At 40.5% G+C, this 121,896-nt stretch overlaps 5 protein-coding genes across 8 annotated transcripts in view; all 5 read right to left on the reverse strand.

Annotated features, from left to right (window-relative positions):
* The window catches only part of LOC103457183 (interferon-induced protein 44-like), a 9,004-nt gene extending 2,724 nt beyond the window's left edge, over window positions 1-6,280 (reverse strand). Inside the window, exons 1-3 of the mRNA XM_081602759.1 lie at window positions 6,096-6,280; window positions 557-700; window positions 255-426 (exon numbers count right to left, since the gene is read on the reverse strand). Of these exons, the coding sequence (XP_081458885.1) occupies window positions 255-426; window positions 557-685 (301 nt within the window). The 5' untranslated portion in view covers window positions 686-700; window positions 6,096-6,280. The remainder of the gene's footprint in view (window positions 1-254; window positions 427-556; window positions 701-6,095) is intronic.
* A 34,025-nt stretch (window positions 6,281-40,305) lies between these two features.
* LOC145549834 (interferon-induced protein 44-like) lies at window positions 40,306-46,111 on the reverse strand. The gene is made up of 6 exons (XM_081602794.1): window positions 46,053-46,111; window positions 44,327-44,456; window positions 42,529-42,690; window positions 42,271-42,442; window positions 42,018-42,118; window positions 40,306-40,488 (listed from the first exon to the last, which is right to left on the reverse strand). The coding sequence occupies exons 1-6, from the start codon at window positions 46,109-46,111 to the stop codon at window positions 40,306-40,308; spliced, it is 807 nt and encodes a 268-aa protein (XP_081458920.1).
* A 3,111-nt stretch (window positions 46,112-49,222) lies between these two features.
* LOC145549816 (interferon-induced protein 44-like) lies at window positions 49,223-57,936 on the reverse strand. Of its 3 annotated transcripts, XM_081602748.1 has the most exons (9): window positions 57,729-57,936; window positions 57,402-57,431; window positions 56,730-56,747; window positions 56,255-56,279; window positions 55,583-55,778; window positions 54,951-55,094; window positions 54,683-54,854; window positions 53,133-53,230; window positions 49,223-51,143 (listed from the first exon to the last, which is right to left on the reverse strand). In XM_081602748.1, the coding sequence occupies exons 2-9, from the start codon at window positions 57,427-57,429 to the stop codon at window positions 50,949-50,951; spliced, it is 876 nt and encodes a 291-aa protein (XP_081458874.1). In that variant the 5' UTR covers window positions 57,430-57,431; window positions 57,729-57,936; the 3' UTR covers window positions 49,223-50,948. The 3 variants fall into 3 exon arrangements, with proteins under 3 accessions (XP_081458874.1, XP_081458873.1, XP_081458872.1); XM_081602747.1 differs by lacking the exon at window positions 57,729-57,936 and having other exon boundaries at window positions 57,402-57,503; XM_081602746.1 differs by lacking the exons at window positions 56,255-56,279; window positions 56,730-56,747; window positions 57,402-57,431; window positions 57,729-57,936 and having other exon boundaries at window positions 55,583-56,242.
* Window positions 57,937-65,161: 7,225 nt separating this feature from the next.
* On the reverse strand, window positions 65,162-73,799 carry LOC103457168 (claudin-20-like). Its single transcript, XM_081602752.1, has 3 exons — window positions 73,097-73,799; window positions 72,446-72,517; window positions 65,162-68,396 (listed from the first exon to the last, which is right to left on the reverse strand). Exon 3 carries the CDS (start codon window positions 67,976-67,978, stop codon window positions 67,208-67,210), a length of 771 nt encoding a protein of 256 aa, XP_081458878.1. The 5' UTR covers window positions 67,979-68,396; window positions 72,446-72,517; window positions 73,097-73,799; the 3' UTR covers window positions 65,162-67,207.
* Window positions 73,800-73,881: 82 nt separating this feature from the next.
* On the reverse strand, window positions 73,882-119,625 carry tiam2b (TIAM Rac1 associated GEF 2b). Of its 2 annotated transcripts, none has more exons than XM_017302352.2 (27): window positions 119,515-119,625; window positions 118,094-118,231; window positions 105,748-105,815; window positions 98,956-99,039; window positions 95,677-96,702; window positions 93,386-93,821; window positions 92,595-92,770; window positions 91,633-91,857; window positions 90,288-90,473; window positions 89,173-89,304; window positions 87,076-87,138; window positions 85,486-85,551; window positions 85,202-85,280; window positions 84,493-84,582; window positions 83,531-83,740; window positions 83,148-83,209; window positions 80,062-80,250; window positions 79,890-79,958; window positions 79,692-79,817; window positions 78,916-79,024; window positions 78,652-78,831; window positions 77,144-77,262; window positions 76,956-77,064; window positions 76,829-76,884; window positions 76,654-76,744; window positions 76,492-76,579; window positions 73,882-76,227 (listed from the first exon to the last, which is right to left on the reverse strand). In XM_017302352.2, the coding sequence occupies exons 5-27, from the start codon at window positions 96,694-96,696 to the stop codon at window positions 75,705-75,707; spliced, it is 4,404 nt and encodes a 1,467-aa protein (XP_017157841.2). In that variant the 5' UTR covers window positions 96,697-96,702; window positions 98,956-99,039; window positions 105,748-105,815; window positions 118,094-118,231; window positions 119,515-119,625; the 3' UTR covers window positions 73,882-75,704. The 2 variants fall into 2 exon arrangements, with proteins under 2 accessions (XP_017157841.2, XP_081458850.1); XM_081602724.1 differs by having other exon boundaries at window positions 105,744-105,815.
* Window positions 119,626-121,896: the final 2,271 nt, after the last annotated feature.

The following is a 121,896-nucleotide window of genomic DNA, read 5'->3' on the forward strand; positions in this document are numbered from 1 at the left end:
CAAATAACATTTGATCATAAGTTTCCTAGTCATTACATTTGAATAATCTTGGGAGCATGTTTTATGTAATGTTTGTTATTGGTTTCTCAAATTGTTATCTATATGGCTTTGTATTTTGTGTGTTTATGATGTAACTGCCTTGTTGCTGAAATGTGCCGCACAAATAAACTTGGTTGATTGGAATGTTAAATGAAATACGTCAGTCTGATGTCCATTTTCTGTGCACTTCTTAACTAAATAGTTTCTGGACTTACGCTGGCTGCTGGCTTCTTCTCTGATCCTCCTTATTTTCCTCACAACTTCCTCAGATATCAGATCTAAGTTGTCAGCAGGAAATATGCAGACAAGAACATGAACTCTGTCACTGGGTTTTGGGTTTTTCTGATAGAATTCATTACCCTCCTGTAACTCTGATGCAGGATTGAACTGAAAAACAAATTGAAAAGACAATAAAAGTAAAAAAAGTAAAAAATACTGAAACATTCGCAGACCCCTGTCTGTACCTGCTTATCATTATAAGCAGGTACAGACAATAAATAAAGTATTAGCAGTTTACCTTGTAACCTTCCTTCACGTGTCCCTTTAAAGCCAGTTTGATGTCTTCCTCCAAGGCTCCTCCTCCTTCGTTCAGGCCCATGATGTCACAGAAGACAAACGGGTACAATGACCTGCCCTCTTTTTTCATTTTGTAAGTTGTGTACTGCAAAACAGAAAAAGCACATTTATCAAATAAAAAATATGCTTCCAAATGTGTTTTGGAAGCATATTTGGGATAACATGCCAGGTGTCATGTGCTCTGTGCTTCCTAATTTAGTTTAGATGGGGATCGTGTCTCCTTCCTAATGACAGCTGGACATTCCCATATTTTTAATACTTGCCTAATTTGGACCAATAAACAAGGAACCAACAAGTATCTGTAAATTGGATCTGGCAGTGAACCAGACTTGTGAAGGTTGTGTGCCTCCATTTACCTCCAAACAGTAAATTAAATATAAGTATTTCTGTTTTTGGATCGCATATACATTACACATGGTGTTTTGCTTCTCCTTGGCAGCGTTGAGTTGAAGTTTTTCTCACATTAGATGTTGTTGAATCTTATTGTTGATGTTTTTATTGAATTCCTGTTGTTTGTGGAGATGGAGGTGCAATTTTCTAATAAAAGGCCACAGGTTGCTCTGGGGAGCACTGCACTCAGGTCAAATGTAACTGAAGGTTGAGTTGATTTCCTCCGTTTCCAAGACCAGCATTTCCAGCCCCTAAAAGATGGCAGCGTCAACAGGTTATGGAACCAGGACGGAGTTTGAAAGCCGATGAACCGATTATGCTGACATAGATGAAAAAATCTACAAGTTGTGAGAAACTAAGTTTTTGGCCTACTTACATCAGCTTGAGCTGAAGAATATTATATTATTGAAGGGAGAACGTGATGATGCGGAAGAAGACGCCACCAGAAATTAAGAGGCGTATGCAGAATTAATTCAAGTCTTGGACAATAAGAGTCTTGCCCTTGTCATGTGAGATGCTGTGGACAATGGCAGAAAAGCCTTAAAGATCCTCAGAGATCACTATGCTGGTTTGAGTAAGTTATGAGTGATTAGTCTGTACTAGGGGTTGAATGACTAAATATTTTTTAAGGTCGACTACATCAAGATAATAGTCGAGTCGATGTCGACTAGTCGCGATGACGTCGTAGTGACGTAAGCGCAAAACCCCTTCACAACTACTTGGAGGCTTTATCAGCTACTTTCAAGGCAAATATTGACACCCCCTCCCCTTATCCCGCTTTTACCAAGTTTATTATGCAGAATTAAAAGAGCAATAAACAGATTATTCTTTGTGAGCAGCAGAGAAAAGTTCGTTGCACAAAGTCGGTCTGACTTTTTTCCTTTTTTCCAAACACCGGCTCATTCTGATGATCTCTGGATAGTTACTCCTATAGGAGTCCAATTATCACACTGACCACATGGTGCTTCTGGATCCTCACAAACCAAACTTGTTATGAACGGATCCCGTTTGGTTACAGTTGAATTCAACGAAACCTCCCGCTGCTCCTCCGCCCGACGCACAGCGGGATGCTCTGATGACTCAGCAGCGGCTCTGAACCGACATGCAGACGGCGGCAGAGATCGCCTCTATCAGACCCTCAGGATGAAGCTTGGTCTTAGTTTCCAGATGTTGTCAAACCATATTTTTATAAGAGCGTAAAGCTGCCAGGTTAGAAGCTTCAATACGCAGGGACCGGTGACGCTGATCAGTTGGGGGATAAAAACGCCAGACATCATGACGCGTTGACGCACATTACTCCGGTTGTTTTTAAAAAAAAATTTTTTTTAAGGATTTTTTCGTTACTCGTTTATTTGACAGCAATCTGACTGTAAGGGTGCAGAGAGAACGGAGAGAGGACTGGGCTCAGGGAATGGAGGACGGGAGTCGGTCTCCTGACCACCGCGGGCTAAAGTCTCTACATGCGGGCGCCGCGCTAACCACCGCGCAGCGCAACGCCCCTATTGCGGGAGCCTATGCTGTAATTTACAGTTTCTCTTTGTTAAATTATTTACATTTTTATACAATTTGAGCTTTCCGATGAACTCACCTAGTCCACCTTCTTTCATTTCCTTGGAAAAATCTATTTTGTCATCTGATTGCGACTAGTCGACTAAGCCAGAAAAAAGTCACTGCAGAAAAAAGAATCGACTAGTCGACTAATCGGTGCAACCCCTAGTCTGTACATGGAGCCAACGTCTCTTCAGAAAGGTGTCAATGAGAACGTCACGGACTATATTATCCATGCAGAGATTGCAATCACAGTGCTGCATAATGCAGGAGAAGTTTTAAGTGATGGCCTGCTGACTGCAATGATTTTAAAAGGCCTGCCTGATAAGCAGGGCTAGTCAAAGACATTCACAAACTAAACAGCCGCTAAGGGGCCCGGGGCCACAAAAGGGCTCCCTCAATGGAGCTGATTTTTTAAATTTTTTTTAATAACAATTTTTATGTCATTATAAAAACTAAAACACACCATTTTATTATAAAGTTGTGATTTGTTTTTCCAATAATATATATTTGGTTGCAGTGCTGGGAAGTAACAAAGTACAAGTACTTCGTTACTGTACTTACGTAAATTTTTTGTGTATCTGTACTTTACTTAGGTAGATTTAATAATGGATACTTTCTACTTTTACTCCACTACATTTTACAGTAAGTATTTGTACTTTCTACTTCACTACATTTCTACAAAACTGTCGCGTTACTCATTACATCCAAGTTGCATTGAGATTTTTTTCCGTTAAAATGTGACGTTCAGGGACTTAAGGTGGCGCCATAAAATCCAAGCAATAACGTGACTTACGTGTCTGTTGTTACCCATCGCCTCCACCTTTACTTGCACGCAGAGCTCCAGACATGCGCAGTGGTTTCCTCTGAATCATAAGATATGGCGACATGTAAATTCAGCAACGCTTCGCTTTCACAGACGGCGGGACTTCGTCCAACTTTGTCACTTGGAAGGAAAGCTTAAAGAAAGGTAAGCTATGTGGACGTGATGCTAGCTAAGCTAGCTGTACAGAGACACATGCTGCATCTGCGATGAAAAAAAAGTTGTCACTCATGCGCTGAATTATTGTGTGGAGGTGTTGACTGAGGTGTCGCAAATATGGGACAACGCTGTGACCAAAGTCTGCAATATAGTGATTTAACATTCAGGAACAATCCGATTCTTCTGGACGGATCTTTACTAAGGACTAAGGACTGAAGCCTCACTGAGAGCCGTTCTGTGTTCTTGTATTGCTCTGCGTACACTGCAGTAGCTATTATTATTTTATTTCATTAAATTTCTGTGTTTTTTATTTGGTGTGTATGTGTCTTGTACTTAGTTTTATTCCGAATTAGATGTAATATGCCTTTTGTTGTGTTATGATATTAATTTAAATTGGTGTTCTCCTAATTCCCCATTCTAGTCTGACCAGCAGAGTGCAGCTGAAGCAGACAGGCTTGTAGGTCTGACTGATTCCTCCAGCTGCTAGAGACGATCAGAGCATGAGAATGGAGAGACCAGCAAGTGTTGAGTCAGAGAAGGTCAGGTAGGGAAGTAAGTGTTGCTTTTAAGGGCCAGGTGTGTTTGGCTAAATATATTTATACAAGTCAGTTTATTTATTGGTTTTAAAACTAATACCTCTTCTTCTATGTTACATTTTTTGCAGACAAACAAGGGGGTTGGGGAATCAACTTTTTTGGGGGCAAAATTAATGTACGTAGCTGAACATAGACAACAACATCGGTAGCCTACAAGCTACTTGTTAAGCTTAAGGTGCTGTATTGATATTAGTTAGTCATCTTTTAGCTAACATTACCTTCATCCAACAGCTTTACTCAACAGTCTGTTAGTTTGGGGGGAAAACTGTGAAAAGTTCTTTACGTTTTACTGGTTTGCTGCCATGATTCACCTGCGTAGCTCCGCACAGCAGCAGGTCTCCTTCACTGCCGCACAGGTCTAAACCCAGCGTCATAGCGCTCATGTTGCGTTTAAAGGCGGCTCAGAAATACAAGTTAAGACATGTTAACAACGGATTAAACAGTTTTAACTGCTGATAAAAGTGACAGAGGACACAGATATGGGAAGTGTGGAAGCCCCTACTGTATCAAATTGACATAGGAATAACAGAGTTGGCCATTCTAAGGTAAAAACCCAGCGCATTCAGCGTTCATGGTTTTGTTTTTCTTTCCTTCAAGACGGCTTCCCGCCCCCCCCTACAATTTGGGAACCTCTGATTTAATCAATAACTTTATCAGTAGAATATTTTTCTTAAAAAATTAAAAGTAGTTTAAACTATAGTTCAGTCACAGCCCTGGTCAGAGTGTGCCCACAGGCTGTGTGCCTTCAGGAAGATAATAAATGTGGTTCTGTCAGGGTAAAGAAAACACTCTGATCTTGTAGCCAAACAGGAGTTTTCTGCCTGTGTTTAGATTATCTTTCAGGCAAAGAGTCATAAAACGTTCTTTCCACTCAAGAGGAAAACAATCCTTCTTTGATTTAAAAAAAGCAGGGTTGTAAAATATTAGGAAAACATGCTCAGCTAGAAACTCTAGTCTCTCTCCAGTTAGGCAAAAGACAATCCCCCTCATTTACATACCTTAGAAAGGTAAACACTCCTTCCTATAAAGTTTCAAAACTACAATAGCCAGTCAGATCACTGGGATCTGCCCCATGGCGATCTCTGGGAACGCTTGTCTCCGTATCTTGTTCCCATATTTTGTCTTCATAGTTTCTAGTTGGTCTCAGGTAATCAATGTCTTCTTTGTGGTGTGTTTCTGATGATTGTGATGCGTTATTTGGTGTGGTTTTATGAATTTGATTGTTTGAATAAGTCCTGTATGATTAAGTTGAACAGAGATAACAATCTCTGTACTGATTTGTGGTTCTGTTGATACAAATAATGACATCACAAACTCGGGGCCGCTCAGAGGAATATAATGAGCAGAAAGTTTTTAATATAATCCTCTGAATTTAACAATTGTTAACTGTAAAAGTTCAGACCTGACCTGGTGGGTCGATCTGTCAAACCTCTCACTGCAGAGCAGAAGAGGACAGAGACGGATTTTTAAATCTTTGCTGAGGAAGATTAGGGGATAAGATCAGCTTCATGTGTAAGTATCAGCCGATCACGATCCCCCAAAATTAAGGAAATCTACAAAATCAACTGGCCGATAAATGCATCCTATACTTGCATATAGAGTGTATATGCATGTATAAATTAATTTCCAATAACTTTATAGTAGGTGTGCGAATGATATATGATCTAATCGTCCGTTGACCTTTTGATTTTTAAACTTTCATGAATATCTTCGAAGCCAAAGCAGCACAAACAAAAATGTTTGATGCACAAATATGGTAGAGTTGATTGACACCAATTTTGCCTGATTTGAAGAAGGTAAGAGGGCCAGTTGACTGTTCATAACCTCTGGAAACATTTCTTAATATTTTTTAAATGATAATGGCATAAAAGAAAATTTTTGCTGCACAAACCAGCACAAACATTTAACACTAATTTTGTCTGATTTGAAGAAGGGAGGGGGCAACTTCACTCAGGATTTTTTACCTCTTTGGTAAAACTCTGGTGTGAGTTGTTATCAGCAAAAGCCTGTGAGTAAATTCGGCCCAGTAAGACACTCTGGACTGAGTTGATGAAACTGGACTTTCCAGCGCCTTCTGGTCCATGCAGAAGAATCCTCAGCGTCTGAACCTCAAACTCTGGTTTGTAGTTTTTCACAAAATCCAGATCAGCCTGGTCCCTGATCAGAGAACCAAATATCACATTAAAGAACAATCAGCATATTTTTACTAAACATTTCAGAAACATGTATTTTTTTTGCAGATTCCAAAAAATATGTTGTTTGGACAAATAAAGCTTTTTACATTTTTATTTCCATAAAGCTTTATCAAATCTCAAAACAATATTACTCTTTTATTATAAATCATTCCAAAGAAAACAGATTATAATAAATAATACATTAAATCTTTCATAAAATGTGAAAGATTTGATGAAATATCTTTCACATTTTTCATAAAAAAATTCTACACTGAATAGCTATTGTTTTTAGCATGTTGTATTTTGAAGAGCAGATTGTCAAAAACATACTTACCCCCATTTTATTTTCCTCCATGGTTTATCCAAAACTATACAAATTTTGAGAAAGAAATAAACATTATTTTAAAACTCACAATAACAATCTATAGTAAATGTAACATTTACAATTATTTTTGCAAACACAAATAGAACATAAGAAAAAGCACCCAAAATACCTATTCCAAGCCAGTAGGTGGAGCCGATTTCAAATCCACACACAAACTGGTTTATGGTTCTTCTATACTTAAATCTGACACTAGTAGTCCCATCTAGCTTTAATTGGTATACAAAGATGTGATTTTCAAGCCCTCCTTCTGGCTAAAGCTGAAAAATGTTACTGAAGTCAATTGGGAAACTTGTAAACTTGAAGGTTGTGAAAAAAAAATTGCTTGCTAGCTAAAGCACAAAATGTGCCTTGTATTGTGTCAGATATTTAGATAAAATTCATATGCTAGGTATCAGCTTAAAGGCTAGATGAAAAATATCCAGGATATACCGGATGATCCTTTATTGTCTGTCTCAAACCATCAATGGATACTTCTAGTAAAAATAGCTATAACTGGATTAAAACCCTTATTGGCAGCAGCGGCCCAATAGGAAGAGTATGAATCTGGTAAGGAGCAGATTGTGAGTTTGATTCCGACTTCACTAAACAACATGGTAATAAGACACTTCACCCTAAGCTGGGGTAAACGTAACTGTAGCTTGATGTATAAATTTGTGTTTGTCGCAGCAGATGGATGAAAAAGCTATAACATAATAATGTTGATTCAGCCTGTTTGTCATTTGTTTTTGTTTTTTAAATTGGCTTAATTTTTCTTATTCAACATATTATCCAAGACATTCCTCAGAGTCCATATTGGCATGATAGAATCGGACATTTATTCTATCAGATAAAACAAACAAAAATAAACAAAACAGAAACCATTGTTGTTTTTCCCAAAATAAAAAAATTAGGAATCAGAACAGAACTAGACTCAACAGGGCAAACAATCCCAAGAGCCACTTCTCCATGGGCGTGGCTTTAATTGGTTCTGCTTCAGTCTGACTAGATTAGTCTCCATTACCATATCCTGTGTTATTCCTCCTCGCTTTTTGTGACTCCTTCAGGAGAAGTAGAAACCATTCAAATCGACTTAATTGTCAGCAGACAGCATTCATTGATTGGCCCATGAATTATGCTACTGCATGAGCAGAGGCCAGATCTTGCAAACTACAAACAACAACATTTCATAGGAGACAGGCTAATATGGCATCTGCTTTCACAGAGCTGCATATTGTGGAGAAGTGTAATAAGCAGAGCCTGGAACACAGCGTCAGCTTTTGGAATGGTATGACTGTGGTTTAGCAAGGTTGCAAAACCACAGTCTACATAACTGCACATCTCCCTGAGGAATGGGCATGCAATGAAGAAGTGAGAAACAGTGGAGCTCTGGCCAGCATACTGTATAAGCTACAGTTTTGCAATAGTCAGTGTGAAACAATGGAACAACTTTTAGATATGTTCATGGTTCAACACGCCTGAATCAAATGCTTAAATCACCTAAAGTCTCAGAGCGGGAGAAGATGTCGGTCTAATAGTTAGTCATAGAATTCTGCTGCATAAATCATAAGATATGGCAACATGTAAATTCAGCAGCGCTTCACTTTCAAAGACTGTGGGGACATTGTCTAACTTATAGTCACTTAGAAACAAAGCATAAAGAAAGGTAAGCTCTGTGGATGTGATGTTAGCAAAGCTAGCTGTACAGAGACAAATATTTACATTTATTGTGTCATGTAGCGCGGGCCGTCTTATCTTGGTCTTGGGTCATAGGTGGTCTTGACTACAACATTAGTCACAGGCTTTAAATATTAAAGAACTGGGGGTTATTGTAAACCTCTGATTTAGAATAGTTTAAATTATATTGCAGAGAATGAATTTTCTCTCTAGATTGTACATCGTAACCCCAAATAGAGATTTTCTTTTTACGTTGTACCAAAGTCTGGGGTCAGCTTCAGTGCACTTCATCGCTAATCCACTAAAATTATATAATTCCACACAAGTTGGAGTTGCACTACATAGGTTTTACACCATAACCACCATGAAATAATCTGAGCTAAATCTTATTTTTGTTTGGTTTTACTGCTTTTAATTGCACTCTGGAGAAAGTGTGGAGATCTATTGTTGCTCCAGATTTTAGCAGCAATCCTCCAAAAGGGAACAACCCTCCGAGTGAGGGGGCATAACCGACATAATCAACCAGTACAGAGGAAATGCATTCCAGAAGTTAAGTTCTAGAGGAAAAAAAACTTTAGTGACTCCTATTTGAAAAGTAACTTTAAAAAACTCAGTGAATGTCGATCATTAGAGGTTCCTACTGAAAAAAAAAAAAAAAATTACTAACAGTTTCACCAAACTGCGCGAGTTTGGAAACAACTTAAGTTTTTTTTAGATCAGTCTTCATTTATGGTGTTTTGATCTGACAGTAGTTCAGGTGCTGCCATCCTATTGGATTGTGACCCGTCTAGTTAATTTTAGGACCATGGACAATTTGATGCAATTTGTGTCCATGGGCTTGTAATGCTGTTGGAATAACTTAAGTTTTCACTTGTATATGATACAGTTAAACTGAAAAAAGTCTACTACATCTGTTTGATGTAGTAGATAAACAATAAAATATTACATATTTTATTGTTACATATCACAATTGAAAGAGTATTACACATTACGCACAGATATAGAATGAAAAACCAGCAAACACTCAAACTATCACATATACCTACCTATACATACATAAACAATGTAAAAACTCTTCTATCAGAGCTTAAATCAAACCAATCAGCATGTACTGAAACAATGTCAAGATCTGAATATAAATTGAAAAGTAACTGTTCATAAATTAAGAAACTTACCTTGCGGTTCAGGTTCAGGCTTAGACTGTGGTTTTCCCATATCTGAAAAAATAAACGTGTATACAGTCACAAAAAATAGGTATATACGTACAGATACATATATCTGTACTGATACACCATCAACAGGAGACAGTCACAAAAAGCCTTACTAACATTCAACAAACACATTCACAATTACAGACAAAAACATTCATAAACTGGAAACTAAATTGGCAAATTATTCCCACCTTTTGATTGACAAGCAGATGTTTGAAATACTGACAAGTCAAATGTGAAAGTCTGAGTGTAAATGCAGAAGTAAGCCTTTTTTTTTAAGTTTTCCTATGAGTTTCACTTTTTATAAAATGGACAACCTACAAGGGTAGACTTTAAAGAGAACAATTTACAGCTGTTTTTCAGGTAATTTGAACATTTAAATGGTTCACCATTAATTATAAACTATGTTCAATTAATATACTGAAGAGATTTTGTTTTTCAAAACTTTAAGCTTTCTGAAAAAAGATAATGTGGTATATTCTAGGGAATATATATTTAGGTGTGGTGCACATATACAAAGTGAGGTTTGATCCAATCATATTTCCATCATAATTAAAAACAACAGCAGACTAGTTAGTGCTATGCAGACCTGCCAACAGGCCAAAATTGCAGAATCACAAAAGAGGAACTCCAAATGTGGCAAAATGGAGAAGCAAGTCAAGTTTCCACAGGGCTGCATTTTATACCAGTCAGAGCTTCATGGTAACAGGATCTCATGGGGATCTCATGGGGAAGTCAAAGGCTAAGCAGCAGTGCTGTTTTGCTTTAAGAGGGAAAAAAATCACATCATATTATTTTTTTTTAATTAAAATGGATAATCAGTGCATTTTGATGCACTGATTATCCATTCAGTGCATCTATTCTTTCCAGAATAATCATGAAGAAATTAGACAATGTAACTTGTCTAGATGCTGCTAGTCTAGACTGGGACACAATTATAAGGAATAAAGCCAGATTAGATATGTAAGAAATCAAAGAAATCAGTAAGGACTAATTAGGACAATGTCTATATTTTGGATGATTTCATGATAACTTTGGTGTTTTAAAAGGATCCATGATTAGTTCTAACAGTAGACTTTATTTGAGAAATTTCTTTTAGATGTAAAAACAATACAGTAATAATACTGTTGGCTGTTTAGTTTTTATAAATTTTAAAATCTTGTCCCAGGAATGTCACCATGTTGTTCATGCTGCAATGCATTCTGGGTAAATGACACCTACTAAAGTGTAAAACCCCTGGTCTTTAGAAAATGAGATTATTTACACTAAATCACATGATTATGGGTTAGGTTAACCTCTCACTCTGCTACTTTCTTCTCCAACTCCTCTTCAATTTGCATTATTTCAACTGTTGGTTTTTTGCTTTCTCAATTATTCCCAGTCTGTCGCAGGGCAACACAGAGACAAACAACCACACACACACACTCACACCTAGGGGCAATTTGGAGAGACCAATTAACCTGACAGTACAGTACCTGGAGAAAACCCACCATGCACAGGGAGAACATGCAAACTCCATGCAGAAAGACCGGGGCCGGGAATAGAACCCTGAACCTTCTTGCTGCAAGGCAACAGCTCTACCAACTGTGCCACAATTGTGTGTGACTGAATTGAAATAATCTTTTGTCTAAAGTGCCTCAAGACACGTCATGAATTTGCGCTATAGAAATACTCAATTGAATTTAATCAGAGTTCATTAAAAAGGTTAAAAATAAGTATTTTCAGTAGATGTTTAGAAACCACTTTTTTTTTGCTTTTTCTGAGTGTGAACAGAAAGATGCAAATAGAAAGAAGTTTAAAATGTAAACTATTACTGCCAAATTTTGCATGAAAATGGATTTTATGGACACAAAAGCAGAAATGCAAGTGCTGGTATCATGGAAACTCAAAACCACATTTGTTCTTTTCAATTCTAGTTTCAGTCTGGGGACCAAAAACAGAAAATGATTACAAAACTGAGATTTACAGTCAACCAAGCAAATGATAATTGATTATTCTTCATGGTTTGGTCGGGCCCAATATAAATTACATAGATGTATCCAGTGGCGGAGCCAGACTCCGCCACTGGGGGGCACAAGGGGCACAAGAAGTTGGGAGGCACAAGGGGGGGCCAGGACTACCTCTGGGGGGGCAAAATTTTAAATGTGTGTGCTCACACACACACATATATACATATCCATCCATCCATTATCTTCCGCTTATCCGGGGTCGGGTCGTGGGGGCAACAGCTTCAGAAGGGAGGCCCAGACTTCCCTCCCCAGCCACTTCTTCCAGATCCTCCGGGGGAATCCCAAGGCGTTCCCAGGCCAGCCGAGAGACGTAATCCCTCCAGCGTGTGCTGGGTCTCCCCTCCTCCCGGTGGGACGTGCCCGGAACACCTCACCAGGGAGGCGTCCAGGAGGCATCCTGACCAGATGCCCGAGCCTCAACTGGCTCCTCTCGACGTATAGGAGCAGCGGCTCTACTCTGAGTCCCTCCCGGATGACCGAGCTTCTCTCTCTAAGGGAGAGCCCAGCCACCCTGCGGAGGAAACCCATTTCGGCAGCTTGTATCCGTGATCTCGTTCTTTCGGTCATGACCCAAAGCTCATGACCATAGATGAGGGTGGGAACGTAGATCGACCGGTAAATCGAGAGCTTCGCTTTTTGGCTCAGCTCTCTCTTCACCACGACGGACCGGTACAGCGCCCTCTTCACAGTAGACGCTGCCCCAATCCGCCTGTCGATCTCCCGTTCCCTTCTTCCCTCATTCGTGAACAAGATCCCCAGATACTTAAACTCCTCCACTTGAGGCAGGACGACCCCCCTGACCCGGAGAAGGCACTCTACCCTTTTCCGGCTCAAGACCATGGCCTCGGATTTGGAGGTACTGAGCCTCATCCCGGCCGCTTCACACTCGGCTGCGAACCGCTCCAGTGAGAGCTGCAGATCACGTTCCGATGAAGCCAACAGGACCACATCATCCGCAAAAAGCAGAGATGCGATCCTAAGGCCACCAAAACGGATCCCCTCAACACCTCGGCTGCGCCTAGAAATTCTGTCCATGAAAGTTAATGAACAGAATTGGTGACAAAGGGCAGCCTTGGTGGAGTCCAACTCTCACCGGAAACGAGCCCGACTTACTGCCGGCAATGCGGACCAGACTCTGACACCGGTCATACAGGGACCTGACAGCCCATATCAAAGGGCCCGGTACCCCATACTCCCGGAGTACCCCCCACAGGGCTCCCCGAGGGACACGGTCGAACGCCTTCTCCAAGTCCACAAAACACATGTAGACTGGTTGGGCGAACTCCCATGCACCCTCCAGGACCCTGCTGAGGGTGTAGAGCTGGTCCAGTGTTCCACGACCAGGACGAAAACCACACTGCTCTTCCTGAATCCGAGGTTCGACTATCCGACGGACCCTCCTCTCCAGGACCCCTGAATAGACCTTACCAGGGAGGCTTAAGAGTGTGATCCCCCTGTAATTGGAGCACACCCTCCGGTCCCCCTTTTTAAACAGGGGGACCACCACCCCAGTCTGCCAGTCCAGGGGAACTGCCCCCGATGTCCATGCGATATTGCAGAGTCGCGTTAGCCAACACAACCCCGCAACATCCAGAGCCTTAAGGAACTCCGGGCGGATCTCATCCACCCCCGGGGCCCTGCCACCGAGGAGCTTTTTGACCACCTCGGCGACCTCGTCCCCAGAGATTGGAGAGCCCAAACCAGAGTCCCCATGCTCAGCTTACTCAACAGAAGGCATGTTGGTGGGATTGAGGAGGTCTTCGAAGTATTCTGCCCACCGGCCCACAACGTCCCGAGTTGAGGTCAGCAGCGCACCATCCCCACTATAAACAGTGTTGGTGCTGCACTGCTTCCCCCTCCTGAGACGCCGGATGGTGGACCAGAATCGCCTCGAAGCCGTACGGAAGTCTGTCTCCATGGCCTTTTTATATATATACATATATAAAAAAATTTTTAAATAACCAAACTGAATATTTGGTTATTTTTTTAAGCCCCTCTGTCATTTGACATGTTATAATTAACACCTTTTGACTGGTGCACATGGAGTCATGACAGACTTTACGCAAAGAGTTAATCGCAAAGGAAACTAAAATCAATCAATAAAAAAATCCTTTCTGAATATCATCTCATGGACACTGAACTAAATGCGTCTTTCTGACCAGGAGCTGACAGCGTGTTGAAGAGTTATGTTAACTATAAGTGAGAATTTGCTGACATATTGTACAAAAGTAATATTTATCTTGATTTGTGCTGATATAAAGATCAGTTATAACTGAAAATATATTTTGAGTTTCTCTATTTACTGCATACCCCAAATGTTAATAAAACTCTTATATTTGACATGGGTAGTTTATATTTTTGTTCAGTGTGCATAAAAACTCAACAGTTAACATCTAGAATGTGACTGAAGGTGTGTATTTGTATTTGTAATGTGTATTTTCTGATAGGATCCTTATACACAAATAAAATATCTTTCCAAAAAAATTATCCAAACCAATTAGGGCTATATGTTACTGAGTTTCCATCTTGGACAAAACCACAGAATGAGGACTTAAAAATAAGTTTACATATTTAGGTTGGTTGCGGCAGAAGACAAGAAAGCCGTTGCTATAGTGGATGATGTTTCTCATGGCACTCAGGAGGAAATTGATCTTGCAAGTCAATTTCCTAATGGTGGTTCTTCACAGCAAAGTTGCAGTTCATTGGAACACCCACTACTAGTGGGGGGAAAAAAATCGTACATCAGTATCTGTAAAATGCAGTTTATAATATTAGGACTGATTTAGGTTTACTTCTTTGCATTGAGGACCATATCAATAACTAGTCATTAAGAGAGAAAATGGTTATGAAAAAGTTCAAGAACACAAAAAGATGGCAGTCACTGAAAAATTCAACAAAAACTTTTAGGGGCAAATTTGGAGCAGCAGCATTTTACTCTGAAAGTGCATCCTGCTTGGCTGTGTGGATGGGCAACAGAGGCAAAGTTTTGATTGGTGAAGAACTTTTTTGTCATATGGTGAGTGTTATGGCCCCTGGCCTCTAGAGCAGTGGTTCTTAACCTTTTTTGAGGTACCGAACCCCTCAGTTTCATATGCGCGTTCACCGAACCCTTCTTATCCCCCCTAACCCCCTGCCGATACACAAAATACTTGGCAGTATTCTGATTTAGTAATGTAATTATGCTACCACCCCACGCCACTAGAGGCAGTAGCAACCCCGAAAAGATGCGACTAAGGAGCAGATTTAGACTATAGAATTTGGTAAAAACTGAGTTTTGCTGAAGTAATTAAAGACACAAGTTCAAATCGCTGCTGAGAGTGGAGCTCCTTCAATCAGGGCTCCTCCGCAGCTCTGATTGGCTAAGCAATGTAACGTGATCCTCTGATTGGCTAAGCAATGTAACGTGATCCTGTGCAGCAAGTGATGGCAAAGCGGGACGTCATCACGACTTTACACAAGTGTGTCTTTACCTCCGCGGCATAGGCTCCGCCGAACCCCTGAGACCGACTCACCGAACCCCTGGGGTTCGATTGAACCCAGGTTAAGAACCACTGCTCTAGAGGCTGCTCCGTCATTTTTTTAAATGCAGGTTCAGCTGTAAGAGCAGGCCTTGCTGATTGCCTGCCAAAGGCTGCAGAAGAGCAGCAACACCATTGGACCAGGAGATGATGATCCAGCCAATTGGACACTGATGAGACCCATCTGTACCTTATAAAAGGTGTAAGTGGGCCATTTTATAGAGAAGCTAGCCTCAGTGGGGAAGCTTGTAGGAAGAGGCTTTGGTCTGCAGTCCCCCACCTTTGTTGTCGTTTTTCTTTTGCTTATAACTGTTGACTTTTTTGTGCAGCTGTGAAATATAAAATATTTGTTCTGTTTACCCACTTTGCTTGGTTTAGTAGTTTTGACTGATCTTGATTGGATCTAAAGCAATCAAGAAGCTTGTGTTTGGGAGACTCTGTACTTCCTTAGCATTGCTTTTGTATTTTGGGTTGTTTTGTTATTTTAGACTGGCTTGTTTTTACTTTGGTCATTTAATTAAATTGCACTTAACTCTCTTTAGTTTTTATTTTAGTCCTATTCTTGGGTGTTAACACACACACACACACACACACACACGCACGCACGCACGCACACACACACACACACACACACACACACACAAATTAAGATTGCACATATACAATTTTAAAAAAGTCACATTTATGCAATTTTTCTCTCACACACACACAAAATACAAAAATTGCTCACATACACTACTAAAATATCACACACCCAAACAATTTTTTTTCTCACACGCATACATAAAAGACAAAGATTGCACATATAAACTAATAAAATATAGACTCATTTTCTTGTATGTGGCTGAGTTGATGAAACTGGACTTTCCAGAACCAACAGGTCCATGTACAGTGGGGCAAAAAAGTATTTAGTCAGCCACCAATTGTGCAAGTTCTCCCACTTAAAAAGATGAGAGAGGCCTGTAATTTTCATCATAGATGTACCTCAACTATGAGAGACAAAAGGAGAAAGAAAATCCAGAAAATCACATTTTCTGATTTTTAAAGAATTTATTGGCAATATATGGTGGAAAATAAGTATTTGGTCAGCTACAAACAAGCAAGATTTCAGGCTCTCACAGCCGTGTAACTTCTTCTGTAAGAGGCTCCTCTGTCCTCCACTTGTTACCTGTATTAATGGCACCTATTTGAACTCGTTATCAGTATAAAACACACCTGTCCACAACCTCAAACAGTCACACTCTAAACTCCACCATGGTCAAAACTAGAGAGCTGTCAAAGGACACCCGAAACAAAAGTATAAACCTGCACCTAGCTGGGAATACTGAATCTACAATAGGTAAACAGCTTGGTGTAAAGAAATCAACTGTGGGATCAATTATTAGAAAATGGAACACTTACAAGACCACTGATAATCTCCCTCGATCTGGGGCTCCACGCAAGATCACACGCCGTGGGATCAAAATGATCACAAGAACGGTGAGCAAAAATCCAGAACCACACGGGGGAACCTAGTGAATGACCTGCAGAGACCTGGGACCAAAGTAACAAAGACTACCATCAGTAACACACTACGCCACCAGGGAGTCAAACCTGCAGTGCCAGATGTGTCCCCCTGCTTAAGCCAGTACATGTCAAGGCCCGTCTCAAGTTTGCTAGAGAGCATTTGGATGATCCAGAAGATGACTGGGAGAATATCATATGGTCAGATGAAACCAAAGTAGAACTTTTTGGTCAAAACTCTACTCGTCGTGTTTGGAGGAGAATGAATGCTGAGTTGCATCCAAAGAACACCATGCCTACTGTGAAGCATGGGGGTGGAAACATCATGCTTTAGGGCTGTTTTTCTGCTAAGGGACCAGGACGACTGATCCGTGTAAAGGAAAGAATGAATGGGGCCATGTATCGTCACATTTTGAGTGAAAACCTCCTTCCATCAACAAGGGCATTGAAGGTGAAACGTGGCTGCGTCTTTCAGCAGGACGATGATCCCAAACACACCACCCCGGTAACGAAGGAGTGGCTTCGTAAGAAGCATTTCAAGGTCCTGGAGTGGCCTAGCCAGTCTCCAGATGTCAACCCCATAGAAAATCTGTGGAGGGAGTTGAAAGTCCGTGTTGTCCAGCGACAGCCCCAGAACATCACAGCTCTAGAGAAGATCTGCATGGAGGAATGGGCCAAAATACCACCAACAGTGTGTGAGAACCTTGTGAAGACTTACAGAAAACGTTTGATCTCTGTCATTGCCAACAAGGGGTATATAGCAAAGTATTGAGATGAACTTTTGTTATTGACCAAATACTTATTTTCCACCATATTTTGCAAATAAATTCTTTAAAAATCAGAAAATGTGATTTTCTGGATTTTTTTTTCTCCTTTTGTCTCTCATAGTTGAGGTACATCTATGATGAAAATTACAGGCCTCTCATCTTTTTAAGTGGGAGAACTTGCACAATTGGTGGCTGACTAAATACTTTTTTGCCCCACTGTAGGTAGTCTAAATTGTCTATTGGCAGGTACATCAGCCAACCTTTTTCTGCAGGTGTTGTGTCTGCCATTAGACAACAATTTTTGTTTTTATGATAAAGTGTTGGGAACTGTCCTGCTGCTGAAAGGTGCTATACAAATAAACATGATTAATTGATTGAACAGAAATTATTAAAGGAAGTGACAACCTTGCTGGTGGGAGATACCATCTAACTGTTGCCTCTTAATTAAAGAAAAATGTATAATAATAATAATAATACATTTTATTTCAAAGGCGCCTTTCTGGCACTCAAGGACACCGTACAAGAGTAAAAAATAGTGACAGAAACAAATAAAATATAACAATTAAAAATAGATAGAAATAAATAAAACAAAACAATGTATGTATATAAAATCTATGTAAAATCAGGCAAATCAATTGTGTCATGTGGAAAAGACAGATCTAAAAAGGTGTGCTTTGAATTCGGTTTTAAAATTTGATAATGACTTTATGTTTCTAAGGTATGGTGGTAATGAGTTCCATAGTTGGGGAGCAGAGCGACTGAAAGCTCTGCTCCCCATGGTGGTGAGACGGGCAGAGGGGACAGTGAAATGGATAGAGGAGGATGATCTGAGGGAGCGAGAGGGAATGGCAATATGAATAAGATTTGAAAGATATGGTGGGGAGAGATTGTAAAGGGCCTTGAAAGTGTACAGAAGAATTTTGTATTCTATGCGGAACTTGGTGGGCAGCCAATGGAGTCTTTGCAGGACAGGAGTGATATGGTGCATGGATCGGGTTTTGGTAATGATACGGGCTGCTGAATTCTGGACCAATTGGAGCTTATGAAGAGATTTCTGGGTGAGACCAAACAGAAGGGAGTTGCAATAGTCAAGGCGTGATGTCACAAGACAGTGAACAAGAATGCCAGTGGAATGGGGAGTAAGGGAGGGGCGGAGGCGATTGATGTTGCGTAGGTGAAAATAAGCCGAGCGGGTAATGTTATTAATGTGAGACTGGAAAGACAGGGTACTGTCAAGGATGACACCCAGACTCTTTACCTGAGGGGAGGGATAAACATGATTAATTGATTGAATAGAAATTATTAAAGGAAGTGACAACCTTGCTGGTGGGAGATACCATCTATCTGTTGCCTCTTAATTAAAGAAAAATGTATGATAAACTATTTAACTTTGAAATATTGAATGAAAGTTACAAAATCCATCCATCCATTTTCTTCCGCTTATCCGGGGTCAGGTCGCGGGGGCAGCAGCTTCAGAAGGGAGGCCCAGACTTCCCTCTCCCCAGCCACTTCTTCCAGATCCTCCGGGGGAATCCCAAGGCGTTCTCAGGCCAGCCGAGAGACGTAATCCCTCCAGCGTGTCCTGGGTCTTCCCCGAGGCCACCTCCTGGTGGGACGTGCCCGGAACACCTCACCAGGGAGGCGTCCAGGAGGCATCCTTACCAGATGCCCGAGCCACCTCAACTGGCTCCTCTCGACGTGGAGGAGCAGCGGCTCTACTCTGAGTCCCTCCCGGATGACCGAGCTTCTCACCCTATCTCTAAGGGAGAGCCTAGCCACCCTGCGGAGGAAGCCCATTTCAGCCGCTTGTACCCATAATCTCGTTCTTTCGGTCATGACCCAAAGCTCATGACCATAGATGAGGGTGGGAACGTAAATCGAGAGCTTCGCTTTTTGGCTCAGCTCTCTCTTCACCACAACGGACCGGTACAGCGCCCGCTTCACAGTAGACGCTGCACCAATCCGCCTGTCGATCTCCCGCTCCCTTCTTCCCTCATTTGTGAACAAGATTGCCAGATACTTAAACTCCTCCACTTGAGGCAGGATGACCCCCCTGACCCGGAGAAGGCACTCTACCCTTTTCCGGCTCAAGACCATGGCCTCGGATTTGGAGGCACTGAGCCTCATCCCTGCCGCTTCACACTCGGCTGCAAACCGCTCCAGTGAGAGCTGCAGATCACGTTCCGATGAAGCCAACAGGACCACATCATCTGCAAAAAGTAGAGATGTGATCCTAAGGCCACCAAAACGGATCCCCTCAACACCTCGGCTGCGCCTAGAAATTCTGCCCATAAAAGTAATGAACAGAATCGGTGACAAAGGGCAGCCTTGGCGGAGTCCCACTCTCACCGGAAACGAGCCCGACTTACTGCCGGCAAAGCGGACCAGACTCTGACACCAGTCATACAGGGACCTTACAGCCCGTATCAAAGGGCCCGGTACCCCATACTCCCGGAGTACCCCCCACAGGGCCTCCCGAGGGTCGAATGCCTTCTCCAAGTCCACAAAACACATGTAGACTGGTTGGGCGAACTCCCATGCACTCTCCAGGACCCTGCTGAGGGTGTAGAGCTGGTCCAGTGTTCCACGACCAGGACGAAAACCACACTGCTCTTCCTGAATCCGAGGTTCGACTATCCGACGGACCCTCCTCTCCAGGACCCCTGAATAGACCTTACCAGGGAGGCTTAAGAGTGTGACCCCCCTGTAATTGGAGCACACCCTCCGGTCCCCCTTTTTAAACAGGGGGACCACCACCCCAGTCTGCCAATCCAGGGGAACTGCCCCCGATGTCCATGCAATATTGCAGAGTCGTGTAAGCCAACACAACCCTGCAACATCCAGAGCCTTAAGGAACTCCGGGCGGATCTCATCCACCCCCGGGGCCCTGCCACCAAGGAGCTTTTTGACCACCTCGGCGACCTCGTCCCCAGAGATTGGAGAGCCCAACCCAGAGTCCCCATGCTCTGCTTCCTCAACAGAAGGCATGTTTGTGGGATTGAGGAGGTCTTCGAAGTATTCTGCCCACCAGCCCACAACGTCCCGAGTTGAGGTCAGCAGCGCTCCATCCCCACTATAAACAGTGTTGGTGCTGCACTGCTTCCCCCTCCTGAGATGCCGGATGGTGGACCAGAATCGCCGCGAAGCCGTACGGAAGTCTGTCTCCATGGCCTCTCCAAACTCCTCCCACGCCCGAGTTTTTGCCTCAGTGACAACCCGAGCTGCATGCCGTTTCGCCCGCCGGTACCCATCAGCTGCTTCTGGAGTCCCACAGGCCAAAAAGGCCCGGTAGGACTCCTTCTTCAGCTTGACAGCATCCCTCACCGAAGGTGTCCACCAACGGGTTCGAGGGTTGCTGCCGCGACAGGCACCAACAACCTTGCGTCTGCAGCTCCGATAGGCCGCTTCGGCAATGGAGGTATAGAACATGGTCCACTCAGACTCAATGTCCCCCACCTCCCCCGGAACGTGTTCGAAGTTCTGCCGGAGATGAGAGTTGAAGCTCCGTTTCACAGGGGACTCCGCCAGACATTCCCAGCAGACCCTCACTACACATTTGGGCCTGCCAGGTCTGACCGGCTTCCTCCCCCACCAACTCGTCACCAGGTAGTAGTCAGTGGACAGCTCCGCACCTCTCTTCACCCAAGTGTCCAAGACATACAGCCGCAAATCCGATGAGACGATGACAAAGTCAATCATCGAACTGCGGCTTAGGGCGTCCTGGTGCCAAGTGCACATATGGACGCCCTTATGCCTGAACATGGTGTTCGTGATGGACAATCCGTGACGAGCACAGAAGTCCAACAACAGAACACCACTTGGGTTCAGATCGGGGGGGCCGTTCCTCCCAACCACGCTTCCCCAGGTCTCACTGTCATTGCCCATGTGAGCGTTGAAGTCCCCCAGTAGAACAAGGGAGTCCCCAGGAGGGGCACACTCCAGTACCACCTCTAAGGACTCCAAGAAGGGTGGGTAATCTGAACTGCAGTTTGGCCCATGTGCACAAACAGTCAGAACCCGTCCCCCCACCCGTAGGCGGAGGGAGGCTACCCTCTCGTTCAACGGGGTGAACCCCAACGTACAGGCGCCCAAATGGGGGGCAACAAGTATGCCCACTCCAGCCCGGCGCCTCTCACTGTGGGAAACTCCAGAGTGGAAGTACGTCCAGCCCCTCTCAAGGAGACTGGTTCCAGAACCAGAGCCATGTGTCGAGGTGAGGCCGACTATTTCTAGCCAGAACCTCTCAGCCTCGCACACTAGCTCTGGTTCCTTCCCCACCAGAGAGGTGACGTTCCATGTCCCAAGAGCCAGCTTCTGCAGCCGAGGATCAGACTGCCAGGGTCCTCTCCCTCGGCTGCCGCCCATAGCACAATGCACCCGACCCCTTTGGCCCCTCGGACAGGTGGTGAGCCCATCGGAAGGGGGACCCACTGATGGGTACTTTCATAGAACCTACATAAAAGAACCACAGACAACGTATATGAATTTTATGACCAAGCTTTTGCAAAAGGAGAAAAACTCTGTCAACTGCTCCTCCGAGCTGTTCACAGAGCATTCTGAAGATCTTTGGGTACACCTTGTCTTTTATTATCAAACTTCAAAGAGGGAGGATAGGCAAGATAGACAGCAGAGGAAAAACAGCAGAGGACGTAAAACATCGTACCCAAACACAGCAAAGGTCGTAAAACAATTTACCTAAACAACTAGCAACCCAGTTCCAGATGCGATATCTGATCTACGGTCTGAGCCCGGTTCAAATCTCGGTCAAACTGTTTCACATGAAGATGAACAAACAGTTGTGACCTCCAGGTCAGTCCACACACACTAAGGAAGAGAACACTTTAAACTGACTAACATTAGACTGAATATGAACTAAAGTAACAACAAAATGATAATACCAAAAAATCTCTATCACCCACGTCTCCTCTTCGGGCTGAGCCCGGCTGGGCTCCGTGGGTAAAAGCCCGGCCACCAGGCGCTCGCCATTGTGCCCCACCTCCAGGCCTGGCTCCAGAGTGGGGCCCCGGTGACCCGCGTCCGGGCGAGGGAAAACGAAGTCTAAAGTTTGTGTTCATCATAAGGGGTCTTCGGACTGTGCTTTGTCTGGTTCCTCACCTAGGACCTGTCTGCCTTGGGTGACCCTACCAGGGGCATAAAGCCCCAGACAGCATAGCTCCTAGGATCATTGGGACACTCAAACCCCTCCACCACGATAAGGTGGCAGCCCAAGGAGAAGTTACAAAATATTACTCAAATAATTTTTTCTTGTTCCTGGAAAAAAAATCAGACCTCATGTGCTCCAGAAACAAAATGGAATTCTCCTTTTGTTTTACCCCTCCTCCTCTATCAACTTGGTACAATCCGACAAGTCCAGGTGCAAGCCATTAGTATTAATTGAACTTGTTTCATTTGTTTTGCGTGGAGAAAGAGGTAAGAGTCATACAGAATCTCTTAAGACATTTAAGAACATATAGTTTCGTAATTTTGCAGAATGTTGTAGGTTACTTGATGCTTGGATACACCAAAGCATCTGATTTGCAGCAGTTTAGCTAGTAATTACCAACCATGTTAGCCAGTGTACCAGAGTTTAAAGGGAAGGTGGCTCACTCCAGAATTAGATAAAATTGTATTTTGTCATTTTCTGTACATCAGTGAGTGATATTATTTCACAGGCACAAATTATCCTAGATAATAATCATTAGTATTAAAATTATGTTTTAATATTTGAAGATTTTGAGAACCTGTCAATAGAAAGTCAATTATGTAGTACTGTGTACTTCAGTACATCATTTTCGCATAAAATAACATCAAATCATATTATTTACAGCAGGGGTGTCAAACTCAAGGTCTTGAGGGCTGGTGTCCAGCAACATTTAGATGTGTTTCTGATGCCACATGGCTGGATCAACTTGACTGCACTGAGAAGCTTTTTCAGTAATATACTTCAGGTGTTTTAGACCAGACAGACATGTAAAAGTTGCAGTACACTGGCCCTGGAGGCCTGGAGTTTGACACCCCTGGTGTACAGTATAATGTTGTTACTCGGCAACACATTCTCTGATCTTTGCAGATGATGTCGGCAAAGAGGTGTCAGAGAGCAAACATGATTCCAGTTGTTATTGCTCCTTAGGTGAAGATAAAGAAGGATTTGATGTAAAATACCTCAATTCATTTAAAGGTGAGTTGTGACTTTATTATGCACAGGATTCCAGTGTTTATTAAAGGATTGTTTTTTTCCTTTCACTTTTAAACAATTTTTATATTACACATTATTAGCATAGATCACGTTTGATGATCATTATAATCAGAACATCTTTCTTTTTCCAAAAGAGACAAGCAACTGCTCAAAATACAAAAGCTTATATATATATATATATATATATATATATATATATATATATATATATATATAATGTGTGTATATATGCATGAGGACTAAGTTTTGAAATTACAAGTACAAAATAATGAGTTGCATTCAGTTGACAAAAAATGTTTAAGTAATCACAGAAAGACATCAAATTAGACCAATTAACTGACTTTGAAAAATGTTGATTTCAAGGTTCTTATGCTTGATTTCAAGTACAATGGACAAAAGATTTGGTATGCGACTGTTTTAAGGTTGTTGTGTTTTTATTTTACATCTAAACACAGTGATGTAAACATTTTCAGCTTCATCAGTAAAAGTAGTTTTAGTTAGTGGAGGAATATTCTTCTGACGTGCAAACACCAAATATGCAAAATCCTTTCCATTGCATGGTATAATTGTTCTTATTTGCATACCTAATATTTTAGTGTTGATGTTGCCAGAGAGGATGGATGATGTCATGATCCGTGCTTCTATGTGTTTATTTTTGAGTTTCTGTGTGATCCTGTTCCCTGTTAGTCCTGTCTCTGCGTCTTTCCCCGTTGATTGTCTCCCAGGTGTGTCTCGTTCCCGTGATTGCCCCGTTTGTATTTAGTCTCACCTGTTGTCTGTGTTCTTCGTCGGGTCCTTGTCTATTGATGTCACCTGTCTCCGTGCTGCCAGTTTTCCTCGTGCTGTTTCCCCGCTGTTCCTTGTTGTAAGATCTTTGTCATTAAATTCATCGTTTTCCATCATACCAGGGCCTAGCGTCATCTCCTCACCGTTATCAACCACACCCCATGACAGAAGGACCCGACCACTAAACGGTGAGGAACGCCACCTTCATCATGGACCCAGCGGACCGTCGTTACCTGATGAGGGAGATCAGGAGATACGGCGATGAAATGGACAAGCCCTATGCGCCTTTCAGCCGGCTCAATGCCGCCACCCGTATGGCGATCCAGTTGGACCGGTGGGTCCCATTTCTCCCTCAGCTGGGCTTGGTGGAGTTCTTCAGGCAGGTAGAACTGGAACTGCAGACAGTAAAGGCGGTGCTGGCTGCAAGATCTAAGCCAGCCCACCCAGCTCCAGCAACTGCCACAGCCTGCCCGTCTCCAGCCGCCGCAGCCTGGCCTCCGGAGTTTCCCGCGCCCGCTGCCGGCGTGCAGCCTCCGGTGTTTCCCGCGCCCGCTGCCGGCGTGCAGCTCCCCGAGCTTCCTGCGCCCGCTGCCGGCGTGCAGCTCCCCGAGCTTCCTGCGCCCGCTGCCGGTGTGCAGCGTCCAGAGTCCCCTAGTGTCCCTCCAGAGTCCCCTAGTGTCCCTCCAGAGTCCCCTAGTGTCCCTCCAGAGTCCCCTAGTGTCCCTCCAGAGTCCCCTAGTGTCCCTCCAGAGCCCCCTAGTGTCCCTCCAGAGCTCCCAGCCCCCGCAGCAGCCGGCGCTCCGCCCGAGCTCCCAGCCCCCGCAGCAGCCGGCGCTCCGCCCGAGACTCCGCCCGGCCGTCCTGCCGGTCCCCCGGCCTCTGCTCCGCCCGGCCGTCCTGCCGGTCCCCCGGCCTCTGCTCCGCCCGGCCGTCCTGCCGGTCCCCCGGCCTCTGCTCCGCCCGAGCCCCAGTCTCCAGCGCCTGCAGCAGCCGGCGCTCCGACCAGCCCGCCGCGGCTCAAGCTCCGCCTCCTGCGTCGCCGCCCGCCGCGGCTCAAGCTCCGCCTCCTGCGTCGCCGCCCGCCGGACCTCCCACGAGAGGTCTACCTCCTGTGCCGTGGTCGGCCCCCGGAGGGTTTTGCGGTGTTGGAGTTTCGTTTTGGATCTAGTTTTTGTTTTCTGGACTCTTGCCCTCCTGCCGTCGCCCCTCCGCCCACCCTGTTGGGTTGTTTTTTGATCGTTGGACTTTTTCTGTTGGGCGGAAAAAGTCCGCCCAACAGGAGGGGGTACTGTCATGATCCGTGTTTCTATGTGTTTATTTTTGAGTTTCTGTGTGATCCTGTTCCCTGTTAGTCCTGTCTCTGCGTCTTTCCCCGTTGATTGTGTCTCGTTCCCGTGATTGCCCCGTTTGTATTTAGTCTCACCTGTTGTCTGTGTTCTTCGTCGGGTCCTTGTCTATTGATGTCACCTGTCTCCGTGCTGCCAGTTTTCCTCGTGCTGTTTCCCCGTTGTTCCTTGTTGTAAGATCTTTGTCATTAAATTCATCGTTTTCCATCATACCTGGGCCTAGCGTCATCTCCTCACCGTTATCAACCACACCCCATGACAGATGATTGGGGAGGCTGGTAAATGATGATCAGATGAACCCAAACGGCAAAATGAAAGTTAAGAGTGGATGGAAGACCTCATCTGTTTATTTGCACTCAAAGATATTGGTTCAGGGGAAGAAATCACTTATAATTATGGTGATTCTGACTGGCCATGGAGAAGAAAGGTGCTTATAAGTGTGAAAATGCTATCACAAATCATTCAAATAGCACTGAAGACATATTTGAAGGATATGTCAAGTTGTAGTACAGGGTTTCATTATAGTTGAAAACAAGAAGTGGACAGGCTCATACAGTTGGTGGACTTTATTTATGGACTCATTCAGTGTATATCCCTTCATTTCAGATTTCCAAAGATGAACCGTCAGGCTGGTGATGTAGACACATGCGGATCCTGTTCAACCAACCCTCCAGAGGTCATTTTGGTCTCCAACGACCAACTTATTCTCTAAAATAAAGTAATTGAAATGATATTAAGTATTGTTCAAACACACATGTGTTGTGTAATACTAGATATGTTAGCTGCATAAAAAGGAGGACTGAGTTTCGAAATTACAAGTACAGAAGAATGAAAGTTACATTGAGAAGGACACGTACTCACAGGTCCTGTGTAATACTCAAAATTTAAGGTGCAGGAATAGGGAGGACTGTTTTCTACATTGGGAACACACACATTTAGTAAGTGTTCTTTACATTTCAGATTGTAATTTCAAAACTTAGACCTCCTTATTCCGGAACCTTACATTTTGAGTATTACGCAGGACCTGTGTGTATGTGTGCTTCTAATGTAACTTTCATTCTTTTGTACATGTAATTTGAAAACTCAGTCCTCCCTTTTTATGCAGCTTACATATCATGTATTACACAAGACCTGTGTGTTTGAACCGTACTTAACAGTCATGAACTGTGTCAGGCTGGTGACATGAATGCATGCGGATTCTGTTCAACCAACCTTGCACAGGTAATTTTGGTCTCCATCGACCAACTTATTTTCTAAAATAAAGTCTTTGAAATGATATTAAGTACCAGTGGTCCCCATCCTTTTTATCACTGCGGACCGGTGAAGACTTTGCAATTTTTCTGCGGCTCGGGTTCTTCTTTTTTTTACCCTGAATTTCCCCTTACAACAATCTTAGAACGTTGCTTGCGATAATCGTAACCGTTCATCCTGCCATCTGTGGCATGCTAACACTGATCGCATCCAGTCGTTGGAACATTGGGACTGCTCCGATCTAAAATCGGGCATATTCTCACAGCTTGTAAGGTTTTTCTTTATTGGAAGCTAGAACTCAACCTGTTCAATTTGACAGGCAGCCAATCAGAAAGCGCGATGACGTAGCTCATGGAGGGGAATCCCAAACAGCTAAGCTGACATGCCCAAATGAGTCCGGTGGATATCGGAGATATGTGGAAACGGCATGAATGTTTATTCAGCATTTCGTACAAAGAATATCCACAGAAATGATGAGAAGTGGAGTTGGAGCAAAACTGCTACCACAGTTTATAAACCCGGTAACTTTTCAGCTATCCATCATTAAATTAACGTGACACAAGGCTATTCATTCAGTCAAGGCTTGATGCTTACACTAGCTATATGCATTGCAGGTAGATTGTAGTTGTGACATCATTTTGTACTAAAGCCTGCTCACATGGCAAGATTTGCTCTTGTTATGTGGCTGGACACACAAACCTGTTGTACATTTATCACCTCTGTGGTCACAGAATTTGGAAAATCGTCTGACAATCTGACTAAAATCTTGCTGTGTGAACCAGACTTGAAACTTACAAGCTATACTCCTCTTTTCTCGTCTCGATCACTGCCATAACACTCTCAGACTCTGGTCGCTATGCTAAGGTTCACACATCCCTTCAAAATAAGATTTGAAAATGCCACAAAAATGAATATTTATTTTCATGAAAATTTTAATTTACGACAATGACTAATTAATGGGAGTCCTGAGCTTGTTTCTCTGCAATGAGATGATCCCACCTCAGAAACGATGACACACAATGCAGAGGGTGCTTGGTCTGTAATGGCAAAGCAGTTTGAAGCTTCATTGTCTCATTTGTAAGCCGGTACATATTACGCAGAGCAGGCTTGGAACATGGGAGTCACCTACAGGTCCAGGATAAATCCACTCTCCTGTCTCTGGTCCTTTTCCCCTTTTCCAAAGAAACTTTCCAAAGACATTGCTTTCTTACTCATTGTGGGCTCAATGTTGGTGCACAAGACGTAACCGAGAGAATCCGGTTAAAGGGTTTTCAAAATAAACGATCCTCCAGACTCAGACAATATGCAACACAAAAATATTTTTCTTGTGCGGCCTGGTACCAATTGGTTCACGGACTGGTACTGATCCGCAGCCCTGTGGTTGGGGATGACTGTTAAGTACGGTTCAAACACACAGGTCTTGTGTAATACATGATATGTAAGCTGCATAAAAAGGGAGGACTGAGTTTTCAAATTACATGTACAAAAGAATGAAAGTTACATTAGAAGCACACATACACACAGGTCCTGCGTAATACTCAAAATGTAAGGTTCCGGAATAAGGAGGTCTAAGTTTTGAAATTACAAGTACAGAAGAATGAAAGTTGCATTTAGAAGTGCACATACACAAAGGTCCTGTGTAATACTCAAAATGTAAGGGGCAGGAATAGGGAGGACTGTTTTCTAAATTGGGAACAAACTCATATTCAGTGAGTGTTCTTTATATTTCAGATTTCCAAAGATGAACCGTGTCAGGCTGGTGACATGGATTCATGCGGGTCCTGTTCAATCAACCATCCAGAGGTAATTTTGGTTTCCAACAACCAACTTATTTTCTAAAATACAGTTTTTGATATGATGTTAAGTACTGTTCAAACACACAAGTCTTGCATAACACTTGCTATGTAAGCTGCATAAAAGGGGAGAACTGAGGTTTGAAATTACAAGTAGAAAAGAATGAAAGTTTCATTTAGAAGCACATATACACCCAGGTCCTGTGTAATACTCAAAATGTAAGGTGCAGGAATAGGGAGGACTGAGTATTGAAATTACAAGTACAAAAAAATGAAAGTCACATTTAGGAGTGCACATACACACTGGTCTTGTGTAATACTTATCATGTAAGTTGCAGAAATTTGGAAACCTGAATTTTGAAATTACAGGTAGAAAAGAATGAAAATTACATTTAGAAACGCAAATACACATGGGTCCTGTGTAATACTCAAAATGTAAGGTACAGGAATAGGGAGGACTGAGTATTGAAATTACAAGTACAGAAGAATGAAAGTCACATTTAGGAGTGCACATACACACAGGTCCTGTGTAATACTCAAAATGTAAGGTGCAGGAATAGGGAGGACTGTTTTCTACATTGGCAACAAACTCACATTTAGTGAGTGTTCTTTACATTTCAGATTTCCAAAGATGAACTGTGTCAGGCTGGTGACGTGGATGTATGCGGATCCTGTTCAACCAACCCTCCAGAGGTAATTTTGGTCTCCGACAACCAACTTTGTTTCTTATATAAAGTCATTAAAATAATATTAAGTACTATTCAAACACACTGGTGTTGTGTGTTTACTTACTTATGTAAGGTGCAGAAATTTGGAGGACTGAGTTTTGAAATTACATGTAGAAAAGAATGAAAGTTAAATTTAGATGAACACAGACACATGGATCCTCTGTAATAAACTGGATAGGTTCATACATTAGGTGGACATGGTTTATTTTTATTTTTTAGAAACAATCATTCAGTGTTCATCCCTTCATGTTAGTTCATCGTTTGAATATGATCCCACAGGAACACTTCTAAAAAAATGTTCCATGTGTAGTTGTGCTGTATGTTGAAATTGAGTCATAGTGCAGCACTGACTTTTTAAATACGTATGCTACCTCCCTTTGTCAATTCTTATTTTTCTCTGTCTAGTTTACAACCAGTCCTGGTACAAAATGTGTTATTGTAAATAAAAGGACATCACTGAACTTCTAGTGGTAAGCTTTTAGTAGAAATATTCTTGCTGAAATGCTTTCAATGTATACAAAATATGTTTTTAATCAACAGATCTGTCCAGAACAAAGTTCAAGTGAGGTGACTTCATCAGAAGAGGAGTATGTTCCTGATTCCATAGATGATTCAGACATCTCATGGGATGACAGATGCACTCCACAGAAATATGGACTAGTTATAGTCCATATTTCCATTTTTGGACTTCTTAATGCACATAAATTTTATGTTTTTTTGTATGTGTATGCCATGGTCCTGATAAATAAAATTGGCCTTGACAATTACTGTTGGTGTCATGGGCGGAGCCAAGCACCTCATTATTGTTTGTTCTTTTAATACAGCATTGGGTCAGGTTCTTGTATTTTGAGTTCCGATGTGTGTATCTAAATTTTTAAGTGAGATCTATGTTGTGTAGCTCTAACAAGATTTTTGACAACTTACTACGTCTTTCTAGCATAAGTGGAAAAGAGTGTCCGTTTAGTGTTGCAAAAAACTAATTTGAAAAAAGTGTCCTGCTAATACACCAAAACCAGTATGTGTGTGTGTGTGTGTGTGTGTGTGCTCAAGCATGAGAAACCCACAGGATATGTCAGACAGCAATATTTAAGGTAGCACGACTAGTCAGTACTGACTGAGTTTGTAATTTCCTTCATCCGTTCCGAAAACAGTCACTTAAATTTTAAACTCTATAGATACTTTTCTGTAACACCTGCTAGTGTGATACATTTCAGTAAAAGTTCTTCATCTGTAATTGTATTTCTTAAAGATATGTAGCAAGTAGTAAACAGGCCTACATGCGGCTACTCAAATGTAAATTTTAGTTTTCTGCAGTGAAAGTGAAAGACAAACTCTAACATCGCTGCCTTTCCAGGATTTGTCCTCACATCATTGTGAATTCTACTTTGCTTCAGTCTTTTTCCTGCTGTTGAATCAACACTGATCTTTTCAGTGCTTCATGCTTTCTCCAAAATAGTAATGGTTGGTTGAAACTTATAGATTTGTTTTCTTCAACACTTGCTAGTGTGATACATTTCAGTAAAAGTTCCTCATCTGTAAATTTATATGTGACAGGGACTAAACAGGCCCAGGTGAGGCTACTGCTCATATTTATCTTTCAGTTCTCCCCAAAGTTTAAAGTTTTTACACTGCACCACCACGCTCCAAGAGTTGCTCCAACATTTTGTTACCTTTAAAATTACGTACAGCTTTTGTCTCTGACTTATACGTTGTTTGTTTTTTGATACTAATGATTCTTTCCTTCCATTTGTTAACTTACATGCTTAAGTGTGTTCACTAACAAAATACAGTACACATGTAGTTGTTAAGGTTTCACTACTAAAAACTTATAAATGATCAATGTTAACCATCAGTCTGTATTTAGTACAATTTCTATTTATTTAGATTTGATGTTTTGATGTGAGCACTTAGATTTCTATCAATTTATTGAATGATGCTCTATGTAAATATTTATCAAACTGAATGATCATTCAGGTTTTATATAGTTTTTGCTTTCCTTTCAATGTTTGTTGCACAAATTCAAATATATGCTGGCTATCAACTAACAATTCAATCAGTGAATCTTAGTTTTTTTTCTCAAGTAGCCCCTCTCACAGAGACTTACTTGCATCTTCTGACACCTGGTCCTACTTATAATAACATTGACTTGCTATTGCTACACTTTACCTATAATAAAACATGCTCACTACACAACCAGGCTCAGAGAGTTGGTCACAATGTGGTAAATTGTTTTGTTACCTTTAAAAGAATCTACAGCTTTTGATGCTGTCTGTTCACTAATGTTCACTAACAGACAGTAACTAATGAGTAGCTGTAACTGATAAGCTTATAAATGATCAATGTGAAGCATCAGTATGTGTTCAAGAAGATCATATCAGTCAGACTTCGTAAAATATCATGATACTCAAAGGAATCAAAATTATAGTTCACAGAAAGATAATGTATCCTTTTTAGGGAGCTTCGAATGTATGAAAGGAATGATTGAAATATACTATGAAAATATTGTATTTGCAGAATCCTGATAATAAAACTTCAATTGTGAACTGAATAATTAGATTGCAATTAGACACAAAAGAATCAACTGTTAATTAGTAATCATACTATGGAAATGACTAGCAAGATCTGAACAAACAAGAAACTTGACTACCTCAAGGGATTTCACTCGTAATGAACCGTCTGACTTTCTTTAGCCAACTAAATTTAATCTTACCAAATTGTTACCTGAGAGCAAGCAGGTACTGAGTTTGAAGCGCGGGTCAGATGCCTCCAACCGTCTGCTAAAGCTAGACCCCGGCCTTCCTCACTGTAAAATAAAGCATTCTGCTTAATTAAAGAATTCAAGTGAACATCACTAAATTCTCAACAACTTGTTGTTTGTACTCATCTTAAATAAGCGGCAGGAACTTTTGGATTTAAAAAAGAAAAAAAAGATGCTTTACAAGTTAATCTATTTCAGTTGAGTCTGCAACAACTAGAATAAAATAAAAAGTTAACTATTTGAAAGTAGTAAGGATTTTGGGTGGTAAATGTTTAACATTTTAACATATACAGACATTACTCCATTTCTACTCAAGCAAACCGAGAGGTTTTGAACAGTACAACTATGTCATGTAATGATATGTAGTAAATATATTGCTGCTGTAAGCAGAAAGTAAAATAAATTTTGCATTGAATAATATTTTGGATGAGTTTAAGAATATTGTTTGCCAAAATCACACCATGTAACTACACTTGTCTTTTACATGTTGCAGTAATTGAATCTTTTGAGGCAACTGGTTTGGATAAATTTAAGTAACTACAACCTATTTTCCTGCTCCACATACTTGGCTAGCAATGTTCCAGTTAGCTTCCCAGTCTGAACTTCTGGACAATGTCTTGATTCAATCAAATCTTCTATCTTGTATCTCCTGTACTCTGATATTCTACAGAATTCATTCTGTGAAAGCTTTGCTTGCTGGTCTTCATGCTATGAATGCACTACATGGTTTTTCTTACTTTAACCCACCCAACTTGCACCTGATTGGCATGTTAGCCTTTCGATTCCCTCCCAGTGAGGCGGTGCTTCACAAAGCAAGCTGTTTGTCAAACTGTTGATCTCCCTCAGAAGATGAGAAGACATGGTGACTGAGTTTTAGACACTAGTAGACAGCTCATGCAGCTTTTTACTAAACGACAGTCCTAAAAGTATATATCTTTAAACTATGAATAAATACATACAATTTTATAATTATTCGATCCAGTGGTTATAGAAGTTTGATAATAATGCAATTTGTGGATTGTTGTTTCTTAATGTTAGTGTTTCTGCTACTGGAGTGAGACAGTGAGAAGACAAGGATTAGGGTTAAACGAGGATTTAGAAATAAAAATACAAAGATGATAGCTGTATTTACTGGGAGAAAGACTATGACTAGTTATCAGGACAGAATGAGACCCATAAAACTGTTGGGTTCATACAGTCATCTGCAGTCATCTGCTCCAACAATTTATTACCCTTTAGGAAATGTTTGGACACAAGGAGCAGGAACATCACATCAGATGTATTTTTCATCCGTATATCAGTGATTTAAAACTATTTTTAATTTTTGATACCATACGACAGAAAGCAAAGTTGTGCATGAATGTAAAAGTCAATTATTTTCTTCATAGATAAAAAAGTGTAATGTGTTTATTATGAGTAGGATTAACTGAGCTGAAGGAAAACAAAGGAGAAATAAATATTCATTGATACAGAACCGAATCAGCAAATATGAACTTATGAAACTACTGAAACCTTCAAGAATCTTATGTTGTGTAAGATATTTAAGAAAATAATACTGAAACCGCACTCATGAATTTCTTTATTTGACTGTTATCTCCAAAATATTTTACTTTTTTATGTTGAACTCCAGACACATCTCACCTCTTTCCCACAGTTTTTCACTTAGTTCCACGACTGCAGTGGATTTTATAGTCAGTGTTTAAAGCAGCACTGAGTCTGAAGCGATGGAGGAAATTTACGTCAACATGGAGCCTGTTAGACAAACTGCATCTAATCACACAGGTAAGAAAAACGTTACAGATAAATCTAGCATGTACTGCATTACATTTTGCTAAGGTTCAGGTTTTTGTTAAGGTTCGAGCAGCTCCAAAGAGAGGCTCTGCCTCTGCGTGGCTTTGGGAATCCTGAATGTTAAACTTTTGGCCAAACTCATCGCCATCAGTGTACGCAGTGAGTCTTGTTCTAGTCATCTTTTAAGGATGAGTAAATTTTAAGAGTAAATTTTATGTTTCTGTAATAAAAAATATCATCGGCTCTTCTGAAATCAAACTGACCAAATAGCAACGGTTTGAAAAGCATAAAGCTTGGTGACTCAAAGTGTTTCAGAGGTGAATCATTACACTGTTACATGAGTTTGATTTATTTTCAACAATGGATGCATTTTCAGCCATTTATGTCTTTAATATCTCCTCTTTTTCACACTATCTACCCAACGATTTATTGTTTAGTGTTACCTCAGTTTAAATTCTACAACCATAACCAAAATCATGAAACTATTTTATAAGTCTTAAGTGAAAATACGATGCGACTTCTATTTTTGCTAACATGCTTGTTGATTTTTTTTTCCAGCTCATGACACGACAGCAGATTTTTCTGACATTAGTAACTTTCTCACTGAGCAGAACAGCGACAGCAAGTTTCCCTCCACGAACGCTAACTTTACTGAAACGACTCCACGAGCTGAAGACACTTCAAGGTTTGTCAAAACTTTGAAAAAATGTGGATCTCATTAACATGTCTAAAACCTTTTCCCCTCTGAATTGTAGAGTATAACTAATAACTTTCCTTTGGTGGCTAAATGAATATAATGAACAACTTTTATTTTAATTTATTAAGTACTGTATCATTTGTGTGCTCTAAAAACAACAATGTAAAAGAAACAAAACTTTTTTTTTTTCTTACAGAACGGACAAATATCAGTTGTTCCTGTTAATTCAGGGGCTGCAGAAGAAGAAGAAAGGAGCAGATACAGTAGAGATTAATGATTAGAATTTGTGTTCAGTGTTATATTATTTACCAACTATCATGTAGGTTATTAGCATGGTGTTACATAAAACCTAAAGATAAAAATAACACCTAAAGATAAAATGTACACTTGTGACTTATAAAGTAACAATTTCACCGGTAGTTCTCTGTGTTTTTCTTTCTTGTTAAAACTCTGACATGTTAAACAAACGTTGGAGGATGGTTGTGTTGAGGATCGGTTCAGCATGAGGCGTTCTGGTTGCTTCTTAATGTGACTTTTACTACGAGACTTTATGGAACTCCAGTTGTGTCCAGTAATAAAGATACAAAAAAAAGAAGGCAGCAAATGTACATGTTGGTTCCACAGGGTCCCCCTGAAAATATAGATCAAATCAGACATTACAGGGTAAAAGTAATTTGAACAGGGGGAAGCATATAAACAAGTCAAGTCAATAACAAGTCAATGACACGATACAATCTGCATTTTTAACTCAGATAACTTAACTTTTTTTTTTTTTACTGACTTAATACATTTTAATTGCTGCACTGTTAAGTAGAATGGAAATGACTTTTTTGTAAATTGTCTCGAGATTACCTATTATAAATTAGTGTAATTTAAATCAACTGAATTGTTTTAAGAAAGGTTACAATTTGCCCAACGGACTGGACCGTATAAGAATCAACATAAAGTCATGAGAAAAAAGGCTTGTGAAAACATTCTTGCTCCTGAATCTGGCTCAGGAAAATTACAATTTGAAAAAAAAAAAATCAACGTTTCATCTACTACCTGGTAAATATTCCACGGTCAATTATACTGCATAGGACCAAAAGTTGCTTCATTATTAAATCTTGTAACTGTATCTTTCCTATTATGTGTCTCAGATCACAAAGAAAAAAGTCAGCCAAAAACCCACGTATGTCAGACTGAGACAGAGTCTGGAAGACATGAAATCAAGACTCCTTAAACAGTTTTAAAGAACAAGACTTTTAATATCCCATTGATGTAAAATAAACAAATGAGGGTGGAAAATGGGGGTAAATGCCGCATTGTGTATTTACAAGGTTCTAAATATAGAACCTGACAGACTTTTTTCCTTAGTCATTTTCCACCCTCATTTATCACAACATTGGTCACAACAACACCAAATAATGCACCGTAAGCTGAATATTTACAGTCAAACAGTTAAATTGTTGTTTTCCTTCTGAGGGTATCCCTCATACCTAGCTAAACGTCTGTTGTCCAAAAACAAATAACGCACCGTAAGCTAAATATTGCAGTAAAACAGTTAAACTGTTGTTGTCCTTCAGAGTTTTCTACCCGCTCTTATGCAGGGACACACAAATACTTTGGTGTGCTGGACAGAGGTCAGTCCCTCTTACCAGACTATAAGTCTGTTGTCCAACACCAAATAACGCACCGTAAGCTAAATATTGTAGTAAAACAGTTAAACTGTTGTTTTCCTTCAGAGGTTGTCTAACATCAAATAATGCACTGTAAGCTATTGTCAGAAGGAATGTCTGACGTATCCTGTGGGTTTCTCATGCTTGAGGACACAGCATGACAATCTGTTTAAAACCTGAGATAGTTACATTATTCCTAATCTATTTCAACATGGTTTAGAATATAGTATATTTATTTATTCACTTACAAGTAAATGATTCTTATTGGTTAATTCAAAGAGTTCGGGAGGAGTTAACGGTGAGCAGATGGTCAGAGGGAGGTCAGAAGGTTACATAGTTCCCGTATGATTAAAGTCTTTGTTCGTGGGGGAATTTCCGGTCACAGGAAAGGGGGAGGGGTTTAATATCAATTAATCCTTCAAACTCCGATTAAAATTTGACTTAAGGGTATCGGAGGTCACAGGGTCACAAACGTCCTATGGGGGGAGGGGGAGGTCACAAACTTTCCATGGGGGAAGGTCAGGAGGTCACAAACGTCCTATGGGGGAAGGGGGAGGGGGTATTTAAAGGGGGCGGGCTTTGATAACGTTTAATCCATCAAACTCGGATTAAAATTTGACAGAAGGTGGTATATATAGTCTCTCTAACACTGAGGTCCAACAGAACCAGCACTGTGGTTCTCCCACAGTCTGTATTTATATGGATATCATTGAACACTTTGACTAGGCCGTCTCCGTGCTGTGGTGAGCACAAAAACCAGACTGGAAGGAGTCAAAGCGATTCATTATTGTTAGGAAGTTATTTAATTGTTTAAAAGCTGCTTTTTCAATAATTTTGCTGATGAATGGGAGGTCAGAGGTCAGAGGTCGACCTGTAATTCTGCAGTAGTGATTTGTCCAGATTGTTCTTTTTTAACAGTGGTTTGATAACTGCTGTTTTCATAGCCTGGGGGAAAAACACCTGAAGAGAGCGGTGAGTTACTATTTGGATCAGATCATTAGCAACGACAGGCAGGACTTTCTTAAAGAAATGTGTGTGTAGGACATCCAGACAGCAGGAACTGGAGCTTTATTGACTTATAATTTCTTCTAGGGTTTTATAATTTAGTAGTTGAAATTGGGTCATTTTTCCTGCATTTTTTTGTTTGGGCCCAGCATTGGTACTGTCTTTGGAGTGGATGTGCAGATTAATCCTCTGATCTTTTGAATTTTATCTGAAAAGAAACTTGAAAACTTGTTGCAGGCAGCAACAGATTGAAGTTCAGGTGGCAACGTCATAGGAGGATTTGTGAGCCTGTCAACAGTGGCAAATAAAGCTCGAGCACTGTTAATGTTTTTTTTATGACATCTGCAAAGAAAGCCTCTCTTGCATGTTTTAGTGTTGTGTGATAGTTACGTAGTCTTTCCTTGTAGATGTCATAATAAACGTGCAGTTGACCTTTACGCCCTGCGGCAGAGTTGTCTTGCAGATTGAACTGTTTGTGCATTTCTCCATGGAGATTTCTTCCTACCAGTCACAACCTTCACTTTAGTGGGGGCAATGTAATCAATGATATCTGAAAGTTTGCACTGAAAATCACCCACCAACTTATCTACGTCATTATAACTTAAAGGTGAGGAAGAAGAGTAGATTTGATTAAATGTTTCTGCTGTGTTTTCTGTGAAAGTAAGTTTTGTGATAGTAACTTTTTGTCCAAGTGGGTTAACGGATAAAGAACTGTCAAAGAAAACAGCAAAATGATCCGACAGGCGACATCAGTTACAGAGACATTGGAAATATTCACACCCTTACTGATAACCAGGTCCAGTGTGTGTCCCTGAGTGTGTGTTGCTTGTTTGACATGTTGTGTTAAACCAAAACTCTCTAATATATTAAACAGCTTTTTAGCCCCTCGGTCTTGGGGGTTGTCAACATGAATGTTGAAATCGCCGACAATTATCAAACAATCATAATCAATGCATATGAGAGGTAGAAGCTCATTCAAGTCCTCAAAGAAATTTTCCACATATGTTGGTGTTTTGTATAGAGTTAGTGTCAAAGTTCGTTTGTGGCCTTTTACCTCGATTCCAAGATACTCAAAAGACATAAAATCACCCAAAGAGATTTTACTACAGTTTATGGTATTCTTAAATATTGAAGCCACGCCTCCGCCTTTTTTGTGTTTTCTATTCTCACTTAAAAAATTGTACGTAGGAGGTGTTGATTCAATTAGTACGATTGCTTCATTATTGTCATTCAGCCATTTTTCTGTCAGAAATAAAACATCCAATATTATGCTCAGTGATGAACGCATTAATTAATGGAGCTCACAGAGAGATCTGGTGTTTAAAAGAGCCAGTTTAAGTGACTTGGAGGCTGAAAGTTCTTCAGTCTGAGGTTCCTTTAGACAGGGGATCAGTCTGAGGTTTGAATTAAGACCACTGTTTCTTGTATTTCTGTTTTTTGTAACTGTTCTTGTAGATCCGGACAGGTATTGTCCTGCTATGTAATGTTGAGGGGCCAGTCAACAGTTAAATTGTTGTTTTCTTTCTGAGGGTATCCCTCATACCTAGCTAAAAGTCTGTTGTTCAAAAACAAATAACGCACCGTAAGCTAAATATTGTAGTAAAACAGTTAAACTGTTGTTTTCCTTCAGAGGTAGTCTAACATCAAATAATGCACTGTAAGCTATTGTCAGAAGGAATGTCTGACGTATCCTGTGGGTTTCTCATGCTTGAGGACACAGCATGCAGCAAGACTCCCCGGCCCCATTCTTTAATGACAGATACACACGCACGCACACGCAGCATGACAATCTGTTTAAAATAGTTACATTATTCCTAATCTATTTCAACATGGTTTAGAATATAGTATATTTATTTATTCACTTACAAGTAAATGATTCTTATTGGTTAATTCAAAGAGTTCGGGAGGAGTTAACGGTGAGCAGATGGTCAGAGGGAGGTCAGAAGGTTACATAGTTCCCGTATGATTAAAGTCTTTGTTCGTGGGGGAATTTCCGGTCACAGGAAAGGGGGAGGGGTTTAATATCAATTAATCCTTCAAACTCCAATTAAAATTGGACTGAAGGGTATCGGAGGTCTAGATTCAAAGGAACTCAAACTTTGTGACAAATTATTGCTTTTAGCTAGGAAGCAACAAGGTTGATGCATTTTGATAAACTGAATTAAGGATAAACCATCAACTGTCACACAGTTGCACAAATCTATGCACCACCAGATTTGTGGTGCATAGAAGCTGAATGCTGCTTCTCCTCGTTTGGTTCTGGTTCTGGGGATGCAGAGCAGAATCAGAACCAGAAGATCTGAGAGGTCTGGAAGGTTGATCCAGCAGCAGATGTTTAAGCCGTTCAGTGATTTATCAACTAACAACAGTGTCTTAAAGTCTATTCTGTGAAGTACAGGGAGCCAGTGTAGAGACTGTAGAACTGGTGCTATGTGCTCTAACTTCCTGGTTTTAGTGAGAACACAAGCAGCAGCTTCTGAATCAGTTGCAGCTGGAGGATTTTTTTTTCCCATGTCTTCAGTGTCTGCAACAGTGAAGACACTGTTGCAGTAATCAGTGCGAAAAAAGGAGAACACAAAATCAGTATTTTATAGAAATACATATAAGAATAACATCTTATGTTGTTGTACCACTGATCATAGGGACAAAACAATATATGGAAGTAATTCAGTTTTTTTAATTCAATGTTATACTTTTTGCAGTAAAAAAAATCTTATCTACAGCAGAACAGAAAGTTTTCAAATTTTTCAACAGCTTCAGATCTCCAGAAAATCTTTTTGATAGCACATTACTTTTTTACAGATTCATATTTTTTTTCTGTGTTGTATTTGTTGGACAATGTTTTTAAACTGAAAGTTGTTTTGGCAAAATAAAGGCAAAATAACAAAACTTTAGTATGAGTGTCTACAAACAATGTGTGTCAGATAGGTTTAAAGCCATCTGTTTTATGAACATTCAAAACGGTTCCGGGTGAAGGTGAGAAAGTCATCTCCACAGGTGATGATGTGTCTCATGGTGTTCAAAATCAGTGAGTCAATCTCGTCACTTATGTCGATTTCATCATGATAGTTCTTCACAGGGAAGATGCAGTTCATTGGAAACCCTGTCAGAGCACTGAATTTCTCCATCTAGAGGAGAAAATTTGAAATTACACAATGGCTTCATAAAGTCCTGTTAAAAGCTGAGGATAATTTTAAAACACATTTTAGATACGGTTTGTGTTTGATAATTTTTTAGATGCTTGCTTCACTGTTTTTTTCTTTTTAAATATTTTCTATATTTTTGTATAATTTCAGTAGCATACGGTAGTTGTTTTTAAAGCAGTGCTGCCTGATACTTATTGCTGTTTTCAACTTTACCCTTTGTTGTAGAGACTGCTACTTGATCTTAAGAACAACGTAGATGTATTTAAATGTTAATATTTTCTTTAAATGCAGTGGTCAGGGATTTTCCCCCAATTTTTTTATTTTTATTTTTATCTCAAGTAGAAGTAAATTAAGTTACTAAGGTAAAAGAAAGCTGTAATGCATAAACAACCGTCATAATGAAGCTAGGATTATAGGGTAAATGCACACAGAAGGCAACCTTGTACAAATAGTATTTTCATATATTTCAGTAATAAAGCTATAATTAATTATGTTTAGTTGCAGTATATTGTGAAGTTGCATTGGTTTCGTGTGCTAATTTCATGCCATTATGCTTTTATTATGTCTTAATAAAAACTTCTCATCTTGTGTCAGTTTCCAGGGAATATGTTGCTCTAAAGTTTGCATAGGGTTCTGACAGTATTGTTTTATCTTTAATTTTTAAGATTTTGTTGGCTCTAGCAGCCTTTATTTTAAAGTAGTTTGACAGGAAAGAGGGTTATGAGAGAGGGAAGACATGCGGCAAATGTCGCCAGGCTGGGAATCAAACCTGTGACCACCGGCATGAGGACTAAGGCCTCAGTACACGGGTTGTGCTTTGCCCCTGCGCCACCACAGCACCCATATCTTTATTTTTGAACTGAAAGTTTTGTGGTTGAACTTAATTTATGAAGAAAAGAGACATTCCTGACATTTCATTTATATTTCATTCAGCCTGAGAAATAAGAGGGCATTTTTAGGTCCTACAAGTTTAGCTCTCTGTGACTGTAGCATTAAAACCTTGAACTTGAAACAAAAGGTGCTTATATAGATTAGATAAACCAGTGCTTCAGCCCAAACAGAGGATTGTTCTCAATAAATTAATCTAGTGCCTCAAAATAAGATTCTTATGGCATTGCAAATTGTTTTATGCTGTTCATAAAAAATGAGATCATTAAGGTTTTGATGTGCTTTAAAATGAAATAATCTCTGATTGGAGCACTGTGGAGTGGGTAGCACAATCACTTTACATTTGAGGGTACTAACATTTTTTCCAATCCCATAATTCTGGTGCTTAGTGGTAAAAATGTTTCAAAAAGTCACAAGTGTAAAACTCTAAAATTACAAAATAATAACTCTTGCTGGTTTAGGCTAACTTCACATCTTTTGGCTGAGTAATATGATACAATTCTCATATGGTCATATAGTAACGAATGCATCATGTTTCACCAGCACAGGAGACCCCAATAAATTCTTAGCTAATTACTGAATAAAGAGTAACTGTTACACTGTGTTGTAATGAAATAACAAACCTGTTCTTTTACATAGGGAATCTTGTAGATGTTCTTAATATCTTTCTTTATAGCAGGATAGGCTTGGTCAATGTTGGTTAAAATGGCCACTTGAGGAATCACTGAGAAAGACAGAAAACTACTGAGTTGTCACAGGAGCTCTTCAAAGTGTTTCGCAACTAATATAACAAAGCAGAAGGTGGATTATTTACAGCAAGAGAGTTTCAGGTAATAAAGGACCCATCACCAGGAAGAGAAAAAAAACTGAACTCACTGAGTTTACTGGCTTCTTGTCTGACGCTCCAGATCTTTTGCACAACTCCATCACTTATTAAACTCAGTGTGTTGGCAGGAAGGACACAAACCAAAACATGGACTTCATCATTTGGTTTTGGGCTCTGAATGTACATGGAATTACCTTTTGATAACTCAGACTCAGGATTGAACTAGAATGAAACACATCTATAAGTAATGGTGGGTTACTAAAATCACATTAATGCAATTTCTATAAACAACATTTGAAGGAAATCACCCGGTAACCCTCCTTTACATGTCCTTTTAAGGCCAGTGCGATGTCTTTCACCATCACACCTCCTTCACTGCTCAATCCCATGATGTCGCTGAAGACAAAAGAGCAGAATGATTCTGAACTCTCTGGATTCTCTGGATTCTTTTGGATTTTGAAGGTTGTATACTGCAAAGCCCGAAGAGAATCAAGTTTCACTATGATGGTCACAGACAAAAATATACAGAATAATACTAATGCTTCAAAGAAAACATAACAGGCCAACAAAGACAAAACCTTTCTTTATTTCAGTACCAATCTACAAACCCAAAACCTCTTAAAATAAACAAGAGGAGTTACTGTATATTTTGACTCAATCATAGTAGGACTCCTCTTCCCTCCCAAAGCAGTTTTCATACACCATCAAACCATCAAAAAAGGGAAACAAAAACCAAACCAAAACAACCCAAACTGGATTGATAGAGATGGTGCAGGATGTGTTACAATAAGCAGAAAACAAAAACAACCTAAACTGGGCAGGCAGATGGGGATACAATAAAATGAAAACAAAAATTAGCGTTCAGGAGGGTGACAGGGGGTGGGGGGAGAGAGCGTTTAGGGAGATGACCGTGCAGCCAGAGGAACCCATGAAGAGGACCTTGAGTTAGGTGATAATCCACTGTGATGCCAAGCAATTAAATTTTTGTAATTTGTACCAAAACAGAGATCTTCATAGAAGACTGTGGTGCAGTTGCTGTTTACATCCAATTAACACTTATCTGTTAATATTTATTAACATTTTATGTATATATGTAACCCTGTCCGTGTGAGATGAGTCCTTGCTGTCTCCTGGACTCTGCGTTGTGTCTTAAGGGTTTCTGTCGGAAGGAAACGAGACAGGAATCTGACACACACGGCGGTTGAAATCGTGGTTGGGACCGTTTATTCGGACAGCGCAGCGGCTTCGCCTTTAGAATTCAGAGCAAATACTGCGTGTCAACATGTTTCATTAACGCAGTTATTTTTGATTTACAGATACAGCATATGTAAAAAAAAAAGAAAAGAAAAGAAAAAGACAAATTAATACAAAACTAACTACTTGAACATTAAAAGTAACATTTGGCTACATTGAGGAGCTGGCGGTCAGCATTGCCTACCTTTAGAATCCAGAGCAAATACTGACCGTTGTACCAAGAACGCCAAGTACGGCGTTCTTCAAATGACACACTTTACAACGTTCCACAACCCAAAGAGCAGATCCAACACCTTGGTGACATGCGCCACCACATTCAAGCACCGTCTTTTGCAGAGTTACTTCGTTGATTCAGATGATTAGGTTAACTGAGAACCTTTTCATGATATGCAAATTTTTTTGAGACGGGGATTTTGGGTTTTCATGAGCTGTATGCCAAAATCTTGCAGTAGACTCTGGGTCTGCTTAAAGGAAATACTTGAATATAATGTTTGCTTCTATCTGGAAATGTTTATGGGAAAAACATCTTTTTTTATCTGATCATGTTGGGATTATTTATGTTCACAATTGTAATCTTCATTGTCTTGATTTATGATGCATTTCAGAATACTGGACACAGATAAACATTGGTTAAAAAATAGTAGAGAAAATAATAAAGGTCCTGAAGGCATTGAGAAGATGTCAGTAAAGCATCACTTGTATTCAGCAACATTATAATTCTATTGCAGAAGTCAAGCAAAAAACATTTACCACATAGTGATATGAATATACTGTATATCTTCCTACCTCTTTAGTGAAACAGCTCCGAGAAGTATTACTTGCCAAAGCCTGTCTGTACAACCTTCCATGTACAACAGTTTGGACAGAGTTGATGAAACTGGACTTCCCAGCTCCAACAGGCCCGTAAAGAAGAATCCTAAGGCGGTCACCATCAAACTGAGGTTTGTAGTCCTTTACAAACTTCAAATCAGCCCGTTTGTCTCTGATCAGAGAAAGGAGGAGTAAACACAAAACTATAATTTAATCAAAACAAAAATTATCAAACAAGTATTAAAAGGAAATTATCAAATCATTTATTTTTAAATGAGTTGAAACTGAATTATGCAGAAACATACTTACTTCCAGTTTATTGTCCTCCATGGCAAATGGGAGTTAAAAAGACCTGCGGCATATTAAAAGTATTCCCAATCAATAATGAGAAGAGGCTTTTGAATGCATTAAATTGTAGTAAGACTCACGTGGGACATGTTTTGAGTTTTCTCCACCCATGTCTAAAAAAATAAAACGGTAAGCATCAAAACAGTTTTTTACTGTAATGACAGATTGCAAAATTATTCATGACTCTTAAACTTTTCCATATTCTCATATTATAACCAAAAAAGTATAAATATATTTCATTGGAATTTTATCATCAAGACCAACACAAAGTGATATAAAATTGTGAAGTGCAAACAATATTTAAATAAAAAGTAAAAAAAAAACAATTCATGAATAAAAAGAAAATAAAAAGTACGGTTTGCAAAAGTATTCAGATCCCTCTTCTTTGAGTACAACTAATCGCCTTCAGAAGTGGACTCTGTTTCACTCAGACTAAACAGAGTCCACTTCCCAGCTGGTATACCTGGTAGGGTCTCATAAGGGATAACTGAGGGCAAACAATATGGATCCCACAAGGTTTTGTCTGTGGTTTCCATGGTGGCCCTATGTTTGCACAGAATTATGGCAGAAGCAATTCTATCTGGGTGTATGAATGAAACTTCAATGCAGTTGATTACTTTAAAGGGTACAGATTTGTTAAGATAATCATTGAATGATTTTTACCTCCAAAGTTAACTTACAAAGCTGACACATGTGGATTTAAATACACAGAGTAATCAGGGGAATGAGACACAGCTGGGATCAATCAAGGGGTAGACAGGACAACACTGAGACTCAACTGACACAGAAACCAAAATGAACAGTTGGAAATATTAGTTTAATTATGCTAGTTTCAATGATGTTTAAACTTTAGCACATGTTGAAATATTAGATTGATCATGATTGTTTTGAGTAGGCCTCAATTTAGGTTAGATTTAGACTTAGTTTAATCAATATATAACTTAATCACTAGAACATTTTTCTTAGATATAATGAGTGTGATTTGATTAAAATTAGTCTAATCAGTAGTTTCTTTTATATTAGATCAAAGTCTTAAAAAGTGTATGTCATATATTCACCTGAATGTTTTAGTTCATTATAACCAAAGAAGTAGAACACTAATTAGAAAATATTGAGTGCAACAGATGTTTTGGTATTGAAACTGCTCATGTCTGTTGTATAAGAGATTGAAGATATTATATGAAATGTGTGCTAATTTTTATAATCAAAATCTGCTGTTTGATGCCCTGAGTCAGGGGTCCAAGGTGGGTCCTCAAGGCCCGGCATCCTGCATGTTTTAGTTCTCTCCCTGGTTTAGGACACCTCGATCAAATGATGACTCGTTAGAAGGGCTAAGAGGAACACTGACGAGCTGAAAAGGTTGTTACTACCACCAGGGAGAGAACTAAAACATGCAGGATGCCGGCCTTTGAGGACCCACCTTGGACCCCTGACTAGACAGTGGATAGATTCATCCCGTGGCCTTGGTGACACCTTCATGTCTCTAGCTGCATACAGCCTGTTGGCAGCTGTTTGAAACCACCTCTAAACTGTTAGAACACAAAAAACACGCCTTGATATACAAGTACTGTAATTGAGCTAAAACAGCCAGTCAGGTCATTGAGGTGGAACTGTCTTAACTGCCACTCAGTGGTCTCCGAAGGCTCAAATTCATATTTTGCATTTGTTCTCAGGTAGTTAATTTCTTCTTTGTGGCTTTTGTTTCTGATGATTATGTTGAGCTGTTGGTGTAATTTTATGCACTTGATTGTGTCGAATTAAATTCTGGTTGATTGTGAAATTGAACATTGACTGTTGTCTTTGTGGTTTCACTTTTACACACATCAACTGACCTGGGGAGACGAGATTACGAGTAACAGATGTTTTGTTTCTCAATAAAACACAGAAAACTCAAATCCCCACACTTTGTTAAACTGAAAAGAATATTTTATCATGCATGCTATCTTTTGTTATTCCGGCAATGGTAGTTATGTAATGTAAATGCACTATGGCATACGGCTTGACAAATTAACAAATGGACCTTGACTCATTGCTGATATGTATACCATTTGGTACAAAAAAACATTACAACTTGACAAATGTACCAATTATTAATATTATGCTGATGAAAAGCAAATTTAGATATGAACAACTGCAGTAATTATTAGCTTGTATTATAATATCTATTATATTTCAAATAAAATCTGAACCTTACCTTCTTACTTGAGATCTCCTGGAATTGTAACTGAACAACAATGCAACGCCCTGAGCTAAAGTACATGCAATATAGTAATCTAAAAGCTGATAGGCAAGAATAAAATTATGGGACTAACTCAAGGACTTTAACCTGGGGGGTTACCAAACTGGAGAAAACAACATCTATAAAACAAGCAAAACTGAAACCAAGCAAATACGCTGAGACAGACTAGGCGAATAACAAATGATCCAGTATGAAAGTTTCATTTTGTTGAAATAATTTAATCTGCTTCTCAGGCTGACTCTTGCCTGATTTGCCTGCTCAACCTGACTTAAATTTGTTTTTTTCGTTTCTTTGCAGGAGCACATGCTCAGTCCACCTGCTTTCGGCAATGCCATCGGCCACAGGGCCGTCTCCTTATTTGCTTCGGGGGTTTTTTGTTTTGTTTTTATTATCTGTTTGTGCTCAATAAATTGTTGTTGAAGTCTGTGTCTCCCTGTCTTTGCCACCAAGAGGCGTGAAGAATAGGGATCAGCTGCTTGTTAGGTAAATTTGGATGTGAAGGTATGCTAGCAGGGTACGCTTTATCATAACTGATTATTTTTGGGGTGTTTTGTCAGGAGAAGAAATTAATTTTCTTTCTGAATTTTTTTGATTGTCTGAGGTGTTTTTGGATATTTGAAATAGATCAGCACTATGGTATAGAAATTGATTGCTGTCATTTTAAAGAGGATGTGAAGGGTTATTTTGGTCGCATACTTGTCTGAAAAGGAGGTTTTGCAGTGACCAATTAATGAACTTAGTGCATGTAAGCCTATTTTACCACCTGGTTTGACGCATGAGCAACATAGAGCTACTGTTGTTGGAGGTTGAACACAAGAGATTCCGAATAGCCCAACTTGAAGTAGAACAACAGCTGTTTTTAAACGTGCTTCATATATACATTGGATTGGAATGTTGGATAGAATACCAGCTGAGTCACAGATCCATGTAGAAAAATGTACGGAATTAAAAATGATCAGCTGACTGATTTTTTTTATTAGTAAATCTTTAACATCTTTGACAGAGCTTTCTGTGTTTTACTGACTGTAATTCTCGGATCTGAGGAAGTCAGGTACTTTCTGCCAGGAAACACTTATTTATGATCCAGTTTACTGCAAACTTTGGGTGTCTCCTAACAACTGAGATTTGAACAGTCCAACTGCTGGAAACAATTAACTATGTTTATGATGTTTATGAACTTGTTCTACTTTATTTAATGTTTTATTTCCCCCTCCAACATCTCACCTTCCTAAACTTTGGTCTTATTTTACTTTGGCTTTTAGCCCAAGTTAAATCTTGTTTAAGATGTTGAGCATACATTATAGCAAACATTATTCTGATTATGTCTTCAATTTATCCCAATTTTTTTCTGGGTTCATATTCTGGTATTTATTTAGATTTGGCCATCTGGTGATCCAGTGCACATTTTGGGGCCCCGTCATAATTAAACCAAAAAAGTATGTTATACATCATTTTAATTAATGTCATTGGCCCAGTGGTTGATTAGCTTGAAGTTCAAAGAGCTCAACCAATGAAGACTCAGTCCTTGTTGGTCCACCCCTCCCCACCTTTTCGACCAAAGTTAGCAAATTTTGGCATCTGAGCCACTGTTCTGTACATGCTGGGATAAGAATTGAGTAACTAGCTGGTTGGAAGATGGTCTTCCACAACTTGTCCTACAAAACGGTATCAAATCACTTTTTGGCAAATTAAATAAAACTTGAAAAGTGCACATTTACAGCTGCTTTTCTAAAGTGGTAATAGTAGTGGTACCTATTGAAATTAAGGCTCTTTTATAACATCCCCTTTATCTGAGGTTAAAGAAGTTTTATGATTGGATTCCCTGAAGCATAATTTACCCACACAATGCCTTCATCTTTCAGTTCAGCTGACCTTTATTAAAATATTGCTGAATTATACGATGACTGTAAACAGTAAACTTTATTGTTTTGCAATAAAAACATCTTCCTGAAGGCCTTCCGTGTAGCAAGTTTGTAGTCCATCTCCAACTGCACATCTGTCTAAATGTCTCTGATCAGAGGAAGAAAGACTAAACACTAAACTATAACTCAGCACAATTTTTGGGTAATCACAATAAATACATAAATGGTCAAGTATTAACAAGATAAAAGCATCAATCAATCAAATTTTATTTGTATTGCACATTTCAGCAGCCAGGCATTTCAAAGTGCTTCACATAATTAAAATAAAAACAGCAGGTGACAGTGAATAAACATTGAGAAAGAGAAAGAGATTTTAAAAAAGAAACAGTGAGAGAGAAATAAAAAGAAATTTAAAACATTAGAGATCTTTAAAAGAGTTTTAGTTAAAACTCTGTTTAACAAGGATTCTCAAACCTCTAAAGAAAAAGATTGAAAAGGTAAAAAAGACATCAAAATAGCGACATCATACAAGGATTCTCAAACTTTATACATTAAAACCCTAATTTAGCCATAAGCAACTCTAAACAGGTGGGTTTTAAGTTGAGATTTAAAGGCTCTCAGTGTTTCAGCTGTTTTACAGTTTTCTGGAAGTTTGTTCCAAATCTGTGGTGCATAGAAACTGAATGCTGCTTCTCCTCGTCTGGTTCTGGTTCTGGGGATGCAGAGCAGAACCAGAACCAGAACCTGAGGGGTCTAGACGGTTGGTACAGCAACAACAGATCTTTAATGTATTGTGGTGCTAAACCGTTCAGTGATTTATAAACTAACATCAGTATTTTAAAGTCTATTCTCTGAGCTACAGGGAGCCAGAGGAGGGACTTTAAACCTGGTGTTATGTCTCTACCTTCCTGGTTTTAGTCAGAACAGCAGCAGCAGCTTCTGGATCAGCTGCAGCTGTTTGATTGATTTATTAGTCAGACCTGTGAAGACGCTGTTGCACTAATCAATGCGGCTAAAGATAAACTCATGGATGAGTTTGTCTAGATTGCGCTGAGACATCAGTCCTCTAATCCTAGAGATGTTCTTCAGGTGATAGAAGGCCGACTTTGTGACTGTCTTAATGTGGCTCTGAAGGTTCAGGTCAGAGGTCATCACTACTCCCAGGTTTCGGGCTGATCGCTGGTTTTAGTTGTAATAACTGAAGCTGTGCATTGATTCTGGTTCGCTCCTCTTTAGGTCCAAAGATAATAACTTCAGTTTTGTTTCTGTTCAGCTGGAGAAAGTTTTGGCACATCCCCACATTGATCTGTTCTAAGCATCTATTGGATGGGGTCAAAGGTCACCTGGTGACATCATGATGTAGAGCTGTGTATCATCCGCATAATCCATGACTAGGATTGCAAGTTCTATGATTGTGCATATATTTATACACGTCATGCAAGGCTTTGTGTATTTATAAAATACTTGGTTGCAGAAAACTGGAAGCAGAGGAACTTGGAAAGAGCGTAAGGTAAATAACAGACATAAATAAGGAAGGTTTACCTGAGAAGGCCATACAAGTCATACTGAGCAGAAAGGTAGATAAGCTGTTTATTTTCCCAATAAACCCAAAATTACCTGTCATTTTTTAAAATGTTCCTCATCAGCATCAGTCCAGTAACTCATCATAGGATTTTTTTCTATCTTATCTTTCAAGTAAATTTCCTCATGGCAGTTCTTCACCAGAAAGATGCAGTTCATTGGAAAACCCACAATAAGATTTCTCTGCGTTTTGCTGTAGCAGACAGCAGTAGGTCTGTGTGTTTCCTGACAGCAGGCTGGTTCTTTAGCTGGCTCAGATTTTATTTTTTCTGTGTACAGATTACATAAAAATGTTACTCAAAATGCAATATTTGTGTCGACAAACTCAGCCTGATGGATAAAAGCAATAATCACAATAAATAGAAGGTTACAACAGATTTATCTTAATTTCACACTTTACATGAGATACATGGTGATAAAATGTCAGATTATTTTTCAGCGTGAGACACTGATAATTGATTATTAAAAAAACCCCAACACTATACCACTATATCTAATATTTTTTCAAAAGTTTTTTTTTTTTTTACAGCAAACGACTCTAATCTGTAAAGGACCTAAAATAAGCATAATGCAACATTTCAAAAATAAGACTGTTATCCATCAGAATTCAGTCACACATAATTGATTTAAATCTTCATAACGAATCAATTTTAGGTTCAGAACGATTTTGATTGAATTTTATGAAATCGTCCCCATACTGGATGATGTGTCTCATGGCGCTCAGAATCAGAGCATCAACATCTCTGTTCATGTTGATTTCTTCGTGATAGTTCTTCACAGGGAACATGCAGTTCAGTGGGAAGCCCATGTTCGCCTGCGCTGCCTTCATCTGAGAAAGAAAACAAAATCACATCATCCATCCATCCATCCATTTTCTTCCGCTTATCCGGGGTCGGGTCGCGGGGGCAGCAGCTTCAGAGGGGAGGCCCAGACTTCCCTCTCCCCAGCCACTTCTTCCAGCTCCTCCGGGGGAATCCCAAGGCGTTCCCAGGCCAGCCGAGAGACGTAATCCCTCCAGCGTGTCCTGGGTCTTCCCCGAGGCCTCCTCCCGGTGGGACCTGAACTCCTCACCAGGGAGGCGTCCAGGAGGCATCCTGACCAGATGCCCGAGCCTCAACTGGCTCCTCTCGACGTGGAGGAGCAGCGGCTCTACTCTGAGTCCCTCCCTCATGACCGAGCTTCTCTCTCTAAGGGAGAGCCCAGCCACCCTGCGGAGGAAGCCCATTTCGGCCGCTTGTACCCGTGATCTCGTTCTTTCGGTCATGACCCAAAGCTCATGACCATAGATGAGGGTGGGAACGTAGATCGACCGGTAAATCGAGAGCTTCGCTTTTTGGCTCAGCTCTCTGTTCACCACGACGGACCGGTACAGCACCCGCTTCACGGCAGACGCTGCCCCAATCCGCCTGTCGATCTCCCGCTCCCTTCTTCCCTCATTCGTGAACAAGATCCCCAGATACTTAAACTCCTCCACTTGAGGCAGGACGACCCCCCTGACCCGGAGAAGGCACTCTACCCTTTTCCGGCTCAAGACCATGGCCTCGGATTTGGAGGCACTGAGCCTCATCCTGGCCGCTTCACACGTTCATCACGTTCCGATGAAGCCAACAGGACCACATCATCCGCAAAAAGCAGAGATGCGATCCTAAGGCCACCAAAACGGATCCCCTCAACACCTCGGCTGCGCCTAGAAATTCTGTCCATAAAAGTAATGAACAGAATCGGTGACAAAGGGCAGCCTTGGCGGAGTCCAACTCTCACCGGAAACGATTGTTTCATCAAACCACAGCTTAGAGTTCAACAACCAGGTGGACCTTTACTGCTCAGCAGTCACACAGGATCAGCATAAAGTGTTTCAACATAACTGCAAAATGTCAAACGTGATTTGTGTTTAGTATGCTTTTTATTTTTGAGCAGGGCCGGACGATGTTCAGTGGCAGCATTCACATGACTAAAAAGACATTTTACTGGCAATGAAAAGAAATACAGGCCATTTTTAACCGAGGTATAAAGGTAAATACCATAAAAAAAATAGTGATCAGTACCAGTTGGAAGACTTTTTGCAGATATGATAAAGATGATCTACAAATAGAATCTAAATGGATTAATTATATAATAATCCTAATTTACTACAAGTGGTGCTTGAATTGTAAATCTTTAATAAAAGTATAAATCTAATTACATTATTTAGCTTTTATTGTATATCTAGGATGTTTTATGCCAGGTCTAGATAAAAAACAAACAATTTCAGAGTATTCTGAGATGTCACCGTTATCCATTTGTTCAAAATAGATTTGAACAATCTATTTTGTTTAAATTGGAGATAAATTGATTTATCTCCAATTTGTCTCGTGTTGAAACACGATATAATTGTCAGGACAAGCAGCATGCATTGAAAGAAACAGTAAAGTTTTTTTTAAGTAAGCAACCTTCACTTCATTTGTACTAAAATGTATAACTATATTTGGAATACTTTTTGTTACATTTTTACATCAATACTTCTCTTTATTTATTTATTATAAAAAAGCACCATCTTAAAACTTTTTTTTAAGAACAGGCACATATTTTCTGCCATGTTAGATTCTATTTATCTGGTCAACAAAACTATAAATATCTTCATCTGCAAAAAAAACTCACAGATGGAAAATCTTTCCCACATGCAGAGAATTTCATCCATTAAATGTTGCAGTTTACCAAACAAGTTCCAGTTATATATTTTCACACTTCTCACAAAGGTTTTTTTTATTCAGTAGTAAACTATTCTTAATGGATATTCAATGGTTTACTAGATACTTGTGAAATTACTAAGCGAACAAACCTTTTCTTTCACTCCTTTAATCGTATAGACATTTATTTCCGGATGCATCTCAAGAGGAAGGTCATCAATTTTGGTGAGAATGGTCACCTGTGGAATATCTGCCAGGATAACAGTAAAAATACATTAATGATGGTTGCATTTCTGAAGTAAATCATGATAGGACAAAATCAAAAGGAAATAATTAGGAAGGGGAACAACAATAAACTATCAATGGTCCTTCACTCCAGTACTTGAAGACCAGAGCCTCTCTCTCATAACCCCTGTAATTCTCACCAGGATTGCAGTCCTAGTTGCTAAGTAGCAGTGAAACCAAAATGCTTTTATTTCAACTGTTCCAGCAGCATCTGATAGTGAATGGGACTGACTATTGCATTGCTTTAGTAAAGTAAAGTGTGCTGTACAAAAACGACATTGTTTTTATAAAGTCTACCTTACTTTAAAGTCATGATATGAAAAATTAATTACAGAGAAATCTATCAACATGGTAAATGTCTATGAAGGGCAAAAGTTTATAAATTACGTTGTCATTTATGTTACAGTAATTATAAGATACCTGGAAGGAAAATTATTTTCATCCTGACTGGCGGTCAATAACAGTTTAAAGGTCCACTATTATGCAAAATTCTCATTTTGCATGTTTCTGTACTACCACACGGGAATTTCCTGCTTCTAGAAAGAGCACAAAGGCAAAAAAACAAAACATAACCCATTTGGTTTTTTGGGAAACTGTTCTGCTGGTGTCTGCAAATCAGCCCACTTCAAAAACCTTTAAATTGTTGTGTCACAATTTGTAACCCTGAGCCAATCCAGCTCCTCACCTGGCAACCCAGGTGGAGGTCCACCCCCTTCATTCAAGACGATAAGCCACCACTGCACAATGGCTGCTAGAAAAGGAACATATTTTGCTGTCGACTGCAATGCAAAGCATGCGTCAATGCATTTTCTCCCAGTCACATAGAACAGAGCTACGTGGCTTCATTTAATTTATGCTTGCAATGTCCATGCAGTGGGGCTGCACAGTGGCGCAGTTGGTAGAGCTGTTGCCTTGCAGCAAGAAGGTTCTGGGTTCGATTCCCAGCCTGGGGTCTTTCTGCATGGAGTTTGCATGCTCTCCCTGTGCATGCATGGGTTTTCTCCAGGTACTCCGGTTTCCTCCCACAGTCCAAAAACATGACTGTCAGGTTAATTGGCCTCTCCAAATTGCCCCTAGGTGTGAGTGTGTGTGTGTGCATGGTTGTGTGTCCTGTGTGTCTCTGTGTTGCCCTGCGACAGACTGGCGACCTGTCCAGGGTGTACCCCGCCTCTCGCCCGAAACGTTGGCTGGAGATGGGCACCAGCACCTCCTGACCCCACTGAGGGACAAAGGGTGCAAGAAAATGGATGGATGGATGGATGTCCATGCAGTGTTGCCAAAGAAGGTTGCAGTTTGTGCAGATCATTTTGGGAAGGAGATCTCTGAAAACTACCAACATTATGTAGCAGGAATTGTCCGAATTACTGGACCTTTCAAAAGTTAACCCAACAATAAATTAAGACATTTTTACACTTACTCAGCGCACTGGCTTTGATTCTGATCATCCGGATTTTGTTAACAACTTCAGGATCGATTAAATTTAAATTGTCAGCCGGAATGACACACACCAGGATGTGCACTTTGTCATTGGGAGTTGGACGGGCGTTGTAGAACTGATTATCTTCAGATAACGGAGTCTCAGGATTGAACTGAAAAAAAGACACATTCAAATTAGTTGTATGTGTAAATAAAAATGCAGATCTAAAATCACATTTTCAAAAAGATAATCCAGATATCTAGTTTACCTTGTACCCTTCCTTGACATGACCCTTTAATGCCAGTTCTACGTCTTCTACCAGGACACCTTTGTGTTTGCTCAGGCCCATCATGTCATTTAAGATAAAAGGATAAAACGAGTCATCATCCTTTTCGATTTGATGGGTTATGTACTGAATCGCACAAAAAGAAATGTAAAGATTAAATAAATTAGTTCTTCAAAAAGGAAAAGAAACATAACTGCCTTGTCCTAAAAACTGTTGTACTTGGATGAAAACTGAGCCAGGCAAGGATTATGTTTACAACTCAACAAAACACAACAGGAACAGATTTATCAAGAACATTCGTTGTTAACCAAGTACTCCAACTAAACTTATTTTGCTCAACATGTTTTTAAATGTTTGCCCCGTGTCATCTTTGCTTCTTCCATAGTACACAATTACTTGGTCATCATACCCATTATTTTTTAAATAAAAGATGTGACTTCCGTGGATAAAACTTCAAACTAAAAATCTTTAAAGTGTACGTTCTGTCCAAATTTCACTGCAGGTTCTTTATAGTTATATATAGGCATTGCACATATACCTAAATTAGTTTTAATTACATCTCAGAAAGGAGAAGTTTAACATCAAACTTATATTGAAATAAAAGGCAAAGTTACCTCTTTGGTAAAAGAATCACCCTCAGTGTGATCAACCAAAGCCTGAGAGTAAGGTCTGCCACGCAGGACGGTTTGGACAGAGTTGATGAAACTGGACTTTCCAGCTCCAGTTGGTCCATAAAGGAGAATCCTGAGTTTCTGATCTTCAGGCCCGGGTTTGTACTCATTGAGAAACCTCAGGTCATCCTCACTGTTACTAATCATAGAATGAAACACAAACAGCTTTATAGCTTTCAATGTTAATTTATCTTTGGAACACAGATTTCCAAGAAATGGGGAAATAATATCCCGAGTCATTCATCTTTTGTACCCATTTAGTTCTTCCAGGGTCAAGAAGGGGAGCGTGCATTTAACTACAAAAACTAGGGTACACTCTGAACTGGTGGCTAACAGATCACAAAAGTAAACACAGAGGGTAAATGACAAAATGCAGACTTTAATATTCAATTTGCTTTAAAGATGCTTTTATTTGAAAGATTTTTATGTGTAGTAAAGTACCACAAAACAGACATATTCATATGTACAGCAAAAATAATTTGTTAGTCTCATCTTTGGCAAGAATTAGCGACTAATGTGATTATGATTAAAAGACACTATCAAACCAGAAACTTACCTTTACATGGCTGCTAGATACATTTTTATTTAAAATGTATTTTAAGAAATCACACTTACATTGTCCTCCAGGATTCAATGTGAACTGAAATTAATCACAAAGGTTAAGATAAACAAAGGTTAAACTGCATAAATATTTAAAAATGAAAACTTGCTCTTTCAGCAAAGTTTAAAATAGCATATGTTGCAAATAAATATAAAAGTAAGATAAAGTACAGTGAGATGGAAGAATCCTTTTATTTGACAATATTTGAGCAAATATGTCCAAATGAAGCATTTAACAATATCACAAAAGATCAGAGCCTCAAACTTATTATTCTTTTTATTGTAGCTTCAGAATAATTTTATTGCCAGTTTTTTATTTGGGGCAATACTCATTACAAAAATAGCAAAATCCAACAACACCTTCATTTTTGGGATACTGATCATATTACTGTAAACAAAATAAACATAAATATCTTGAAGATTATTCAGAATCATAATATTTTAAGTAAATCAGCATCTAAATTAGTGACAAACAAATACTTTTTCTTACCTTGCTTATCACCTGCTTCTGTGGGAAAATAAATATCATATTTAATAAGCTTCAATATCCCTCATTTGCCACTAGGTGGTGATATCAGTTAGTTTGTCATGTAACGGCATACAGGTGCCCAGTTGACCTTAAATGGCACTTGTAAATTAACAATGATTTTTAAAAATGTATATCTTTAAAGCAAGCGAGAAGGAGAGATAATTTTTAAAATCTTATTTCATCACCAAATGACAATTCAAGCAGGTCAAACATGCAGCTTAAAAAAAGTTAATGTGTGTCGACAAAGTTCCTCCAGTCTGAAGAAACAGGAATTGAGTGTTTTTGTCTTGATTATGAGGGTAGTCTTGAGGTTGCCATGATTTTATAAATTGCTTATAAACCTGTCCGAAGCTCGTTTTAAAACGTTAAATAGCTGTCTTGTTGACTATGTTGTCATATAAAAGTGCTTTGTTTTATCTGCTGGGAGGGATCCTCCAGGATATTGCTTAAATCAAACCATATCCATATCCATTTGAGCCAATTTCTCCCCCCAAAATTAACTTTTTACACCTTCTGTTTGTAAGTATAAATAATTCAATAATTAAGGATTAAACTCTTAATAGTGCATTATGGTACACACCCAGTCAACAGAGCAAAAAAAGGTTAGAAAATATACAATATGTAACGATTTACCTGAGGATTTAGAATGAGATATCCCCATGCCTGGAAAATAAAGCATACCAGCTCTAAAGTAAAGTTTATTTTACAGTAAAATATGACTTGATATTTCTTTAAATATGACTTGTAAATGAAAAATTACTTTATAGCTTTGAACAAATTTCTACAAAACGTTTTAATAATTCAAAATGCTTGACATAAACATGAAAGAGAAAAAAATACTTTGACCAAATAAAGAAAAAAAACTCTTATTTAACACAACTATATTTTCAGTTTCAGTCAGGTACAAAATAATTTAAATTTGACATTAAAAATGTAACACATATTCCAAACTTTTGTTACCTGAACAGAAATGTGAGATCCAAAGCAGACAACCTCCAAATTATAGTGAGAGGGTTTTCCACAAATCATCCTACTTAATTCTGTTTCACTTTTGGTTTTAAACCAGTTAGTCTAGACTGTAAAATGCCTTTTTAACCAACATTTTTCACATTAATATATGATAGTGTATTATTAGTCATTAGGTGAAAACAAATTATACACCATAATAGAAACATCACGTCGTTTTAATTGTCCTAAAAAGATAACACTTTATTTGAAGGGTTGTGCATAAGACTGACATGACACTGTGTTATTTATAACATCTGCCATGAACATGAAAAAGTCTTTATGAATGTCTATGACTGTTGTCATGAAGTGTAATTCGGTAAATAATGACACTTTTAATGCAAAGTTGCTCTAAAAGTTGCATTGGAAGTCCATTAAAAATGCCAACTTTGCATTAAATTATCATAATTTACAAAATCATGCAAACTTGGCACTTTTAATGGACTTTTAATGAAACTTTCAGAGCAACTTTGCATTAAAAGTGTCATTATTTACCGAATTACACTTCATGACAACAGTCATAACCATTCATAAAGACTTCTTCATGTTCATGGCAGATGTCATGTTTATCACAGTGTCATGTCAGTCTTATGCACAACCCTTCAAATAAAGTGTTACCCCTAAATATACAGTGGCCAGCTGTGAAAGAAGCAACAAATATTACCTTTTGTCAGTGCCATAATTAATAATTTGCAAAAGCAAGTAAATGCACAATAGATTATTGCTCAGTGTTAAATTTATTATGGTTCAAAAGCTACTCTAAACAGTTGGGTTTTAGTCTAGATTTAAAGGAACTCAGTGTTTCAGCTGTGTTGCAGTTTTCTGGAAGTTTGTTCCAGATTTGTGATGCATAGAAGCTGAGTGCTGCTTCTCCTCGTTTGGTTCTGGATGCAGAGCAGAACCAGAAGACCTGTAAGGTTGGTATGACACCAGCAGATATTTCATTTATTGTAGTGCTAAGCTGTTCAGGGATTTATAAACTAGTAACAGTATATTAAAGTCTATTTTCTCAGTGTAGAGACTGTAGAACTGGGTGATGTTCTCCGTCTTCCTGGTTTTAGTCAGAACGCCAGCAGCAGCGTCTGGATCAGCTGCAGCTGATTGATTTTGTAGGCGGACCTGTGATAAAATGCAACTAAAGATAAACGGATGGATGAGTTTCACTAGAACTTGCTGGGGCATTAGTCCTCTAAATGGAAATATTCTTCAGGTAATAGAAGGACGGTTTTACAATTGTCTGTGTTTTAGACATGTTTAACCTTTTAAATTGAATTTTTAGGAAATGGGGGGTACACCTAAATACATAAAAGGGAGTCACACCTGCCAACACCTGGCACACGTATGTGACGCAGATGCTGCTTCCACAGAGACAGACAAAAACAACCAAAAAAAAAAAAAACCCTATTCCCACTTATAATTCCTACAAACAGAAACCAGACCTCCAAGAACCATCAGAGAAGACATCAGAACAATTACTTACAGGACTGTGGAGACACAAATCCCAGGAAAAGACAGTCATCACCCAGGACATAATCTCAGATACCTTGATGCCTGAAAAGAAACCACCGTCACCCCCAACCATCATCTCCCAAGAGCCTGCACTCGCAAACCTTGGAGGAAAACGATGCCAGGCCACCAAGGACCTTGGAGCAATGAAACCCATGGGAGATGCCCTAGTGCTACCAACAGGGTTTAGGATACACAGAGGGCTAACAGATGAACAGCTCACTTGGAGGATATAAGGAACATTCCTTAACGTTCCACTCATCCACCTCTCCCCTTTCTCTTTTTCTCCCAGAAGATTTTGCCCCTGACAGAATAAATGGGCATCAGGAGTCTTAAAAGCAGCCCAGTCTTCAATGAGGATCATCTCCCAGAGCAGAAGCAAAAGGAACAGTTGAACTACTGACCTTTCAGAATATTTGCAGAACCTTGGTCAAGACACAAATTTTAATGCTTTGCTCATCTACCCCCACAACAACAGGCACATGTTCCTATTGTGAAGCCATCTGATACTGACAAAATGTCCTCTCTATTACCCGCCATTGAGTTTTGGCATTACAATCCAAGTCTGTTTTTAAATAAATGGCTTGAAATGGTCTTGTTTTTGTATGGTATCACTGAAAAGCCAGACATTGTTTTGCAATAGGCACTGAATGTTGGGTATATGCTGAATATTTTGTGGTGAAATATAGGGACTTATGATAAAGTCACAGCTCAACGCCCTCAAGAAAAGGGCAAGATCGCCTATAACACCTGTCGAAAAAAATCTGATCACTCTAGACCGTGCCTAGCATGTAGAAACACGCAGACAGGTAAGTGAGGAGGCAGGCTGTGACTTGTGGGATACGAGAGTGCCAAGGACACAGAGGGAAACAAACAATAAACTGAATGAAGGTATTTATGTTTCCAACTCTGTGAGCACTTTAGCCTGGGGGTTAACGAACTGGAGGGAAAAAAAAGAAAAACAAACAAAGATTAAAATCGAAACAAAGTGCGTGAAAGACTGTAGAAAAGGATAATCTCAGGGAAGACTGTCATTTTGTTGAACAGTTTTACTAGGTTTTGACTGGCTTTTTCCCCTCAAATTTAGTTTTGGGTGCTTTATATTTTACCGTTTGTTTTACTTCACCATGTAAAATTCAACTTTAACTTTAAAGTTGGATATGACACATCTGGTGGACATTCAAATACCAACCATCCCTCTGATGTGTATCTCTGTTTTGATATCAGTATTTGGCACCAACTGTGATTTAGCCAATTGATGAGAGACCATGTGGTGGCCCAAGTTACTAAAACCAATCTGGCTTGGTAGCAAGTGCACGTTGTAACAAGACAAGGAGCGACCGTTAACAGGTGTGCTCTGTGAAGCTAGTTAGCTCCAGGCTGCTCAGTCTGGCTAATTCACAGGGGGAAGAAGGGTGGGACATCTGGATGAAGTGCCATTAGGAACCAGGCGAATCTTTCTCGATGTCAGCTTAAACAGAGCTTACCTCAGTTCTGGACGGGGAAATACCCAGCAGATTTAGGAAACTCAATTTACCCATTAGATGGAGAGCCGGTAGCACATCTCACCAGTGAGGCAACAACAATGGTGACCTCCATGTGTGAAAAATATAACAAAAGATGTCAAATTGAAATGTTGCAGTGTAACCATCTCTGATGTTTCCCTTCATCGCCTGTTTCACGTCTTTCACCTGAGCTCTTCTGCTTCTCCTGCTGTCGGTTCTCAGGCTCATCATGTCATTTAACACAAAACGATAAAAATGATCCTCATTTCCTTTAGGAATCCTGCAGCTCGTGTACTGTAAACCACAAGAGCATGAATGCAAGGTAAAAAATTCAGCTTTTCATTAAAAATGATGACACTTTGCTTTCTTTTGACCCGTTTAGTGAATCTGTCTTAACATGAGCGATGGTGGTCACTCCGCCCTGCAGGACGCTGCTGACAGAGTTAATGAATCTGGACTTTCCAGCTGCAGCCGGTCCATGAAGACGAATCCTGAGCTGCTGATCTTCAGCCTGAAGTTTGTAGCTGTTCACAAACTGCAGGTCAGAAAAAACAAAACCGTATTTACTGGCCTCAATGTGGGATTTAGTGACATCTGCTGGTGAAAAAGTGAAATGAAATTAGTTTTACCTCCTTAATAATCCATTAAAACATCAAAAATTGTAACAAAAAAAGCTTCAAGGTTCTGATGTTGGTAAAAACTCTCAGTTCATTTCCCGCCATGGTTTAGGGATCTACACAGGAAAAGAATCACAAAGGACTTAATAATTTCCCATATATTGTAAATCTTTGCTTTACTGGAAACTCACATGAATGTTGAGTTAAGCTCGCTTTTCCTGGTCTGGGAAGTGAAGATCACATAACTTCAACATAAAGCAGATTTCTAAATATCTTCTGAACGAGTCGGAGGTTAAAGCAACCAGGACAGAAACAAACTTAGAATCTACAGGTAATTTAATCGACTTTGTGTTTAAAATTAATTTGAAACCGAAAAACTCGTCAAAACTACTTAAAATGGATTTTCAAAATGATTATTATGTTTGCATTCTTTAAGTCCTGTGAAAGTTTTTAAAAGCTCAACGTTTCTGACCTGCAGCAGCTGCAGAAACAAACTTACCCGTCAGAAACTCATCGCCTTTCATTTTCCAGACCAACGTAACAAAGTGAGGATCTTCTGAGTCTGTGGAGCTTCTTTCTCCCCACATGCTCCACAAACGCCTCATCAATTAATAACCTCATCTACTAATGCATGAAATGTAAAAGCTCAGCAGAACCTGAGCTACTGTGGAACAAAATGACATTAAAGTGTAACTTTCCCGTCTCAGATCAAAGATACCATCTGATTGTTCGACTCGCTCTTGAGAATCATTTCAGTTCGTACTGGAAAGTTTTTATCCATTTTTAACAGTTTTGGTTTTTCATCCATCCATTTTCTTGCACCCTTGTCCCTCAGTGGGGTCAGGAGGTGCTGGTGCCTCTCCAGCCAACGTTTCGGGCGAGAGGCAGGGTCACCTGGACAGGTCGCCAGTCTGTCGCAGGGCAACACAGAGACACACAACCATACACACACACACTCACACCTGGGGGCAATTTGGAGAGACCAATTAACCTGACAGTCATGTTTCTGGACTGTGGGAGGAAACCAGAGTACCTGGAGAAAACCCACCATGCACAGGGAGAACATGGAGACTCCATGCAGAAAGACCGGGAATCGAACCCAGAACCTTCTTGCTGCAAGGCAACAGCTCTACCTACTGCACCACTGTGCAGCCAGTTTTGGTTTTTTTACTTCAGAATTATAAGGATTTTTTTTTTTACCAAAATGTAATTTAAAGAAACTTTAAATATTTTACACCAGAAAGTTTGGCTACATACAAAAACATGAACTGAATGAGACGGATAAATTATTAAAGTTTTAAAATTCTGGCTTGTATTTTTAAAAATTGTAACAAAATAAAATGATCTTAATGTAAAAGCATCCCTTTGATAGCAATAACCAATAACAACCTTGTTTTGTTTTCAGTTATAATCACACAAATCAGGTTTCATTTCAAAATGATTTACATGAAATCAGCTGATAATCTGATTTAATGTACTTTAATTTGGAGGGTGATTCAGAATTAGGATTATGTGTGTGAATGTGCAGCTTCCAGCTAAACGCATGTAGTTTCCACCTCTGCTGAACAGTCGACCGGTTCGTCTGACTGATTGGCTCGTCAATAACTGATCGATCAACACAAAAACCAAAGAGTCGTAAAACACAATGAGTTTCTAATATTTAGATTTATAACAGAACAGATTTAAATCCTTTCAAACACTTTTCTACACCAGAACATAAACGTTCAAACTTCTGCCGCCTGACGGGTTCTTTAGATATTTACAGATGAGCTATGGAACAAAATATTTATTTAAATTTTAGCACATTGGGCTCCGAGTGCATGAAAATGCTAAATCAGGTGTTTGGACATCATTTTAAACCCAACTTTTAAAGGAACTTGATCTCCAGAAATATTGAGTTTCTGCTGCTGGTTTATTTAAAACGTCAAACTCAATTAGTCTCTTTTGGGGGAAAAAAGATAAAAATGTTTAATCTGTGGAGACATTTGATCATAGCTCAAATCTGCAGCTAATTAAATATTAGAGGAAACGCTCAGATTTCAAACAGCTTTTAATTTGGCTTTGGGGGGTTGGGAGAATCGGCGCCTGCTGAGCTAATTAAATGTTTTAAACCTCGACTCATTAAAGTTGTTGGTCCATCAAAGCGAGAAAAGAGGAGAAATGTGAATCCTGCAGCAGCTGCAGAGGCTCAGAACCCGTTCTGTTGATGCAGAGTTGGATTTCTTCCACATCTACTGATGGTGCAACGTGAAATGCTCCGCAGTGCTGCTGACGCCGATTTCTGCTCTGCAGATCTGAGCGTTTCCTGGGCGGCAGAGTGGGCGGTCAGCTCAGAGTGACTGACGGCTCAGTCAGGCTGCAGGACGCGGCGCCCACTGAGTGTGTGTGACGCTGTGGGGGCTCCAGGTCCACTGAGTGTGTGTGACGTGTGTGTGACGCTGTGGGGGCTCCAGGTCCACTGAGTGTGTGTGACGTTGTGGGGGCTCCAGGTCCACTGAGTGTGTGTGACGTGTGTGTGACGCTGTGGGGGCTCCAGGTCCACTGAGTGTGTGTGACGCTGAGGGGGCTCCAGGTCCACTGAGTGTGTGTGACGTGTGGTGACGGGGGGCTCCAGGTCCACTGAGTGTGTGTGACGTTGTGGGGGCTCCAGGTCCACTGAGTGTGTGTGACGCTGTGGGGGCTCCAGGTCCACTGAGTGTGTGTGACGTTGTGGGGGCTCCAGGTCCACTGAGTGTGTGTGACGTTGTGGGGGCTCCAGGTCCACTGAGTGTGTGTGACGCTGTGGGGGCTCCAGGTCCACTGAGTGTGTGTGACGTTGTGGGGGCTCCAGGTCCACTGAGTGTGTGTGACGTTGTGGGGGCTCCAGGTCCACTGAGTGTGTGTGACGCTGTGGGGGCTCCAGGTCCACTGAGTGTGTGTGACGCTGTGGGGGCTCCAGGTCCACTGAGTGTGTGTGACGCTGTGGGGGCTCCAGGTCCACTGAGTGTGTGTGACGCTGTGGGGGCTCCAGGTCCACTGAGTGTGTGTGACGCTGTGGGGGCTCCAGGTCCACGAGTGTGGTGGGTGGGGCTCCGGCCACGAGTGTGTGTGACGCTGTGGGGGCTCCAGGCCCACTGAGTGTGTGTGACGCTGTGGGGGCTCCAGGTCCACCGAGTGTGTGTGACGCTGTGGGGGCTCCAGGTCCACTGAGTGTGTGTGACGCTGTGGGGGCTCCAGGTCCACTGAGTGTGTGTGACGCTGTGGGGGCTCCAGGTCCACTGAGTGTGTGTGACGCTGTGGGGCTCCAGGTCCACTGAGTGTGTGTGACGCTGTGGGGGCTCCAGGTCCACTGAGTGTGTGTGACGCTGTGGGGGCTCCAGGTCCACTGAGTGTGTGTGACGCTGTGGGGGCTCCAGGTCCACTGAGTGTGTGTGACGCTGTGGGGGCTCCAGGTCCACTGAGTGTGTGTGACGCTGTGGGGGCTCCAGGTCCACTGAGTGTGTGTGACGCTGTGGGGGCTCCAGGTCCACTGAGTGTGTGTGACGCTGTGGGGGCTCCAGGCCCACTGAGTGTGTGTGACGCTGTGGAGGCTCCATTGTGTCCTCCTGGTGCGGCTGCAGCTGGGAGGTGGAGGGGAAATGTGCAACCAACCGAGGTGAGGAGATAATGGGAAAGCAAAGAGCATCATTACCTCCCTCTCCTCCCCCATTTAACCCAGAGGAAAAGATGAAGTTGACGTCCGTTTGACGTTCTGGAAAATAATTCACAACACTGCAGAATCTAAGAAGCTCGTCATATTTTATTGCTTCTCATACAAGAGCTGAAGCAGAAAGTGAAGGATTTCTAGAAATTATTGATGAGATCAGACGTGGTGAAGGCAGCAGCGTTCGATAAAAAGTCAGCACACATTCAGAAGCTGTGATTTTCTCAGCAGTCGTTAAAAGAGAAAAGAGGCAATCAAAGCAATTTCCCAGATAATCTCCTGGAAGGTTCCTCAGAAATCTGCAAACACAGACCGACTGTCCAAGGCAGGTGTTGGTTTGTTAAATTCACCTTGTTCACAAATTAATTAAGAAAAATCTGCATCTAATTGCTTAGTGAACATTTTTACAATCATGTGGATTTTCTCACCCAGTCGAAAAAACAAGAAACTTAAAACCAAACCAGATGGTTCCAGTGAGACGGCACATCGTTTCCAATCAACTTCAAGTATCGACTGCAGAATTAAACAAAGAAAAGACGAGCTAACAAGGATCTGAAAGGTTGCTAGCCTAGCACTGCGTTAGCCGCTTGTGTTTTGATGCCATTATCGCCACCTAGTGGGGTTTTCAAAATAATCTGCACTTTAATATAATCAACTGTAACAAATTAATTATTCAAAATCTGGAGAAACTGAGATGTTTTCTCTCTGGCAACCTGTCAAGGATGTTTGTCATGCAAAGTGCTAGCTAAGTTAGCTACGCTAAACACTATGCTAAATCCAACATGATGTTTAGCAGATACTGATGCTAATGCTAATGCGCTAGCTTTAAATTATAGTTGCCCTTTAGTTTTGACCATCTCCATACTCTGCCAGTAGGTGGCGATAATGTTTTTTTTAATTGTTGCTGTGGGGGAAACAAGTTTCTGTCCTTTAAAGCTGATAATAACAAGTTGGGATAAAGTTTTAGAGTTTTGTTGTTACAATACGAAGATACAAAAATTACCAGAATGAAGTAATTCTGGTAATTTTGACTTTATTCTCAAATTACACCTTTATTCTTGCATTATTTTGACATTATTTCCTTAATATTTTGACTCTATTCTCGTACAAGTTTATCCTTATAATTATTTTACCCTTGTTATTTTATTTTAAGTTGCTTATTGGATGATCCTTGTTACGCCGTCAGAAAATGTGACAAATCTGGACACATTTTTAAAATTTAATTGTGATTTTTAATTGTAATAAAACAATAATTGTGGGAACATCAGACTATCGGTACGTTTCCTTAACGTCCTGCAGTTTTTCTGTTTCCACTGAATCTGCAATAAAAATAAACATGATGGAAATTGAACCCTGAAAAAATCTGATAATAGGGAAACAATATTTTACTGGACGTAGTTTTTGTGCAGAGATGAAACATGCTTGATGCTCCTGCAGTTTTTCTTTTGTTCTCATTTTTCCCCTCAGCAGATAAAAATGGAAAAATAAACTTTACGTTTGCTTTCCTAACTCTCCAGTTTTCATCTGCAGCTGTTACAGTATTTTTTGTTATTCACTCTGCAGGTACTAAAGGAAACAAAGTAATTCAGTTGTTTGGATCTAGAATCAAACTTTTTTTTTTCATGCACTGCAAAAACAAACAGCATAAAAATAAAAAAGCGCTGAGTGTAATGTTGCATTGGGGCCCCGACCCCAGAAATGTTGGTAGCAGCCCTGTTGGAGCACCAGTTTTATCTGAAGGCAGAAAACTGGCTGGAATAAAATGGCTTTTTGGTTTCAGTTTGAGCCGAAACGTTTTTTGTCTTCAGGTTTTTGGTCTCAGTGAAGCTGCAGCCGTCGGGTTTTAAAGGTTTTCAGCCTTTTGTGTCTCTGAGGTTCGTTTTTTGTTCCCCTTTCTGTCCTGCTCTGCTTCTGACGCATTCAGCTGAATCTACAATCTGTCATTTACAACATTTAGTAATTATCCCCTCCACACACACACACACGCACACACACACACACACACACACACACACACACACACACACACACACACACGCACACACACGCACACACACACACACACACACACACACCTCCCCCAGTTCAGACGCCTGAACGCCACATTTCCCCTCCGCCTCGGCGTCAGACGTACTCCTGCAGGCTGTAGTTGTCCTTCAGGTCTTTCTGTGGGACTTTCTGCCGGTCCAGAACCGTTTTCTCCTGCTTCACCTCATCCGTCTGCAGCCGCACGCTTTTCTTCTTCTTCTGTTTGGGTTCCACTTTCAGCTCCTGCCTCCTTTCCAGCCTGATTGAGTCGGAGTTGGAGACGCTGTCCGGTCCGGCGGACCCGCTTCCCGGACAGGACAGACAGAAGATGACTCCCCCGGCCAGCAGGAACCCGGCGGCGATGAAGGTGACGCAGAGCGCGCCGCCGGGCTGGTACTTGCTGCTGTCCGGCAGGTCGGTGGTCAGGAAGGCGGTGATGACCTCGTTGGTGAAGAGCGCCGCCGGAACCAGGCAGAGCAGGCTGGCCAGGACGAAGCAGCCGCCCGCCGCCATCGCCGTGTGGCCCTTCGCCCGCTGGCTGCCGCCCCACCGGGTGCATTTGAGCCCCAGAGAGCCGAGGCAGAGCCCGAACGCCGCCACCATGCAGCACAGAACCATGCCGGCCCGCATCATCTGCAGCGACGGCGGCAGCGACAGCACCGAGTCCTTCATGGTGCAGCTGAAGACGCCGGAGCTGTACCACACGCAGTCCGCCCACAGACCCTGCATCTGAGAGATGGGGGTCATGATGCTGCTCCACGCGTTCACGCTCACCTTCCAGTTGGGCAGCAGCGTCGCCACGGTGGCGCCCAGAACGCCCAGCAGCGCCAGGGCGAACGCCAGGATCTGAACGGCGGCGGACAGCATGTTTTACCCCCCCGGACACGAGGAGATAATTCCTCCAGCGGGAGGAGAGAGACGTGAGCGCGGAGCGTGACGGACGCAGCTGAGGCTGGAAATCTGGATGCGCCGGCTCAATGGCTCAATTGGTGATCATTGACTCTTAATTAAGTGCTCTTAAAGCGGCGGCGTCCCTCGCCGCTCCGCCGGACTGAAGCGATCCTGATGCAGCCAAACATCTGGAGGAAGTTGAGCAGAGACGCTCCGTCCAGCGGTGAGCGAGAGCGCAGCGTGTGTGGGCTCACTACCCCTCCGCCTGCCGTCTCCTTGGAAACCGGACGGCTTCAGCCCATCCTGCAGAAGAACCAGCAGAAGAACCCGGTCCTGCTCTCCAGCCTGAAGGTCAGCGCCGCCTCTCGCCGCTTCTGGGTCGTTTCCTGCAAACCTGGGTGAAGATAAGAGCCGCCGCTGATAGCATCAGATCGTTTGGGCTTCCAGAAGCGTCTTCGTCTGGTTTTGGTGATAAAGCAGAGAATCAAGGTGAAGAACCGCTGCAACGCGCTGATAAGGGTCCGCGGACCCGCCCGCCCACCAGCGCGGCCCGGCAGCCTGTTATTACCATAATCCTCCACACACAGCCTGGAAACTGTAAACACACATTTTCTCTGGGAGAGAAGAAGTTTAAAGAGTCCGCAGGCGTCGGTTCTGGCTAATTGATGTTGTTGCGTTCGGGTTGAAAAGTCCCAACAAAGAGGAAACAGAACCCGGACGTTTCGGTTCCCACCGCAGAGGCAGAGCTGACGTCTGTGATTGAATGCGGCCGCGTTTCACGTTCTGCTGCAGCAGTTTGGGTTCGTTGTCCTTTCACAATAAGACGCGTGGATCTGCAGCAGCAGCGACCCGACGGATCCGTTTCACCTGATCGGGATCGACGGGGCGGAGAAACTGCAGAACATTCTGGTAAAATAATCCAACAAATTAAAACGGAAAACAACTAAATACTAATTTAAGTTCTGCTTAATGATCAGATAATTGATTAATTTAACAAAAATATTGACTTTTATTACAATTTGCGCCAAAATAAGGTTTTACTGCAGCCACCGATTAACAGGGGAAAAGAATTAAATACATTTAATTTATTTTCATTATTTTAATTCTAGGAACAATTTATTTATTTTTTTTATTACTGTTTTATATAAACAGATTTCAGGTCCATTTATCAGAAATACAAACATTTTCTGATAAAATTATTTAATTTTTCATGTTTTATTAAATAATCTGATAAAAACCTAATGCTTTTGTTTTAATTGTTCTAATAAATCAGACATATCTCACTAAGCCTATAAAATTGTTCATTCTTATAGAAGCTTTGCTTATTTTTATTAACTCATACTGTGTATTTTATATGTTTATCTTTTTAATTTATTTGCTTTTTAAATATTTTAGTGCATTTGTAGTTTTAAGTTTATATTTATGGTCGTTAATTTATTCCTGAGCCGTCAGAATGAGTGATGCGGCGCCGCGGGGCGGGCCGCCCGGCGCCGCGCCGCGCCGCAGCGGTTTGATGCTGGTTCCACATCCTGAACAGAATGTTTTAACCTCCGCCTGCTTCGTGTCGCTCGCGAGGCGCCGCTCCATTACAGCAGCTCTCTGGAGGTTTGAGCGGCGCCTGCAGGCCTTCGCTCTGCAGAAAACACACAGAGGACAAACTCCCGTTTTCTCCCTCGTTCAGTTCATTTCAGAGCTGCTGGTTTTCGGCCTGCAGTTTGAAGCTCATCGACTTTTTTGGTTACATTTTTCAGTTTGTTTGGAAAAAACATTTATTAAATCTATTAAATCTGTTCTATTAAAAAACATTTAATAGAACAGATTTTTTTTTTACAGGTGAAACTCAGGAGCCATTATGAAGGACTTTTAATGTTTTCATCATTTTTCTTTGTTTCCTTACATATAATTTAAATTTTCTGTGTTTTTTATGGTAACATTAATGCGAATTATTGGTTTATTTCTTTCCAACCTATATTTAGTTGTTCCTGTAAATTTATTACTTTATTGATCACCAAGGGAAAATTGATCTTTTGTTGACACAAAGTATTACATTTATAGCAGATATAAATATAACCGTAAGTAGTATTAAAATTATAAGAATATAAACAGATCTGCGAAAATTAGAAATAATTTAAATATGACCTAAATAAGAATAAATACAATTAATAACATACATGTATGTTTATGATTTAGGGTGTTATTTAGCATTTAGTTTTAATTATTCATTGTTTTAGTTTTCATTTTAAGCATTGATTTTTTCCATGCTCTGTTTTTGGTAGATCTGATCATAACTGCTGATTGTTTTACATATTAAAATAAATTCTGTATTTTTAAATATTTACCTTGTTTTTTATGCAGAGACATTTTGTGTTGATATTTAATTCCTTCTGTAATAATTTCTTTGTGTGATTTTAATGCTTGCACTAATGTTTATTACCTTTTAATTTAATACAAATATTTTCAATATATTTTGTGTCTTTAGTTTTCAGACATTTTTATTTTATTTTGAATTAGTTTTACTAAAAGCTTTTGCAGTTTTTGTAATATGTTAAAGAAATATAGTGCTCACAATAATTCAGATTTCTGTTTTTTACACATTATTTGTTTTACTTGTTTTTATTCAAATTTTAAATTTGTTTTAGTGAAATAAATAAATATCCACTTTGTTCACATCTAAAGATTTTTTTATCTGTTTTGCTTTGAAATTATCACAGAATCACCTGAAAATTTGTTAATTTGATGAATACCTGGAAAAATAAATTAATAAAAAAATAAAAAATGTGATCAGTTTTGACATTTTTAAAATTAAACCAATCAGAACCTAAAATATGCCAGATTTTTTCCTTAAACTGACGTCTTCACACAGGACAGTGGCCGTGATTCCTGGGTCTGAAATCCATTATGACTGAAATTAGCTTCGGATTAAAGGCGACAGTTTGACCTCTGACCCCATGTAATTATAGTCTGGAGGAGAATCAAACCATCTGGAAGAAAGAAAAACCCCCCGGAGGCTTCAATAGACATCAGTTAACAGCCAGACAGGGATGTAAATGAAAAGCCTTATCTGAGCCGCACACACACACACACACACACACACACACACACACACACACACACACACACACACACACACACACACACACACACACACACACACACACACACACACACACACACACACACACTGGGCTTCCTACGCTGAATGTTTGGGATATAAATCTGGAAACGATTTAGATAAAAAAAAATGTTTCTAAATGAATATATATATTTTTTCAACGTTTTAAGTAATTTCTCTGTATCGTCTATTCAGTAAATTAAAGAATACATCCGGATGAAGCCCGTTTTTCAAATTAAAAGCACCTTTAGAAAACAACAACCTCTGAGCAAGTGAATTAAACGACTCGATTAGCTCTTCGTTACCCCATCAAGTTTAGGAAAGTTCTGTTAAAGAGACAATTTATTTGATCCAGGTGTGTTGGAGGAGGAATGCTTCTAAGTTTATCTTAAAACCCATCTATTTTACTTGGCTTTTAACTGCAGCAGGATCTAGTTTTAAATTGTATGTTTGCTTGTTTTTAAACTATAAGAGTTCTTATTTATTTTTTATTATTGTCATGTTGTGTTTTAATGTACAGCACTTTGTATCAGCTGTGGTTGTTTTAAAGTGCTTTATAAATAAAGTTGGATTGGATTGGATTGGTTTGGAGGACACCCCTGTTCTAAGGCATAATAATCTCAGGCCAAAGTAAGAAATCGACTTTAATTTAATTTTAATTTATTACATAGATTTTAATGCATAAAAAAATGTAACCCCATAAATAATAAAATAAAATAAAATAAAAACGACAAAAATCTCAAGCTGGAACCTTTGTATTCATACGTTTCCAGTACGCAGATAAACCTGACGCACAAGCAACATCCTCTAACAACAAAGCTGCTTCTCTGGGGTTAATTCTTCCTTCAAAAAATGATCTGATTTGATGCTGGAAAAGACTATTGTTGTGTTCACGATGTGCTAAAAGTAGTTAGCCTATCAGTAAAGCTATTAGAACCTAAAATGGCATCTCTATACCAAAAACGTAGCAGCTCAGACATCCTGAATGCTAATAGGTAGAAAAACCCTTTGCACCAAGCTGATGGTTGAATAAACTGGATAACAATTTAAAAATCAATAAATATATTTGTTGTTTTGCTCATATATCTGGTTAATCAATAATTTAGCAGCAAAATGGGATTTTGAGTTGAAAAGAGTTATTTTGTTAATACATTGATTTTGATTCAATTAATTGTGATTAATTAATCACAAACTCCACAATTAATGCAGTGAAAATTTTTTAATGAGTCCCACCACTAATAAATACAAATATTCATGTCAAAACTTCATGTTGGCACCTTTCAACAGCAGTAAGGTTTGTAATTCACTCTGCATTTAACCGAACTACTCACCTTAACGCCATGTTGAGTGTTTACATCCTGGTACTGGAGGAAAATTAGCTCAATCCCGGAACTCTGTAGATCCTATAAAATGCAAGTCAGTTAGACGGGATTTTCCCAACAGCTGCTTATGCTGCATTCAGGTACAGCTGGGACATCATAGGATATTTTACTCTCAAATATTCTCGATTTAAAAACAATTTAAAAGGTTTGACATTTGCAACTACGTCACTCGTTACGACGTTCTGTTAAGTCGAAGTTCCGTCGGTTTAGTACGTCATAAGGTTTTAAAGCAGTTTAATCATCTTCAGCATCTCTCCGACTACATGTCTTATGAGTTAATTACATAAAACACACAAACTCTGGTATTCTGCTTTGATAAAATAGACTAATAGACTTCAGATATGCTATTTCGACAGGGTAGGCCAAGCCGACAGAATACCGTTTTTAAGTGTTTAATTTGATCAAATCCCAGAATTTGCCTAAATTCACGTCACATGAACCACTTGTCATAAACCGCGTTTCTCCTACACTAAAAGTGTAGATTTATGGTTTCATTAACGACATTCTGTCCATGGTCGCTAATGATTAGACAGATTCATAATGAAATATTTGATTGCATCTTACTAAACTTACTTAAAAAGTGAACGTTAATCATCTTACCTTGTAAAAAGGTTTCGAATACAGACCTAAACAGCTGCTATGGTCGCCATCTTCTTTCCTCGTCAATGGTTTAAGACAACATTACGTTAGGTTTGCGTCCTTGTCTTGTTTGTGGCGTCAACGCTGTGCGGTGAAATCAATAAAATAAATCGATATCCGATAACCAACTGTCTGTTATTCGACAAGCTTTACAGGAGCCAACGGCATCTGGTTGTTCTAAGTCATGGCGGAGTGGGCTGGGCTGACGTAACGTGCAAAACGTCAATATGGCGTCCATTGTGGGCAACACAATTTTGCATTTCTACAAAAAATGTATATTAAATATGAAGTAACGAGACCACGAATAGCTTTAGACATAAGAATGTTTTGATCATCTAATGCTAACTGTTGCCATGGAGACAAAGCGCCGCCATTCATGCTAACTGTTGCCATGAAGACAAAGCGCCGCCATTCATGCTAACTGTTGCCATGGAGTCAAAGCGCCGCCATTCATGCTAACTGTTGCCATGGAGACAAAGCGCCGCCATTCATGCTAACTGTTGCCATGGAGTCAAAGCGCCGCCATTCATGCTAACTGTTGCCATGGAGACAAAGCGCCGCCATTCATGCTAACTGTTGCCATGGAGACAAAGCGCCGCCATTCATGCTAACTGTTGCCATGGAGACAAAGCGCCGCCATTCATGCTAACTGTTGCCATGAAGACAAAGCGCCGCCATTCATGCTAACTGTTGCCATGGAGACAAAGCGCCGCCATTCAAAACAATAAATGAGACATTGAGAAATGTTGGCATCAAAAATCAGTTTTATGAAATATTCTGCATTTTATCAGTGTTTAACAGCACCTCATCATTTACAGAAGAATACAAATATTTAAGAAAATAAATTACCAAAAACTTCGACAGTTTTTCATTTCATAATGAAACAGTTGCCCTTCAATAAAAATAAACAATATAAAAAACCAATATAAATAGAGATGGTAACAGACGCACGAAAGGCTTTAATATGAAGCAGCGGCTCTGGACTTTTATCCAGAAACTGCTTTTGTCAAATAAAAATATTTACAACTGGAGCTTAAGCTGTACACAGAGAGATATTTACAATTTATAAAATAAAATAAAAAATTCAGGATCCAAACATCAACATTCGGCTGGTTTCACTTGGTGATTCTGTTCAGACATTTACGTGATATAAAAATGGAAAATCAAAGTTTTCCAATGACCAGGCTTCTCTTCGGATCTTTATAAACTCGACAAACTGAAGATCAACTTCGTCTCTTATTAAATCTCCTCCTTCCAGAATAAAAAAATAAATAAATCTGAGTAAAAGACAGAAATGTTTCCATGGTTTCCAGTTTGTCTTTGAGGGAAAAGAAAATCCCTTCTGGTTTATGTGTTTTCGTATCAAAAATCATTATTTATTCGGTTTTAGATTTTCTGCTGGTGCCGGTTTGTTGGATCTCAAAGGTTCTGCTCCCAGACAACAGTTCATGAAATTTATTTAAATAAAGTACAGAAAACGTATAAAAATCGTGATTTCCACCCTTTAAATTAATACAAAAATTATCAGAGAAAAATACCGGAAATATTTCCATAAAACATTAAAATTTTAAAGTCAGTTTTTGACAAAACTAAACATAAATATTTCATGAATAAATTATTTTACATGAAAAAACTGACTAAAGTTAATAACTTACAAAAACGTCTGAAAAATATAGTGATATTTTACGAACTATAAATCAAATTTTGACTAAATATACTTTTGTCATCTGAGAAAAAATGTTAATGTTTGTAAATTGGAGGTGAAACCAGTGACATCAGTTTTTAGACAGTTTCTGTTTCATTGATGAAAAGATTAAAGAAATTCAGCTTAAAATCTGTATTTTCTGTTTTCTCTGAGTTTTTTTCCCTATAAAACTTTTTTGTTATTTAAAATTGTCTCATTATTTTTCCACATTGAAGGAAAGAAACTCCAGAATCAGATCCGGTTTAAATGAACTTCCTCGTTGAGCTTCAGCATCTGGAAACATCTGCTGGTTTAATCAGGTGTTTCTGAAGCAGCCAATCAGGACCTGAGTGAGTTTAAGATTCTAAACATCTGACTAAATATTTCCAGAGGTCATTAAAGGTCAATCAGACAGTCCACATTTACAAAATACTACAAAATACGATGTCGATAAAAATGTTTTGTTTGTGTTGTTGTAATTTTTAAGATTTTTAAAAATAAAAGTTTCCATAGATCAACTTGATTTAGTTTGATTAACAAAATCAAACAAAACTGATAGAAACTAATTGTTCTATTTGTGCTGGTAAAATATTGACACCAAACCTGCTTAATTTTGTAAATATGTGGTGGCTGGTTGACCTTTGATGACCCCTGGAAACATTTATTCACATCTTTAAAATGATAAATTAGAGTTTTTGCTGCAAAAACACGACAAGAATACAAAATGTTACAAACAAACTTTGGTCTAATTTACTAATTTACCTGCTCCAGAAACTAGACCAAAAATATTTTATAAGACTGAGATTTTGTAGCACAAACATTTAATTTGAAGAAGGTGGAGGCTCCAACGTCCCTCAGGTCCAATCAGAAGACAGAGACGAAGGTTCAAGTCCCCAGGTTGATGCTGTCCGTTTGGACCGCCTGCGCCGAGTCGTAGAAACAGTCTTCGTTGATCATGGACGTCATGCTCTGGACGCTGAAGTCTCTCCCCACAAAGCTGCTGAAGTCCAGTCTGTCGCCGGCTGCTCCCCGCCGCAGACTGGAGGTCCGATTCTTCTCCTCGTCCAGGCGCTGCGCCGCTCCTTGGTCCTCCTCGGAGACGTTGAGGCGCTGCAGCTGCGCCTCCAGCTCTCCGGTCAGGGAGCAGAGTCTGGGCCTCGTCCCGGAGGAGCCGGCGTGGCTCGGCAGCGGCGGCTCGGAGCAGGTTTCCTCCAGGGCGCCGCAGCGCTCCGCCGGCGGATGAGGGGCGGTTCTCTGGCGGTCGGAGCAACCGGGTCTGGGCCGCCTCCTCCAGGTGGCGCTCTTCTGGGCGGCCGACGGCCGGGTTCTCCTCAGGGAGCCGCTAGCAGCTCGGTCTTTGAGGAGGGAGCTGAGAGCGCGGAGCAAAGCGGCCTTCGCCTCCAGATCGCTGAAACACAAACAGCAGAGTCATCGATCCCGGTTCTTCTCTAGAGGCTCAGTTTTCCGTTGGACTAAAGGTTCTGGACAGGTTCTGTTCAGGGTTCCTAGAGAATGGACTGGCCTGGAAGACCTTCATCTGCTGTCTCGGTATTCATTAGTGTGGAAATCAATCCAGCCGCTACCATCACCTTCCCTCAACAGAAATAAACCCCTGATCCAGTCCTGGTTCTGGACTAACCCATTCTCCAGTTGTTCCCTATAAAGTTGGTACCTGCTGCACAGCTGGAAGACCGTCTCTGGTCGACCCTCGACCTCCGACCTGCTGTGAACCAGCTCCCACACACACGGGTCCTCTGAACCTGCAGACACACCGAGTCATTCAACCGAACGGCCCGGTTTCCACCAACACTCCTGCCTCTGTCGGCCCACTGACCTGGGATGTTGGCCGGTCGGACCTGAAGCGCTGAAACTGGGATCAACCAGCGGAACCTGAAGGGGTCCAGATCGGCTGAACGGGAGCTCGTCTGACGCAGGACACAAATAAAAAAAACATCAAGTTCTAACTCCGTTGGGTTTTGAGATCTAAACCAGAGTGGAACAGAACCGACCATTCTCTTCTTCAGCTTGTTCTCACGGTGAACCAGGATGACGGCTCGCTTGAACACTGAGGAGGCAGCAGTGACGTTAATTACCGACTCCAGACAGAAACTAAGCTGCAGAAGAGTTTGAACCAACCGAACAGCGTGAGCTGAGGCTCCTTCCTCAGCCGCCGCAGACACGGCAGAGGGTTCAGCCAGACCACCGGCGAGTGGACCAGGAACTCCCCCATCGAGATCTCTGTGACCTGTGGGGAGGCGGGATGATGTCACACCGTCCAGCAGGTCCGATGGCTCCTCGGAACGTTCACCTGGTTGGTTGTTTACCTGCTTGTCAGCGCCGCTCTGCTCGGCTGCCAGCTGGTCAAACACGCTGCCATAATCCTCATAGATCTTCTGCATCTCGTTGATGTGACTCGCTACCTTCTCCATCGCTCTCAGCGCCTCTGAGTGGACAGAAGAGGAAGTGCAGGCACTGAGAATATGTGCCTTTACCTGTCAGGTGTGTGTTACCTGTCGGGTGAGTGTGTTACCTGTCGGGTGTGTTACCTGTCGGGTGTGTGTGTTACCTGTTGAGTGAGTGTGTTACCTGTCAGGCGTGTGTGTTATCTGACCGATGTGTGTGTTACCTGTCAGGTGTGTGTGTTACCTGTCGGGTGTGTGTGTTACCTGTCGGGTGTGTGTGTTATCTGACCGATGTGTGTGTTATCTGACAGATGTGTGTGTTACCTGTCAGGTGTGTGTGTTACCTGTCAGGTGTGTGCGTTACCTGTCGGGTGTGTGTGTTACCTGACAGATGTGTGTGTTACCTGTCGGGTGAGTGTGTTACCTGTCGGGTGTGTGTGTTACCTGTCGGGTGTGTGTGTAACCTGTTGGGTGAGTGTGTTACCTGTCGGGTGTGTGTGTAACCTGTTGGGTGAGTGTGTTACCTGTCAGATGTGTGTGTTACCTGTCGGGTGTGTGTGTTACCTGTTGGGTGTGTGCGTTACCTGTCAGGTGTGTGTGTTACCTGTCAGGTGTGTGTGTTACCTGTCGGGTGTGTGTGTTACCTGTCGGGTGTGTGTGTTACCTGTCGGGTGTGTGTGTTACCTGTCAGGTGTGTGTGTTACCTGTCGGGTGTGTGTGTTACCTGTCAAGTGAGTGTGTTACCTGTCGGGTGAGTGTGTTACCTGTCAGGTGTGTGTTACCTGTCGGGTGTGTGTTACCTGACCAATGTGTGTGTTACCTGTCAGGTGTGTGTGTTTCCTATCAGGTGTGTGTGTTACCTGTCAGATGTGTGTGTTTCCTATCAGGTGTGTGTGTGTTACCTGTCAGGTGTGTGTGTTACCTGTCAGGTGTGTGTTACCTGTCAGGTGAGTGTGTTACCTGTCAGGTGAGTGTGTTACCTGTCAGGTGTGTGTTACCTGTCAGGTGCATATGTTACCTGACCGATGTGTGTGTTACCTGTCAGGTGAGTGTGTTACCTGTCAGGTGTGTGTTACCTGTCAGGTGAGTGTGTTACCTGTCAGGTGAGTGTGTTACCTGTCAGGTGTGTGTTACCTGTCAGGTGTGTGTTACCTGTCAGGTGAGTGTGTTACCTGTCAGGTGTGTGTTACCTGTCAGGTGCATGTGTTACCTGTCAGGTGTGTGTGTTACATGTCAGGTGAGTGTGTTACCTGTCAGGTGCATATGTTACCTGACCGATGTGTGTGTTACCTGTCAGGTGAGTGTGTTACCTGTCAGGTGTGTGTGTTACCTGTCAGGTGTGTGTGTTACCTGTCAGGTGTGTGTGTTACCTGTCAGGTGAGTGTGTTACCCGTCAGGTGTGTGTGTTACCCGTCAGGTGCGTGTGTTACCTGTCAGGTGTGTGTGTTCGGGGCTCTCAGCATCAGTCAGAGACACCAGCTCCCTCAGCAGCAGTGGATACTTCAGGACCCTCTGAACAGGTTTGATCAGGTACGACTCCAGAGAAGACGAGTGCTGATTGGTCGGATTCCTCGTCTCCAGGAAGTGCTTGAAGGCTGCGTCTGTTTTCGCTGCATCGCAGAAGCAGCTGTTAGGTTTGTCCAGCTCTCGTGTTTGATCAGATCAGACAGAAACAGTGAATGTTGGATGGTCACCTCTCTCCAGAACCTTCTGGACTTTGATGTGGTTGGCACAGAAGCCGCTGTAGAGCTTGAAGTGGTCGGCGTAATAAAGAAAGGATCCACCCAACGAGAAGAGGAGCATCTGAAGGAAAATCAGTATAAAAACTATGCTATGCTATATTACATTTTTAGCACCAAATCATTCTTAGATAATGAGGTTTCAGTTTCAGTCTGCTCAGTTCCAGGTTGACCTGTTTTAGTGTCTCTGTTACTTTAACTCCAACTAAGCTGTTGCTGCTGGCCACATCCTCCGACTCAGCGTTTAAACTCACGTGAAAATGGCTGCAAAAAGATGTGCAAATATACAGCTGTAAATCTTTGAAAAGCAGAAGTGGAGCCTCCTGCACAGCCAACAAAAAAGTAGAAAGTGGTTTCTGGATGGTATGTTATCTTTTGCACCAGCCATTGTGCAGCACATAGAGCGGTAAAACCAGCTGACCAAATGTGCTGGAGCGTAGCATGAGATTGTAGGCATGGAGGTGAGGAGCAGTACCTGTAATTTGTTTGAAATGGACAATTTTCCAGATACCAAAATACATGAACTTATTGCCAAACAAATAGATATTTTATTCTTTTTTTTTTTTTTAAACACTCAGAAAGCAGTAGGAAGCCAAATGGAAGCAGAAAAACATGCAAAATGTGAATTTTGCATATTACATCCTTTAAAATCCTTTAATTCTTCCATACATTTTAAATGAAAATATGCATTTTTAAAGTAAATTTGAGGAGGAAATCAGGTGACAATCAACCTTAAACTGCTCAGGAGTTTCCAAGCTGCTGAACTCTGGACAGGAAGCGATTCTCTCCTCCAGCGTTTGGAGGAAAACTCTCTGGAAGTCCAACATCTCCGGCAGACTGCCGAACAGCGCCTCCATCTGAGGGAGACGACACCTTCAGAACCAGAACCTGAAAACTAACAACAAAACCTCCGTGTCCTCCGTTTTCACCTCATCTTTACTGAGGAACGTCTCGGTCTGGAGCGGCGTCAGGTAGATTTCAAAAAGACAAACCAGATCCTGACGGGAACAAAATTAGAATGAAATTAGGAAAAGACATAAAAATGAAAATTAAATCCTTCACAGCAACATGGGGCGTCTTTTAAAACCTGTAAATTCCCACCTTGACGTAGGACTTCTCCGTGTCGACCAGCTCCTGGATGACTTTCCGTAGCCGCTGACAGACGCTCAGGTGGGCGGGGCTTGGCGGATGCAGACTCTCCTCTCTGACGTACGGGTTTCTGGGAACGTCAAAGTCCGACGTTTTACTTTCTGGGAAGGTGTGGTACAGGGAGAAAACCCGGTCCGTGTTCTGGAAGGAGAGAATAGAGGAACCCAGCGATGACGACCAATTAGATACATTTCATCCACAAATAATTTACATGTGTTATTATCCTGGATGAAGCCACAACTCCAGGCTTACAGCATGTCGGATAAAGATGTTCCGGCCTGTAGACACCGGTTCAAGAAGGTTAAAATCATAAAGAGTCTTTATGAGTATTTACATTTTAAAAAGACCAGAAAACATGAAACTGGTTCTTTGAGTCATTTGCTTCATCAAGCCAAGTGCTGAGAAGCTGCATTCAGCTTCTATGCACCACAAATCTGGAATAAACAATTAAAGGTTTTGGGCAAATTAAATATTCCTGGCAACATTTATATTATTTTTTTCAGAATAAACTGCACGTTTTGTTAAGTTTTGACATTCAGCTTTCACATAAATGCAGTTAGAGGACGTGTTTTCCACAGCGCCACCTTTAGGGCAGAGGGCACATTTTACCATAAACCCCAGAAACCAGGAACCTCCACTCAAGCCTGGATGAACATTTCAGTGATTCAGACACTGAGTAGAGAAGAAAGGAAGTAAAACCTTCGAACCAGAGCTGGACGGAAAGCAGCTTCTGCACCTCGTTCATCATCATAATCTGGTCTGTCAGTTTCTATTAAACGGCCGGCGGCCCGGTCGCTCCGCCGAGCTTTTAATAACAACCAAGGACGAGCCGGAGCGCTTTCACTGCCAGGAAGGAGACCTCTCTCCAGGAATCTGTGATCCCACTCAGGAAGCTTCCTCAGAAAAGTTCCTAAATCTGGTGTGAAAACATCTGATCTGCAGGACAAAAGAACCAAAATGAAACCCAACCTTGAACATAAACGCTCATTAACGGCTGGAGGAAAGCTGGAAAAGAAACGATGCTAAACAGCCCAGCAGCTCAGATCATCAGATCCGTCAGTCCTCTGATGCTGTTTGTATTCTTTTCCACAGATAATTTACAGTAAACAAACAAGGAAAAGCACTGAAATCACAGTATTCCATTTCTATGGAGCTAAATTAGTGCCATAAAATGAAACTGAAAAAGTATTTTGCAAGTGAAGAAAAACTCCACAAACCTCCAAAGCCACTTTTCCTGAAGAGTTTTTGGAATTGGATGCGGTCAGGGAAAAAACAGACTGAAAGGGCTGCACAAGTTTGATGCCATCATATTTTTTCCATTGAGATTTTCGTCATGTGTTGACGCAAGTAGCTTATAACAGTGAAGCATTTTATTTTGAAAACAAATCACAGAAGCATAAAATATTGATGATGTTTTGAAGGCATTTCTTTTTTCTCATTTCTCTTTGATATATTTTGACTAGTGATTAACTATCAATTATGATTCCACCCCCCCCCCTCCCACCGCCCCCCAATATCCAACATGAATTGTGAAAAAACCTTTTAATCTGAAAAATATATTTTAACTTCTTTTTCAGTTTCAGATTCTTTTTTTGTCTTCAGTTAAAAAAAAAAATCTTTACGGCCCTAATGTAGCTCCATACATGACATCCTCCCAGATTTTTGCTGTAGCATTTTTTCTTGCTTCTTTTTCATGAAGACCAGGTGTTTGGAGTCAAGACTAAATTGCACACAGAAGGACTATTTATTTATCAGTTGTATTTTGGTTTTACAAAAGAAGGATGTTGTATATAAATGCATGCCACACTTTCCAGATTTTCGTGCCAAAACTATTAAACTAACTATAACTTTTATTTTCCCCTTACATCTTTGCTCTACTTTGTGTTGTTTTGTCATAAAATCTCAATAAAATACATTGAAACTTTTGGTTGTAAAACAACAAAATGCAATAAAGTTTGACATGTTTAAGGTCCCGTATGTCTGTCGCCCTTTTCTGCACCAAATCACATCAAATTTCTCTACATCTTCCGATAATAGGTTTTCCATATGGCTGGTGTTTTCTGGTTGAGAGTCAGTGAACCAGTTGGCTCCACCTGAATCTGATTTGGTTTCTGCAGTTTCCAGAGTTCAGTCCGATCTAATGAGATCAACCAATCAAAGATCGATCGTTTACCAGCAGAGCGAAGCCGTTTGGAGCTCGCCGGCCCAGACAGCAGGTCGCCTCGTCCAGCAGCCCGACCCCCTCGCCGTCCTCCAGGGTGTCTGCGTCCTCCTCCAGCGGCAGCACCCAGCACAGGGCGCCCATGGTGAGGGGTCAGGGGTCGCCTCTGGGATCAACCCAGCTACTCACAAACACTCAGCAGCTCCTGCAGGAGGATTAGTCTGCTGCAACTTCACAAACACTCCTGACGGCGTAAACCCAGATTACCGGGCCGGCTGCAGGTCATGTGACTCACACTGGGAGGCAGGGGGGATTGTGGGTAAAATAGGGAAGAGTCGGTTTCCGCTCAGGGAGAAGATGAAGTTTGGGGTGAAGCAGTTTAGATGCTGCATCAGCAAATGTTTTAGTCAGAATCTATAAACCTCTAGAGTTCATCGTGGGAAATTATTGGCTAAATTTGCTTTTCTTCCCAGAGATCTGAGCTTAAATTCAGAAATTATGGACAAGAAAAGCAAAATTTAACTGGAAACTGAACTCTTTGAACTACCTGGTAATTTCCTGTTGCAACATTTGTTCCATTTCCAGCTGTTTTGTATCAAACAAACCAAACACTTTGAAACACCTGTTCCCCTCCTGGCCTGGGGTGGCGCTGCAACAAGGAAGAATATACCCAAAAACCTCTGAAGAAGACTCTGAGGTCAACTTCCTTCTTCATAAAATGTAAACAAAAATGAATGGCGTCAGATTTGAGTGATTGTAGGATTTCTCTTTTCCTTTGAGTCAGTTAAAACCCGTAGAATGAGCCAAATTTTTATCCGATTAATCATCAGAATAATCGCTGGCAGCTGATTCAAATAGTTTACAGATCGAAGCTCACCTGTTCAGGTGATTCCAGCGTGAGCGCCAAAGACGGGTCACTACCAGCAGGGGGCGCAGCATCTGAAAAACAAACAGGAAGTTAAAAAAACGGCTTTATTTCTCACCTAAAACTCATCAAAAATATGTCAAAATAAACAATCCAGCTCTGAAATCTGACATTGCACAACAAAAAACAACTCAGGTGTAAAATTAAGTAAAAATTACTTAATTAAGATGAATATCGAGTCAAGCGCACTTTTCTGTTACAGTGACATGAATTGTTAATTAAATTCAGCATTCAGGTAATTTGTTTTGTTGTTTTAAAAGGTTCTAACATTCATCTGAACTGCTGGTTCTGACACTGTGTCACTGCTAATCTCTGCCAGAGTTCTGCTGCGTTACCTGAGGTCCAGGTGTGCAGGTCGGACTGCTTGACCCAGAGGTCAGAGGGGTCAGGCCATGTGATGCTGGGCTCCTCCGGGTCAGGCAGCTCGTCTCTCCTCAGCAGCAGGCGGAGATTCTGGTGTCTGAAGAGAGTCTGGAGGTGATCCAGGTCCAGTCCGGACACGGCCGACCCGTTCACGGCCAGCACCTCGTCTCCGGCCAGCAGGCCTGAAGCCAGAAAAAGATTAGAAATAATCATGACATTTAATTGTGTTGACGGATTCATCTAACTGTTTGTTTGCAGCGATGAAGTTTTGAAAAGTACGACGGCATATCAGGGTCACTAAAAAGAAGCAGATTTATGACAAAAACTCTGAAATTTTCAGATTAATCTCAGAAATTTTCTAGAAAAAAATTGAAATTTTCTGAGTTTCAAGTCATAAATTTTCAACTTTTGAAACTGAGAAAATTTCCTAAAGCCAAACATTTAGAAATTTTTTAGATTAATCTCAAAAAAAGTTTTTAGTAGATTTTTAAAAATTTATTTAGTTTTTTCTTGAAAATTTTAAAAAATAATCTGAAAATTTCTGATTGTCCAGATCAGAGATGATACTCTGATAGAAGTTTTTCTTAAACTGATTGATTGGCTCTGTGTGTAAACCGTCTGCATCCAGTGGTCAGGTGTGAGATTTTTTTTTGTCATCATTTAAAAATGCCATAAAATAAAAATAAAGTCTGGACATACAAATATTAAATTTTTCCTTACTTATCCAAACCTAAAAAATAACTTTCAAACTGAAAATAAACTGGGGTCGCAAGTAAAATATTTCTTAGTTTCTTTTTATTCTTACATTTAAATCACCGTTTCATCACTTTCTGAATCAACTAAGAAGCTAAAAAATGTAGCAGATTAAACTCTGAATATGAGTGGCAGCCGGGTAAAGGGCGCCCTCTGCTGGAGGACCTCAGCATTGTTTTACCTCCTCTGGCCGACAGGCCCAGCGGATCGACCTCACTGACGAACACGTGACTTTTACCCGCTCCGTCCACGTGACCCGTCACCGCAAAACCTGCCGTTACGCCACATGAGAGACAAAATAGATAAATATTTAGATTATTTTTCAACATATTTACCCAAATTCAACAGCTTTATTAAGACATTTGGATAAATTAAAAAAATTAAACATCTCAAGCTGCAGTTTGTACAACGGCGAATTGGGGCAAATAGATAGAAGAAAAGGGAGCAAATTCCCGCCAAATACTCAGAAATTTTAGATTAATATCAGAAAGTTTCTAGAACAAAACATGAAAAATGTTGAGCTATTAAAGTAGGAAACGTTTTGACAAAAAACTTTGCTAGGAAACATTGATAAATGGCATTTCTTTAGTTTAAAAAGTCCTGTTTTTTTTGCGTTTTGAAAGTCAACAAAAGTGTAGAAAATTTCAGATTTTTTTCTAGGAAATTTTTGACTTCAAGCTCAGACATTTACAAGATTTTTTCAATAAAATATTTGAACTGAATCTCAAAATTTCTGAGTTTTTTTAAATTTCAAAATCAAAATGTATTTGTATAGCACATTTCAGCAGCAAAGCATTTCAACTTTTTTGTAGCAAATTCTCAAATTTTGAATCTCAGAGTTTCATTCACTAACAAACACACTCAGGAAATGTCTGGAGTGTTTTTCTCACCAAAGTCCTGGTCTGCGTTTGGTCGGCAGACGTTCAGGCTGAAAACTCCAGCAGCTGAAGGAAGACGCTCCTCACTCAGCTGAAGTGCAAATCAGTAGATGGTTAATGATCTCAGCATAATTATTATTTTAACTGAAAAATCCTTCAAATTATCATATAAAAAAGTGGTGATTTTTTTCCCCGAAAGAGATTTTCAAAGACCTTTGGCCATTATTTTAGGAAAATGATTAAATAGGAAATAGAAAAGCAAAAAGGCACATTTTCAAACCGGACTCCAAACCCACCTGCAGTTCTGCCACATGTCCTACAGAGGGCAGCACCTCACTGTGTTTGGACACGCAGGACACAGTCTGAAGGCCAAAACAGAAACAAAATGGTTAATGCTTATTAACCATTTTAGATTATGATCTAATCAATTAAATGAACAGAAATTAAATGTGAAAAAAATCCACCATTTTTGGCAAAATGGCGGAGGAAGAGAAAGAAAGCAGCAGAAGGAATATGGAGGAGCCAAAATGAGGTGGTGGGGCTCAAGGAGAGAGAGGTGGAGGTCATGTGGAGAAACAGGAGGAGGCGGGGGAGTCACCTCAAACACTGAGTAGGGACAAAGGAATTCTGGGAAAATAAAAGGCCCTGCAAGCTTTTAATCCTCCAACGCCTCCTGTGTGTCCACAGAGCAGCAGGCTGCTCTCAGACAGCTGCACAGCTCCACAAACATTAGCTTTCCAGACCAGCCCTCCTCCCTTTGTCCATCTTTATTTACTAAACTCTGGATCCACGAAGGACAAACTGAAGACAGCTGATCTGGTTCTACTCAGAAACCTTCAGAAGAACCACAACGTGATTAAGAGTTAAAGAAAACGGTTGTACTCTGTGATGTGACGTGTAAGAAAACAAAACAGGCTGAAAAATCGATGTCACAGTGGAAACAATAGGATAGGAGGCGTTAGGGCAACGTTGTGCACATGCAAACAGCTGGAAAACACATTTAACAATAATAAACTGAACATGACTGTCTTTTTTTATTTTATTTTACTTCCACCAAGTGCTCATATAAATCCCACCAGAGTTCACTTCAACCGAAGCCAGACTGAGGTCTGGACCAGAGTTTGCTTCTTTGGTCCATTACGTGTTCACACCTCCCCAAACGAACCGGACTTTCCAGGCAAGCGGACTGGAGTTTGTTGGGTTCGAAAGCTACATCTCATTTGTTACTGACACATAGTGGCTGAATTTAGCTTCATTTAATATAAATAAAAACAATTAATTATAAAAACTTTGACCAAAGTGGAGATTTCAGAAAACTCCATATTTGAGTTTATGTTTGTTCATGGTTCAGATTTAGAGTCTGTGACAAATAATGGACTAATATTAATTACTTTGAAATGATTTCCAATCAACAAGTTTAATGTTTTATTGACTTTGTGTTCTAATAAAAAGTAGTTCAATCTGCTCAACCTGATGCCAGGTTTAATTCTTAACAGGAAGTTGGTTATTTTGAAGCAATCTGATTGGCTGACGGGTTTAGCTGTGCGCTACACTGCCCCCTGTTGGTCTGGCATGTTTAAAACAACACTCAATGACGTATTTCTGACGATTCATGTGGATAAAAACTTTTCTGAAGACAATCATGTGTTTATGATATTATTTTTTGAACAACAAAGTGAAGATATTTGTTTTATAAAGGTCTGGCTACGTGTGGACACGGCCTACAGCTACTTAGGATTAAGAAAAACACAAATCCAAACTGGTTCTGAAATGGTTTTCCCAAGCTCAACCCAATGAAGAGTTACAGATTTATAGACTAGAAATGTTTGGCTCCAGTTGGTCATTTCTGATATTATGTTTCATGGTTGAGACGGTGGAAACCTTACTTCTGAAAAGCAGACAGCAGGAACGGACTGAGCAGACGGCGCCGAGACGTGACGATGGAGAACCTGGAACAGAAACACACAGAAAGCCCAACTCAGCACAAACTCAGCTCAGACCTCCAGAGTCTGTAATTAAACTGGATTTAAAATGGCTGAATTAAGGGTGAAACATGAGGGTCTGAGCAGAAATTACAGGTTTCAGAATCAATCAGGCAACAGAGAGAACATACCATCATCATAAATTTTAGTTTTACTCATGTAAAAACACTCTGGGATATTTATGAAAACATAAAAACTAACATCCAGCATTTATCCATTAAGAATTTTTTTATTCTGTGGACTGACTACGAGTTAAAGGGGCCCTGATTTGCAAAATTCACTTTTTGCATGTTTTTGTTCTTCATTTGGGTCTCTACTGCTTCTAAAAACAGCCCAAGAGATTAAAAACAAAACAAAATTATTTGGTATCTGGTAACTGAGCCATTTAAAAAACCTCCCAATTGTTGAGTCACACTTCGCCGTAACCTAGCAACCCAACTTGAGCTCCAGCATGTTTAGTCAGCTGGTTTTACAGCTGTCTGCTCTGGACAATGGCTGCTGGAAAAGACGACTTACCACCCAGAAACCACTTGCTGCATTTTTGTTGGTTGTGCAGGAGGCACCACTTCTGCTTTTCAAAGATGCACAATTGCGTAATTGTGCATCTGTTTGCATTCATTTTCCAGCAGCAGCTTATTTAGATTTAAAGTGACAAGAAGCCCTAAAACAGCTCATTCTGAAACGACCAGACTGAAATATGTAAATGTTTGTGGGACCTATTCGCTCCTGACCTGTTCCTAACCCACCAGGCTGCAGTACTCCAGCAGCCTGGTGAGGGCGCTGTGCTCCAGGAAGTGACTCAGACCAGATGTTTATCTCCTGCAGCTGCGATCGGCTCCACATGTTCCTCAGATCTGTAAGCCGGGAAACTCCAGCCGCTCAGTCTGACCTGAGAAACCGGCTGTTTGTCCGTCTGTCGCTGCAGAACTTCCTCTAGAAGCTTTTACTTGTTTCTCCAGGCAGCAACTGGATTCCTACTGGGGTGTCAGCAATTTATCATAGTTTAATTTCTTTGTCACATTTTGTTTGTCTAATTCAGTTATTTTTAGTTAGTTTTTAGATTGTGTTTGCTAGTTTTTCTCAGTTATTAGTATGTTATTGTTGAGTTTTAGTTTAGATTTAGTTATAGTAGTAGTTTTTTATAGTTTGACTAGTTTTTAGTTGCAGCATTAATATTGTATTGTATTGTGATTATCTATATATTGATTAGGTAATGAATACTCAACAGAAGATTTTCAAAAACCTCTTAATGTTTTTTCACTTAGAAAAACTCTAAACTGCTCAGCGAATGAAATCTGGAAACATAATTTCCCATGTTTTTATTTTCTGCTCTCTGATTGGTCCATTCCAGTCAGATTATTTAAACAGAGGTGGGTCAGAAGCCACAAGGTGACAGAAGCACTTCTTTAACATATTTTAACTCAAGTAAAAAGTAGCTGTCCAAAAAAATTACTCAACAGTAAAAAGGTTTTTGTTAAAAGGCAACAATGGATCAAATGATCAATCATTAAATATTTAAAAATTACATAATATAATGTAGAGATGAACCAAAATATAAAGTGCAAATTTTGGGATTTTAAGTACCAAAATGATAGTAATTCGTAAAAGTAACAAAAATAACAAAAACAGGCAAAAGAAAATGTTTCCAAATCAGTTTTTTTCTTTCAATAAAAAACTTAAACTTTAACAGAAACTGCAGGTTTGTGTCTATCTGGTGGATTTTTAGTTAAAATGTTTGTTCGGATCAGGAGGAGTGTGAACGCAGCGCACGCGTTGCAGCGCCTGGATGCGAGCCAGAACAAACCCGGAGAAGATTTATCCGCTGGAATCTGGATCCCAGACTCCCAGAACTAAAAATAGCCGAGTGTTTACGAGGAGCGGTGGGAGCCCCGGCCGTACGGAGGAGCGCCGGGTTTTCACGATGTTTTGACCTTTTTAGGGAAGCGGAGCGGCGCTGAGTCTGCGGCGCTGAGTCTGCGGCGCTGAGTCTGCGGCGCTCACCTGGTGGTCCGAGAGTTTCCCGTCCTGGATGGGTTTGGATAGAGCCTTCAGGGAGGACGGCAGGCCTCTCCTCCGGCCTCCAGACACAGACCTGCAGCGCCGCCGCAGCGTCCCGTCCTCACGACTGCACACCTGCAGGTCCAAACACACAGCGAATGTGTTTGGACCTGTTCAGTTCACACACAACTGAACAGGTTCACACACACATGAACAGGTTCACACACACATGAACCGGTTCACAGGTTCACACACAACTGAACACGCACACACACACACGAACAGGTTCACACACAACTGAACAGGTTCACAGGTTCACACACAACTGAACAGGTTCACACACACCTGAACACGCACACACACAACTGAACAGGCTCACAGGTTCACACACAACTGAACAGGTTCACACACACCTGAACAGGTTCACACACACCTGAACAGGTTCACACACACCTGAACAGGTTCACAGGTTCACACACAACTGAACAGGTTCACAGGTTCACACACACCTGAACAGGTTCACACACACCTGAACAGGTTCACACACACCTGAACAGGCTCACACACACCTGAACAGGCTCACACACACATGAACAGGCTCACACACAACTGAACAGGCTCACACCTGAACAGGCTCACACACACCTGAACAGGCTCACACACCTGGAGGATTAAACCCAAACTGTACCAGACTCCTAAATAAAGGATTTATCGTTTCTTAATGTGATTTTACAAAATATGAATTGAAACATCTGGAAAGAAGGAAAGAAGGGAGGACAAGAAAAAATTAAAAAGAAGGAAGGAAAGAAAGGAAAGAACGACAGGAATAAAAGGAATGAAGGCAAAGAAAGGAAAACGGAAGGAGACAAAGGAAAGGAAGGAAAATTGAGAAAGGAAAGTGAAGAAGAGGAAAGAAAGGAATAAGAGGAGGGAAAGAAGGCTGGAGGACATGAGAAAGAAAACGAGGTAGGACAGAAGGATGGCAGGAAGGACACAAAAAGGGAATGAAGCAAGGAAGCAAAGGAAGGACAAGTCAGTTTTTGACAACAAGAGAGGAATGAAGTAGTATTTCCTTCCAAGCTTTTCAGAATAAAAGTCATGTGTTAGCAGCTTCCTACCAGAGCGTGGAAGGAGGAGACGGAAAAGACTCCCAGTCTTCCCAGTGCGGCTTTGGAGGGGCGGCTGGCCACGGCCAGGAGGCTCTTTGGGTTGGGCAGCTCAGAGCCCTGCAGGCTGGACTGGTAACACCGGAGCCGGAACAGGTCCAGGTTCAGCTTCTCCAGGTTCTGCTCCCACTGCTGGATCTGAGCAGCATCACAGGTCCAGTTAAAGTTCTGACAGGTTCAGATCCGCTGGGATCAGATTTACCCCACAGTGAAACTTTCCACTTTCATTCTTACACCAATAATGTTAAACCTGCAACTTTCTTAAGTGGAAAGGAGGAAATTTGTGACCATATATTTCAGTTTGTGTTGCTGAAAAGTACAGAAAATGATAATTACCCAAATTATCATTTGAAGAGTTAATTTCTATTAATTAATTACATTGATTGTAACACGTAAATCTTTTACAATGTTTTCCTTTTCTTTTCTTTTTACAAAACAAAAGCGCTGATCTGGAACCTTTATATTTACATGTTTCTGGTACGCCCATAAATCTGACGCACAAGTGACATTATAAGAGTTTATACCTGGAATAAACATGCGAAGAAACCAGGACTTTAGCTTAATTGTGATTAATTGATTTGATGAATTGATTTGTGTTAAAAACCTTTTAACACAAATAATTACCTTTAATTTTTACGTACTAAAGTTCCTGCCAGAACTTTGTATTCATGCGTTTCTGGTACACCCATAAATCTGATGCACAAGGGACATGTTGCATATTTGTAACTAGATTAAATATGTGAACGCTACAGCTGGGACTCTAATCAAATAGTCCCAGCTCTATTGATTGCATACATAATTTTTATTGAACATATGCGCCTACTGTCACACTGAGGTGCAATAGAAATTATGAACATATGCACCTAATGCAAAAATCTAACCTTCTGTTAGTTTTTTAACAGAAGGATTATATAAAAACTATATATAAAACTAAGAACTGAACCAACCAACTCCCCTTCACATCTCAGAAAACATTTTAATGATTTCCCTCCAGTCCTTTGGGAAAAGGAGGGAATCACCGTAGCAACCAGCGACTGGCTACTTTTTGTGTCTGTTGGATTTTCAAAATAAAGCCACCGCTCCAGCTCTTTCAGAGCTAATGTTGCTAAAACATAAAAAGCTTCATCATTGCTGGTTGCTGCAGCCGTCCAACACATCTGGACGAGGCGTTGACTCACGCTGAGACATTTTCCTGCCGTTACATAATCCGTTCTGAAGTTTCGCCTCTGACTCAGAGCAGGATGCCTGCTGCTGCACTTCTGCAGCTCTGTTGGATCGGAGCGGCCCGGTTCCTGACCTGGCTCTCCACCGCCCGCCGGTTCTTCTGGTCCTTGATGATGGACAGCTGCAGCTCGGCCATCTTCTTCATCTTCCCGTCCATGTCGATCTTGTGCAGCAGCGAGCGGCTCTGGCAGCGCAGCAGCCGCAGCGTGTCCTCCTTCCCCTGACGCCTGGCCAGCAGGGCGGCGCTGGCCGAGTGGATCGCAGTCACCCAGTTCTCCAGGTCCGTCTGGTTAGTGGCCTGACAGGAAACAGAGTTAGCATTAGCATTAGTATAGATCTAACTTCAAGCACTGCGAATATGAACCTACTTAGAACTTCATTTAAAAAAAAAACTTAAAGACGAGGCGAACAGTTGCAAGTCAACAGAAGAAGAAGCACGACAAGATGGCGGAGGATGAGATAAAGCAATATGAGACAAGATCTAACGAAGTGAGACGAGACATGAAGCTGAGAGAACGAGAAGAGATGAGGCAAAGTCCCATGAAAAGAGAAAGGATGAGACGAGATAAAAAGTGGCAACATGAGGTTTGATGAGGAAGTTTGAGATAAAACAAGACAGTAAGATGAGACGAGACTTTTACTGATCAGTAACTTCAGAGTAAAGCCGGTTCTTCATTCCAGGATTTTCACTGAAGTCATAAAGATTCAGTCTGCTGCAGTAATTAGCAGCGTTTGTGACTCCCATTAGACACTTTCACTGCCTCCTCCTCCTCCTGTAAACTCTCTGCTGCTCAGTTACTCTGGGAATAAAGAAATCCTCCCTGAGCTCGTAAAGCTAAAAGGGGAACAATTAGGGCGACCCGAGTGGTTTTAAATAAATCAGAGGTCAACAGTGGATCTGCAGACGAAGGTCATCTGACAGACACACACATACATTTTCATGGTGTTTTCCCCCAAATTTACAGGCTGGTTTCTGCTCCTGTGTGGCGTTTAAGGACACAGTCAGAGTGTGGGACGTTTCAGACGTTCTCTCACCTGGAACATGTAGACGTCTCCATGTGAGTTGCTCAGACAGAAGACGTGCTCCCTGCGCGGATGCTCTGGCACGGCCTGGACGATGCTGTCGTCCGCTAGCAGAGCGTAGCGAGGAGAAAGGTCCTGCTCGGCGCCGCTGATCCGCCCAAACGTCGCATAAAACAGCAGACTGCAGCCTGAAGTCATCGATTAAAGACTGATTTAATGCAACTCGTTCTTCAATTTTCCACACAGATTGTTACCTTAAAAAGGAAACTAAATCTGATATGTTTAACTTTTTATGATCTCCATCCCTTTTTTGTCCTTTCATTCCTCCATTCCTCTCTTCTTCCTTCTAATCCTCTTTATATTTAGTCTCCTCATCATCATTCTCCCTCTTTCTATCACTTTTTATCTCTCTCATCCTCTCACATTGCCCTTCTTGACCCTTTTGAATCCCACTCATCCTCTTCGTTCCTCTTTACAATCCCCTCTTCACCCTTCTTTCCTCATTCTCTCTTTAGAAACCCTGTCATCCCTCTATATTTACATCTCTTCATCATTCTCCCTTTTAGGATGTTTTTTATCCCTCTCATTCCCCTATAATCCTCTTCCTGACCCATTTTCACCCCAGTCATCATCTTCATTCTTAGCAATATCCTCCTCCTCCTCCTCCTCCTCCTCCTCCTCCTCCTCCTCCTCCTCCTCCTCCTCCTCGTCCTCCTCCTCCTCATGTGTCATTCAAACATGCCAGAGTTGATCTACTTCAGGTAAATTTCAGCGCCTCGGTCTCAGACGGATGAATGAATCACCTTTCAGTGTGACCCAGTAGCGCCTCCACTTCCGGCGGGCGACGAGCTCCAGCTTCCTGTCCTTGCTGACAGTGATGAGCGCTTTGAAGTAGAGCCACCCCGCGCGCCGCACGGCGCCCTGATCCGTCTCCAGAAACCCGTCCAGATCTCCTCCAGCCTCCTCTTCCATCTCCTCCTCTGCGTCGTCGTCGTCCTCCGACGGCTCGGTCCGGTCGGCCGCGCCGCCGCAGCCCGTCTCCAGCTCCTGCATGAAGCTCCTGTAGACGTTCTGCCGCTGAGCGTCGCTGCTCTGGTTCTGATTCGGGCTCCTGGAGAAGTCCCAGTGGGCCGGAGGGAACTGGTTCTGGTTCAACTGGAGGAGAGGGTTGGAAGTCCAAGGAGCGCCGCCATTCAGGCTGCTGATGAAGACGCCGGAGGAGTCGCTGCTGTGCGGCTCCTGCAGGGAAACCAGACAGAAATTTAGACTTTTCAACTGGACTTCAAGAAGGGCTTTCTGGGGCAGTAGCCCAGGGCATCAAGTTTTTGGGGCAGCCCAAAGAACTTTACTTTATACATTATTAGGGGCATCAAAATAACAATTCATGCAGGAAGTGGACAGTAACTAGTTACATTTACTTTTTGCAAAAATATTTACTTTTAGGAGTAGTTTTACTACACTGTACTTTTTACTCTTGACTAATATTTCTGAAAACTAGACCCACTTAAAGTAACTTCACTGAATGAAAAAACAAAAAGAATCATCAGACGTTTCACTTTAAACATTTTAAAGTGAAACATCTTGTTTATGCACTAGTTCTTGTTATTCTAATAATACTTTGATACGACGTAAAGTACTAGAAGTACTAGAAGTACTTTATGACACATACAGTACATTTATATTACTGTACTTGTAGATTTAGTTTTGCACATTTAAAAAAAGTAAAGGTGTTTCATCTGAAGCTTTCTTATTAATTATCTATTTATTTTTAATCTTTAAAATAGCAGAATTCGCAACTGTGTATTTTTGTTTGCAGTATTTTAAAGTATTAAATCAGATATTCTGATTTAATACTTTAAAATCGGTACTTAAGTAGCTTTTTAATAAAATACGTTTTTACTTTCACTTGAGAAATTTCTTGGATGGATACAAATATTTTGAAGTAGTCCCACTCACACCTGGGTTCAATTTCAAGTAGAAATTTAAATTTGATCTTATTCTGGAGTAAATTTGTTATGTATTTCTTGTATGAATTAACGTGCCTCCCTCGTTTTAATACGCTGTCATTATGGTTAATTATTGATGGTTCTGGTGGCCAGTAAAACGACCTGTCAGCATCGTTCTCTCTGCTTTCTGTGGGTTTATTTGCAGAAGCTGTTTGGGGTTTATGAGCTGCTTTTACAGACCAACTTTTCCTCCTCATTACAGCTTAATGGGTGTGAAAACACTCCAGTCGACGTAAAAAAACAATCTTTAGGAAACAGTGAAGCGACTCCACCCATCGTTTGGATGACATTCAGGGATAAAAATTATAAAAATATGTTGATGAACAATGATGTGGATTGTTTTGGTTCCTTTTCAGCATTTAAAATGTAGAATCAGCTTTAATCGCAGAGGAGTTTGACTTTGGTTCCACTTTGATCTCAATTAATACATTCTAAATATAAATATAGAAAAAAGGAAAATAAAAATAAAGGATTAGTTGTAAACAGGTATTTAAAAAGTGCTTTAAATGTGCTTTTGGACCATACTAAATGAAACACTTATCAACATTTTGATGTGTAATGACAGCACATGTTTCAGTTGGTGATGAATTTACGTTTTTGTGATGTAAAGCACTTTGAACAGCTTTTTTTCTGAATACAAATAAAGTTAATTTATTACTTAAAAGAGATCTAAAAGTTTGCTAAAGTTTTAGTTCATTAAACCTTCTGACACAGTTAGATATAATGTCTAGAAAAAACTTTTAACTAAATCTAACTCCAAAAATATCACATTGCACAGTGTAGATTAATGTAAAACTAAGTTACAGGTTTTAGGAAAGCAAACAAATTTGTTTTAAGTCATTAATTCATTAATATTCATGAATAAATACCATTTCCAGTTAAAATTAAAATAGCCAATAGCATTGGCTATTTTTAGCAATACTGATTCATTCATCAATATGGGCTAAAAAGTTATGTGTAAGTTAGTTTTTGTCTTGATTCAGAAATACTAAGATATGTGGATTAGAAACTACACCAAAAATGCTTGGTAATATTTTATGTTTTTGCAGTGTGGGTACACATTTTCTCCAGAATTTCCAGGTTCTTACCTGGATCCGCCTTTTCTTGCGGCTCAAACTGCCCGTCCAGTCGCTCAGCTGTCGGATCCGACTCTTCAGGAAGTCTTTCCGGTTGTTCCCAGAGAAGACAGAGCTCACTGGCTCGGCTTTACGATTGGGCAGCGTGTGTGAGAAGTACCGCGGTTCGAAGCCGCCAGCGGACGGCGCCTCCTCCTGGATGACGTTGTCCATGGTTGGCAGCTGCTGCTGCTGCTGCAGAAAAGAGTCCGCTGACGTCGGAAAGGCTGGAAGCGCGTTGTGTCTGCTGTCTGACGGTGAAGCCAGGTTGAGGTCATGGAGGTCAGGCTGAAGGATGACGGAGTCCCCAATGCCGCTGTCCTCAGTGCGGCCGGAGGAGCAGCTGTTGTGGCCTTTGGCGCCCTCTGCAGGAGGGAACAGGAGGGCGGAGCTAAACCCAGGTGAGACGTCCTCCACCTGAGTGGAAGAGCAAGTGTTGTAGCCGCTGCTGGTGTCGACGCTCTGCCCGCAGACGAACACGCTGTCGGTGAGCTCGCCGGCGGCGCCCCAGGGCGAGTCGTACCAGGACCCCTCTGAGCTCAGTGAGCTGCCCTTGCTGGTGCGGTGGGATGACTCCGGGAGGAGGTTGGCGGGCGGTGAGCCCTGCGGCTCAACAGGAACCACCCTGGCGTTTGTAAACTCCACCCTCATGCTGCCATCTTTGCTGAGCAGAACCTTGGGACTGCCGCCACACTGCAGGGACGCCTGATCACCGTTAGCCCCCTGGAATCCAAATGGACTCCTGCGGCCGTCCTGTGTTCGGTCGCCTCGGTTGAACCTCTGAGGGGATCCTGCACTCTGTTTGGCGCCCCCTCTGGGCGCAGACTCGTACTGCCAGGAGGCATGCTGGCCCCGGTGGCCCTGGCCCCGGCTCTGGCTGCTCCGCCACCAGCTGCGGGCCGACGCTACCTCTTCCTTCTTTGCGGAGAACCTGAGGGAGCCGCAGGGTTTGACTGGAGAGCTGAAGCTGCTGTGACTGTCTGTGTTTCCCATGGCAACCTGGAAAATGACATCATCAACATGAGAGAGTGAGAAATTATTGAAAGTGGGAACTCTGAGCTGGGATGGACGTCAGACTTCCAATTGAGAAGTTGGAACTTCAAACATTCCCATCTCAAAGTGCAACTATAATGCAACACAAGGCCCATTCCCAGGCCTTTCTGATTCATAAAGTCTTCACTTTCATTTCCTACACTGCAAAAATACAAAATCTTTCTTGTTCAAATATTTCAGCACATTTAAAAAAGATAAAGCGAATCTACAGGTAACGTTTCAGCACGATTTAAAATTCTTTTAGATCAATCATTCCATAATAAATTAATTTATCAATTTTCTTCCTCTTATCCGGGGTCGGGTCGCGGGGGCAGCAGCTTCAAAAGGGAGGCCCAGACTTCCCTCTCCACAGCCACTTCTTCCAGCTCCTCCAGGAACCCCAAGGCGTTCCCAGGCCAGCCGAGAGACATAATCCCTCCAGCGTGTCCTGGGTCTCCCCTCCTCCCGGTGGGACCTGAACTACTCACCAGGGAGGCGTCCAGGAGGCATCCTGACCAGATGCCTGAGCCTCAACTGGCTCCTCTCGACGTGGAGGAGCAGCGGCTCTACTCTGAGTCCCTCCCGGATGACCGAGCTTCTCTCTCTAAGGGAGAGCCCAGCCACCCTGCGGAGGAAACCCATTTCGGCCGCTTGTACCCGTGATCTCGTTCTTTCGGTCATGACCCAAAGCTCATGACCATAGATGAGGGTGGGAACGTAGATCGACCGGTAAATCGAGAGCTTCGCTTTTTGGCTCAGCTCTCTCTTCACCATGACGGACCGGTACAGCGCCCGCTTCACGGCAGACGCTGCCCCAATCCGCCTGTCGATCTCCCGCTCCCTTCTTCCCTCATTCGTGAACAAGATCCCCAGATACTTAAACTCCTCCACTTGAGGCAGGACGACCCCCCTGACCCGGAGAAGGCACTCTACCCTTTTCCGGCTCAAGACCATGGCCTCGGATTTGGAGGCACTGAGCCTCATCCCGGCCGCTTCACACTCGGCTGCGAACCGCTCCAGTGAGAGCTGCAGATCACGATCTGATGAAGCCAACAGGACCACATCATCCGCAAAAAGCAGAGATGCGATCCTAAGGCCACCAAAACGGATCCCCTCAACACCTCGGCTGCGCCTAGAAATTCTGTCCATAAAAGTAATGAACAGAATCAGTGACAAAGGGCAGCCTTGGCGGAGTCCAACTCTCACCGGAAACGAGCCCGACTTACTGCCGGCAATGCGGACCAGACTCTGGATCATTCCATAATATTGGTGAAAAATGATTGTTTCCACTGGCAGTTTATTTTACTCGTAACAACATCTTTTTTCATATTATGCAGAATTTCACAGGACGAATAGTCCTGTGCACTGAACAGCTCTGGTTTTAACAGAAGAGCAGCAAAACCAAAGAAAATGTTGAAAAAAGCTAAACAGCATGAAGGAGAAATGACCTCCATGCAGAATGCTAAGATGGGCAGAAAAAGCAAAAAACAAAAACAAAACTAAATGTTAAAATTCAAACTGACATTCAAAAATACTTTATTTATCCCAAAGAAAAATTAAGTAAATCATCACCCATCCCCATTGTTAAGCATGATGGTGGCAGCATTATAATATGGAGAAGATGCATTTCTTCTGTTAAGAGTGGAAGGTGGACGCTGCAGTACCTGTTGTAGATTTCCCCTCCAAAACCTGCAGCTGCAACTGTATAGAAAAGTGGTTCTAAAATGTTTTGCCTCAAATGCACGCCACACTTTTCAGATTTTTGTTAAGGCTTAGACATTTTATTAAATGTTAAATTGATGGAACCCATGGTGATCAAATCAGACTGATAATACCGTATTTATAAAATACAGCAACAGCAACAGAACTGAAAATTCAAGGGATTAAAAAGCTGCAATAACTTTAAACTTTGACTAATTTTAACTCAACTATTCGAGATCAAATCAGAAATGCTGACATTAGATTCCTGATCAAATTAAGATTTTTCTGTTGTCCTTTTGAACATTTACTGATTATTTCACCGACCAATGAAACGTCTTTAACTCTGCTGCAGTAATTCCACCTGCTCCATTTAACATCCAGCTCTCTCTCTCTGTGGAATGAGCAGAAATGACCTAAATGACCTGAAATCAGTTTTATCCAGAATCAGGATCTCATCAGTTGATAAAATGAAACCAAAACTTTCAGTGTAAAATGATGGTGAAGATTCAGGATTTTTACCGGTTTTCAGATCTGCAGCTGCCTCTTCATGCTCCGTCCTCTTCTGCGTCCTTCCAGCTCCTCTCTCTCCCTCTTTCTGCTCATCTGTTGGGAGAACAGAGGGAGGGAGGGGCTTTGTGAGCTCCAACACACAGACTTTCCTTTTGTACGAACCCCTTCCCCTCCTCCTTCCCTCGCTCCTTCTCTTCCATGACGTTTCTGTTTCTGAAACCAGACCTTGTCCTCCTCCTGTTTATTTTGGTTTTCTGGAATGCTGAGCAATTTTCGCCTGGTTTTCTTTCCTTCTGCTCCTTTTTTCCTGTCAAACATGAAATCTGCAGGCTGAGCTCATCTGGCTGCAGCTGCTCAAGCGTTCAGAACAACGGAGTCCAGTTAATCATCAGCTACAAGGTGTTGCTGAGATGTTACAGCTCCCTCTGAATGTTTACTGAAAAATATTAAGATGCATTAAGCAGAAGGGATCTCTGACAACCTGAGGAGGATAAAAACACAACTGAACAGAACCAAGTCCATTTACTGAACTCCAGCAAATACTTATTCACACTTAAATTAAACAAAGTCTTTATGCCATATTGCTTTATCTATTAATGTAAAAAAACTCTGTAAGAATAATTTGTCTCCTGTTGGAGTTGGTTTTTAACACAAAACAAATCAGTAAATGATATTTTTCAGCTTGAAAATTTAAACATTTCCCCTTTTGTAAGACAAAAATGGAAAAGAGAAGAGAAAAAAGGAAGAAAAGAGAGAAAAGGTAAAAAAAAGAAAAAAGAGAAAAAAAGCCAGAAAAAAGGAAGAAAAAAGGGAAAAAGGAAAAATGAAAACTGCAAAGATAAAACAAAAGACTAAAAGTGTCTTACTGACAACTATATGACACAGCAAGGCATTATCCAGTTGGATTTGAACTTGCAACCCTCAAAGCATCACTCCAAACTCTCTCAATCATTTTTGAATGAACACTTTTGCAGAAATATAACCGTATGTGGCTGTCTGCCTATTCTGAGTTCTGCATTCACAGATTTTTCTGTGGAAAGTGACTCAAAATTATTCATGAAAAATTTGCAGATTTTTTGATAGAGCATATCTAAATAGTTCCATAAAGAAAATGCAACTCTGGAATCTGAAATATTACGTTGCAATGCCATTTGACAAACTATTGGCTGACATTTACAAAGCAGCCAATCAAAGAGTGCCATTTATTTTCCTTTATGCTGATTGGATGAAACCCCAAGAGTGCAGATGAGGAAAACTGTAGATTTTTTGGTAGTGCCAAAACAGTTTCAAGTTTACAAATCAATGTATATTAGGGTATATTTGGTGTTTGAACTATTAAAATACATATTTATAAGCATTTTTAGATGTTTGAAACATCTCTTTTTCAAGGTTTGAAACGCTGGCCTGTTAGCATAGGCTTCTGTTGCCTTTGATTACTCATAAAGGACACTCAAAGCTTATAATGCTTTATAATAATTTTTAGAGGGACAAGCAAGTTCAGCCAGCTGAAGTTCCTAACCTGTGTGAATTCAAGGAGTCAGTTAAGTTTATAATGTTCAAATAAAACTGCATAAAGAATTTTGAGTAATTCAACATTGTTTGGTCCCATTTTACAATAAGGATCCCATTACAGATGGCTAATAGTTTATAAATATGTTATCAATTAATTTATAAACACTTTATAAATCACTATCAAGTAAGGATGAGAAAGAGACTATGCTAAAAAAATACATTTACTAATGCTTATCTAAATAGTCTGAAATGTTTAATATATCTATAGAGCTGAATATATTTGACAAGAATGGTAGATCTTTTTAATAAACAGTTATTAATGATTTATAAAGTGCTTAGAGATGAATTAATAATATATAAACTTTATATTAGCTAACTATGAGGGGAGCCTTGTTGTAAAGTCGTATCCATTTTTCTACTCTGAGCAAACAGAACAGGATTTCCTGCTGTGCTTAAACCAACAATCTTTGACATGATCAGAAATCATTACTCAATTACACGTCTTCTGCAGAGCAATAAAAACTCTAAACATTCATTTCCGCTAACGGGTCAGAGGTTCCGACAAACTCAAGGTTCAGTGCGTAAGAGCCAGGCAGCGCCCATCCTGTCCCACAGGAGGAAGAGGTAGGAAGACGAAGGGAGGAGGATGAGCCACTGACCCCCGAACGCATCGCCGACCTCTGACCTCTCCTGAAAGAAGCGGGCTGAACCCTGGACAGCTGTGACTCCAAGGAGGAGGTTTAATTAGAGGAGGAGTTTGTCTCACACAGTTTCAGCTTCTAATGTCCATCAGCAATCTGACAGAGGTTTTCCCGCATTCCTCGCTTCAGTGAAGTTTTTCCCTCCTCCCAACATTTAATGCTGTTCTGGCATTAAAAGCATGAAGCTATATGGAATAGTATCTGTTTATTGTGCTTTATTCTCTCTACAAACACATGTCAAGGTATTCAACAGTTTGAGAATTTTGTCCTATTTTTGTTTTTTAGGACTCCGGAAATGGCGTTGACATGATGTAAATAAATGTCCAAATATTGAGGATTAGATCTATTTCCATGAAAAGAAAACATGGCTTCAGTTTGGGTTTGACTGCGAGGTCTGAGAGTCTCAACTTTTTAATCGATATCGATCTTTGAGGAGGCTGAAACTTTGAACACCACAACAGGCCTGATGAAGCAAAACTACATGTTTGCTTATAAGGAAAAACTTTTCATTGTTTTGAATATATTTTCAGGAATCGTTCTTTCAAAACTTCATATTTTGGTCAGTCTAACTGACCAAAATATTTTTAAACATTAAATGATGAACAATTTGATTAGTTACTCAGTACTTTTTACCAAATATTCTAAATCTTACTTGAGTAATTTCTTGGACTCCTAAAAACATGTTGAAGTATTAAAACTCTTACTTGTGTACATTTTTTGGCTATTCCCGCTTCTGCTTATGATAGTAAAATCTGGAGTTTATTGTTTTTAAAGATTATTTTATAATGTTTTAGAAATAGAGCTGCAGAATACTTATCATTTCTTGGATGCTGATGCCTCAGACTGACCCCCACTCAGTCTGACGCTTTGTGTTTGTCTCTTCAGCTTTAAAAGGAAAAACTCTGCAGCTCACTTTTGTCTGCTCAACCCATCGACCATCTGCCGGCTCTCAGGACGCCCCGCCATGGCCGACCCCCTCTCCATTCTTCACAGACAAAAACCCTTCTCCTCCTCATCACCTCCCCCGGTTCGGACCAGCAGCAGAATGAAAGAATTCATCGGATCTGAATCGAAAATATTAATGCAGCTGAGGAGATTGCCACCTGTTCTCCCAGAGACAAACGACCAGCTGATCCTCTTATGCTCTGACTTCAGACTAACTTCAACACGACCTAGTTAAAGTCACCAACATCTGTGACTTGGCTTCAGTTTATGGCGACACAGAAGGTATGATGATGGTTAATCCCAACAACACTTCAAAAAACACTTCAAAAACTTGAGAAACTTGAGAAACAAAAAGAAAAAAAAACTGAAATATAAACGCTTAGGCTTTTCTTCAACATTCATTGCAATAATAAATCCAACAGTTTTTTCATTTTGTTTATATCTCTGGATTCAGACTAGTCAAATAAAAACCTGGGCAAACACTGAATAAAACAAAAATTAAAAAGGATGACGTCTTTATGACTTTCAAAAAATACAATGAAACAAAAACTAATCTATATGTATATCAGATATTCATAATTGAACCTGGGACTAAAAAAATAAACATATGAAAAAAGCCTGGAAGGAAAGGAAGAAAAATAAGAGAAAAAAAGAAAGGAAGAAAAAGAGAGAAACTCCATACTCTCCAGATTTTTCCAGCTTTTCCTATCAGCATATTATTGTTTTCCAGCTTCAGCTCTCCAGAAAGTGGCTGTGAGGAAATGATACTAAGTTGATAAAATGTTTCCATAAATGACGGCAGAATGGAAATAATCTGAGCAGAGGAAGATAATCTGAGCTCTGGAACTGAGTGATAATCAATCAACCCTAGAGGAAAACCAAAAACTGAAAATCCTTCCATTATTAAATAAATCACAAAATCAGAACAGCTCTGAATATCTGGTGAAGTTATCCAACATTAAACATCAGCAGCTGAGTTAGAGCTGAGAGAAACAGGAAACAGGAAGTCCCGGTCATCTGCTAACAGCGGGAAGAACGTGAACCAGATGAACATTGATGCGCTGGTGAGTTTTCTTTATCTGGGATTGAATATTCTATACAGAACTGGACCTGTGCTCCTGCTCCTCCTCCTCCTCTTCATGGGAGAGTACACAGAGATTTGGATAAGGTGGAGGAGGAGAAGGAGGAGCAGCGTTTCTCTCAGCAGAGGAAGTGAGCCTGGATGGAGGAGGGAAGAGGAAGTCAGCTTCCTGTTGGGATGACTGGACTCCTTGTGCCACTGCTGGGCAGACGGGTGGAGTGCCACTCTCCAGGTGGGGCTGGGGAAGGGGTGGGAGGAGATGGGTGGGATCGCGGTCGCTGCTTCCTGTATGGTGGAAGGTTCTGCAGAACACTGAGGAAGCTATTAGAGAGGAGGAGCTGCTGATGGAGGAGGAACAGGAGGAGGAGATAGAGGAGCTTCTCAGTCTGGATGACAATGGACGACAAAGAAGAAGTCATGGCCTGGATGAGGTTGGAAATACATATGGACTCATATGGACTCTTCCCGTCCGTCTTTCTGTCCATTCATTTGTAGATTAAATATTTAAATACTAACAACCACTACTTTTCCATTTATACTTTAACTTTCAATAACCAACCAAGAACTCTAAAAATAGAATTCTTGAAATTGAATTTTGGCATCAAATGAACAAATGACTCACATAAATTCTTCCATAACTTTGAGTAAAAACAAAACAAAACAACACAACAAAAACTCCACCAAGTTCTTCAACACAAGATGGACTGCACAAAGCTTCAGGTCCAAAAACTCTCAGGTCAACAAACTGCCAAACGTTTCTGTGAATCAGACATTTGGTCAGATTTGGTTGAGAAAATCTCCACATTTTCTTGTCCTAAAACCCACCAGCAAGACACCAAAAATTATCAAATGATCAAAAATAAACTAATAAAAAAGAAAGCTTGGCTGCTCCATTGAATCGATCGTCTGTAATCCTATCAAACAGTCTGCTGGCCGGGGGAATAATCAGATCTGGTCCTGGATTAAACACGGTTTACCTTAACCAGCTGAGGTTATCTACAGGTCACCAATAAATCTGAGTTACAGTCAGATCAGCTTCATCTGTTCACACATGTGCAGGAAACTTTAACACCCTCTGATCCCCAATGGTTTGCTTAAATCCGCTTATAAACAGGATGATCAAATAATGAGAGAAAACCTGAAGATATTATCTTGTTAATGAAACGAGGACTGGACCAGTATGATAAAAACAAGTAAAAACACCATGTCGGTTTCACTGAATGAACACTAAAACCAAACAGATCTAATGTATTTAATATAAAACAGCTTCCCAACACCAATAATTACTTGTCTATCCTGCAAATTTTAGAAAAACACATGAAAAAAAATATGGAAAAACCAACAAAGAAGTCAAACAGCTACTCAAAAACAAGACAAAGATCTATTGAATATTTTAGACAAAGCCAAGATTTCCATTGAAAAATTGTCAGTTGTTACATTCAACATGTTTTACAAAAACAGAAAATCTTAACAAGAATTTCTGTCTTGTTTTGGGTGAAAATTTCATAACTTTGTTTTATTAACTTAAAAGTAACATGTAGGAACTTGTTTTAAGTCAATAATTCTTGAATATTAATCAAAGCTGAGTTACAGTCAGATCAGCTGACTGTCAGATTATTTCACTTGTAATGGAAAAACTGTCTTTTTAATTAAACTGTCAGAATTGTAAAATTATTTACTTCAAATAAACTCTTATATTTCACTAAGAAATTACTTGTAAGTTAGTTTTGTCTTATATATAGTGCAGTAAGATATATTTAAAAACTGTTTATGTTTTGACATGCAATTTGAGATTTCTCTTAGATTAATTCACAAAGCAATTTAGTTTTAAGACAAAACCAGGCAACCAGTTAAACTTGTTTTAACTAATTTTAGCCCTTACTCCCTGTGGGAGCGATTAGCTTAGACGAATGCTTAAAAGTGAATCATTGTTTCATAAAATGTTTATGAATGGTTATAAATGTTTATAACTGGATTAATTATATAAAAACTCCACAAAAGTAATGACCTACATTGTAGTAATATACATTTGGGAGTGCTAACAGCTCTGATTTTGGACCAAGTTAGCATTTTTAAATATATTTTATTTTAGTATTAAAATACTAATCATTTATACAAACCTAGTAGAGAATCTGAAGGAGCATCTGTTGAAGGGGGCTCAAGATTAGGGTGATGGAAAGGAGACATTCCAATCTCAAACTTGGGTCGCCACCAAAGAAATGTTTCATTACTGAGATAAATATAGACAATAATTAACATGACATTTGATTCCCTATAAAAACAGACCAAATATTTCTTTGAACTGGCACTATTTTTACTTTTGTTTCTTGATCTTTTGAGAAATAAATATCTAATTTCCTGTCAGAATTAAACTCTTGCATTGATTAAAATAATTTAAAATCTGAATTCAACAGTGGCATAAATAAGTTTTGCTCCACTTCCATAACCATAACGTCATAAAATATCATATGTAACCCAAACTAGATGGAGCAGATCACTGAACATTTGCTCCAAATGAAACAATTAACAGGAAAACTAAACGAAAAAGGAAAACAAACCTACGTGAAGCTCTGCTGATCAGAGAGTCTGAACCTCACTCCAGGATTTTGGCTTCTGCTTCAAATCCTTCCCTGTTAGAAGGAGAGAAAGTCAGTTTAATTAAGTTGCCATATTATTTATCTGTCTAGTCCATCTACAGGCAGGATGAAGCCACATCTCTGGTTGTATGTTTAAAGATCATAATGCATGAAAGATCTGCCACAAAGACCACATCTTATGATTATGTACATTTTAATAAGCATGGACAGCTTGCATAAAACATGAAACAGATTTATCTTCACTTCTACCACAAAAACGACTAAATAAATGAACCCCTGCTGATGCAGACACACAGCTCTCAGACTGAGTTATAGGGCCCCTAGAGGCCCCTCAGGGACCGCTGGAGGCCTCAGCTCAGGGTAAATGACCAGAAAAAGCATCAATGGGTCTCTGACAGCAGAACTGATGCAGGATTCCCTCAGTGACGGAGCGTGCTGAAGGAACATCGACACACAAAACAGGAGGCGAGTGTCTGCTGTCATTCAGTCTATTCAGGCCCCAGATGCCTTCTGGGAGAGAATCTGAGGGCCCACTGCATTGAAGGAAACCAAAACAACACAGTGACCGCTATCTGTTGCAGAGAATATATCATTAAAAACCCTTTGGACTCTGTGCTGTGACGGTTCTTTAACCCAGACTGGAAAACTTCAATATACAATTTTCTGCAAGATTTTTGAGAGAAAAATTGCTAATAATGAATGTATCCTGTGTTTTTATAAAAGATGAAGACCTGGGAAATGTTCATCACATCAGTCACATTTTAACTTTTAAGTGTTCATCAGAGATCTCTCCATGTAGCACCAACCTGAAAGTAAAAGTCTAAACAGTTTATGTCAAGCATGTGTGGGGTCTGCAGAGACACTAACTGGAGAAAAAGTTGGATTGATGATCCTCTCTGCAGAACAAAACTGTCTCATTTCCTGCCAGACGTTTAGGTTGAATAAAAACTATTTTAAACACAAATTCAACAGACGTCAGAATAATTTTGGGTTTAATTCTACTTTTATGTACAATTGTCTATTTCCCACTAATTTACCAAAAATCTCTCTATAATCTGTGTGGAAATGTTTTCTTTTTGGACAAATTTCATAAACATTTTGTTTTGCATAGCTAACAAACCTCAGAGTGTAGTTTTCAGGACTGAGCTGCATGTTTTCATGCGTAGCTCTAAAACTGAACCTTTGATTTTCAAGCGGCTACATTTAGTGAAATAAATGAGTCATCGCAGCTCAAATTGCAGAGTTTGATGCTGCTTGTGGTGTTCTGCTGCTAAATGAGTCCAAACTAAAACAACCGCCGCTGCAGAGGGTTTTCTTTTCCCTGAGCGCTCCAAACATAAAAACCGTGACAGTTTGATTTACTCTCCCTCAAAAAGCTGCAGCTTATCTGCAAACTTAAGGAGCTGAAGCTGCTCAGTTCATTTTATTATGTCAGACTAGACTGCAGAGCAGCAGGAACCCAAACACATCCATAAAACACATGTAAACACTGAGAATGTAGCAGGATTCTGTGGTTAGCTCCAAGTTTGTGTAAATACAGTCCGACCGCAGGATCAACACGGCCTGGAGGAGGTCAAACCAACTGAAAACACACTTATTTCACCGGAGAGCGTGAATGTGTGTTTTATTACAGGTGGACATCGTCCCTCACCTGACTGAAACCTAAAGAGACGCCTGTAGCTTTTTTTAAAAATTTTTTACAGTTAAACAAACACGATGTTACATTTCTGACAGTGGAAGGACATTTGGATGAGGTCAACAGCCAGAGAGAACAAGAGGAAGAGGAAGAGGAGGGAAGCTGTTAGGAAGAAATGTATTTTCTACATAACTGCAGGTTCAGTTTTCCTTTAGGAGATTGTCTTTGTTCCTATTGATACTTTAGTTTTTTTTCTTGCTTTCTGCGTCACATAATCTATCAACAAGTTACATTAAAGGCGTAAATGTGAATCTTATCTACACTTACGCCTTTACTGATCTATAATTTCAATACTTGACATGAAAACTTGGGCTGCACAGTGGCGCAGTTGGTAGAGCTGTTGCCTTGCAGCAAGAAGGTTCTGGGTTCGATTCCCAGCCCGGTCTTTCTGCATGGAGTTTGCATGTTCTCCCTGTGTATGCGTGGGTTTTCTCCGGGTACTCCGGTTTCCTCCCACAGTCCAAAAACATGACTGTCAGGTTAATTGGCCTCTCCAAATTGCCCCTAGGTATGAGTGTGTGTGTGCATGGTTGTGTGTCCTGTGTGTCTCTGTGTCTCTGTCGCCAGTCTGGCGACCTGGACAGGTCGCCAGACTGGCGACCTGTCCAGGGTGTACCCCGCCTCTCGCCCGAAACGTTGGCTGGAGATGGGCGCCAGCACCCCTCCCGACCCCACTGAGGGAATAAGGGTGCAAGAAAATGGATGGAAGGATGGATGGATGACATGAAAACTTTAACTTTAACAACAGAACATCCAGTGTTTTTCTGAGAACATGAACAAAATCTTATCAGAACACAAGGAAACAAGAACTTGTCGTTCTGAGGCTCTGACATGTTCGTTGATACAGATATTACATTTGGTATGAATTGTTTTGCAAAAGCCAAAAATTATTTAAGAAGTTCAGCAAGGCGACTGATAGCAGCTGTAAGATGTGCTGTTGGTTCTGCAGGTATTTCTGCGCTCGCTGCGATGCAGAGCTGCACTTCAGAGGTCTGCCATTGTGTGACTGTCTAAGTGTTGACCTCTGACCTGATTCAATCTGAGCTGTAGTGAGGGAGTTGGCTCTTCAGGCTGCTTAGTGCTCCAAAAGTCCAAACAAAGGCCTGCTGGAGTGGTCTCCACCCAACTGCTCCAAGATATTGTTTCGTTTAAGTCGTTACGTCAAACTTTATCATAACAGACAGGAAGTGCTGCCAAAACACAATTAAGACCAGGAGCTGTAATAACCGCTGACCTTTTCCTTCAGGAGTTTCTACTCCAAAAGGTCTGAGGGTGTTTGGTTTCCCTCGCTGCACCTTTTTAGTCTGCAGATTGAGTGATTTTGTGGTTTAAAGAGAGCGCTGGTCAACAAAGTTTCCCTTGTAACCAAAAAACGTGATTACAGAGCTTTGCTTTGGTTGTAAATAAGCTCAGCGGCTGCAGAGCTGCAGGACGTGTGGAAAGCAGAGAAAGGTCCACTTGTTTCGGGGCAGGTAATGATCCCAGAGGTGTTTAGTGGTTTGTACCAGCCGGGTTTGGTCTGAGCCTCAGAGGAATGTCGAAACTTTCACTGAAAACCCGCTGAGTGGACAAAGTATGTCAGAGACAAAAGACAAAGTGTTTTCTGGCCTCGGCTGCAGAAATGAAGCTGATCTGACCGAGCAGACGGATCAAGTCTGAGAAAACATCTCAGACATCAGAGACAGAAGAGCCGCCGATATGAACACAAAGAGTTTGGTCCTCTGCTCACTCCACTCATCATAACTCCACTTATTCAAGGTTCACTGGTTTATTGAGCCTAGAAGAACTTGGAGGTCGTTCCAAGGACATCCTGCGGGTCCTACCAAAACCAGAAGAGATTCATGAGGCCCTTTCAGAGGATTCTGGGTCTAACCCAGGTGAATAAGACCAGAAAGGACCCAGAGGGCATCATGATAACATGCCTAAATAAGCTCAAGGCAGGGGTGTCCAAAGTGTGGTCCGGGGGCCATTTGCGGCCCCTGACTTCAGTTCAAGAACGATAGAGCACAGATGTTTTCAATGGCACATTAGGGCCAATGTAGACAGGAAAAAAGGAGTAAAACTCTGAAAAATTCTAGAAATTGTGGAGAATTATTTGTTGTCCATGCTACGTTTGAGATGTACGAGGTTATAGAAGAGTCAGTGAGTTGAATTCATGAATTTCATTTATTAATACAGGGGCGATATTGTTTAGCCTTCTGCTTCCAGTCAGGAGTTGCAGTTTTTCCAGTTACTGCAGCTTCTTGCAGTAATGTAACCAATAAATGTATGGATCACAACCTCAAATGGGTCAGAAGGGATGTAGGATGCAAGCCTTAAAAACTTTGCAAGGTCATTTGTTCACTACCCATCCATCCAGTTTCTTACACCCTTGTCCCTTAATGGGGTCGGGAGATGCTGGTGCCTATCTGAAGCTAACGTTCCGGGCGAGAGACCGGGTCACCCTGTACAGGTCGCCAGTCCGTCGCAGCATTTGTTCACTACTGTTCTCTAAAAAACCTACACAGAACAGCTGATTATGTTCTGTGTAGATGGATGGATGTCATTTCCTTTAGGTTCAGCTTAGCTTTAGCCTGGCAACTAGCTAACAGAGATAGAAGGAAAACATAGAATTATTTATTCTCAACAATAAGGACAATTCTGAGTTTCTAAAAATAAACACTTTTGAAAACTCAGAAAAAATCCAAAAATGTAATATTTTTCATGTCTTTTCAGAAAAGTTGAGAGTGTAATGGCAAAATCTGATTTTTTTTTCCTAGCAAATTTTCAACATTCAATCAGAGAAATGTCCAAGTTTTTTTCTCCACTTCAGATTACATAAAATTTAGCAAGCAGGTTAAATTTAATTTAGTATTCAGTTAGCCTGCTAGCTAAATATTTAGCTTGGATCTAGAAATTTAGTTTGGAGTTGCATATTTAGCCTGTTAAATGTTTAACTAGCATTTAGCTAACCTTAACTGAGACATCTTTATGAATAACATTGTTAAAATATAAGTTTGAAAATGAACCTGCAGTTTTTTTCATGACAGGCTAATTAACCCGTAATATTATTGTTAATTGTGAATGCACCTTCTGCTTGCTTTGCGTTTAAACATCAGATGAATGAAGGTGGAGCAGCTCAAGCGTCTGGATTAAAAGCTGGAGAATCCATCTCCTGCTTCCCGTGTTTCTTTGACGCAGGTTAAAAACAGAGCAGCAGCTTTTATATTTAACCGTCGGCTTCCTGCCAAACCGACCAGCAGATAAACTGGAGACACATCTGGCTGCCGGAGTGGGAATTTCCCGTCCTGCTGGTAAACAGCCTGACGTCAGCGCCACACGCTGATTTCCTCCAAAACGCTTTGGAATCAAACACCTTACGAAGGGTCAAACATCCCAGTCGCACATTTCCTGTGCCGCTGTCGCTGTCCGGACACGATGAGCAGGAAAAGTGGAACGTTTCCAAACCATTTCAGGTTTATTTATCCCAAACCAGCAAGCAAACATGCTTAATGCTCATTTTACGGGTTGTTTTTGCACCTTTCCAGTACATTTTGGTTTCTGACTCAGAATCAGTTCCACTATTGGTTTTTAGATCTAAAAAACAAAACTGACATTCTTGAGCATGTAAACACATGGTGTTGTGTGATTTCAAACAATGCCTGGACAGCCTCTGCAGCTCCTGCGTGAAAACAAACCAGTTAGAGTTTGTAACTTTACACAAGAGCTGCTGCCAGAGTCCCCAGAAACCGCAGGAAGCTCAGGAACGCTCGGCTCGTTACGCAACGACCGGCTGGAAAACACTGCCATCAGAAACACGGCGAGAAATTCAATCACCAGGCGTTGGGAAACAAAAGGATGAAAGCAGATAAAAACCACAGAATTATCTGAGAGGAATCCTGCAGTAACCAGATGAGCTGGACCACTGATGTGGTTCTGATTCATTTGTTATTTACTGAAATATTTGCGTTAAACATCAGAGTGATGTCAGATTGTAGCAACAAGGCGGATTGTGTCCTGATCCGACTTCTACAAACCAGAGGAACACAAACATCTGAGGCAGAGGAAGAGCAAACCAACAGGGCGAGTTCAAAGCTCCAAACCACAACAAAAACACAGCTGGATCACAAACCCGGCTTCGCTTTGGGATTTAGAACCGAGACGGTTCTGGAAGGAGTTGATTCTGCGTCCAGTGAGCCGTTTCTGTGTTGATGTTTAGGATGATTATCCTGCTGAAAGAGCCGGAGGCGGCTCGCTTTCAGCTTTACACCAGAGGGAAACCAGGCGTAGTGCCAGGCACTCTGGCAAGGACAAACAGGCCCACAGCATCACAGATCCTTCACCATGCTTTTCAACATACCATTTTTATATTTAAACAAAAAAACTAATGTAATAAAACAACTATTTGCAATTAGTTTAGTGGTGAATTTTGTTCAGTAGAGCAGAGGAAAGAAATAACTGTTTGTGTTTTTTTTCATGGTGTTAGTTTATAGCTCTTAGTGAAGGTACAGGCGAGTTTCGAACAGAAAATGTTTTCTCAAAGCTTCATCCTGACTCGTTTAAATTAAACTGATATCTACGCTTATCTACACTGCAGAAAAACTGAAAGTTGTGGATTAATTAATACAACTTTAAAAGGGAAGTATTATTTGTTTTCCAGGCACCAAGTGGCATTTACAGCTTAATCAAGTGACTACGTTACTTCAGTTGTTATAAAATGCTGTATATATCAAGTATGACTTAAAAGAAATTTTACTTTGTATTTTAACGCCTTGAAATTTTGGCCTGTGTCTCTTTAAAAACTCCTGCTCTTTCTGGAAGTCATCCCAACATGGCTCCTCTACTAATCCTTTCACAATGTTTTTACCAGCGTTGCTCTGAGAAGCAGTTCCACCAGGTGTTTGCTAATTGCTGCTGGCTAGTCTGAAGGAGCTGAGTGGGGGAGGAGCTACGTCCCAAAGGCGAGGCTAAATCCATCCAGTCATTTTGCTCAGATGAATGGTTACCATGGAGATTAAATGACTTCTCAAACATGCATGAAAGGATCAAGGCGACACTACAGGAATGTTTTTGATGAGGGAAAAACTTTACATCACCCCTTTAACATTTTTATCAGAGCAGTAATAACAGGAATATCAGGAGTTACAAAAATAAAAAATGCTTTGTCTTTGGTTAGTGTTGATCTGCATTTTGCATAAATATTAAAATTAGATTTTCTTTAATGATTTCTCAGACAAATTCAAAAGGTTACTTAAATATCTCTGCTTCAGGGAAGACAGGAAACCAGGAAGTCAGTCATGGAAGATTTTTTATCTTTCTCTTTCGGTTTCTGCTGCAGAACTGGTTCCTGATCCAGAGCCGGATAAGACCGAGTTTTATTCTTCCAAGCCGATCCAAGTTTAAAAATGCTGAGCAGCAAAGGAAAACCGGAGTAACAGCTGCAGAGAAGCAGAAAGCCGACCTTGATATGAGGAAGCATTTTTCTGAGGGATGGAAAGATTCATCCAGGATAACGAGGTACTTTTTCAAACATGTACGAATCCTCTTAATAGTTTGGGGAAAAGGCTGAGAGGGAAACCAGGAGAGTTTTATGAGGAATTAAAGCTGAAACTGTCCTGTAGCCACAAAGAAACTAGAGACGACCTTCCCAACGCGGAGCTTCCTGAAAATCCCAAATATTTACAGTCGGACATTTAATTTGGCCTGGAACGAACAAAACAGACGAAATATTAGAAAATCTGAACACTGATAGTCTGTTCTGAGTGTTTTCACATTAATAACACATTCATGACGACATGCCCACTGTGGAGCGGGCGGGCGAGCGAGGCAGTTCATTATGTGGGAACATGGGGGGAGAGAGAGAGAGGCTGTTCTTGTTGGGAATAATTGGAAGCAGCTGCTGGGGAAACGTTGATCCCTGTTGGCCGTTGAGAGTTTCTGTTTGGAAGAACGGCGACTCGGCGACGCAACGCTGCAGGACGGATCAGAACCTGGTTCCCACCAGAACCAAACACCAAACACAACTTCATGAAAAATTCAGTATTTTCTCAAAGAATCAACATCTAATCACCAGAGGACAAAATGTCATCTGTCCTGGGTGGAGTAATAACTTCCATATTTAGTTTTCTGTTATATAACTCTGTCATGAACACAACACGGGAAGTATTTATTTTTAGCCATGGTTCCATTTTATGCCACAGCTAAGTAACTATATTACCCCCAGTTGTTATAAAAATTATATTTATATAGCAAATATGACTTAAAAGAAATTTTACGTCAACATTTAATTCCTTAAAGTTGGGATTCTGTCTCTTTAAGAAGCTTCTGCTCCTTCTGCATTCAGGAAGTCATCATACTTCTCTGTTAAAAATGACTCAGTTGCATCATAAAAATGTATAATTTTATCTACTCAACAATAAACTAAGCATTAACTATTTTAATTAAACATTTGCTTAATATGATTGTAGATTCAAAACTTCAAATAGTTTATCCTTGTTAAAAGAAATGTGGCTAGTTTGATATTTTGGGCTTCAAAAAAATATTTAGTCTTTTCTCAGCAGTAACAACAGGATCTAGGTCAGTTCTCATTTGAAATGACTTCCTGTGTTTAACCAACTTTAAATTAATCAATTAAAAGTAGATTTTGGTGCAACAATGTGAACAAGTCAGTGAGTAGACATGCATTGTGTTGCATCTGACATTTTTGTAAGTAGATTTTGATTCAAATGATAAAGTTTTGCCCCAATTTATACTTGAAATAATCCTGGGAGGCCAAAAAAAAAGAAAAAAAGAAAATCATGAATCCAGGAGTCACTAATTGCCCCTGGACCACAGGTTGAACACCGTTGGGTCAGATGTATGAAACTCTTGTTCAGAAACCATCACTGGTCTCTTCTAGAGTTTGTTAGGATGGAACATTTTACTAAAAGTCAGAGGAACTCATCCTCTCATCATTCTGGATGTAAAGTCTGATCAGATTAGCCGGACTGAGTCCCCCAGCCTGCAGCTCCCGCTCAGCGTTTGGGGCCCCATGCAAACCGGAGCCGCTCTGCGCAGACAGAAGACTCCTGAAATTACAGCTGCAGGCTGTAAATAAACCTCATTATGATGAGCTGCAGTGTTTCCTCTCAGTAATCAGGCAGCGTCTGAGGGGGAGGTCGCTCTTTAATTCAGCTGCTTGTGGAGGAAAAACCCTGAATTACAGATTCCAAATTAATCTGGTTGCAACAAACCGGCTTCATTTTTCTGTTTTTCAGCTCCGTCTGCATTTTGCTCATTTCCTACAAGTTTAAACTCAGTTTAAAGTTTAGTTATAACTAAGAAAAATCAGATTAAAATAAGCTTGTTAAAACTTTAACAGACCTGAACATGAAGCTTAAATGGCTGATAAAGACAATTAAACGCTTTTTTATAAAGAAAATCCTACATTTGTCTCCATCAGAGTGGAATAAAAGTGCATAAATAAACAACTGCATTTAATTTTTTTTCTTCTATGTTGTTTTAACTTTTTTTTGAACAAGTACTTTGAGTTGTCTCCGGCTGAAAGGTGCTATGTAAATAAAGTTGCCTTGAGAAACGTGGAAATGAAGCTTTAAAAGCACCAACAAAAGAACAAATTCAGATTCAACTCCTGGCTGTTAGATCTGCATTTAACAGATCTAACCCGAAACATTCTGACTCAGTTCCTGCAGTCGGTCCATGGAGCCGGCTCACGCTTTAAAGAATCTCAAACATGCAGCAGAGCAACAAAACAAACTCTGTTCTGATCTAATTAGTCCAATCAGCCAGAAGCTGCTGGATTTAGAGCTCTAATTGAGTTCTGATCCAGAGTCCGATCTTATCAGCTCGGTCTCGTGCTGCTGGGTTTTCTGCTGCTCTGCAGAACAACATGGAGGTTAATCAGGGGGAAAATCCACTGAGATGGCAGGGAAATTAACCTGAGAGTCTGAGTTCTTTACTGGAGGACCGACGGTTAAGGCAAGTGGTTCTTCTTCGTCTAAACATTCGGACTGAATCGGTTCAAATGAGTCTGTGAACTATTTCAGATCAGAATTATAATGACCACATGGATCTTTACAGAACAGGTCTGAGAAGATCTGAGAATGTGGGATTATGTTTGATCATGAAAATAACTGGATAAAAAATAGATAAAACTAAAAATAAATTTTAAAAAATGAATAAATAAAAAAATAATTAAAAATGTCTAAACAAAAAACTGTTAAATAAAAAAAATAAATATGCATATAAATCAATAACAATGTAAAATAAAAATGGAGTGAATGAAATCAAAATATTTATAGTTAAAAAAACAATAACAAATAAAATGGATAAATAAAATAAAAAAGAAATAAATCAATTATGAATGAATCAAGAAATAAAAGATCAAAGGCAAAAAGTAAACAGATAAAAATATGTATATAAAAAGACTAAAAAAGTTAATTTAAATGACTAAATAAAACATATAAATAAAAACAAAACTAAAATAATGCTAAATATAAATCAGAAGAATCAATAAAAAATTGTAAACAAACATTTTTTATTCTAAATTAAATAAAATTCATTTTTGATTTTTTCTTTGCATGCTTGCTGCTGTAAACCACCTGCAGGAAGCAGCTGGTCGGAACCGACCCGATTGCTGATCAGCGTCTGATTATCAGCTTGACGAGTTTCCATCAGGCTGCTGAACAGGGACGGGACATCTGGACACTCGACTGTCCAGCGCCAACACTCCGAAAACAAGGTGCTACTGTTCAGAGAGCTCAGGTGACCTTTGACCTCCCTGATCACCAAGGCGGTACGATTATTGACTTTGTACTGGTTCTACTGGGACCCAAAGAGGCTGACGTTCCCATCAGATCTGGTTGGAGATCAGTAGAACTTCCAAGCTTTGCCATTCAATTTGGACTTTAACTAGGCCATTCCACCACCTGAACTGGACCTGTTTGTCTTACAATTATGCGAATAAAGTGACCTCTGACACGTTTGAAGGTCGGCCCGGTTCCCCGACCCGAACATAAGGGTCTGTTGGGGTTTGAGGTTCTGAACCGTCTCCCCGCGGGACGCCGTTTAGCTTTAATGAGTTGGCTTATTACTCACAACAGAGACGCACAGCAACCTGCTGGGATTCACTCAACAGGCTTTCCCCCCCGACGGGACGCAGCTGCAGGGGAAACGCAGAACCGTGAAGATTTCAGCTAAAATGATGCAAGTAAGGCCGTTAACATGGAAACATTGTTAAGAGTTTTACTGGAAAAACATTCCCAAGTGTCTGGGAATCTATTTGGTGTCAAAATTTGTTTAAATTTAATGTACAGATCTGTAAAGATATTTGTTTCTTACAGATTTTAAATATCGAAAATGCTAAAATGAGTAAAAACGAGAAAATTTCAAATGATGGTTTAATTTATTATATATAAAAACCCAGAAACAAAATCAACTCAACCACAAGTTAAAAAATGTGATGGTTCAATTTCACCAAGCGTAAAGAAATCACATGAACAGAACCTGTCTGGCAACATGAAGCAGGCCAAAGATCATAAAGATCAAATACAATTCAATCTAACAGAATTACACAGATGAGAACCTAAATGAGCTCAAATTTACCTAAAACCATGTTAATGATCCCAAAGACTTCTGGGAAATTATTCTGTGGACAGAAGGTAACAACAATCAGACCTTTAAGATCAAGCTAACTGGGGCTATAATAATAATGAATAAAGTAATTAATTAATAATAAAATAAATAAACAAATCACCAGATAAACTAGTAACAAAATAAAAAATAGAGGCTTAATAATAATTACAATAAATTCATAAATAAAAAAATAAATAATATAAAAAATTAAACTAAAAAATAAGATAAATGACTGAAAAAATGCAACATTTTATAATAAATAATACAAAACAATCCAACCATCAGTTGTGATGCTGGGCTAAGACACTCCAAAGCAACAATCTGTAGCTCTCCAGCAGATTCACCTACGAATAATAAAATAAAAAAACATTAACATGGTCTAGTCAAAGCCCTGAGCTAAACCCAATTTGCTTGGATGATTTGTGTCCTTAAACAGGTTGTTGATGGTAGAAAACCGTCCAATGTGTCTGAATTAAAACTACTCAGCAAAGCAGAGAGAGTTAAATTTCCTCCATAGTGAAGTTAGAGACTCTTATCAGCTATGAAGATAAGGGTGTAAATACTTTCTCACAGCTCTGTAGCTCTTAAAACTTTGAATCTCATTAGGAATAAACAAACTCTTGATAAATTTAATCAGACCGTTGAACTAATCTTTGGTGAACAGAGTGCAGCTTTGAAACTGGAGAGAAATAAACAGATATGAACAGAAAATGTGACATTTTCTCTCTAATCTCAAAATAAAATGAACTTTTTTTTGTCTCTTAATCATAAAATATTAACATTTTAAAATTAAAGTTAAGTTGAACTGCCTTAAAGGTCAAGACTTCCCTCTTTAGTTATCAGCTGTACTTGATAACCAGAGTTGCTGTTTGGTTTTAGAGACATTGACTTCATCAGTTTCAGGGATCAGCAGGAAGAATCAGAGCTGAAGGAAAACCAGAGAGGAAGAAAATCCTCCAGGAGAAATCAGAAGACGGACGGAGACGAGAGCAGAAGGACTCACCGGCAGTAGAAGCAGTTTCCTCCGTCTCTGTTGGCTCCAGTCTGAGTTGGACCGACCCAGTCCCTCGGTTCTGACAGCAGGAGGGCGGGTTCTGCAGCCCAACAGGAGGAGGAGGATTTGTTTCAGCAGACCACACCTCTGTGACAAACACAGTGATTCCATCATGTTCAGGTTTTTTAAAGTTCTTCAGTTCTGGACCGGCTTTATCTACCAGCTCCTGGTTCATGAGATGAACTGAATTCATTTCAGGAAGGGTTGACCACATTTACTGGCAGATTTGAAAAAGTTTTCTGTAAATTTCTGTACCAATGTGTGTCAGTTTGATCCACATCCAAAGGTTCTGGAATCTTTCTCCAGTTAAAAAACCCAAGTGTCTTTGTGTGTCACCTGACTGTCCAACGTATCGCCGGAAGAAATTTAGGATGTTTTCATATCTGATAGTTCAGTAGACTTCGTACATTTGGGAAAAAAATTAACACATTTCTTCTGATTTCACCTGCGGGTGTTTGTGTCACACTCCATTGTTTCAAACCAGCGAAACCTTTTAAAAAATCTGTTACCCTCCTCGCCTATGGGGGCGCTGAACCCAAATCTCAGAAGAAGATACCAACTTCCTTCTTTGCAAAATGTGAATAAAAATGAAGTAGCATCATATTTTAATAGTTATATTTTCTCTTTTGTTTTTGGTAAACAACCACGAAGCATTTCTCCTGCTAATGTTAGACTTGCACGTTTGTTTTTGCTGTTTTTACCCAGAATGCCCTGTGCTGTTGTCTGCCTCCTACTTTTGGCAGCAATTGTAAATGCTGCTGCTTGGTCTGAAATGAGACCTACGGTTTTGGTCCACAGCATGAATGGGTGAGTTTGATCACCCATTCATGTGTCCCCAACCTGCTGTAAGCAAAAACTTAAAACCTAAACTGTAATTTTAAGAAAATCACAAAAAAAGAAATATTTGGTAAAAGTCAAGATGACATCCAAAGTGGACGGAGAAGCATTAGAGGAGATCCTTCCTCTCAGCAGATGTTGGACTCTAAGCATTTCTGCTCCCAACAAACTCATGAAGTGTTCACAATCCTGATGTTATTTTCACAATTTTAAACATTTTAATTATTTTTTGCTGCTAACATGCTTTTCAGTTTTTATTTTTCATATATTGTAAATAGTCTGTTGTCAAATACATATTATCCCAGCACTTTCTTTGAAAATGTAATCCTGCTCATCCCTTGTATCTGACACCATTTCTGATAACTGCTGCTTTCCACAATCAGCATCTGGAAAGAGACTCTGTTCCCCAGAACCTCCTTCCAGAAAACACAATGGTTCAGATCTGGATCGAAATAAATATTAATCAGCAGCTGACATGAACACAGACAAGATGAGGAGGAACTTCTGTCCCAGCCATGATGGCGGCGGATTACCTGAGAGATGGGTCACACCAACCATGAACAAGGAGAAAATCCAAATCAGGAAGAACCAGAAACCTTCTTGCTGAGGTCTGGAGAGGGTCCATGTCCAAAAGGTCGGATCCTTCAAGTTCTGCTTATGAGAAACTGATTTAAATCAGCCGAATTCAAGCATGAAAAACCAGAACCACCGGATCAAAAACCGGAGTCCGTTTTCTACCAGCTGACTGCTGCCCCCTGCTGGCTGGGGATTAATACTGCTTTAGTCCTGGAAGAATAAAATTTAAAATCTCTTAATTAAAAAAGCAGAAGATGCAGTTTCCATTTGAAATCTTTATGCTTCATTTGGACTAAATAAATGTTCACATTTTGATTAATTTAATTGAATATTAAATCGAATATTAAATCCAGTTTAAGCAGCGGATGCAACTTACAATAGCTGGTAATGTTCCAGAATAAACAGTAAAATGAATATTGATATTAATCCTAAAAGAAACAAACTGCATGTTACAATTTCTATTTGATTTTATGCAGGAATATCTCACTTAACCATCACACTAACATAGAGAATTTCACATTTTGCAGATAAAAATGTATTTATCAGAGTTTTTGATTTATATTCAACAACTAATATCAGACAAACAACCTAAAGTAAACATTTTAAAAAATAAATAAATTCAGGAAATTTTAAAGTCATTTAAAATTTGCAGTTTGATTTTCTTTATTTTCTCTTTGTCCCTATAGTCATATGTTTACATGGATAATTGTTCCTTTGGTGTGTTTACTTTTTTTTTTAACTCTGAAGTTCATATTTTATGATCTACTTGTTAAAAATGTATTGGTTCATTCTGGGAAATTGTTTTTTTTATGACATAATGGTAAAGAATGTTTCTTTTGTTTTTGTTTGTTAAATAAAAAACTGCAACAAATTCCCATATTTTACTTTCTGTCTTTTCTCTTTTCTCCTCCCTCTTTCTGGACATAAACCAATGAATGACCAGTAAACTCCTGAGGCTCCACACCATTTCCTATTATAAAATATGAGTTCTTCAAAATAGAACAAATATGCGTCAGATTTTATTTGAATTTAAAAAGGAGGAAAACAACACATTCGCACATTTAAGGTTCTTGTTGAAAAAAAAAAGCAGCTTTATAACTAATTTATAATGGATTTAATCCTGAATTTAACAGATCAAAATTACTACCAATATGCAGATAACTGAATGCAAAATATCCTTTAGTTCTGGCTAACAGTTAAAATGAAGCTTTTTAATGAATCATCCTGGATGTGATGAAGCTCAGTGCAGTGCGGCGGCAGCAGAACGTTCTCCATCATTTTCAAAGCTCACTGTGTCGTCATCAGCAGCAAAACGAACCTGAGATACAAGCAGAGATTAACTGGATAAAACTGATACAGACACTAAATGAACATTTAGAGAGAAAATTCCAAAACATCACAAATTATACCACAGAGAAAAATGTTTATAGCAACTACTCAGATAAAAAAAATTGTTTAAAATCAATTAAAAGTCAATAAATACTGCTTTTCTTCTAAGATGTCTCAAGTTAAAGACTATAAAGACTAGCTGAGGGAAAATGTTTGTCATTTATAATCTATATATAAAAGGTCAATAAATGTATTTTTCATGATTGTTTCTCTTACTTTAATGTCTTTCTGAGGCTTTTTGCATCCTGTAGTGAAAAACAGAATAAAGTGATTAAAGTGTGTAAATTGTCTCCATTGTAGCCGAGTTTCCTCACCTCTGGTTCTGATGATACCAACAGTGATTCCAACCATCAGGATCAGTCCTGTGATCTTCAGAGTCAACATGATGAAGCTCAGAGGAGACGAGGCGGGGGGGCCTGAGGAGGAGACGGAGCAGCAACCTGATTGGATCATTTTCATCTGGTTTAGGAAGAACATAGTTTCACCATGATGGTGGACTGAACATCAATCTGAGAGTCTGAGACTTTGGATTCAGAACCAGGAGAACCTGAACCACCATGATGGAGAAGAAAACTGGAGATCTACATAAAAACTGTGGTGTGGAAAGACAAAGTGTCCAAAATAATTATGTTAAATTAGAAATACATTGTTTAATAATAAGATAAAATAAATCCATAAGACTAAGTATTCACACATAAGTGACGTTCCAACAATTTAACTTCCTCAATATAAAATATGGCTGCAGAGACAGATGTGATGACATCATACCTTCATGTTGGTAGTGAGCTTCTATCTTCACTTTGTTTCCTTCAACAAACTGGCAGGTGAATCTTCTGCTGCTCTGAAGATTCACAGTCAGACGAGAAACACAACCAAACTGTCCTCCTGATTTATATCCATCACCTTCACCAGTCAGTTCACTTCCTGTCTCGTTCAACCAGAGGAGACTT

Source organism: Poecilia reticulata, chromosome 21, assembly GCF_904066995.2.
Source record: "Poecilia reticulata chromosome 21, P_reticulata-male-v2, whole genome shotgun sequence".
NCBI lineage: Eukaryota > Metazoa > Chordata > Actinopteri > Cyprinodontiformes > Poeciliidae > Poecilia > Poecilia reticulata.

Excerpts from the sequence above, each read along its gene's own strand:
- LOC145549834 (XM_081602794.1), bottom strand. The coding sequence starts at position 46,111 with ATGAAGGTGTCACCAAGGCCACGGGATGAATCTATCCACTGTCTAGTC. Across the intron at positions 44,457-46,052 it reads TGTCTAGTCAGGGGTCCAAG|AGACAAACGGGCTGATTTGA; the intron begins GTGGGTCCTCAA and ends TTCTCTGATCAG. Across the intron at positions 40,489-42,017 it reads TTCCCTATGTAAAAGAACAG|ATGGAGAAATTCAGTGCTCT; the intron begins GTTTGTTATTTC and ends TTTCTCCTCTAG.
- LOC103457168 (XM_081602752.1), bottom strand. The coding sequence starts at position 67,978 with ATGCTGTCCGCCGCCGTTCAGATCCTGGCGTTCGCCCTGGCGCTGCTG.
- tiam2b (XM_017302352.2), bottom strand. The coding sequence starts at position 96,696 with ATGGGAAACACAGACAGTCACAGCAGCTTCAGCTCTCCAGTCAAACCC. Across the intron at positions 80,251-83,147 it reads CGCTGGAATCACCTGAACAG|AACACGGACCGGGTTTTCTC; the intron begins GTGAGCTTCGAT and ends CTCTCCTTCCAG. Across the intron at positions 76,228-76,491 it reads GTCTTCCAGCTGTGCAGCAG|CGATCTGGAGGCGAAGGCCG; the intron begins GTACCAACTTTA and ends TTTGTGTTTCAG.
- LOC145549816 (XM_081602746.1), bottom strand. The coding sequence starts at position 55,879 with ATGACTCGGGATATTATTTCCCCATTTCTTGGAAATCTGTGTTCCAAA. Across the intron at positions 53,231-54,682 it reads AATCAAAGCCAGTGCGCTGA|ATATTCCACAGGTGACCATT; the intron begins GTAAGTGTAAAA and ends TTATCCTGGCAG. Across the intron at positions 51,144-53,132 it reads TTAAAGGAGTGAAAGAAAAG|ATGAAGGCAGCGCAGGCGAA; the intron begins GTTTGTTCGCTT and ends TTTCTTTCTCAG.